Source organism: Neomonachus schauinslandi, chromosome 11 (assembly GCF_002201575.2).
Source record: "Neomonachus schauinslandi chromosome 11, ASM220157v2, whole genome shotgun sequence".
Classification (NCBI taxonomy): domain Eukaryota; kingdom Metazoa; phylum Chordata; class Mammalia; order Carnivora; family Phocidae; genus Neomonachus; species Neomonachus schauinslandi.
Window position 1 is genome coordinate 94,803,497 of NC_058413.1, and position 143,078 is coordinate 94,946,574.

Genomic DNA, 143,078 nt, shown 5'->3' on the forward strand with positions numbered 1-143,078 from the left:
TCCCCTCCTGCAACCCTCAGTTTGTTCTCTCTATAGTTAAGTGTCTCCAATTTTTTTTAAGTTTTTAACCCACAGCATCCTGAAAGCAGAAAAGCTTACTCACAGTGGTTGTATCAACCCTCATAATTATCATATTTGCATTTCCATCGCTGTAAAAACTTGATCTTCTATTTTCATTTTAATGTCTTTAATTGGGATCTGTGTGTGTCTGTGTGTGCATGTGTTCTTTATTATAAACCATTTCACATCCTTTGGGATGGGATATAGGGTATAAGTATTAAAAATAATTTTTAGGGGGCGCCTGGGTGGCTCAGTCGTTAAGCGTCTGCCTTCGGCTCAGGTCATGATCCCAGGGTCCTGGGATCGAGCCCCGCATCAGGCTCCCTGCTCCGCGGGAAGCCTGCTTCTCCCTCTTCCACTCCCCCTGCTTGTGTTCCCTCTCTCTCTCTGTGCTCTCTCTGTCAAATAAATAAAATCTTAAAAAAAAATAGTAATAATAATTTTTAGGGGTGCCTGGGTGACTCAGTTGTTAAGGGTCCAACTCTTGATCTCAGCTCTGGTCTGATCTCAGGGTTGTGAGTTCAAGCCCTAGGCTGGGCTCCACACTGGGTGTGGAGCCTACTTAAAAAAAAAATAAAAACAATTTTTAAAAGTCAAAATAAGCTTACATATTCAAGGTATTTTTCTTTAATAGTACTGGTTTTAATAAATATCTATAGTCTGATTTTGGAAAATAGACTCCTCCCCCATTAGAAATTACTCTTTTTCACATCAAGTTTTTAATTCTGAAAAATGATCTAATCTTATTTGAACCTGTAAGGTAGACAGGGTAAAGGTAAGTATGACACTCCCTATATAGATTAGGAGAGGTAGGCTCAAAAAACATGACAAAAAAGTTGACAGGTTAACATATCTTTGAGGGAAAAGCTGGGATTCATTTTCAGCAGTTCTGACTCCCGTATGCTTTTCTCTATACCACACCACCTTAAATAGGGCTTTCAGCCAGGACAACATAAAATTATTAGATGATGAAGGACAGAGGAAAGGAGATGGGAATGGGGGATGGCAGAGGGAAAAGAAAAAAAGGGAGAAAGGGAGAAAGAAAGAAAGAGAAAGAAAGAAAGAAAAAGAAGGAGGAGGGAAGGAAAAGAGGGAGACCAATTGACCTTCATTCATAACAGTAATGAAAATCATAAAGGCTCTAGGAATTAAACTTAACAAAAAATGTTTTGAGACCTCTATGAATAAAATTACAAATTATTATTGAAGAACTTAAAAGAAGACCTGAAATTTCTAAAGAAATACCATGATCAGGTACAGGAAGATGGTATCATAAAGATGTTTGTTTGTTTTCCCTAAATTTAGCTAAACAGTCAATGCAATTACAATAAAAGGGCTTTTTATGAAACCTGAGAAGCTGATCCCAAAATTTATATGGGAAAAGAAAAAGCCAAGAACAGCAATGAAAATTTTGAAAAAGAACTGGGTAAGGAGACTTACTCTACTTACAGGCTTAAGTAATTTGGGCAGTTTGGCGTTGGTATAGAAACAGTCATACCAGTAAACTGAGGGTTACTAGGTGCGGGGGGATAGGGTAACTGGGTGATGGGCATTAAGGAGGGCACTTGATGGAATGAGCACTGGGTGTTACATTCAACTGATTAATCACTAAATTCTACCTCTGAAACTAAAAAAACAAAACAAAAAACACAAAAACAGTCAAACCAGTGGAACAAAACAAAAAGCTAAGAGACAAACTCATAAAATATGGAAGCATGATATAATGACAAATTTAGCACAGCAAATCAATGGGAAAAAGACAGACTATACAAAGGGGGCAAGACAACTGGTGATCTGTAAGGAAAAATAAAACAATCTCTACCTCATACCATAATCATATTTTATTAATTAAAAACACCAGTTGCAGAATATATTCAACATGAATTCAATTTTTATGAAGTTAAAAAATATGCCCCCCAAAGCCTATAATGTGTGAAGATGCATTAACTATTTAGAAAAAGTATAAAAACATGCATGAGAGCAACACACACCAAATCTACCATAGTGTTTACTTCCGCAGAGGAAGAGAAGCGATGATTAGGGGAAAAAGTACACAGGAGAGACACAACTTTATCTGAAATTTTAGTTCTTCCCCTTCTCCCAAAAATGATGATGCTAGGTAGCAGGTGCATGAATATTCATTATATTCTTTTCTTTTTTTTTTTTTTTTGTCTTATGTTTGAAATATTTCACAGTGAAGTAAAATGAGAGGAAAAGAAAATATTAAAATTAGATGTTACAGCTAATTGAGGCTTCTATTTAATAAAACTGAGAAAGCATTGGTTTTTCCTTTTTTTAAATTTAGAATTAATTCACTGAAAGAATATTCTTATATTCCTCCAAAATCCTACTTTTGTTAAAATTGCATCACTCCAATTAATCTCTATAAAATGATAAATGTAGTATTTAAAGGGCTTATGCCACCATAAGTTCACTGACTTAAAACTCTCTAAAACTTATCAGCAAGCACCAGTTCTGAAATAGCTGTCCCTTATCTCTGAAATTTAAGTTTTCAATTAAAAACAAAAGATTTGTGTGTACACTTCTGTAGTCGTTAGTCACCATATAAGATCACACTGCTATCATGGAAATAGCTAGAAACCAAGGACAAAACCAATTCTACTTTTTCAGCAGCTGAAGAATAACACCTATGTATTATAAATGCTGGAGGCCAGACGATATTTATTATAAAACTTTTCTAAAAGGGAAACATATGTAGGAAAAAACATGGGTTTTGGTATCAGTCAGACTGAGGCCAAAATCTGGCACAGCTGTTCAATGCTCTGGGTGACCCTGAAAAGCTTACTGAACTTCACTGAACCTCTATTTCCTCACAAATGATTAAACTAAGGACTTGCTTTACAGCAATGTTGTGAGGATTAAATGAGATAAGCATACAGCCCAGTGCTTAGGACATACCAGGTAATAAACAAATGCTGATTCCCTTTCATAAAAATGCCTCTCAAATAAAAGATAGTATCTTAAATTCCACATTCCACCAAAGTTTTCTTCTCTATTCCACAATGCAACCTTTGGATCTTATTTTATCATTAAAAAGGTATTCCAACATATTTTTTAAAATTATTAAAAGCATGTAAACAACAGGAACAATCTTTTTGTGCTTTTATATAATCCTTGGAAAAGTCGCACTGACATATTTTCCCCCCAAACTACAGAAAAGTCTCAAAAGTATTCACATATCACAACAGTTCTGAGATGTTCATAGCAGAATGGCAGATGAGTCATATACTCTTTCCTTCCCATGCTGTGGGATTCCTACTTGTGTAATCCCCAAAAGAATCAGATGCAGTACATCTACTGCAAGTAAAAAGCAATGAAGCTTCCTAAAACTCTACTTTGCCATAATGTAGTAGTATCCAGATAAAATCTTTTTTCTATTTGTTTCTATCCACCTATTTGGAATATACGTTATCATGTGACCTCCAAGAAAGGAAGACAGGTAAGTTTAGAAGTAGGTAACTGGAGTCAGGATTTGGGGGTCAGACAGTGGTCATATTCATTTACCTGCTGCTCACAGTCAGAAAAGGGAAGAGATCAGCTCATACTTTTGTGGAAAAATAAGGAACCTCATATTTGATACACCAGAACAGAGCATTCACTGTATTATTTTATTGCCCACAGCATCATGAAAAGATTTTAAAAAGGAAAACTAATGTAACTCTCCCAAAGCAGATACATTTAAATATAAGGATTTTATTTATTTGAGAGAGAGAAAGAGAGAGCACTAGTGAGAGAGCACAAGCAGGGTGAGGGGCAGAGGGAGAAGGAGAAAATCTCAAGCAGACTCGGTGCTGAGTGTGGAGTCCGACACGGGGCTCGATCCCATGACCCTGAGATTATGACCCAAACCAAAACCAAGAGTCAGACACCCAACCGACTAAGCCACCCAGATGCCCCCAGATATGTTTAAATTTAAATTAAATTTGGAGTCATCAAGAAAGATATTGTTTTGTTTTTAATTGACCCTTTTTCCAGAGTCCTGCAGTGGAGGGATAGTTGGCAGGTTCTATTATTTCTGCCTCTTTTGTTGTTGTTGTTAGGAGTGCTACCAGGGGTACATGTAATTTCTCCAATTTGACCTAAAAATTATCCTTCCTTACTTGGGAGGTAACCTTCTTGACTAAGATTATAGCTTCAGAAGTGGTGCATGTAAATCGGCGAGTGAGTCAGCTAATACCTATCAGGACAACCAGGTCCACTGACTGGCAATCCACAGGGTGACAGATGTCAGAAACATATCTTCACAGTCCTATCACATATCTGATCTTAACCTTAACAAATTAGAAATAGGATCTTCAATAACAGAGAGGATTTAAAGAAGTATAAAGAAAACAGAACCTGAAGCTGTTAATGACCACATGAAATGTGTATGTTCCACAAATAAGAAAACATTTTTTAGGGGCTCCTGGGTGGCTCGGTTGGTTGGGCAGCTGCCTTCGGCTCAGGTCATGATCCTGAGGTCCTGGGATCGAGCCCCACGTTGGGCTCCCTGCTCAGCAGGGGAGTCTGTTTCTCCCTCTCCCTCTGACCCTTCCCCCGCTTGTGCTCTCTCTCTCACTCACTCTCTTCCAAATAAATAAATAAAATCTTTAAAAAAAAAAAAAAGAATACATTTTTTAAGAGCCAAACTTTCATCTCAAATTCTTTACATTTACATTAAACATCCAGAGCAGGGGCTTCCTACAGCCCTCATTTTCCTATATCCCTCTATCTTATTGGTCACTACAGTCCTCTGCAACCCTATCACCACTGCCTCACAGTAGGAACTTCTGCCTCCCACAGTAGCCTCCCAACTGCATTCCTAGTCTCTTTACTTCCCTCTCAGGGGCCTGGCTGGCTCAGTCGGTAGACCATGTGATTCTTGATCTTGGGGTCATGAGTTCAAGCCCCACGTTGGGCCACAGAATTACTTCCCTCTAATCATCTTTCAGAATACTACCTTAGTTTTTCATTAAAATAAAAATCAAATAAATAAATATATAAATAAAAACTAGATAGAGTTTTCACTTAAAAACAAAACACTTCTAATTACAAAAGCAACATATATTCATCATTGAAAGCCTGGAAAATACAGATAAATATAAAAAGTAAAACAAAAATCATCCATAATCTCACAACGCAGAAACATTTTAAAAATTACTACATGACCTAGAAGTCTATATATTAAATTTTAAGCACTATATATGTTTTTTAAAACATAATTGGCATGGTATTTGAAGTTTCATCTCCTACTTTTCACATGCCATGGACACTTTCCCATTAAAGTTTACTTGAAAATATCTTCAGTTCTTGAATATATAATACTCTATCAAATGTTATACAGTAACACTGGTGTCCTGACAGTCTTTGCCATTATGATTTCTAGGTCTGTCTCTTGAGAGCACTAGACTTAGATTGATTCCTCTTTGTCCCTACTACAAATAATGGTGAGGTTGACATCTCTGCATAAAAATTGACAACTAAAGCTTTACTTCCTTTTATGTCTTGAGATACATACCAAAATTGGCATTACTAGATCAAAAGGTTTAAATATTTCTTAGGCTTTTGAGCTATAATGTCAAATTATTTTCTATAAAGTTTAAAACCAATTTATATGCTCAATTGCAGAGTATAAAAAACACTGCTTTACCACAATCCTCCCTGGCATGACATATTTGCTTAAATTACAATAACAAAAGAAAGAAAGAAAAAAGATAAAGTTCCTGACACAGCAAGGCACGGCCTCAGAGATTCTTCTGAAATTTTTTTGCTTGGTACTCAAGATACGCCTTAAGCTGTAGAACGCTGTAACTCTTACTTTGGGTTTACTTGTTTATTCATTCATCTATTCAAATATTTACTGCCTACTGCCTTCTAGGTATAGAACACAAAAGTGAATCAGACAGACAAGCTCAGTAAAGCTGGAAAAATTAGTTCCATGATTTCTCCATCCAAAGCATTGTCCTCAGAGCTATCAAATTCCCTCCAGACTACCTACCTTCTGGATCCAGTCTGGGCTCAATTCTTTTTTTTTTTTTTTTAAAGATTTTATTTATTTATTTGAGATAGAGAGAGAGGGAGAGAGAGACCCCAAGAGGGAGTAGGGTCAGAGAGGAGAAGCAAACTCCCCGCTGAGCAGGGAGCGTGACGTGGGACTCGATCCCGGGACTCCAGGATCATGACCTGAGCCGAAGGCAGTCGCTTAACCAACTGAGCCACCCAGGCGCCCTGGGCTCAATTCTTGACACGAGGCTGTCCCTATGCTGACCAACATGATCTCTGAGATAACTGAAAGAGGTGAGACATGTCACTGGAAAAGTTAGACAAAGGCCATATCACAAGTGGTCTTAAATGCATGTTAAGGAACTTGCCTTTAACCTATAGGCTACTGTTTCCCACACTTAAATAATACCTTACTAATCTGCCAGTCACATAACCCCTAAACTATCAGTTACTTAATGTTTTCCTTTAAGTACTATTGCTTTCATTTCTGAAGGAAGCTTTATTTCACTATTATAAATAAAAAGCCAATATTATTTGCCACAAATGGAAGGCAACAGCGGACAAAAACAAAAACCATTATTAAATTTTAAAAAAGTAAAAGTGAAATGCAAATAAAGCATTCTTGGAAGTAGGAACACTAACAATTAGCACACTTGTTACCTGGTCATTACAGCAGCCTTGGAAAAGCATTTCAATGTTTCCCTCTCTTCAAATCTCCTGAAGTCATGACATGCCTTTAGCCAAAGAGTAAAAACTGTCCTATTCAATTCACTGATACTAGTGATTGGTCATTTAATGGAAAAGAGCAGTTAAAGTAAGGAAGTGTTAAAAGTAAATAAATAAACACTCATATATACCTGAAGCTTCATTTCAATTTAAAATTCCTAAGTGTACATTTATTTACCAATTTTTAAATGTAGGATCAAGGCTTTTTCCTTAAATAAGGATGTGCTGATTGGAGTGCCCTATTATCTTTCTTGTATAAACTATACTAAAATACCTCAGCTATGATTTATTTCCTGTTTCAGTTTCCTTACAGCGGAGCAAGAAACTAAAAATACTCACTAGACTCTACTTTTCCCAAATAGCTAATAGCTGTTTTTCAGTCACATCTAATAGGACAGCAATTTCTTTAGTGATACGTCTCTACTCACATTTCCAAGGGGCACACAACTCAGTTGTCACAGAAATGCCTTTCTTTTTTATGCTCATATTTCATCGGTTTTCATAATATTTAACTAAACTATCTAATTCCAATACAAGTACAACAGGTTGGGATTATGCAGTTCAAAAGGAAGCAGAAAGTATTCAGATGTACTATGGAGTGGCCTCCTGCACACAAGCATTTAACCCACTGTAGGTAAAAGTCATGCTCTACAGAGGAAATGGAGTGAGTCCATTAAAGTGAGGTTGCCCAAGAGATTTCAACTATTGCTTCTCCCCTCTCTTCTTCCTAAATATATTGATCACACATGACTTGATCATGTTTAGCTACCCTGGATGTTACAAGACTTCATGAATTCCTAAATGATCACCCATATTTACCACATTTCCTCCAACAGTTCCTTAACTGTAACCGGCCACCTTAAGACACTCCCAAAACTGTATCTTAACATCAGGAATGATACTCTTCCTGGGCACTTTTGCAGCATTTCTAACGCTGTTATTTGCATGCTTTCTGTCAGCATTACAGCTCGAAAACATTCATTAAAAATCTTATGAGAGCATTCTCTATCTTAACTTCAAAACTGGAACTATGTATAGTCTGGCAGAAATAGTGGAAAAGTCTTCACACATCCATTTGAGATGCAGGAAGAATTTCAAATATTTTGGAAGAAATCTTCAATTTGTGAGATCATATGCGTGACTGAGACAAGCTTTGCAAATAAGCACATCTTGACAAATATATCTGCTCATGTGAAGAACTTAAATTTATCCTGACAAATTTAAGTATTCCGCGTACAAAAAACAAAGTGAACAAGACAACTGCAAAACTAGAATCACAAGATATGTGAGTTGGATTTTTTTCCTTCTTTGAAAGGACTACTTGAGGACTCCTCTGAAAAACTACTGAAAATATCCTGAATGTTATAAAAGACGCTTGAAAGATTTGATATTTTTTCACAAGAATTTTCCCAAACTGGATGGCAGCAAAGAGTAGTTGAGGAACCCCTTTTTCCACTTCATGAACATCACCTAATAAATAACTTGACACATTCAGAAGAACAGATTCTAAAAATTCCTTTAGATGATTTCTTGGAACAAAAGACCTAATATTTGGGCGCCTGGGTGGCTCGGATGGTTGGGTGTCTGCCTTCAGCTCAGGTCATGATCCCAGCGTCCTGGGATCGAGTCCCGCATCGGGCTCCCTGCTCCTTGGGAGCCTGCTTTTCCCTCTGCTTCTCTCTCTTTCTCTCTGTCTCTCATGAATAAATAAATAAAATCTTTAAAAAAAAAAAAAAAAAAGAATGGGAACTAACCCTTTAAAAAAAAAAAAAAAGACCTAATATTTAGTAGTATATAACTGCTGATCAAAGTTGTCCATTAACTAGCTTCTGATCTTTCCAACTACAAATACTTTGAGAGTTGAGATTTTGGTATTTGTTAACATCAAAATTTTAACAATGCATCTGTCTTAATGATCTTAAGTCTCATCTTAGTTATACACCAAGCAGTGTCCAAACAAATACCCCTTCATTGCTGACTAAAACCAGTTTTCTCACTGAGGAACTAATTTTCAGGCAGACATTTCAGTAAACCAAAGGATGCATTATGTATTTCATTTTTAATTTTTAAAAATTTAATAATAGTGCATAATTTTCTACTGTTGCTTCTGTAAGTGGCAAAAATACTGATTTTCTACTTATAATAAGGAAATAAAGTTTCTTTTAGAAATGGATTTTCAATTTAAAAAGCAATGTTAAGAAGCATTACAACAACTCAAGTTAAAATTACAAGCAAAATAAAACATAATATTCTATCTTTAAAAAATAAGTAACGGATAGTTCAGTGATTATAAGACTATGGCAAGTTATTAAGGTAGTACCCAAATAATTTAAGTATAGAAAAAAAAGAGATTACAAGATAAAGGCAAGTTCCTTAACATGCATTCAAGACCACTCTAATTATCCTTCCAGTGTCTTTTCTCACCACTTTCCTTCATCACAAATTTTATGTTCTAGCAATATTCCACACATAAAAACATACTTTGTCTAAAATGTCCATTCTATTATCCATATCACCACCACCACCACCTACACACACTTAAACATCTAACTCAAATCCTTACCTTTTAAAGAGGTTCTTCACAAACATCTAACCTTTCTCCAAGAAAACTTCCCTTAACCATATCTCCTCAGACTGTATTACAGTCATATCTCATTTTATAGCACTTTGCATATACTGCATTTTTCACAAATTGAAGGTTTGTGGTAACCCTGCATTGAGCAAGCCTATTGGTGACATTTTCCCAACAATATCTGTTTACTTCATGTCTCTGTGTCACAGTTTGGTAATTCTCACAATATTTCAAACTTTTTCGTTATTATTGTATTTGTTATAGTGATCTGCGATCAGTGATTAGGGCTTGCTGAAAGCTCAGATGATGGCTAGCATTTTTTAGTACTAAGTATTTTTAGTTAAGGTATGTACTTTTTTTTTTAGACATAATTCAACTGCACGCTTAACCGATTACAGTATGAGGCAAACAAAACTTTTATATGCACTGGAAAACCAAAAAATTCATTTGACTTGCTTTATTACGAAATTTACTGCAGTGATCTGGAACTGAACCCACAATATCTAGGAGGTATGCCTCTATAAATTATTAGAAACTTTGTCTTATTTGCTACATATCTTTCTCTGGTTCTTAGCACAGTTATTCAATACATAATTTTTGGAAGAATAACTCTCCTATGTTTTACTTGACTACTTTGTATCATTTAGCAATGTTAATTACATTTTACTTTCAACTTTCATCCATTCCTGAAGTTTCCTTTGTATATACTGTGCTCTCTAGTACTCCTACTCCTCTGTAATCACTGCCTTGATTCTCTGTAACCATTTCTCAATAGCCTTTGAGAACACTTCTCTCCTCCCCCAAGATATTATTTTGGCCATCCTTCCCATGTAATCTCATTCTTTTGAACTCGCCTATTCAAATTACTTCAACTAGCATCACAAACACAATAGCAGTAGCCAAGCCCTCACTTCTATATAGATGACACATACGTCATTGATTAGCCATTTACACCTGGATATTCCATAAGTGGTGGGCAGCTTCTAAAATATTCCCCAATGAATCTTGCCTCCTGGAATTCATGCTCTGAATAGGTCCTTCCCCACACTGAATAGAAAGGATGTGTGTTACCAACAGACTAGTACAAAAATGACAGTGTGACCTCTGACTAAGGTCTGCCCATAAAGGTTATTATGGCTTCCACCTTGCTCTCTAAGATCATCTGCTCTGGGTAAAGCCAGCTGCCTCAAACATCCTTATGGAAAGGTCCACCTGATGAGGAACTGAGGGCTCCTACCAACAACCAGCACTCACCTGCCCAGCATGTGAGTGAGTCCCCTTGGAAGTGGATCCACCAGCTCCATTCAAGCCTTTGTTTCAGTAGCAGATGTCTTGACTACAAGCTCATTAGAGACCTTGAAGCAGAACCACCCAGCTAAGTTGCTCCCAGATTTGATCATAGCAAACTGTAGGAGATAATAAATGTTTAGTAGCGGTGTCCAACAGAGCTTTTCACAATGATTAAAATGTTCCTTTTTTAAAAAAGATTTTATTTATTTGAGAAAAAGAGCAAGAGGGGGTAAGAGCAGAGGGAGAGGGAGAGGGACAGGCAGACCCTGTGCTGAGCGTGTAGCCGGACACAGGGCGTAATCTCACAACCCTGAGATCAATGACCTGAGTGGAAACCAAGAGCTGGAGGCTTAACCGACTGAGCTACCCAAGGCCCCTGATCAAAATGTTCTATGTCTAATGTCCAACACAGTAGCCACTGACTACATGTGGCTACTGAACACTCAAATGTGGTTAGTGTGACTGAAGAATTACATTTTCAATTTTACCTAATTTCAACTAATTTAAATTTAAATGGCTACATGTGTCTTTAAATGGCTACCATGTTGGACAGTGCAAGGGTATTTATTGATTTGTGATAACCTATATGCAGCAACAAACTACTATAGTACGTTACTATCTGCAGCAACAGACAACTACTACAGTACGTTAAACAAAATCTGCCCCTTACTACATCCGTTCTCTTCTCAATATTCATCTAACCAACCAACCAAACAAAAATAACAAAACTGTGCCTCCTCCCTTTTATATTCCCCATCTTGGCAAATGGTACCAACACCCACACCCAAGCCAGAAAGGTCCTCATTTTCACCATCTTCCCTTTTCATACTACTGGTATTAACATCTTCTTAATAGCTCTATTTGTCTCTTCTCTTTTCTGGATATTGTCACAATTTCAGTTTAGGACTTCATTTTTTTCATCTGGATTATTGAAAAATGTCTCCCCGGTGGTCTGTCTGCCCCTAAAACTGCTTCTCGAGACTAACCCATTCTTCACACTGCTACCCAAATGATCATTCTCATGATATAACACTGATCTTATTTCCCATCTGATAAAAGGTCTTCAGTGGCTTCCCACAATCCAGAGGATAAAACCCAACCTCCTCAGAACATAAAAATAATCTGGTGCCTCCTATCACTGCAACTTTACCAACTGCTGTGCCCATCATCAACCTCCCTGCTCTAATCACTTACATGCATTCCTAGAAAACATGAGCTATTTCACCTCTGCGCCTTTGTTCACATTGCTACTTCTTCTACCTGAAATGCTCTTCTATCCCTCACCTGTCTGGTAACCACACCCCTTGTTTCAAGATTCAAAGGAAGTATTCACCTCCCCTATGAAGCTATTTCTGATTTATCCAGAAAGTATTGATTCTTCTCGAGTCCCCACTATACCTTGTGCACTTAGCTGCCTACGTGTCTGTCTCCATTAGACTAGAAATCCTAAAATGCAGAAACTACCTGATTCAATGCTGACTATATCTGGTAGTATAGCATAGTATTCAAGAATAAAGGTTGCAAAGATAGACAAATTCAGACTAAAATCTCAGTTTTACAACTCACTAGGCATGCCACTTAAACTTTCTGAGCTTTTGTTTCTTCCCCTGTCAAATGGACATTTTATAACAAAACCCATTACTTAACAGAGTCATTATGAAAATTAAGTAAAATAATATGCATAAAATATTACAGTACCTATTATATAACTTTTACTCAATAAATACATTTTGGATGGAGAGATTAATGGTTGGGTTACTACCTCCTAGGTAGGTAAAGAAAGAGTGAGAAACGTCAAAACAGAAAGTATCATCTTTGAAATAACTTTTGCTAGGCCACTCTAAAGAAAAATGAGAGGTAATCCAGGAAGTCTATTGGGTGTATACTATGTGGTCAGAAAAGTACAGGGAATGGCAAAAGGGCTCAACTAGAAATTAATAAAAGGTTGAGGAAGAGCAGAGGTTCTAGATGGCATCAGATAGGAGAGATGAGAAGCCTGGTGATGACAATGAAGGGAAAGAGTACATCCAAAAGGGCATGAGGGAGAAGGAAGAGAAGGTAAGAGACAGAAAAACACAAAAATTTGAAAGTAGAATCCTTCCAAGCAATGACAAGATCTAAGATGTATTCATATTGATAAAGCTCCCAGGATAAATCATATGAAATTGCAAATACTGGACCGCTTTTGACTAATAAAACAGATTGGACCTTTTTGAAATAATAAAATAAAAGTTTGGGGATGACACATTGATTCCATTTTACATTCTACCTTTTGCCTTGAGTGCCTGAGACAATGTAGGGATCATAAGACAATTTGGCAAAATAAAAAACTGTATTTCTATTAAAGTGTCCTGATGTTCTCTGGATCACAATTTAGAAATTGCTGCTGTAAATTATATGAAAAGAAACTAAATAACCTTCTTTGACTGAAACTTCTTGTATTTGAATTTTATACTTTCTATTTGTGTTTGGATTCTAACTTTATGAAAATGATAGGTACCAAAATTATGTGCAGTAGCAAATACAATGAACCAAGAGTCAAAAGACCTGGATTAGAAACCTGGCTCCAAAAATGTACTAGCTGGGAAATACTGGACTAGTAGTCAATGAATGTCTCTGAATCTAAGTTTTTCCTCATCTGTAAAATGGGAATGATATCTGCCTTGTGATGTTATTATATGTATTAAATATAATGCCTATAAAGCATTTAGAATGATGCTTGATAAACAGAAACTATTTGTTATTGTTACTAAGTGAAGAAATAGTTGTAAAAGTATAGTAAATGCAAATGTAAACTAATACTAGCATCATACAAATATATATATGAAAGTGACAATAATTTGACTTGTTAGATGTGACAAGACTGAAGTGAATCACACTGCTGTATGATAATCACCTCATTTTTAAATACAAAAAAATAAGGGTGGGCAAATATTTCTACAATAACCAGATTATGTATAGACTATGAATTGGTTGTTTACCTCCTTGTTATTTTTTCCAATCTGATTTTTTAACTTCAGCAACCCTCAGAACATAACAGAACATACTCTAGACTAGTCATATCGTGAACAGTAAACTTTTCAAGCTGGATAAGCAAAGGTTTCCTTATTGCTAACAGTGTGAGGAAGCAATGCTAGCTAAAATGAGATATGGTAAATATTTATGCAAAATTAACAGACCTTTACCCCACAGGGAGGCTGCAACCATGGGAAAAAGCAGCTTCCCAGAACTGAGCATAGCGGATGTCTGTAGATGTCCCTAAGGGCTAGAAAAGTCTCCACATCCATAAGAATGCTTCAAAGGGCATTGCTTTTTTGCATGCATCCTCTCTGTGGGTTTTAAACCTAGTAATAAAATTCTCAAATTGTAATTTCCTACTCTTTCTCTACCTAGAAGCAGTACTTATTCAATAAAAGATTTAGTTTGTAGGCTTCTTTTTTAAATCAACTATCTGCCTACCTCTGTTCTAGATTCTCTGATGTTACTAAGAAAATGCAAAAAAAAAAATAATAATAATAATAATAATAATACAATTTATACTTAAAAAGGATTAGGTTAGAAAACACACTTAAATCTCTCTTAAGCAAATTTTCCTTCCAATGTTACAGCATAAAAAGTGGCTGAACTAAAATGATTCATGCCACAGAATTTCAGTAACAACAAAAAAGTCATTTACAAAGAAAAAATGAAGAAAAAGTAACTGTTTTATGGTTCAGAAGATAAATCTAGAGCTTTAGAATAAAAGGGATATTTACATATTTCTTTAAGTGGTAGAAAATATAAACTGAATGATAAAATATAAAGGGAAGATCATTACTACAACAAGAAATCCTTAAAGTTATTATCTCCACTGCCACTTAACTTAAACCCGATTTGCTTAAATCACTTATACTTCACAAAGGCCTGATCACCTAGCATTAAAATCATTCATTTGCTGCCTTTTCTTCCTCTTAGATACTCAGGATAACAATTCTTTGAGTCCCTTCTTACTGCTTTGTGTGCCTACAATACAAAAAAACCCTCCAAAACAAAACAAAACAAACTCACAAAAGTTGTTCTAGATGGGCCTTAAATTTGCTTCTTAAAAGAACTTTAGAATAGTTATAATGGAAAATGATCTATAAGCAATGTATATTAGGCTTCAAAAGAGTCCAGTGTTTACACATTTGTGTATATTTAAAGCAATGAATAAGAAACCAAAACACAATGTAGCCATTCTTTAGAGGAAATGAGACAAAAATCCCTCATGTCAGAAATCTGGAAAAGAGAGTAAGCAAATAGGTGATTAAAAACAGAAAGAATAAAATACAGTTATGAAATTATAATGTAAGACAACACTTAATGGTGGTGTTGAAGACAAAAATCCACTTTCTGGGCTTTATCCAACTGATTCAAAAGATCAACTGACTGATCCAGATGAGCCAATCTTACTCAGTATAAGCAAGCCTGAGACCAGAAGGCCAAAAGAAAATGAGCATTGGAATCATAATCCCAACTCTTCTGCTTAGAAACTATGTGACCTTATACAAATTAGTGAATGTCTTAAAGCCTCATTTTTCTCTGTTTTAACCTGGGGACAATATTTAACTTAAACAGCTAAAAGATTAAAAATGACAATGCACAGAAAGTTCCTGGGACAGTGCCTAGCACTTAATATGTACTCAATAAATATAAAACCCTTTCCCACATCCCAAATTTCTTTATGAGACTAAACTTCCTCTACCTTAAAATGTTCCTTTTCACCCACAGTCATCTTTCCACCTTTCTGAAGTATAAAACACTAGTGCAGCAAGTAATCAGGATTTAAGACTGTCTTGCTAAACGAACTATTTTAGTTTCCAGAATCTTTGACTGATCAAATCAACATATTTACCATTGGATGTACAAAGTATAGGCTTAACAGGTTGTTAGTACCTTCAAAGACGTAGCTCATGAGTAGAGAGGTTCTCTTTCAAATAGTGACTAAAGCAATACTAATCAATGAAATGTGATTTCTTCTATTCAAAAGCAACGAACATCTAAAGCTTCTTAAATTTCAACTTAAACACTGCCCTTTTCACTTTAGGTAACTCACCAAAATAAAATTAAACTGAAAAATAAAAAGGAAACATAACAGGATAGTATGTGATGGGACACAACAATTTAATTTGGAAAACAAGATAAATTTCATCATTGATAATTTCATACCCCTATTTCTCCAAAATACACATGACTTCTCACCTTAATCTTTAGCATGAATCAATGAATATCACTCTTACAGGTAAATTTCTTAATTGTTAAATATAAATCTGCAGGTAGCAAGAGCTCAAAGTAACTTTGCCAACACAATGACCTATACAGAGCAGGCATTCATTATTTACTGAATAAATGAATAAACAAATGACCTAATGTTGTAAAGATAGAACCGGACAAATCCTGAGTGATCAAAGGCAGATTTAAACATCAACTGCCAAGCCTAAAAGTCTTACCAATTTAGCAACTAGAGGGGTTACTGTTTCAGTCTAAATTGAAATAACTCTCTCTTTTGTCTATTCCTCCCTTCCAAATGTATCTTAATTCTAAAAACCTATAATCTGGAATATAAAGGATAGGGAATATTATCACAGCAAGGAGAAAACATTGTCACAGTAGTAGCAACAGCAAATACATGTGAATTCAAAATCATTTTACATGCACAGATCAAATTTTAGGAAAACCAAACTAACTTCAGAGATTTAAACAGTAGGTACTTAAACACATTCTCACTTAACCTTCCCAACAGCTCTGAAAATTAAGTATTGTTACCCTCATTTTTACAGATAAGGAAACTAAACTGCTGTTCAGAGAGATTACCTATGGTCTCCCAGTTACAATAAGCATCCGAACAAGTCAGACACACTAAGCCCAGGAAGCTCTTTTTTCTACATCTTCAATCAGTTCTCTTCTATTGCTCTCTTTTACAAAAGTAAATATATATACATGTATATATTATATAAAAATATATATACACACATAAAATTAAGAGCTGAAATATCTTTTCCTTTAACAGCTACTTTTAATTTCTGACAAAGATAGTCTCAAAAAGAATTCTGCCAGTGGAGTCAAAATTAATATAATTGCTAATGTTTATCCATATAATATTCTACTTAATTCCTATTTTTGGAAACAGAATTGTACCTTGTATCCAATTAAGCAATAATTGCATGGGAGAAGCTTCTCTTTTTTTACTAGTCACATCCAGGCAACACACCCAACTTACTTTTAAATGCTGTCTCAAGAATTCTCATCTTGTAGAGTTTCTGGGTAAATACAGTAACTGGAAACCACAAACCTTTCCCCAAATTGTGCAACTAACAAATGCAACTGAAGTACAAATATATTATTCTGACAAAGGTACCGACAAATTATTATCTCTGAAAACGAATGTTTTTCTATTGTGATACAACAGAAAAATAACATGAACAATGGCCAAGTCCAAGAGTTATTCTCCATGGGAAAAAACTATTTACATTTTAAATAGACTATATTGTCCCAAGCAACCAAAGCCAGAAATCAGTTCAATGCCAAGAAAAACTCAAATTTAAATAAAAGTTGTATTTACAAGCCAATGATTTTACAAGCCAAGCATTTTCTACTGCAGTTACTACGCAGATCCTGAAATGAGACTAACAATATAACTTAATTAAAGAAAACAAACCATTTGGATACCTAGAAAGACCATTTTAACCTAAGTGTCTCTAAGCACAGCAAAAGAAGCCCATCAAGAAAGCAAAATTAGCTAGTAGTACTATACTAAAATAAACTACTTTCATCATGTTATATATAATAGTTTATTCACTAGTTTGTATAAATCTTCTTTGATCACCTCACTGTCACCGGCCAATCTACAAACCGAAGAAGGGATTCTATCTGTTTAATTTGCTTCCCACTGTTGATTACATAACACCCCTTCCCCCAAAGAATTTCCTGTGAAGCTGATGATCCTAGATGCATAATGAAGAAATGAAACTTACTGTATTATCCTGCATGCTAATAACATCTGTAGTCTTGAGTCAAAATGGAGGCTTTAAGTCCCTCAGACAACTAACCTGAGCAAGTGTCAATTATTTCTAAATTAAAGTTAGACTCTCTTCCTTACTTTTAGATCATCTTAGGGATCTCCTTAAAGACTGATAGAGCCTTTCTCTGCACAGCAAACAGGATAGGTGAATATAAGATTTTTATAAATGGTTCTGATGTTCCTCCTTCAGAGTAAATAACATCACTGACTGGGAACTCCCAGAAGACTTAGAGCCATTAAGGGCTGTGATTCCTTTCAGTTGGCATCATTCCAACAGAGGCTCAGTGAGAAATGAAACCTCTTGCAAATCAAATCTGTTGCAATGTTATTTTTTCCAGGGGTTAATTACCTGCTTCTGCTATATACATACACACAGACACACAGAGAAAAGGAGGTGCTGGGAAAAACATGACATTCTGCTGTAAACCTCCTCCAGAAATATTCAAAATGAAATCAAAACAGGTTTCTGGCTGTCAAATTCCAGATGCACTCCATGAACATCCTCTCCTACTTGACACCTGTCAGTCCCTAGTACCATTACCTCAAACTATTAGACAGTAAGAATTTACTAAAGGAAGTCACACTTTCGGACTTTTTCAGAGATACTTAGTGAAATATTTATAGTTGAAATCTCTGGAAACTGCTTCAAAATAATCTGATGGAGAAGCAGGGCAAGGAAACAGATGAACCAAGACTGTCTGTGCATTGATAATTATTGAAGCTAATGATGGGAACACGGAGGTTCTTCATACTATTCTCTGTACTTCTGTGTATGTTTGAAATAGTCCATTAAAAAAAAAAAACTTACACAGATTCAAAACAACCCATCTAACGAGCATTTATTGAGCACTTCCTGTGATAGACTATGTTATTGTTCCTAACTTTTTACTCTCCCCTTCCCTTCCTTAAGAGGATTATACACCCTTACCCATTATTATGTGACTTGCAATGCCACCTGTGGGAGGAGCATTCATCCCTGGCACACTGACAATGAGCTTGACCATATGACTTGCTTTGGCCAAAGATATGTGAATGATTTAGGTACACCATGACTGAGGGGAAGCTTTAAGAGACCCTACATGTTTGCATCAGTTTTCCTGCTCTTTCCCTTTGCCATGCAAATGACATATCCCAGACAGGGGCTGCTCGTTCAGCCAGGGTTCCAAAAATGCTGCAGCCAATCCACAGCTGACAAGGTGTAATGTAAGCAAGAAATAAACCAGTGTTGTAAGCCACTGAAATTTGAAGCTGTTGTTATGGTAGCACAACCTCGCAGAAACTGATAGATATACCTACTATGGGGTAGATACAAAGAATATTAAAATAATAGGCTGCTATATTTGTAAGGATGTTTTGGAAGATAGACCAAAAAAACCTACCTATGGTTACCTCTGAGGAGAGTATGAGAAGTGGTAGGTGTATGGGGATAGAGGTAAGATCAGAGGGAGACTTTATTATTACCATTATATATCATTTGAATTTTCTTGTGTATTTTTTTTTTAACCTGAACAACATTGTCTTAGTTGAATAGTTTGGGCTATTTTATCTTCATTAAGCTTTTTAATATTAAAAAAGGAACAAAAATACAATAAAGCAAATAATAATTACTTAAAAATGAATAAGAACTATCTTCCTACCCTTGAGGAACTCAAAACTTAGTTGACAATGTAGCTTTAAAGAAAGCCTCTTCCCCGAAAATATTCATCGTTAATTTTTTTAAGTGGCAAAGGCTACATGCAAAGGCAAAAAAAAAAAAAAAAAAAAATCAGAACTATGACATTTGCAATTTGATCAGTTTGTTCATCTTAAGGTTCCAGCAAAGCCAACAAAGGGTTTTGTATATGGGTGGTACAACCACGGATCTCAAAGGAAATTCTCTAAATTCTATTATTTTAGTATGCCAGTTAAACTAGTGAGGAAGCATGCTCGAACCATTAAGTTTTGTAAAAAAGCTTTAACCAGTACTATAGACAAGATATCTACTCCATTAAGTTAACCCATGTAGGGTAAAATTATAGAGTTAGAAGGGAAAAAAAAAAAAAAAAAGAAAAAATCCTAACCATGACTCTTATAGTGATTAAACAACACTTGAATGGTTACAAAAGTCAAGGTCCACACAGCAACGCTTTACTGCATGAACATGTTTTTCCTTAAATTTGAGCAATATCTGAACATAGCAATAACTTGCAAACATGATTAGGGACATGTCTGCACTATTCATCTTAGGATCTCAAAGCACTTCACAAACATTAATTTAACCCTCATATCACCTGAGAGGTAGATATTATACAACATTATAACCATCTATCCTGCCACTACAAAATATTTAAATACCCCTTCAGCAGTACTTGCTCTGAGAAGGTCTTACCCAAACAGCCAATAAAACAGGAAATAAGCTGATGTTGCATGTGCCACCAACAATCTCTGAAAAGATCAGACCTTCACCCGCAAGAACCACTTCCTCTGAGTTAAACCACAGAGACTATACAGGGCAAACCACATCATACCACCTTATGTCTGGAACACAGGCAGATAACCCATCTAAAATCTACGGAAGGGTATGTCTAAGCCCCTTCAAGAGATTTGCTATATGTACTTAAGTATGGACATCATCCTCAACTTATGATAGAGTTATGTCCCAATAAACCCACTGTAAGGTGAAAATATCGTAAGTTGAATTTAGTGCATTTAGTACACCTAACCTACTGAACATCATAGCTTAGCCTAGCCTGAGACGTGCTCAGAACGCTTACCTTAGCCTATGGTTGGGCAAAATCATCTAACACAAAACCTATTTTATAACAAAGTGTTGAATATCTCATGTAATTTATTGAATACTGTACTGAAAGTAAAAAATAGAACGATTATACGCATACAGAATGATTTTAAGTATATTGGTTGTTCACCCTCATGATCATATGGCTGAGGGCAGCAGGCCTGCTGCCACTAACTGGCGTCAAGAGAGAGTACTGTACTGCATGCCACTAGCCCAGAAAAATATCAAAATTCAAAATCCAAAGTACAGTTTCTAATGAATGCATATCTCCTCTGCATTATCTTAAAGTCAAACCATTGCTAGTTGGGAATGATCTGTATTTTGGACTTGTTATTCTTCTAGATAAGATATAGCCAACTTCTGCATTACATGATCAATTTCACATATAACTTCTTCAGATGCTGATGAAATCACCAGTTTTTCAACAATATATATAAAATCTACATTTTCTGAATCCAAAGATGACCTATAAAATCCTCTTTGATTTCTTGAGGGTGTGAACCTAAAATGAACATTTAAATGAAATACTTGACCAAAACTGTAGTCTCAGAGCAATATCTTTAAATGACTAGAATAGGTTTTATAACATTAAAGAAAAAGCAGTATAACAAGTGGCTAATTAATTGTAAGCATTAACTAAACCAGGTTTTCTTACATTTCTTTGTGAATTTCTTCGTGAATTGTTACTCATAGTCCCAAGACAGGAAATCTAATTTTTCATTGGCCATTAGATTTGCTTGTCTTTCAACACTGGGAAGAAACCCAGGCCTATCATGTGACTATGATCTCAAAAACCAGAATTCAGCATTTGAATTAGTAAAAGATCCTGTTTTGGTATGAATCTAAACTGTCAGCTGCACTGGTGCATGCTGATTCAATAAGGCAAACTTAGTGTATTTCTTCTTTTACTGAAAGTCAACAAACGTACGCTTATGCAATTTAGGTAAAGCCTCTGACCTTCAGACCATCATGTGTTACCTCCATAGAATCAAAAAGCTAAAAATTATTCTAAGGCACTAGCTTCATAGGGTTCTCTTGGAGTTAGAAGCTGCCTCACAAAATCCTTCATATATGGCTATCTTGGCATTCCACATATTCTAAGTTGAAAAATTAAAATGCCCTAACTTGGGCATGTTTCCAAAATTCTAAAGTTTGAGGAAACAAAATTGCTAGCAAAATACAAAAGAACAAAGACTTTAAACTAAGTTACTATCAATGAAAAAGATCTATCAATAAAATATTCAAGAGCTCTATAATCTTAATGTACTTTATAATTTAAATATGCCCTTTTTCCTTCTTTTATGGCCGCTTATCATTAGTAGTAGTTCGTATAAATACAGTGGCAAAAAAGTAAAATGTTATTTCAATTTTAACCATACTGTATTTCACGGGAAAAATAATGCTAAGTATTGCAGATGAAGTCCTCTTCACTCATATGTGGGGGGGAAAACAAAAAATAAGGCAAAACTCAATAAACAAAAAAATGGGAAAAGTGACATACAATTTAAGGTGAGACTGAAAAACCTCTGCAAAAAATAAAAATAAAAAAAAAAATAACAACTTCCAGATGTATCTCACCACATTCCAACAGATACTTCAGAGCTACAATCACATCTCTTCATTTACTTATAAGTTCAGAGATGTTTTATCTTCACTTCTGATTGATTTTCAACCAAGGGTGGCTCCTAATGCTTATTATTTTTGTTTGCTACCCATTTGTCACATAATTGATAACACTTCTTACATTAGGGGCACTCATATTTAAAAGAATCGCTTTGTAAAGAAGCCTTTTATAACATGAGTAATTGCTTAGTTGATTTAGTAATTATGCTGTTTGTATAAATTTATTGTTTTATTTGATCGTGACATCTCCCATATCCATTCTGAAAACTATCTAACTTAAAAGTGAATTAAAATGAACTTCAGAATCTCTTTAGCGCTAATCTTGGGCTATGCCTAGAGAAAACTAAAGCCCCCCTGATTACATTAAACTGAAGTTGGAACTTGCTGCTCTAGAATATGGGTAAAGATAAAATAGAGACATTTTGTCCTAGGAGCACATCTGAGGAAAAAAATCATTTTGCACTAGGAGAGCAACTGGGGAAAAGCTAATAAGACATTAAGAGGGACAGGCTGATTTTTAGACAAATCAATAGAACATACAACTTGGCTAAGCAAAGACTAAGGGTGGGGGTAGGGAAAGGGTGCTGGTTAACTGTCTGAACCATTTAGAGTTGTATAAACACAAAATGGGATGACAGCATTATTTAGCCTGCTACAGCAAGTATATACAAGTAACAGGACAAATTAAAAGTTTGAGCTAAAGATCAGGAAAAACTTCCTGACTACTAGATCAATCAGATTGTTGTTCAGTCTCGTGAGGAAGTGACCAGAGCTTGATCCTCTAGAATAGATAATTAGAAAACATCTTATAAGAGAAAAAGCCAACACTAACTTGGCCAGATCGGAAAATTACTAAAGGAAAGTAGGACAGAAAAAAATAATGCACATACAAAGACAATAATTTAAAGTAAAAAGGGGGGGACTTGAGAATCAGAAAATCTAGGTTAAAATCATGGGTCTCTCCTTTCCAGTTTTATAATCTTGACTTAAACTCTATGAGTTGCCTAAATGTAAATGATGATCTGCCCTACTGGGAGTCAAAACATTATAAATGTTAAAGAATTACACTGTAATAAGATATCGTTACATACAGGAGAGTATTTTACTCAAAAAGAAACAAAATATTTATAATTTTGCTCATTTTAAAATTTCAGTTCAAATGCCACTATTTTGAGGACTCTTAAATTATTAAAAGGGAAAAGAGAATGTTTTCAACTTTAAAACATCATCAAGTTTTACCAAAGGAGACTAAAAGAAGTTATGCTCCAGCTCCCTGTTCCTGGAAATGTGACGTGGTCAATTTCTAGGAGATAAGCAATTATATGATAAGAAACATTTCTAATAATTTTGTCAGACAACCATAACGTAAGAGTCTCTCCAATGACCTCCGGAAAACCATTAAAATATCCTGCTTTCTTCGACCCGTATCAGTTTGGTAGGCAATTCATACCCATTTCTAGATGGCTTTCAGAAGAGGTCACCACATACGCTCAAAGATTTTCTGACTGTTTTCTCTGGAATCATAACGCTCCCCAGAAAAATATGTAAAATCCACCCTGTATGGATTTTATCAAAGTGTGTCTCAAATTTCACTTTTTAAACTGAAAATTCAAATTTAGTTAAAAAATCCTGTACGTTACCTCGATGTCATTTACTACATTTTAACGATAAACCACCAATGCGTTAAGCATTTCCAGATTACCATATTTTTATAGTGATTCAGACAGATTCTCTTGTCACCTCACCAAATAAATATGAACATCTTATAAATGTGCCACTCAGCAGGAAGACTACAGCTCTGCACTTCTTTTAAAAGTTTACTTGGTCCTGTACATGCTGACTCCTGTAAAAGTGTACAAGTGACTGTACTACTGCATGTCTGTATGAACCAGGATTTTATACGGCACTGGAAGAACATTAAACTGAATGTAAACCTAGCACTGTGATCCTAGTCCCTAATCTCAATTCTGTATTTATCAAATGACTGACTTTACAAGTAAATGGTACACATAATTTAAACTTGCAGACAACTCAGGCAACCTTGAAAATGGTACACATACAGGAGTCGTTTTGTTTTGTTTTTTAATCAACAGCATTATATGATGGCAGAAAAAGTAACCTGGATGAAAATGTCAATTACTGCGTATATGCATATAAAGTCACAGGTTTACACACTCACCAGAAGTTTGCTTAAGTTAAACAACTTTACACCTGAACTTAGTACTAAGAAAATGCCAATAAATCAAAAACCTTTGTTTATCTATCAATCAAAACTAACTACATTAGTTCCTAGGTAACTCCTAGACCAAACAAAGATCCATTTATTTCAAGTTAAGACCCTTACAACAAAACCCCACCTGTATCGTCCCTGAAAATTCACTGTTCTAGAATCTAGCCTGAAATCATTTAGTGAATCCACTGAAAGGGCGTTCTCCCCTATCTCTCAGAAGAAATTCCAAGTGCCATAAGACTCCTAAACTTTCAGGGACAGAAGATAGGTGTCTAAGAGGACTGCAAACAATTAGGATGTATTTCAGGACTGAATAAAGCAATCGATGCAAACTGAAGAACAGCAATCAGATATTTCCACCACTTTACAAGTGCTGATTCTAAAAGTGAAAAACTATACGTCTCACGGAAGTTACAAAGCAAGACACTAGATGGTATTCATAAGCTGCTTAGATTAAAAAAAAAAAAACACTATTCAGACACACTACATAAAAACAGTCGCTACCACGAACATAGTTTGGATTTTAAATTGATGAATACACCTTTTAAAAAGGGTGGAGGGGGGGGCGCCTGGGTGGCTCAGTTGGTTAAGCATCTGCCTTCGGCTCAGGTCATGATCCCAGGGTCCTGGGATCGAGCCCCGCATCGGACTCCCTGCTCGGCGGGAGGCCTGCTTCTCCCTCTCCCACTCCCCCTGTTGTGTTCCCTCTCTCGCTGTCTCTCTCTCTGTCAAATAAATAAATAAAATCTTTAAAAAAAAAAAAAAGGGTGGAGGGGGTAAGGGATCTGGAGAGTAGAAGATGAAGAGGAAGAGAAGGGAGTAAATGAATGTGTTAATTTAACTGTAAAATAATAACAGGATATAACAGAGTTCTGAGTATCCACAGTGACCAATCAGAGCCTAAACATAGCTGAATTCCATCCCAGCCCCAGCACGTCCCTAACACAAGAATAAAACCCTTCTTATCTTGTTCAGCCATGTGTCGCCTGCCGCAAACTGCAAAACAGAACAACGCCCAAAACCAGCTAGTCTGATTTCAAATGAGGACAGACAGACTCTGTAGTCAGAAGCACCACAATGAAAGAACTCTAACTCACACAGCTGGCCTGGTGGGTCTGCACACTCTACAAAACAAAGCCATACCACATACGGTACTTCAAACTTGAAAGGATCTTTAAAAAGCTTTACTGGCACTGTTAATTTGCCAATAGCTCTAGAATCAGCAAAATATATCTAGAGGTCACTGGAATTAGAGAGAAAAGAGGATGAGGTAGATAGAGCTGAGAAGAAGCTAAGAACTACTCTATACTCATAACTTTGTTAAGGTACCCTGGAAAAAAAATAAACCAGCACTTCCAGATTTCACCCCAACATATATTCAAATCAGGGACAACTACTCTCCTAGTGAGCAAATGAATGCTTGATATTTACAGAGTAAGATGTGTTTAAAGAAAATGTAACAGTCACCTAAGAATAATCTTGTTTAAAAAAAAAAAACAAAAACTAGTACAAATTCCTAAGATACAGGTATCCATACTGTCTCCGCAATGCATATTAAATTAAGCGGCTTTTAAAGTTTTTTCTTCCCCATTTAAAAAAGTATGTGAAATCAGCCAGCACCTGAACTAATTCAAGGATATTAATACCCAAACCAATTTGCAGATTCATCTTATACTTAGAATACCCGTCTTTTAATCCTTTGTGCCTAGCACAGGGCCTGGCAAAGAACATTCACTGACTGCATGTTTCCTGTGTTATTTATCCCCCATCTAACTTATCAAAAAACCCTAAATCCTGAGATTTTATTTCCAAGATAATAAAAAAAGGCAAGAAAATCTCTGAGAAGCAGAGAGGAAGAAGGTTATTATGTGGGTGCTATCAGGTGATTTTCATGTGAAATGAGCAGGTGACCCTAGGTTCTATTTCTACAAAATTAACCACCCCTAGTATGACAATAAAAACTACCTACACTACATTAGTTCCTAATAAGACTTCTTGTCTAAAGGCTCAACACAGAGGGCCAGAATTGAATGAACCAGGAAAATAAAAACAATTACCCACAAACCCATTACAGTGATTTCTCAGTAGCAAAACACCCTGAAAGGAACAGGAATGGGGATGACCCGAAGAAATTGGGATAAGCATTGTTGCTACTCGTTGTTATGGGTACAGTCTGAAAAGTTGAAAACTAAACTGCATTTTAAAAAAAATACACAAACAAAGAATATAGTTTAAATATTTAATGGAATCTTTTAGGTGAACATCCACGTGACACTGGAAAGCATCAACAGGAAGAGGAAGTTCTGTTTCTGGAGTAGCTGTTATGGTACGATAATGGAATTTGGCCTTTTTAAAATCAACAAATGAGTCTGACGATTGGGTGAAACTCTCCTATTAGGAAATTCAACTATTTTCTGCAGAAGCACTATTGTTGCGCTTTTCATCAAAGTGCTTTCTTTGGCCCCCTAATTCAGTTATTTGATCCTTTTTTTTTTTTTTTTAAATGATGTAATGGTTTAAAAATTAATTTAAAAAAAAAAAAAAGGTTGACTGAAATTTGGAACCAGCATACAATGTCATAATGAAATTGAGAAATAAAATACAGTAAAGGAATTTACTGTTTAACCTAATATTCCAAAGAATAACCCTTAAGAGTAAAGAAGCTCCATTTAAACCACATAGTCTAGCTCAATTCACCAACCACCAGGCAACATAGATAAGTAGTAGAAAGGACTCACTCACAGAACTCAACGAATCTACCTGCCATGCTTGTACTACCTAATTCGCTTAGGGTTTGTATCCCTTAAATGCAAATGCTGCTGGAAGATGAAATACTAAAAATGCAGCAATTAAAATCAAGCCCCATGACTTTCCCTCCCCCCTTTTTAGCTCCAGCAAGAGCCTGTGATTTACTAGTAATTTCAACATTCTGGAAAATTATTAGATCATAAACACTACGCAGCTCAATATTCAAAGAAGACCAAGTTCAAAAATCATCATGCAGTAGTCTCAGAATGAAGTTCACAAACAGCAATTCCTAAAATCTAGCAGTGTCTAGAGAACTACAAGGCAGGAGGAAAACCAATGATGCACCAATACCCCAGCCGACTTCGGGCACTGACCTTCACCCAAAATGACCTTCCTCTGGTTCCAAGATAAGTACAGAATCCCAATGCACGCTACAAACAGAAAAACCACAATCATGGCTTTACCTACCCCTTCTCTGAGAATCTGGAGAAAAGTTTCTCTCCGGAAAAAAGCTACATTTCCAAATTCAATCAACTGGGTAACTTGGCAGCAACCCCAGTCTAATTGCAGAGCTCCTAAACAACCCTCTCTCCTATGCCTGTCAACTTCACTGGTCAAAGGCAATCGGCAATCACTGACTCTCTGCTAGGTCAGGCCGAATCCAGGGAAGCTAAGCGCAAAGGGAGCTTCATACCAACCTGTCGGTGATAGTAGACTGTGTGCCACTCATTGGGGCCCTTGGCGAGAGGTCCTCCTTTTATCCAACTTGCATTTTACAGTAACACCTCCACCCCACCCCCAGTGCTCTGGGATCAGGCCCGACTCCGTAAGGGACACAAAAGTCCAACTCAAAACTCCATTCAGTCATCTAGAACATCCGACTGGAAGGGTCAAGGAAAGGGGATGTAGGTCGGAGCAAAACAGGTTATCTCCCAAAACAAACCAAGGAAGTCCGCCAGAAGGCGAGTTCGAGAGCTAGAGCTCAATCCTCGGGAAGGCACAAGGAGAAAACTTCGTCACGGAGGGAAGTCGGCGAGCCGTAGGGGAAGGGGCCCGGGAATCCCTCCGGGGCTGGGGCGGGATCAGCGCGGGGCTGGGTGTCGGCTCCTCCTCCGGAGAGTCGGGGGCCTGCGAGTCCCCGCCGCCGCGGGGCCGGCCGCTCAGCTCTCCGCTCTCTATCTGGGGCTGCCGGCCGCTCGTGGCCGCAGCCTCGGCCGCGTCTCGGGCCGTCCCGCGCCAGGCTCGCGCGGCTCCATGTCCCCGGGCCGGGGGACCCCTCTCGTCTTCCTCGCCGCCCCCACCAGGCTCCGGGCGCTGGGACGACCGCGGGCGCCGGGGGAGGAGGTCCCGCAGCCAGAGGTGACAGGAACCTGGTCTCTCAGTGCCGCGGGTTGCTCCCCATCCCTGCGAGGCCCGGACTCTTCCGCAGTCCGCACGGGCGGCGGCGGCTCCTCCCCGACGCGCCGGTAGGCGGTGGTTCCCGCGAGGGGCGGGAGGTTCCCGTCCGGCCCGGCCTCGAAACACCGGTCCCGGAGGCCAGCGGTGGCGGCGGCGGCAGCGCGGCGGCGGCGACCACTCGGAGCGCGGGGGCCGGCTCGCCGGGTCCTGGGGCCCTCGCGGGAGCGCGCGCGGCGGGCGGAGGAGACCGCCGGCGGTGGGGGACGCGCGACGATTGCAGGCGCGCGCACGGGTTCCGGTTCCGGTTCTGTCTTCCCGGCCCCGTCCGCGTCCAGCGCGAGCTCGCTCTTCCCCTCCCCCGCCGACTTTTTTTGGCCTCCTCCCCTCTGACTTCGGGAAGCCGCCTCACCCGGGATCCCTCCGCGGCGCGCGGGGCCGCCCCGCCGCCCTCGCCGCCCGGCCGCGTCGTCTCCCCCGCGCCTCCCCGCGCGCCACGACCGCGCGGACGCCTCCGCCGGAGTCTTGTTTGGGGGAGCGAAAAAGTAGTTCTGCGAGGCGGAGGGAGGTGGGAACCGGCGCGCCCCAGGAGGCCCACCCACCCACCCACCAACCCAGCGTCGCCCCCGAGGGCCCCGCGAGCGCCGGAGAGCTGTACTTTGGAGCCTGGCTTGTACTAACTCGGCTTTCCCCGGAGACCGCCGAAGAACACTCCCCCGGTCCCGAGGCGTCCGGGATGAGAGGCTCTTTGGGAATTACCCGCCCCCTTGCCCTGGAAACGTTTATTCCTTAATGGAATGTACTTGTTCTTATTTTCTGATAACACGTAAAGACCGCTTGTGACTGATGGAAGCGAAGAACTCAGGTCCAGGTGCCTGGACACCGTCCCTCTCTAATGCAGCAAACCCCAGCAAAGAGAGGGTTTGGCCTTGGACGCTCACCTGGGGCACCTGCTGGCTTCATCCCGGGGCAGGGGCCGCCACGCCCAAATCCTGGCTGCCAGGGGAGAGTTAGAGGACGGAGGTGTGTAGGGCTGGGGGGAAAGAGAGTTTGGGAATTGGAGCCAGGATTTCTTGGTATAATATTGCTTTGGGGCTGCTTCTGCCTTGGCAAAATGAAATGTATGATTTGCCAAGTGGAGAAAGCATGGTGCTTTCCACAGCGACTTCACAAGCTTGCTGTGGAGAGAAGTGGGAGCAGCAAATAATTTATCCAGTAGAAAGCATTGCAGGTCTCTCTGAAGAGTTCCCGTATTTTTTTTTTTTTTTCCCTACCGGGTACATTTAGATATCCATCTAGTTTTATGGTTGCATAATTCCAGTGTAGCAATTTAAGTACCACATACAATATAGTTCAGTTCTGCCTGCCAATGTCTAAAGTGGCTGTCCCTTTACCTGTTTTCAGACTTAATGGGTTTAAACCTGTATTGGTGGGTGAGGGTCCTCAGCCTTTTTGTGGAAATCAAGTGGTAAAGCAAATTTAATAAGCAGTGGATGTGGAGAGGGGAAACAATTACCTCTTAACAATGCTGTTTCTAAAAGTCAACCTGCAACAGTTCATGAAAAGATCATTATCCCTGAATAGATGCATGAGCTAAGGCTGACGTTAGAACGGGGTAAAAAAAGGAAAAGATAAACAGAGGCCAAAGATGACTCTTTATTGCTTTTTTTTTTTTTTAAGTTCAGGGCACAGCCAGCTAATTTTGTAATGTTTATTTTGGGAAAGAATAGCAGCAGATTAACGTTCCAAGCCACTTTCCTAATGATCAGACCAGGATACATCGCCACCTGCTGGTGTACCCTAGCATAATTCTACCCTGAGAACTCTTGTTATTAAATTGCGTATTTTTTGCGTGTTAACTGGAAAGAGATCCGTCCAGCTATATAAAATGACCAAAGTGCAAACTTTATCCCCAAACATATATCTTCCTTAAACATACTAAATATCTTTTTGCCAGATTCTAATAATTTACAGGGTAGGTATGAAATTAATTGGACCCAATGACTCATCAAATCATGCCTTTTTTAAAATGAGTTCACCTCTTCCCTTCAAGAATGCCTCACTACTTGAGCTTCAGGAATAAAACAAACTGGGAAAGTTTCCTAATTCACCTTCTCTTCCTTGCATACAAAACCTCTTGGCAGGCTGCTTTCAAGATCTTTCCAAACTTAAACAGACCCAAAGTTCTAGCTGTGAGCAAAGAAGGCATTTGCTGTGGGAAAACTTCAGAAGATGGTAAGCAAAGGATTTAATTAAGCCAGTGGTTATTCATTCCAGAACTGTTTTTTTCAATGATGAAAATCCCTATGTTCACCCACAAAGCTCTAATGGTAAAAACATCCCTGAAAGCCTCTTTAGAGCTGTTGGTAGCTCTAGACTGTTCTAAAGGCTCTATCCAAAGAATGCCTTCGGAAGAGTCACACCGGTCTAGGTAGAGCACAGTGCCCACGGTCATTAGTCCCTTACCTAAAAAAATGACACTGGTGACAAAATCCATGGCACATGCTCTTTGAGGTCCCCCCCCCCTCCCAGGAGGGGGGCAGGGTGGTTATTCTAAACCACATCCTCATCCGTTCTTTCAACGTTTATTGAGCACCTACTATGTATCTAACACTGTTCTAGGCATTCTAAACAGTTCTGAAGAGACCTGAGGGCCCTTGTCCTCATGGAGCCCATTCAACATCATCATTTTCAAGGCAATGCCCAGGGGTGCCTGTCAGTTGGTTGAGAGTCCAACTGTTGGTTTTGGGCTCAGGTCATGATCTCAGGGTTGTGGGATTGAGCCCCACGTTGTTGGGCTCTGTGCTCAGCAGGGTATCCGCTTGAGATTCTCTCTCTCTCTCTGCCCCTACCCCACCCAATATAATAAATAAATAAAAATTCAAGGCAATTGCCCAAATGGGTGGCAAAATAAAGAAATTTAGTTCTTCCTCTCTCTTTGGCAATCTTTTTCCTATATGTAGATTGTTGCCCCCAAAAGTAAACAGTTATTGGGAATGGTTGATGGTAAGAGCAGATGAGGTGTTTCACAGATAAGTATAAATATGGGTCAACATTTCTACAAGCCAAAAGACTTTTTTTTTTTACTTCTTGGCAAAACCACAATAAAGATATAAAGGCAGACTCTGGGTTGATAAAAAGTTGTTTATTTTTATAAAATTTAGTACAAATCTCATTGAAGTATAAATCTTGAGCAATGTTTGGAATTATTACATAGTAATCCAAAGGCAAATGAATAAAATACTTCATTTTGTCTGACCATACCACATGTTAATTAGCCCTTCATTTACCTGTGATGTAGAAACATAGCATCTTAGGGTGCCTGGGTGGCTCAGTTGGTTAAGCGACTGCCTTCGGCTCAGGTCATGATCCTGGAGTCCCTGGATCGAGTCCCGCATCGGGCTCCCTGCTCGGTAGGGAGTCTGCTTCTCCCTCTGACCCTCCCCCCTCTCATGTGCTCTCTCTCATTCTCTCTCTCTCAAATAAATAAATAAAATCTTTAAAAAAAAAAAGAAAGAAACATAGCATCTTAACTGCTGACTCACCTTAATGTCCCATTTTTCTCTCAGGGAGGTTCCTTCATAGTTATTAGTTAAAACATCAAGAAAAGCGGAAATGAACAATTTTTCTTCTCTTATTATTTAGGTCATTCAAAATCCAAAAGAAACCTATGTACATTCCCATGAGAGTACCCCTAAAACAGCAAGGTCTGCAATCCCTTCACTTCTGAGGAGTAAAAAGGAAAAAAAAAAAAATTGGTACCAGATTAAGCCTATTCATTTGTCTGGTATGAAACAGGTTGCACTGTGCCAAAATTCAAGAGCCAGCTTTTTCTTTTTTTAAGCTCCTGTGCCAAGCCACTCTTTTTTACTAGGCTTTTGCTAAAATCAGCATTCCCCAGCATCCTACTTTGACCACAGTTTTGTTGGAAAGGGGCTCACCAGCATTCTGGGGATCCCGATCACAGAAGAAAAGAGACGGAGACGCTACTGTCAGATTATTTCCATGTGCAGCAAAACTCGTTAACCAGATGACAGTCATTTTAAAAGACCCACTGTTAACATGCCTTGAAAGCTGCTTTTGCCAGAGCAACAATGACTTCATGCGGTTCCAACGCTCCATCATGCCTGGCCAGTGACATCCATTTTCAAGACCACTCATTAGGTTAGTATTACTAGTGACCACACAATGGGTGGAAACTTCCTATCAACCTAGGCTTAGCCTTCAGTGGCCCCACACATTTGCTCACTAACTGAGATCAATCCCCAGTGGTCTCAATAACATAATACATAATCAAATAAATAAATAAACAGCAAATAAATAATACTTATTTTTTTCCATAAAAGTCCTACATTAAAGACACCCCTTAATAAAATGCCAGTGTTGCTGTGAAATACACAACGGGGTATTTCATTCATTCACCACAGGGTTTAAACCGAGACAAAGAGTACACAAGTGACCTGCCCAATTGATCTGGCAGGTGAGCAGCCAAATTAGTTAAAAGAACCCAGGAAGTCTTGATTCCTAACCTCTCGTTCTAAGCTTACATTCTCGCTTTCCCTGGGTGAGATTAGAGACTATTGCACTAAGAAATATTTTGTTCCCTTCCGAGACTGCCCTTGTCATAATACTTTATCCATAGAGAGGGGCATCTTTTTCAGAGAAAAGAAAAGGTAGTTAAGAGGGCTAAAGGGGACGTATATGAAATTAAAAAAAAAAAAAAATTAGCCTCATCACCCTGCGGCCAGTACACTTGTCTTTGGTTCTGGTTTGCAGTACATATAGCAGAGCTGAAACTTGAACTGCCATCTCAAGCACAGTGGAATCCACATGGTAAATCCCTATGGAATTCACTCACAGCCTCTCATGCCTGGGAGATTAATGCACAAAAGCCCTGAGAATTGGCATAGTTTTCCTGGTAGGGCAGAACCCGTACAACAGGACTTGGTAAATCTGCCCACACCTCATTCATCTCTCACCCAAAGCCCTAGCTCTCTGGTTTTTGTGCAGAAAAGAGTTAACAGGGCAGGCCTGAACTCCTGTCCTTGGGAAGGCCAACTTGCAAGGTTGGCCCTTAGCTGGCGTCTGGGAACTTAGATTTCGGGAACGCTCCCTCCACTAACTGCTGAGAATGGCTCACCATGCCTCAGCTGTTTGTGCAAACAATATGGTTCATGCTGAACACCTACTTTCCTGCTGGGAGTCAGGAATTTTGCTCCATGCCAGGCAATGGCTGCCTACATGACCAGCCCCCAAGAAAAAACTTGGGCACTGAGCAGCTAATGAGCTTCCTCGTTGGCCATTTTACACATCTGGCCACAAACTGTTGTTAGGGCAATGAAGCACATCCTGGGTGATCCCACTGGGAGAGGACTCTGGAAGCCTGGGCCTGGTTTCCCTTCGACTCTGCCCCTGGCACCTTTTCCCTTTGCTGCCCTCTTTGTACCCCTTCACTGTAATTGATCACAGCTAGGAGCTTGACTACATTCTGAGTCATGTGAATCCCCCAAGCAAAGCACCAAAACTGGGGGGGGGGTGTTGGGGACCCTCAACAGTTGGTATAGGGAGGCCTCAAGAAGTGACCCATTACAGAGGCCAGTTTCACCCCATCCTCCTCTCAGCTCTTTCCCTTTGTGTGAGCACATCCGGTCCCCTGATCCGATGCTCAGATGTCAGACGTTCATCTTCCTGAAAGTCCCTCCCTTTATAGTAAATGGGGTGACTTTATTTAAACTGCTACATGGAAAGCGGGAATAAGGGTTTGTTCAAGGAGTCAGTTCTCGAAGGGATTCTCAAATTCCTTCCTGAGCTGTCTAGCCGTCAGGCATCCCAGAGACAAGAGGATCCAGGGACACCAGGAACTAACAGGAATGCAGCACTGCTCACCTCACGGCGCTGACGTACTCACAACTACCACCGAGTAGTCTCGCTTTTCTACAACTGCGCCACAGTAGACGTTAGTGTTTTAATACTAGTGTGGGCTCCACTCGAAGAATGACCAAACTGACCGATAAGGTGTAGCCCTTTTGTGAAACCTCAGTTCGTCGTAAGCCTGATTCTGTAACAGCCGTATCTCCAACCTGGGTCCCGTGGCTGGCTGAACCCAGTCCCCCGTCTGGAGAAAGCCTTGGCTAGTGCGTTTTGAGATGGCCGTTGTGCTTCTGCTGCCGCTCCTCACTCAACCTGCTCCTCCAGGCATGGTACTTCTTGATGCTCTTCCTCCATGCGAAGCGCCAGATGCTAAACATGAAACACCAAGACACAGCGTACATCGCTACTCCCCCAACCTTCACAAACCACTTGGGCTTGGGGGAGACCATTTCACAGAAAAGGAGGCGAGCTCCTACACCAATCCTCACTCCAGTAAACAGGGCCACAAAGAGGAAGTCCACCACATCTCCAGTGAAACTGTGGTAGTGGCCTGTTTCACGGAGAAACCAGCGCATCTGTAGCAAGGGGTTGGTGATCTCGCTTCCAAAGAGGACCGCGTTGACCTCTGTGCCTGACTCCCCGAGCACCAGGGCCATGATGATGCCCAGGATACTCAGTGTGTGGTGAGCTAGCATCAGGGGCCCCTCAGACTGGAAGTAGATGCACCAGCCCAAGTCGAAGATGAAGTAGCCCAAGGTGAGACACAGAACGTGCACCTGGAGAGGAGTATTGGGTGAGCCTGAAATAAACCAAGACAGAAGCAAACTGAGTGGCTGGGAATTGAGCTACCCTGCAACGGGACACTAGGGTCCAATGTTTCCCAAGCTTTCTTGAACCACCGAGAGCAAAAACAAAGGCAGGCACATGCATCTGAGTGACGACCAAGAAAGACTAAAATCTAAAACCTTGATCTTTATCAAACCCAATAATGTCACAGGCCTGGGAAATTCTGTTTTGACGAATCAGATCTCAATGAATGAACTGAGCACCAGCCATAATCTCAGTGTCCTCTCTATGGAGCAGCATAAAACTGAGCTGCTTTGTCCTTTCAATTAAAATCCTACAGCTACTTTCTTTCTCTTTTTTATTTTTTAAAATTTTATTTATTTATTTATTTGACCAGTTTTAAAGGTCTGTTTCCAAGCTCTCTTAGTTATTCTGCCCTGGATGTTGGATTAATTTCTTAGCTTAATGGGTTAGATTGTCTGGACGCTGGTGGCCCTACCCTTCTTGAAAGTGGACCTTGGAAAGAACCCCAGAAGTTAGTGTATTCCCAGCCCAAGAAAATCAAGTGCGAGGACATGACATGTTCAAATCTATTTAAAACCTTCATATAAGACATACAGCTTAACAGCTGCTTTCATATCAGTTGGAATAGTTTTGGGAAAACCTCAGAAGCTAAATATAGGAATTTAAGGAAATTAAAAAAACAAAAACAAAAACTAAGGAATTAAAAAAAAATCATATCCTAGGGGACTTCTGGCCTGAATTGTTACCCCCCAAATTCTTATGTCGAAGCCCTAACCCCCAATTCCTCAGAATGTGACTGTATTTGGAGAGAAGGCCTTTAAAGAGGTAATTCAGATAAAATGAGGTTGTTAGGATGGGCCCTTATCCAATATGGCTGGTGTCCTTATAAAAGAAGGAGATCAGGACACAGACACACACAAAGGGGAGACCATGTGAGGACATGGCAAGAAGGAAGCCACCTGCAAGCAAAAGAGAAAAGCCTTAGAAGAAACCAAACCAGCCAACAACTTGATCTTGGACTTCTAGCCTGAAGAACTGTGAAGACGTTAAGTTTCTGTTGTTCATGCTTCCCAGTCTGTGGCATTGTGTTACGGCAGCTCCAGCAAACTAATTCAAGGGGATACAACCTTTTTTATTCTAAGGAGGTAATACTTGTACATCTAGTAGTTTAAAAAAATCAATATAAGTGCTGCAAATAATGTGACATCAGTTAAATAAATGAAAGTATATGCATACAACACAATATTACATCACAAATTAAGAAGGATAAAAGAAATCTATGTACATAGATGTCCTCTGAATATACAATCAAGTGAAAATTGCAGGTTATCAAAAAGCATGTATAATACAGGCCATCTGTGTCTGTTTGGAGGGGGTGGTAGAAGATGTTGATATTGGCTTTATGTTTTATATATTTCGGTGGATTACAATGTAACACGCATTTAAAATTTGTTTTAAAAGTAGAGAGTTATGAAAAGCAGAAGTAGGGACATATACAATATGAGAGGTAAAAATGAAGACGCCCAATACAAATTACAATGGTAATTATTCTTCAACATTCTCCAATATTGTACAAATTCTGTGAAAATGTCCCTTCCTTCCAAGACTACCCCCCAATTATGATCCCCTTAGGGAAAATCCTCTAATGTCTCCCACCTACCTGGATGGGTAAAAGGCCAGGGGCCATCAATGAAGCCAATATAAGCTGAGAGGCCTATAGAGAGGATTCCATGGGTGAATGTAACCAGTCGGCAGCTCCACTCATAGCTTCGGTGCTTATTCAGGTGGCAGAAAGAAATGTAGAGTGAGAGCCAGCCCCCCAGGCTGCACAGCACCTGCGGACACAGAGCTAATGCCATCCTATGATGAAAAGACCAAAACCAGAAAAACAAAGGATGCACCCTAAGAAAACAGCATTGGGTCAATTTGCATATAATCTTCATTCCTACTCTAGGATAGTACAAAAATACCGCCTTCACTGAAACACTTCTTCCTTTTGACACAGCCAAGAATCTTCCATTAAAGCGTGGCTGTAATTCTGATTCCATGTTCCTTACAGAGAACTGATAAAAGCTCTAAACCGAAAACCAGGAACTGCATTCTGAGTTGGTAGACTGCCTGATAAAACGTGTTGTTGCGATGAGTAAATGTCAACAATAACCTGCCAGTGGTGACTGACCTTGAATACAATACATGTATTAGATAATGTGTTCACACTTCAAAAATCCCAATAAGAAGCTCTCTCGAAAAAACAGTACCACCACCTGTGGTTTCTATAAGAGGTCATATGACTCATAGCAGTTTTGTGTGGTTTGAAGCTGATACTAAATTCAACTGAAGTTTGGATTTGGGTCACAGGTTTATCAATTAAAATCAAAACTTGAGGTAAACCTGAATAGGGAACTAAAAGGAGTCTAGGTATTTCGGAAGGAAAAAAAAAAATCCTAGTTCTGAAATCCAACTCAAAGACTGATCAAGGGGGAAGCAGAAGGTATAAGTGGGAAATTTTTGTTGAGATATAAAAAATATCCTTAAGGCAGTTATTCAGTTAAACCTCAAACAAAGTCAGAAAGCTACGCTTTGAAATTTTTACTGATGACAAATACATCAAGCCAAGAATGACTGTAACTGAATCAATTTGGCCATACAGGACTAAAATCTTAAAGTAACCAAGATGTTGTTATTAATACTCGTTAGCTCCTCTATTGAAAGTACAAATAAAAAAGTCGAAAACATTGCAGATATGTGTCTCATCTCAGCAGGAATTTTCTGCATGGCTACACTTATTGCTTAACCCTATTCTGACAAGTGAAATACTATCCATGGACCAGCACAAAGCACTCCCGAGAATGCTATCCAGAGAGAGCTTGATGAAGGTCAAGTTCTGTAAAGCGTTCATCCGAAATCAGGTTTCTATCCAAGAAAACAGTAGGCGTCGATCACAGTCCTGAGTTCCAATTCTGTCGGTGCCCCTAACTAGGCATAAAAGTGTGGGCGAATCACTTTCACCTCTTGAGCCTCCGTTAAAAAAATGGGGGGAAGAGAGAAGAAAAGAGGATTGAAAAACTCTAATCTGGCCCAGTTCTGACAAGGAGTTCTGAGATAAATTTTGTAAAACATCTAGGCCAATTTTCAGAGCAAGGGCCAGAAATACAAAGTACCCAGAGTGAAAAGAACCGTCCTCGCTTACTTCCTTCTAAATGCCAGGGTCACCGGCCAGTAATACGGATCAGCTCATTTGGATCTGCTGATTAGTATTTTTAGAGTCCTCTTCCCTGAATCCTAATTCCCTGGCAGAACAGAGGAAACAGTCTATTTACAAACACTTAAATAAAAGAATAGACATTTGTAAGGGGCAGATACAAGTCTGTGACCTTGGGAAAGTCACTCCATCTCTGGATTTCGGTTTTGTTTTTGTTTTCTTTTTTTAACTCTTGGGTAAAAGAACGGAAGGGTATTGGGGTGGCCGCTCCAGCTCGGAATTCCAAAGCTCCGGTCCTCGCTCCTCCCGTTCCAGGGCCAGATTCGGGAGGAGGAGCGCTGGGCGGGCCCACCTGGCTGGCGACGGCGGAGCAGGCGTGGCTGGGGCGAGCGGCAACCCGGGCGCCCCGCAGGCACTGCGAGCGCCTCTCCCTCCGACGCGCCCACGGACCGCGGGCCACGCCCGGCTCGCGAGCACCTGCGCCGCGCCGCTGTGCGGACCTCCCGCCGCCAGCCCGAGCCCGGCGAGGCAAGGCCTCCCGCGCCCGCAGGCAGGAGGAGAACACCGCCCCCCGCCCCCAGCCCCTCCTCGACGGCCAGGCGGGGCCGTCTGCCCGCCTCCTTCCCCACCAGCGCGCCGGGCGGACCGGGCCGCCCTGGTCTCCAGCCCAGCCCGGCGGCCGCAGTCCGACCGTTCGCGCCGCGCTGTTACCTGGCCGAGCGCCCCGGGAAGCCTCGGGCGCCTCGGCCCCAGAGCTCAGAGCGAGGATCCCCGGAGCAGGAAGCGGCGGAGAGAGGGAGAGAGGACGATGCTCTGACGGCGGCGGAAGAGGAGCCCGGGGTCTGGGGGCACCTTGTGGCTGGGAGGACGGAGCGCAGAACCCGAGCTGGACGATGGAACCGGAGGGTGCTCCTCCAGCGCTCCGGGCTGGGGGGGTGGGGGGGAGATAGCGGGGTGTGACCTAGTGGTCACGTGAGACCCGCAGGCTGCTGCCCTTGTTTGCGTGTTTGTTGTTTGTTTGTTTGAATAATTACCCATCCCGTCCCCCGTCCCCCCCACCCCCAGGTTGGGACAGCCCATCCGGTAACTGAGGGCTCACACCCCTACTAGGCACTGTGGGAGATACAAGATCTCATCGCTGCTCTCACGCTTGAGTCTCAATTGTGAAACAAGCACACAAATCACTAATTTGCCAGGAAAGTGCTTAGGCTTGGGAATTAGTAGTCCTTTTCGTGACAGCCCGGCCACCAACTTGGCGGTAGAATATAAGGCTTAAAAATAAACCCGGATTGGTTGCTGACTCTGTGCCTCCATTTTTCTCAAACACAGAACGGGGATAGTAATAATAGGCATCCTATAAGGCCATTGTGAGAATTTTACACGCTTTACCTATGTAAACTGCTTAGAACAATGGCGGGCCCCAGGAGTCACTATATAAATGTTAATTATTGTGATCGGTGACACTTCTGGTAAATCCTTTCTCCTCTTTGAGATCTATTTTAATACCACGGGAAGTCAGTTGGAAGAGATGACCAAACAAGTATGGAGGCTCAAATGGGGTAAAGAGGGTATGTGGATTGGTTTATTAGGATGGGTAACAATGGGATGCTGAGGGGCCCAGACAGTCTTAAAAAGAGAAGTCGTTAAGTAGAGGTGTGAGCATTTACACCATGGCTGGGGAGTAGTGAATAATCTAGTTTTGACATTTATCTTGCCAATCTCTCGTGAGTAAGGATCAAACTGTTTTCATCTTTGTTTGTCTAATACCTGGTAGGAGGCAGATGTGCTAGATGTTCACTGGTTGGATGGATGGGAAATGAGCCTGGAAAAGTGTCTTGGAAGCATATTGGGGCTCCTAAACCTTGTTAATCTTCTATACCATTTAGGAAGTGTCTTCCAAATACCCTTGTAGGCTGTATCTTGAAAAGTACGATTTAGTAGGCTTAGTGTGGGGCCTAGGAATATGTATCTTTTAAAACTTAACCCACAGGTCATTCAGATATTAGTCATGTTTAAGAACCATTGCTGTCAGAGGACGTTAAATGACCCTGTTGCCAGCCTGAGATGCTAGACTGAGGCATCTTATTATGTGGGTAACAGGAAGCCTATGATGTTATTGGGCAAGGGGATAATGTTACCATGTTCTCCAAGCCCTTGTTACTCAAAGTGTGGTCCATAGCCCAGCAAAATCCACAGCTCCCGGAGTTTGGTAGAAACACAGAATCTCAGAATTCCAATGTGTAACCGAAGTTGAGAATCACTGCTATGCACCCAACTTGAAGTCATTATAAGATGAATTGGAGAAGACAGCCTGCTTCAAGTGGGTTGGAACAGACCAGATAAGAGGTAATGAGAGCCTGAAGAAAGAGAATGGGGAAGGATCCGTTTCACTAAATGGATACTATGCAAATCTCAACTTTCCCCATTTGCTTATAATTGTTGTAGTATTTTTTTCTTCTTCTAGTATCTGAATTTGGAACTACTTTCTTGCTGCCACCATTTTCCAGGGAAGAACAGAGTACTAAAAGGCTTCAGGGGTCTAAAGGCTGGGCGGATAAGGGAAAGTTCTTTCTATTGAAGCCTTTAATGGGCCTTTATCCTAGGGTGATTAATAGTCCAGGTTCAAGCTTCATTACCTTGGATTAAATTTACTAATTTACATATGTTTGGCCATAACCCTTGTTCTACCAAATCAGATACTAGTCAACAATGGCATCCCCCCAAGAAGTAAAGGAGAGCAGGGGACAGGAAGCTCTCCACCAATTTATTAGAATAATAATGACAATAATTGTGATCATCATCACAATAATAGTAGACAACACTTATTGTACCAGGCTTTGTTCCAAGCACTTCATGTATATTATTAACATTTAATTCTCACAGGTCTATGAAATGGGTACTATTGTTATCCCCATTTTATAGGTGAGAAACTAAGGCACAGAGCAGTCAAGGAACTTGCTCAAGGTGACATGATTAGTAGGAGGCAGATTTGAGTATGAACCCAAGCAGTATAGCTCTGGAAGTCATGCTCTCAACCACCAAGATATGCTGCCTGAACTTGACTAGAATCCCCTACAGATGTGTACTGTATTATTAGGTATTCACAGCTCCTAGCCTCAGTGAAGGGCACTAGAAGTTATTCAGAGGTAAAAAAGGAATTTAATTTTCAAAAATCTTAATTGCCTATTATGTACTAGGGACAGTGTTGGGTTTTTTTTTTTAAGATTTTATTTATTAATTAGCACAAGCAGGTGAAAGGACAAAGGAAGAGGGAGAAGCAAATTCCCAGCCGAGCAGGGAGCCTGACATGGGGCTCGATCCACGACCCTGAGATCATGACCTGAGCCTAAGGCAGACGCTTAACTGACTGAGCCACCCAGGCACCCCAGTATTAGGCACAGTGTTAATCATGGGGATATAGAGAAAAAGAGCTTCCACTATAAGGAGCTTCCCACAGTCTAGAAGGAGAAGCAGAAGAATCAGCAAATGCAGTACGTAAGATACAGCAGAGTGCACAGGGAGGAGGGGCACTGAGCCTAAAACCTGGGGGCTCAGGGCAGAATTCCTGACTTCAGTCCTGGAACTAAGTTTATTCTCTGAGTTTCACCAAAAGTCCTTAGTATTAGGAGCCCACAGCTGGGCCCACCAGTCTTGAGTCAACTAAAAACTGAAGTATGAAAATTTGAAAAGTAGCAGGAGCAATTCTTCTCTTTCTTTCTGCCTGGGCAATGACTGGTTTTTGTCCATAGATTCTCTTGTGCCTAGTTAGCTGCTGAGGAAGCTAACCAAGCTTTGGTTAAACTTCACTGGAATTTTATAGAATCATGCATACATGAAAAGTGAATCAGTGCCCGCTTCCAGGTTTGACTCTGTTAAACAGTTGTCCAAGACAATGGAAATGGAAGCTACTGGAGGCTGAGCAGTGAAGCTACAATTCTGCATTTCTTTCATAAAAACCATGGTCAGATAGCCCAGAAATTGACCCTCATACAGAGTCAACTGATCTTTGACAAAGGAGTTAAAGCAATAAAATGAAGAAAAAATGGTGTCTTTAACACATGCTGCTGGAACAACCACACATCCACATGCAAAAAAAAAAAAAAATTGCATCTAGACCCAGACCTTATACCCTTCACAAAAATGAACTCAAAATGGATCATAGACCTAAATGTAAAATGCAAAACTGTAACATTTCAGGAAGAGAACACCTAGATGGAGAAAACCTAGATGACACTGGGTATGGTGATGCCTTTTTAGATACAACAACAAAGACACAACCCATGACAGAAATAATGGGTAAGCTAGACTTCATTAAAATTAAAAATATCTGCAAAAGACAAATATCAAGAGAATTAGAGGACAAGCCATGGACTGGAAGAAAATGTTTGCAAAAGACACATCTGATAAAGGACTGTTACCCAGAATAGACAAAGTACTCTTAACATGCAACAATAAGAAAATAAATAACCTGATTAAAAAGTGGGCCAATGACCTGAACAGATACCACACCAAAGAAGACATATGGATGGCAAATAAGCACATGAAAAGATGCTCCACATCATATGTCATCAGGAAAATGCAAATGAAAACAGCTGAGCTACTACTACGCACTTATTAGAATGACCAAGATCCAGAATGCTTGGCAACACCAGATGCTGGCAAGGATGTGGAGCAAGAGAAACTCTCATACACTGGTGGGAATGCAAAATGGTGCAGCCACATTCTGTTGGGAGACAGTTTGGAGGTTTCTTACAAAACAAAATATACTCTTACTGTATGATCAAGCAATTATGCTCCTCGGTATTTACCCAAAGGAACTGAAAACTTCTGTCCACATCAAAACCCCACACACAGATGTTTATGGCAGCTTTCGTCATAACTGCCAAAACTTGGAAGCAACCAAGATGTCCTTTGGTAGGTGAATGGATAAACTATGGTGTATTCAGACAATAGAATATTATTTATTCAGTGCTAAAAGGAAATGAGCTATCAAGCCATGAAGACATGGAGGAATTTTAAATGCACATTACTAAGTGAAAGAAGCCAATCTGGAAAGGCTATGTACTATGATTTCAACTATAGGACATTCTGGAAAATGCAAAGCTATTAGAGATGGTAAAAAATCAGTGTTTGCAGGGTGTAGGGGGGAGATAGATGAACAGGTGGAGCACAAAGGATTAGGGCAGTGAAAATACCCTGCATATTACAGTGATGAGTATATGTCATTATATTTTTATCCAAACCTGCATCATGTGCAACACCAGGAGTGAGCTCTAAGATGAACTGTGAACTTTGTGTAATTATTGTGTGTCAATGTAGGTTCTTCCTTGGTTTAAAAAAAAAAAAGTACTTTCTGGTGAGTGATGTTGATGATGGGGGAGGCTATGCACGTGAGGGGGCAGGGGTGTATGGGAAATCTCTGTACCTTCCTCTCAATTTTGGTGTAAATCTAAAACTGCTCTAAAAAAATAAAGTTTTTTTAAAAAGATGAAATGAATGAAAACCAGCATGTGGTTCGTGCCCATACAGGGATGCCAAAAAAAAAAAAAAGAGCGAGAGAAAAGAAAAGAAAACCAGCATTGTAAACAGTGTAACTACCCATGGGCTCCTGGGTCACAGAGTTGTCCCTTTATATATTTAAATGAGTCCCAAAGCCTCCTCTTGATGTCTCTTTGCTGCATACCTAGCCCCTTCCAACTGGATCTTTTCTTGAGACAGTAACCACTACCAGTAGGCTTTCTTCTCCAGCTTCGTGACATGAAATATTTGTCTGAATATAAGGCCCATTCAAACATTAGAAATAGGTAAGTCTTAATTACTTACATATAGATTTCCCACTTGGATATTGTTTACAACAAATGTTTCGTCCCAATTTCAGTTTTTCCCCATGAGCCATTACATTTTTGAAGGGCCTCCCTTTCCCACAGGTCAGTGTTTCCTTCAGGAATGGTAGCTATTTAAATTTTTATTAACCTAAGAAAAACCACAGGGAGAGCTTCCTTGTCCCTCAAGCTCCTCAGCAAAAGTCACAGTGCATTCAAAAGCCAAATATATTTGATTATTGGATTATGCTTTGCCTTACATATCTCTTGCTTCCCATTGTGAATGTTTAATAATTGACCTTCAGGATATCTGCAATATGAGCTTTTCAGCCTCTGCTTCCATCTCTAAAGTCTGAATGACTTGGCCTTAAACATTTACTATCCTCCTGCTTAAAAATCTTCCCACCAGTTTCCTGCTACTCTGCCCTCAAGGTAGTTCTGTCAAAAAGAATAAGAACTCTGAACTCTTCAAAGCCCTGTATTAATGTTTGTCATCTTTAGCTTCAGTCTGGAGAGTAACAGACTTACTGCACCAATTTGAAACATTTTTCCCCATCCCATTTCTTTTAAGTAATCTCTGCGCCCAATGTGGGGCTCAAACTCGCATCCCTGAGATCAAGAGTTGAATGCTCCACTGACTGAGCCACCCAGGTACCCCCCCCCATCCCATTTCACTATATGCACTCATATCCCCTCCCCTCAACAAAAGACACAGAACAATAACCTAACCCTCTTCTTATCAATAGTGAAATCATTTTTATCATAACTATACAAATTTATTTAGGAACAGAGAGATTCCTTTGAATCTCAACATTTTCTTGGATATACAGTCTTTTTTTTTTTTTTTAAAGTTTACCATTTCTGGAATGGCTTCATGTTACATCTCTACACACTGGCCCACAAAGAAGGAGACTAGAGATAATGTTCCCGAGAAGTCAACAAATATTCCCAGCCCATGTGGGAACTCTCTTGTGGAAGGTAGCACAGTATTTCACACTTCGGCATTTTTTTTCCTTTCTTTTTCTTTTTTTAAAAAGGAGATAAAATATTACAGAGATATCTTCAAAATTCACACCTGAGTTAAACATTTTGCTGGAAAATTCCACATTCAGGAGAGAACGTAGCTGCAAAAACAAGAAGGGGCTATATACAGGTATTTTGCCAACATAATTGTTATGTGTTTGCTTTTCTGTTCTTCCTCCTGCAGCCAGGGGAAGGGAGAGAGGACCAGATAAGGACAAGGAAGGAGAGAAGGAATAAACACTCCTGAACTCTGGGGCAGGTGTAGAACACAGAAGAGCACCTGTGGGCAGAGAATTGTGCCCAGGGGACTGAGGGTGGCTCAGCCTTCTGTAAAGAGGAGGGATCCTGGAGAAGGCCATCATGAGTGGATTTGGTTCTAGAAAAGGGGGCGGGGCTACAGAGAACATGGGGTGAAATGAAGAGTCAGTCAGAAAAGTTTGCTCAACAGAGAGAGCATCCAGGCTTTGGTGGAGACATCAGATTCCAATCTTTTCACAGATTTTAGAGATCGGTTCAGAGATTGTGGCCAAGTTTGGAGTCAAAACCATGATCTCTCCTTCTGGTTGTTTGGCACACCAGGCAAACTGCTGTCCCCAGAAGCCCACAGATGAGTTGGAAAATAACGGCAAGGTGTCCTTTCTCAGAAAGACTACTGCCATAGGGAAGCCATGGGAAGTATTTGGAACAAGGATTGGAGCACAGAGAAAGAAGGTGAAAACGGTGAACACCTGGTTGGGGGCGGGGGGATGTGATTCAAGAGCACTAGGAGCCAGTGCATGGTTTAGTCACAGTTTGGATCTCTGGAGGCCCTCACTCTTGAAGAAGCAAGAGTTTGGGTTGACAGTGGGGATTCTCTTCCACTCTTCTGACAGTAATCTGTCCATACAGAGAGGGCGTGATTCCCTTCCTCCCAGGGGGACATGCAGGGCCAGGTGGATTCGGAGAAACTTTTTGGCCTCAGTGGAGGTAGGTGGGATGATTCCATCTGTACCAAGATCTGGAAGGAAGAAAAAGCAAGTCAATCCTAAAGCTGCTAACGGGATGAGGGAAGGGGCGAATGGGCAGCAAACTCCTGACAGGTATGGGGTTTCTTTCTGGAATTAGATCATGGTGATGGTTATGCAAAATTGTGAATACACTAAAATCCAGGCATCGTACACTTTAAATGGTAATTTTTACAGTAGGTGAATTCTATCTCAAAACATTTTTTAAAAATGTACATTATATGGGTTTTTTTTCCTCCTTTTTTTGGTGGGAGAGATTGAGGAGCCCCAATATTTTGGGCTGTGCAACCGTGGGCTGGTAAGAGCTGGCTGCCTTGCTGAATGGCCTGGGTTTGGACAAGAGGATTCATCTCTTCCCACAGGGTGACTGCCTAACTTTCAAATCTCTGCTTTGTTCTGACTCAGGGAAGAATCTCTCAAGGCACCTGCTGCGAGAATAGCTTTCAAAAGGAGCAGACTCGTGGGCCCCAGAGGCCACTGCCTTCACTGCATCACAGGTGGGAGCTCGAGCGAGGGAGCGGTAGTCCTTCTCTCTCGTCTGTCAGCCACACTTGGCCGCTCCGGCTCACGTCGGAACACCTCAAGAACAGGGTTCCCGGCATGAAGAAGAACACTCCTAAGCCCACTGAAGGACCTGGCCCTTTCTAACAGGAGTGTTTGGAAATTTCCACCCTCCCAGTGAGGATGGAAATTTTGGCTTTGTTGACATCAGCTCCTTGCCAGGACTGCTCCCTGGCCAAAGCTTCTCTTTAAAGCCCACTCCCTAGGGATATGGTCCAGCCCAGCTGTCCTCTCTGTCTCTCCACCCCTGCCACCCCACTCCCCTTTCCAGCCCTGTGACGAGCTTTCTGTCCAGAGCTATGGACCCAACTTCTTGCGTGTCCCTTGACCCTGCTAGGATGTCGCGGTACTCTCTCCTCCACCTTACCCCGAAGAGTTAAAACTGGAGGAGCTCACTGCCACTTTGGAGTTATTTTGAGATGCAGTGGGGCTGTTGGCCTGGAGTCCTGAGCCGGGAGATGAAGACCTGCTGTTGTTCCCAGGGGAACAGGATGACGTTACTGAGGATGAAGAGAGGCAAAAACAAGGGGAAAATGATGCTGCTGGGTCCTGGGACCTCCTGACACGGCCCTCAGCCATGTCTCCCCAGAGAACTCCCACTTCTCCCTGACTCCCACCCACCTGCCCACCTCCTGCCACGTTAGCATCAACACCCGGCCCCAGAGGGGCTCTCATCATAAATACTCCTCTCAGCGCGGGCCCTGGAGAGCAGCATGGCTGGTTCTGCAGGTCTGAGACTTGCCAAATGCAAAAGGACAGATGCCAAAATCATCCTACTCCAGGACACACCCTGGGCTGGGCATATGTAGCCCCAGACCAAGAGAGGGGAGGGGCCAAAGAACAGGAACTCTTGGAAAGGAGGAGAGGAGCAGGAGAGAGAGAGGGAACAGTGAACAGGAGAGGGAAAGAGAATCTGAGAGCACAGCCTCTCTGGTGTGCCCATTTCCACAAAAAAGATACACAGGCTTCTAGAAAGAGCACAGCCAGGAGAGAGGAGCCCCAAGTCTCGGTCCCTGGCCATTCACTAAGCAACTCTGGCCCATGGTGCCTTGTTTCACTTCCCCGAAGCACATTTTTGTCCTCTGTAAAATGGCAGATTTGGATGCTCATTTTTGGATTTCCCGAACAGTGTTCCGGGAGTAAGGTGACAGATACCTTACCATCCAAGCAAGCCAAGATACTCTGAGGAATGGGAGGCAGTGCGGTCGAACATTATGTCAGGACAAGAGGCAGACACTGGGACTGTCCTGGGCATCTCCAGACAGATGGTCACCCTCCTAGTTCTTTGAAAGTCTCTAAGTATTTTTTGAAAAATAGAGTTCGGTAGGAAACTGGTTTGGGAAGGCCTGCCTTCCACACAGCTCCTTTAGGGATGTTAAATGCACTCCGGTGCTGAGAAGTGTGGCAACTAAGACAGAAAGCAAACACTTGCTTTCATCTTGGCTTCTCCAGCATTTCCCAAACTTACTCGATGGTGGAACCCTTCTTCTCCTAGCACAGATCTTCCTAGCCTTCGAAAGACATTTAAGGAATGCTGACCTAAGCAGTTACCGTTCACCTCTACCATCCCCCTGTTGAAAGGACTTCTGGAGTTATTCAGAAACCCCATGGCAAAGCTCACCTGTTCCAGGCATGGTGCTGTGGACAGGAGGGACAGAGAGGGGGCCCAGAGACCCAGAGGGAGAGACCTGAAAGGCAACAGAAGTTTGTAAATGTCTGTGTCTGCTTCTTTCTCCGATCTTGAGTGCTTCTCCCAGGGTGCTGGGCCCCCAGAGGGCAGACAGCAGGACTCAGCTTCCTTGATGACTGCCTAGTTCCAAACCTACACTTCATCCCCCGCTTCCACAAGAAGGCCTCTGGACCACGGCAGCATTGGCTCAGCTCTGGCCTAATCCGGCAGGGGCTGCCCGCTGCCGACACTGGGCCCTGCCTTCCCTGCCGTGGCCCCTGGCAAGGCTCTTCCTCACGGCCAGGTGGGGTGATGAGCGGTGCCTCTCGGCTCCTGCTGGGGCAGACACTGTCTGTTGGCTATCTATTCGCCAGACCCCAGTTCTTTTTTTTTTTTTTTTTTTATAAAAGATTCCTTTGCTCAGGGCAGCAGAGCCCAGCAGCTTCCCAGCCTGATGTAGGAGAGGACCCCCAACTCCCCAGAAAAAAACTGGAGGGGCTGAACTTTGGACGCTGAAGCTTTTCATTTGGCCCTGGAGACCTCACAGCATCATCAACTCTGAGATCGGGAAGGAACTTAAGAGGATTCAGTTTAAGCCCTTCAGGACTCTCCCCCTTCAGATTACTCCCTTAGCACAACCTAGAACAAGATGTAATAGGAAGAATGGACTTGGGGGCCCAACAGATCTGGGGGTGAGAACCTGGTTCCACCATAACGCTCCATGTGACTTTGGGCAAGTGACCTAACCCCACTGAGATCTGGTTTTCTCATCCATGGAACAGAGCTAATACTTCCCCTATATTTCCTTTTAATTAATATTTAGTGAGATAACTTCCATAAAGCTTCCCCCTCAATGCTTGACAAAGAGCACCAGGCTTGTTAAATGTTAGTTGCCTTCCTCCCTGAAGTTAGTCGCCGACTGTCTCTGGACACTGTTCACCTCTTCTTCTGAGCTGAAGTCTGCATACCTTGCCTCTGCTTCATTCTTCTCACGCCGACAGGGCAAGGACAGGGGAAGGACGTTGGAAGGAAGTTCTGCTCGGGGAGCTGGGATTCGATGTTCCTCCCCTCCCTGGTTTGGATCATCCCATCCCAACAGGATGCAGCATGTACTCATTTCCCAATTAATCAGCTGCGGCTCTTCTGTCTTCACTTACTTGCCCATTTACAAGGAGCCTCCTCAGTAGGCAGGGGGCCCACGAAGGGTGGGGACAGGTGTGGGGCCGTGTGGTAAGAGATGTTATCAACCAGCTCTCTCCCTCTCCTCCTCCCTTCCCTACTGGCACACCTGAGAAATTTGTTGTTGTTTTAAAATAAATAATGTATTTAGTCACTGTGACCAGCTTCTTCTGTTTCCTTCTGGAGGCAGGCTATGCATATGCAAGCAGATATATATATATCTTGGTATATATGACTCCCCCTTTTTAATTGTTTACATAAATGGTAGCATTCTGCCCACAGTGGTTGGTGCCTTTTTTTTTTTTTTTTTTGGCTTAACTGTATATCCTGGAGATCATTTCATATCAGAGCAGAAGAAACTATGTCCTAGTCCCAAGGAGACTGTCCCAGTGAGACCTGAGGAGAAGATAGAGTCAGAACATTTTCTCCCTCTGCTTCCTTCATAACATCACGAGCATGAACGGTCATTACTTATTTAACATCTTTCTCCCCAACTAGGCTGTCGGCTTCCTAAGGGCAGGACGATGCCTGAGGAGTTCTACCACAGTGTCTACTACCATGTCTGGAACTTTGCAGGAAAATGTGTGTTGCATGAATGATGAGAAGGAATCAGGCTCCTTCCCAGGTCCTCTATGCTTCCCACTGCTTTTCTCCATGTGGGTGTCCTGGGTTGGGGTTGAACCAAATTGAGAACCTATTTCCCAAAGCCCTGTGTTTAAAGATTTCAATGCTCTTCTGACATGGCTCCATTTCCTTAACACGCCCGACATAACCTCATCCCCGCCCAGCACTCCTGCCTCCTCATTCACCCTCCCCGGGTTCCAGCCCATTCCAGCCTGCTATGCTTCCTCTTTCCACCCTGCCCAGCCTCAGGGCCTTCGTATACACTCTTTCCTCTGCCTAGAATATTCTTCCCTACACTCTCTCCTCCCTGTGCACCCCCACCCCCATTACTGTCTACTTACGCTTTGGCCGTCAGTTTGAGCATCATTCCTCTGCGAAGCCCCTGACACCTTGCCCTAGGTTAGGTCCTCTAAATCCTCCTGCATCCCCTCTGGAGATTTTATCCCAGAGGGCATTTGTTCAATGTCTACTTTCCCCTCTGGACTGCAAGCAGGGATCCTAAGCATCCTGTGCACCCCCGTGTCCCAATGCCAAACATTTGGTGGGTACTCAATAAATATTTAAGAAAGGAACCGTGAATGAATATCATGTTGCCTCCAACTTCAATTTTCAATGGTTCCCTAGAGCTTGCGGGGTAATTTAGTATCTGTGGCCCATTGTGATCCAGCCCTCATCAACTTCTCTTAGTCCCCAAGCCTTTGCTTCAGCCAGATGGAAATGCTTGCGATTCCCCAAATGCAGCATGTTGTTTTATAATTCCGTGCCTTCTCACAGATGGTTCTTTCTGCCTGGTATGTTGTTCTCACTAACTTCTAATTTGTTCTGCAAACAAATTAGGGGGTCAGCCCTCCCAAACTCCATTCTGATTGGAGTGTCTTTGATCTGTGCTCTTCTGGGCTCCCAGAGCACCCCTACAGGGCTCCTCACATCTTCACTGCAATGTCTTGCCTCTTCTGACTCCTCCTTCTTCGTGTCCTCCCTTGATCCTCTTCCTTTACCCCGTCCCTCAAATGCTGGTGTTCCCTAGGGTTAAGATCTAGACTTTTCTCTTGGTTCCTTTGTGCAAACTCCATAACTGAGCTCCTCCTCCCCCAGGATTTCAGCCACCACCTTAGGCTTCTGATTCCCCGATCCATGTCTCTATCTTGGCCTTCTCTCCTGACCTCCAGACCCATAATTCCAGGTGCCCAAGGACATTCCCACTTGGGTGTCCCACAGGCTTCACTGTACATTATAAGGATGTAAAGAATGGGAATCGTCCCTTTTTCCCACTCCCAAATCAGCTCCCCCCCTGTGTTTTTCTGTTCCATCAATGGCATACCACCTGCCCCATCAACCCAACCTGAAGGCTGAGAGTCAGAGTATTCCCTTTCCTTCATCGTTCTCCTTGCCCCCACCTGATTTCCCATTCATTACCCAAGACCTAATAATTCTACCTTCTAATTATCTCTTGAGTCTCTCCCATCCCCTCATTCTTACCCGCTAGGTTTACTTCGGCCCTCATTACTTCTCTCCTGGATAACTGCAAACACATTGTAGCTGGTTTCCCTACAACCAGTCTTGCGTCTCTCAAAACCACCCTTTATACAGCAGAGTGATCATTCCAAAAGCCAAATCTGATGGTGCCAATGGCCTGCTCAAAATCCTTCAGTGACTCCTCTAAGGCTTCAAATTCCTTAGCATTGCACATTGTCACCTCAGTCTGGCCCTTGCTGGTCTGTCCAGCCTCATCTTTCAACATCCCTCCACAGGGAACCACCTTTAGTTCCGGGAATGTGTCATACATTCATTCTCCCTGCTCCATCCTACTGTTCTCATACTTTCCCCCATGAGAACTCCACCCTACACTTATTTGCCTCTTCACTCCTTGTCCTTTTAGACTCAGCTCAGGTATTAATTATCTCCTTGGGGAAGCCTACTCTAACCACCACCTTGTAAGGCTTTGTTAGCTGCAACTGCTAAGTTCTCCTCAAGAAATTATCACGTTGTTTATCATTTGTTTATTTGTCTGTCTCCTCTGCTAGGCGGTGAGATCCTCCAGGACAGGGGAGAGATGTTATTTATTTGTGTAACCCTAGCACTCTGCACAAAGATCAATATATAGTAGATGGTCAAGGAATGTTTGGTGAAAGAATGAACAATGGTGTCATTTTTATGAGACAGCTATGTTCCACCCCAGACAAGGCTGATTTTTACCCATCTTTGAGTGCTGGAAGATTTGAGGACAATGCCATTGTCCTCAGTTCCCTTAACCTTTTAACCATATATATCATCCCCAAAGATGAAGAAGAACTTTCCCACCTCTACCCTCCAGGCACTATCTCTCCCTGGATGGAGAAGATACTTCTTATTCCCCAAACTTCCAAGTCTGCCTAAACCGCAAATTATTCCCAGCCCTGACCTCCAGAATCATAGATACAACTGTCTACTTGACACTTCCTCTTGGATGCTTAGATGCACGTCTAGCTTAATCTGACCAGCTCCAAATTTGTAGTCTTTTCCCTCATACCTGTACCTCCGGCATTCTTCATCATCTTAAAAAAAAATGGCAACACCTCCGACCAGTTGCTCAGGCCAAAACCCTTGAAGTCACCTTGGCTTCATTTCTCATACTCCGTATCTGAGCTGTCAGCACATCTTGTTGGCTCCATGGTTGAAATGTATTCAGAATCCAACCACTTCTTGTCACCACCATGGCTACTTTCTTAGCCTAAGCTACCTCTCTTCTCAGCCTGGGTATTGTAGTTCTCCTCACCCGTGTCCTGCTTCTAGATTATTCTCCACACAGCAGCCCACCTCAGCCAGCTCAGACTTCTCTGCCCACAGTTCTCCAGTGGCTTACTTCATACAAACTCAAAGCCAGCGTCCTTTCAGTGACCTCCATGAGCTTGGGTAGTCTGCTCTGTGTTACTCCTCTGACTTTCCCTCCTATTCTCTCCTCCTTCCCCAGCCTGCCCCAACTACATTGGCTTCCTTCTCTCCCTCAAACATGCCAGGTCTTTTTACTTACTGGTCCCTCTGCCTGGAACACTCTTTGTTCTAGATAGTTCTTTCCTTCTCAACACTTTGGGCTCCACTCAAATGTCACCTGACCAGGGAGGTCCTCTTTGACCTCTCTATTAAAAAAGCATCTCCCCACAGTTACTTTCAATCCCCTTACTCTTCTTTATTCTCGTTTATATTATGTAGATTCTATATACGGCATATTTTTGCTTATTTATTTATTTATTTATTTATTTATTTATTTATTTATGGCATGCCCCTCGCAACTCCCAACTGCCATCTTCCCCAGGATGGAGAAGACTCTTTGCCCTCCAGGCACCATTCCTGTCCCTCTCCCCAGTGCTTGGTGGCAGCTTGGTTCCTAGTCACTCACCAGGCGGGAGTTGTAGACGGGTGATTTCATGGGTGTGGTCACAGGGCAGTTGATTCGCTTCTCCTTCTGACGTCGGTTGCAGAACCAGACTCTTACCACCTCCTTCTCCATGGACAGCTGCTCTGCAATCATGGAGATCTCCTCGGAGCTGGGTTTGGGGTTCTACAGAGACCAAAGGGATAGAATGGTCAACAAGAAAAGGGAATAGGGTCAAGAACCAGGGAATGGGGCCCAGATGTTCCAAGGAAACAAGATAGAACAAGGGATGGATCAAAAGCTTTAGAATCAGACCTAGGGTGGAATACTGGCTTGCTTTATCGGTTACTGTGTATCCTTAGGAAACTGCTTTAACCTCTCTGAGCCTCAGTCTTACATCTATGAAGTGAGAATAATAATGTCTACTAATAGGATTTTTGTGAGGATAAAATGAGAAAATGTGTGTAAACTGCCCAGCATGGGGCCTGCCACAGAACAGAGGATCCATAGATGTGGTTCGCTTGTCTCACTTCTTCCTTCAGAAGTTCTGAAAAGAGGAGTCTCCTGCTGAGTTGGGTGGGGCACCCGAAACCCATGTTCCCCTCATGACCTGATCTCCTTTTCTTGTGTTATTACTTCCTGTCCTACCTCAAAATAGGAAAAGATAGAGCCAAAGCATGTGGATCCATCGAGACTGAGGAGATATATGTATTATATATTGTATATATTATATATATACAATATCTATATTATATATAGATATTATAATATATATCTATATTATATATAGATATATATTATAAATGTGTGTATCTATCTATCTCTCCACTCTCTTGTTCTAACCTCTACCTCCACCCAATCTTTGATCTCAGCCCCTCTCCCTCCTTCCTACACCCCCTTCCCTTACTCATGCTGCTCCAAGAAACTAATCAGCAGGAAAAGCCAGCTCTTGTCATCCTGCCAGAAGTGGCCATCAAATCCTTGAGCCAGATGCCCTGGCAGATTTGCCGGAGTGGGCAGCAGTCTTGGAGGCCCCGGGCCCACAATGTTAAATGAGGCCAAGGGCACCTCCTCTAGGGACATGTGTGGTGTGGTGTGGATTGAGGCTCTGGAAGCTGGTACCTAAGGGATCCTGATCAGAAGCTCTTTTGACACACCTGCTTTCCCCTCTTCCCTTCCCCAGCTCGATGGGGCACGTAGCTGGTATTATTAGCTGCCACATACTGGCTCAGGAATATGCTTTTGCTACAAGTTCAAACAAATGTATGTATAATATGATCACAAGCATTTAAATACATGTGGAAGAAAGAAGGAAAGACAGGTAGATGCCATTTGATGGTAGATTTTTTTCCTTCTACTTCCGTATGTTTTCCTAATTGTTCACAATGAGCATTTACTACATTTATAATTTTAAAAAATACAAATTCATGCATAGAAAGTAAAGAATTTCAGATGGTAACTATACTTATCATGATGGGCACTTTGTAATGTATAAACTGTCAAATCCCTGTTGTACCCCTGAAACTAACATAATATATGTCAACTATAGGCCAACTATACTTAAAGAAAAAAGAAAGAATTTTATACAGTGCTCCGGTTTACCTCAGTTGGAGACAGAGATCCACCCTCTTCTGGGACCCTATACCCCATTCCTTAAATCTCCCAGTGAGAGAGACACTGGGCCCTCAAAAGATGTCAGGGCAAGAAGGGTCAGTGGGGGGAAGAAGTTCCTGGCAGTCCCTTTCATTGGCATACGTGGGGGCCTGCAGAGGGTGTGTGTGCTTGCTTTCTGACCCTTTCCCAGGGGAGGTGTGGTGCGCAGGGACCTGAGTGTGTCCGCTCATCCAACTGTGTACATCAGCCCACCCGCTCCCACCCGGGGGAGCCGCTCACATCTTGAAATCTCTTCTCCAGAGTCAGGCGGATATTGGTCTCGATGCTGGTCCGTTTCTTCCTCTTCCTACCGAACACTTCATTGAGGGTGGGGAAAGAGCTGGGGGTGTTCATCAAGGGGTCTGATGGAGAGGTTTCTGTAGGGAGGTGGAAAGGCAAAGGAAGCTCAGAGAAGAGAATGCACTGGCTGGGTCAGGCTCTGTGTTCATGGCCTTGAGGTCCAACACCACTTCCTGGTGAGCTCTGCAGTGGTTCTTTTAGGACCAGCCCCCGCCGCCAGCAGGAGAACTGGAACAGGCCAAACATCCTGCTTCTCCTCCTGGCTCTGGGCAAAGGTCCTCCGCGCCTCCAGTGTTTGCGGTCATGGTTCAGGGACACTCAGCCATCGGCGGCATGGGTAGGTGTGAGTGGGTGCAGGCAGAGCTCCTACAAGGAACGCTCGGGAGTCTGTCTTTTCCCTGAGGGTGCCTGGATGCCTGGACGTGAATACTGAGTAAAGTGGGAAATGGTGTTCTGAGCTAAAAGCAATGATACTCAGTGCCAGAATGTTGGTGTGGATGTCACTTTCTTTTCAGTGTTTAAGTGTTGGAGCTGAGGCTGTAGGGCCGATGGGCAGGGATACCCCTCAGGAAGGATTCAGGCGTCAGGGAGGGGGTCACACTAGAAATGACTTATAAGCCCTCTTCCCAAAGGTCCTCAGCCCCTCTGGTCATCTCTCTCACTTCGGTGACCCGAAAAGAGTTGCGTAAGGGACAGCCTGTCGGGGGCAGCTTCCTTGCCCCTCCTATGTTCACATGGAGGGACTTCTGAGAGAGTAACCCCCTTGGCTGCCTATCCTTCCTCTCCACAGTAACCACTCGTCCACGTGTATCTACTGACTAGAGTCCGGCCCGGCACAGACCCTGCTCCTTCTCTCTCTGCCCACACCGCTGGTTCTCAGCCAGGGGTGATTTTGCACCCCTCCTCAGGGGACACCTGGCAGTATCGGGAGACGTATTTGCCTGTCTCAGTGGGAGACAGGTGCTGCTGGAGTCTAGTGGGTAGAGACCAAAGATGCTGCTAAATACCCTGCAGTTCACAAGACAGCCTCCTACAACAGAGAATGCTCTGGCCCAAGAAATCGATAATGCCGTGGGGAAACCCTGTCCCTCACTGCTCCCCGACACCAAACTCTTCCATCCAGTATTCCAAACACTTGGCCCTCGGCTTACACCCTTGACCTCCTGGAATGCCTCCCAGGTCACCCTGTGGACTGAATCCTGCTAACCCCACTCCAGCTGGAAGCTTTCCCCACTAGTCTAGCTCACCGTAACTCCCTGCCTTCTGAAGACTTACTCAAGATTAGCCGGATAAAGGGCTTGTGTTGTGTCTATGGCCTCCCCCTCTCCCCCATGAGACCCTAGAGGACCCACTTCCCTATCTTCCTAACCTAGACATGGTCCAGAGAGCAAGGTGGATACGTGTGTTCGCTCTGGGGTGCTGCCCTAAGGTCTAGACTGGGTGGGTCTCTGGTGGAGAAAAGAATGGGGCCAAGTCTTCACGGGCCACAGACCTAAAGCCATGTCCTCCAAAGGGCCTTCTCAGGAATGAAGCCGACATTTCCATCTCCACTTGCCTGTCTCCCGTGTCTTATTTCTCAAATGGTTCCAGACTCAGGAGAAGAAGGGGTCTTACATAATGACTGCCTCAAACCCCAACACAGACAAGCCACTAGCCCCTTCCCTGCAGAATCGTCTAGGGCACTGTCCACCCCTGTGTCTCTGCCACCTACCTGCATCATGCAACCACTTCTCCAGCAGCGGCTTGAGCTTGCACATGTTCTTGAAACTCAGATTGAGGGCCTCGAATCGCGAGATGGTGGTCTGGCTGAAGTCATTGCCATAAAGCTTTCCCATCGCCAGCCCTACATCTCCCTGCACGTAGGGATCAAGAGGGAGAAGCTGGAGAGACAGGCCCCTTCTTTTCTTTGTCCCACCATCCTAGCACCAACCACGCACACGGAGAACCTCCAAGCACCCACCCATCACCTTGGCTCCTTTCCAGGTGTTTTCCCTCTCGGGGGGAATTTGGTTCATTTCCCTCCTCAGACTCCGAGTGGGCTGTGCCCATGGGCCTAACCCCTTGACTGGCTCTCATTCCTCCCCTGTCCCCCCACAGTGTCCTCAGTTTCCTTACCCACGACAACTGTGCCCTATTCTCTGGGGACACAGGGACACGATGGGCTTGCCCCAAGTACATCGAACCTCAGGTTGCTCCTGAAACATACACTCGGGAAGCCCTGTCTCCACTCACTCAACCTAATTCCTTCTTGCTCCTTGCAAACCAGACCTGTGTGAAGCCCAGCTTAATGCGCCTCTGCTTGAAGGTCTTGGCAAACTTCTCCAGCTCTTCCAGGTCACTGGGCTCGTCAGCCCCTCCAGAGCTGGGTAGATGCTTGGGCACTGGGAGATGCGGGGACGCTTCCAGATGAGGTTCTAAAGAAGATCCTGGCAGCCCGGGGCGCCCAATTGCCTAAGAGGAACACATGCCGAACAGATCCACAAATAATCAACTGATCAAATGGCATTTTCTGTTATTGTGTACTAACAGGTCCACTTAGAGGATGACAGACCCCTGGGTACACTTGATTCCTGTTTTTTCAGTGGTGTGGAAGTGAGAACTGAGGGTTTCTATGAAGGGACAGCAAATAGCTAGAATAGTTGGGTAGAAACAGTAGGAGTGCAAGACAGGGAGGTGTCCTTTCTGGGTTTTAGGCTATGACTCATTGTTTGACTCTGAGCAGGTAACTTCCTTCTTTCAGTTTTCCACCGTAAAAGGAGTTGTTTACAAAGATTCTCAAAACAAATCTCAGAATGGGATGGGGAAAAGGTTGTTTGCCCTGCCTGTTCTTTTCCACAAAGCCAAGAAACTGAGGTGTTCAACAGGCATTAACTGAAGGTAACAGAGGACATCTGAGACTTGTTATATTAATGGAATTTCCATAGAATTTTAAACTCTTGGGACTGCCATTATACTTTCTACCCCATCCTTTTCTTTCATGAGAGTGTTTTGTTGTTGTTGTTTGTTTTTCAATCAGAGGTATTCCAGTGCCATCTACATATAGCTTGATCTCATTACGGTTGTCAGGAGATAGTCTTCCTTCAGTGTATTTTCATAGAAAAATGGACCTTAAAACCTGGAGTCCATGTTGTGCCCTTTTGGGGTCAGGAGTGAATCCAGCTCCTGAAGACATCCATCGCTCCACAAGGAGCAAATCCCAGGCCAACGGGGCCAGGCACCGTGTCCAGTCCCGGGGCCACTGCCCATGTGGACAACTTGGTCCAGGTCTGCCTTCTTTTCTCCCTTTCCCACCTCACTCTTTTTCTGGACTGGGGTTAACTTTCCTCCTTCTCTCCTCCAAGACATGCAGATTTACCACTCAGATGGGCATCCTTAAGAGGAGGAAGGTAAAAGGACCAGAGAGAAGTGAAGGACTCGTTTCCCTGGTGAAGGATCTTTTAGAACAGAATGATTCAGAAGCCTTATGGATTTGATCCTGCTTTGCAGGGTGGGGTGGCCCTCAGGGGAAAGCTTCAGCCCTCCTGAGACTTCCTTTTCCTTGATTCATTTGTTTTGTAATCTGACAAATACTGAGTTCTTTACTAGACCTTCTTCTCCTTCCCTTTCACATCCAATCAGATGCCAAATTGCATTCCTTTAACTTCCGCAAACATCTCCATGTTCGCCCCCTCCTCTCTATTCTTATTGCCACAACCCTAAGCAAGTCCCTTATTACCGCTGCCCAGGACGATCTTAACTTTCTGAACAGTTTTTTTTGCTTCTTATAGTGTAAGATGTAAGAATTGATCTTAGGCCTCTCTAAGATCTCTTCCAGACCTAAGTCTATGATGATGAGATTCTGAGTCCTCAGGAGGAAGTGGAAGGGTTCAGGACTCCCGTGTTCCCATTCCTATTAGCCACTAGATGGCACCCTCTCCCCTTCCAGAGGCCTTCAGTGCCCTCTCTAGCCCTGGAGAGCCGGGGTCCTTAGTGATGCGTGGGGGATCTTAGCCCAGAGAAGGGACACTGGGGCTCTACAGTTGTTCCTGGCTCTTCTGCACGTCTATCCCTGCAGCTGTGCAGGTTATTAACTGCACGGGGGCACCCTGGTGAGGGGAGGCGAGGCAACCCCCATACAGCTCCTGCAGCTCTTAGCAAGCCACACACCCGGCATGAGGCTGCATCTGGCCAGAGGAAGGGGTTCCTTCTAATTGGCAACCAGGTGCTGCGTGGAAACATGGCAGCTCTGCAAACTGCCCCCTCGCAGATCGCAGACCTGCTCACCCGCACATGCGCACACACTGCAGGAGGCAGTCTAGAACAGTGGGTCTTGAGACGGACCCAGAGGTGAGAGACTGTGGCCTTGCGGTCTTGGGACATCAGGCCTATGGGACTCTGGTCTCCTCCTTGGGGCTTGAGAGCACCCGTGGCAGGGCTGGCGGTCACCGTGGCATCCCTGGAGAGTTAACTGGCCCCTGGTCCTAAGGGGAGTGAGTGAAGCCAGGGCCCATTCAAGGCTGGAGGGGAGCGCCTGCACTACAGAGCAGGATAGCCTAGGAGCTGAAATCTCTGGGCTCTTCTTCTGGCTCCGTGGGTAATATTGGGTCAATCATTTCTCATGGCTGTGGCTTGTGTTCCCCAAGTGTGAACAGGGATAATCCCTTGCTAGTCCCTCTTCCCAGAGGGGTACGTGCCCCATCCAGGGGGTGGGAGGAAACCAGTGAGCTGCTCTGTCAAGAGCTGAGGCATTCCTGGAGGAAACAGGAAGAATGTGTTTGTTTACCTGGGATGCCAGGCCGGGCCCAGTCTGTGGGAGGAGGAGAGAGCTTTGTTGCTGTGGAAAGGGGAGAAGATTTGGCTGCAGACCTGGGTGAAAGGGGAGGGACAAAGGAACAAACAAATAAAATCCAGGCCATCTGAAAGACGTGCTCCACAGCTCTGGAATGGAGATAACTGTCCCCACCCCCTGAGACCTGGTCAGGTCCCCTCAACCCACCCCATGCCCCATGAACAGGGCCCCCACAGGCACGGCCCTGGCATTGCCACACACAGGTGGGGGTGAATGAGACATGGGGATAAATATGTAAACAGCCATCCCCAAAACCAGTCCTTCAGCTTGCCCGCCAGCCTGGATTGGTGCATGGGCCAAGGAGGCTCAAGGCAGCCCACTCTGGGATCTGATAACCACGCCTGAAGAAATCCAACAGGGAAGGAAAGGCTGCTGGAGCTGAGGCGCTGATGAGTTCCATTGTGCCTACAGAAGTGGGCTGCAAGGGCCTGGGCAAGTCTGCAAGGATGCCAGACCAAGTGGATGGGGCCAGACAGCTCCATTGGCCAGGGGCTCTTGGCAGAATGAGGACATTTTCTACTTGGGAGGAAGGTCAGAGAGAGAAGGGAAGACCAGGGGCCAAGCCTCTGGAAACTATCTGGTGGTATGGCCTCTACCCATTCCTTGTATTGCCTGAGGACCACTTTCTCCTTCCCTCTCCAGGGAAATGGTCCATGAAGGGCTCTGCCTGGTTGCTGGTCATGACTGTGGCCTCCCTCTAGGAAGGGCCACAGCAGGGAGCTCTTGCTCTCGAGGCAGGAATGGAGCCATCAAGCTACCAAAGCAGACAATGGGGCAGGTCGCCCAGATCACTCAGCACAAACCCGAACCTTGGGGTGTCTGTTGTCCCTAAGCTGCTCCGGGCCACTGATGTACTGATCTGCTGATGCTGACCTTTATGCTCCCCAGTCTGTAAAAGGCAGGGCTTAATTTTTCCTTATTAAAATAAACAAAAAGCTCTTAGAAGGAGCTCTGAACCGGGAGTCAGAGGCTTGAATACTAATAGTCATCTAACATGTATATTGCATTTTGAAATGTACAAATGCATTTCATATGCATTATTTCAAATAACCCTCAATAACCTTGTGAGGTAGAATTTTACTCTTATTCTATTTTTTATTAGTATTCTGTTTTGTTTCATTTTACTTTGTTTTTATTCAGAGAGGTTAGGTTAACTTTCCCAAAGACATACAGCTAGTAAGTTATTTTTTTAAATTAAAAAAAAAAATTTAACCAATGAGTTTTCTGACTCCAAATTTTGAGGGGTTTTTGTTTGTTTCTTTGTTTCCCCCCCTGTATCATACACTGTCCTCATTGGTTATATGTCTATGTCTGGGCCATTTTGATATCACTATCTTCTAAAGAGGAAGGGAATTAACTGTTACCTTCTCTTTCCTATTCTAGGAGTATGATAGACATTGCTTGGCTAAAATAGATACTTAGAGGTTCAAGTATGTTCTTATTCGTCATTATAAAAATGCTCTGAGATGCCATGGAACCTAGGGATAGGGACTGTAATTCGGGCAGGTGCTAGGGACAGAAGACAGAGTTGGATTCTGGATTTCCAAAGCCTCTACCTGGGATTCATACACTGGTGGAAAACTCCTACTCCCTCCCTCCCTTGGGCCAGTTGGTAGAGATGAGAGAGAGAGAAGCAGTACAGGGCAATGGCCAAGAACACAGGTTTCAGACAAATTTGCAGAACTTTATTATGTCACAGGAGACATAGTATGACTATCTACCGCACAAGGTTATTTCGAAAAATGTCAGGAAAGTCACTTGTCAGAGCTCCTGGCATATCATGCTCAAGAAATACCAGCTATTATTATGAATATTCTAATTTGTTTGCTCCTGGCCAAGGGGACCTTCTCCGGTAGCCATTTCCCTGCCAAAGAACACCTGAAAACCCCCTCTACAGCCTGTGGGTGGCGCTACAGCTCTACCCAGACAGAATCGCAGCCCACTTTCCGGAGATGAAGGATTTCCAAGGAATTGGGACTTGCCCGCCCTGCAGATCCCCAGGAGCTCCTCCTCCCTGTACCACCGCCCCTCCCCCTGCCCCCAGCTCCTGGCTACCTTGCACCTCAATCCGTACTGACCAGGACATTGAGGAAGACAGAGAGGGAGAAGCAGAGAAGAATCCTCTGCCTGGAGGGGCAATGCCGGGGTGTCCCTCCCCCAGGTGCCGAGGTAGACAAGCTGGTCTTAAAGCCGGAGGGGTGAGCCACTCACCCCATGCCCCACACTTGGGCTCCCTCATCCAGCAAGCAGTGGCGGCACGTTGCTGGACTTGGCCGATGTGGGAAACGCCAGCCAGGGTTCTTACCTTGCTGCCCAGTTTGGGTCTGAGATAGCAGGAACTGGGATACAGACTGTAGGTGGCCAGGAACCAGCACGAGCTGCTGGAGCGGATGGAGGGAGGTCATGTCCTGCACATGGGAGGGGGGAAGCACAAACATCACAGAATTTACACGAGGGGGGTGCTGGCTCCATCTGTCCCACGGGGTCTCCAGACTCGGAGACTTTGTTGGCAGTGACCTTGCCTTATGCCTCTGCGTAGCTCAAGTCCCTGGCACGTAGTAGCTTTTCCATTAATGCTGGCATTGTTACAGCTTCTGTACTCAGCCAAGCAGTGCCTTGCAGCCCATCGTATTTAAACTTTGCTTTGTTATTCAACTTTTGTGTCTGTCAGTCTCGTCTCCCAACTAGACCGTAAAGGTCGGAGGCACAGGCTGAGGATCACCCATCTCTCAGAGGTTCGCCCTAGAAATGACATGTAATCCCAATCGTCTAATTTTGTTTTTTTAATCTCACGCCACTTGACTATGCTAAAAGTCATGTCTTGGCCATTTCCTGGGCCTGAACCTTTCCTGGACGAAGGAGCAAGTTATTAGGTCTTAATACAAGCAGTTTGATTAGACAGAAAGCCCATGTCCCCTGGGTTCCTCTCCACCAGCTCCCAAAGGGTAAATACCAATCTCAGTGCTTGGGGGATCCAGACCCCCAGGCTCAGTGCACAGAGACGGGGTAAACCCCTGCTGGATGAAGAAGAGAAGGAATGGATGCACATTCTAATCTTAAATCTTTCTAGAAAAGGGGTAGTATTTCTTCCCCAGGTCATCCAGACCCAGAGAGGGGCTGGCCACATGGACATCCGCCCTCTCAGACACTTGTCGTTACTGTTTCGGGGTGCCTCCTTCTCCCCCCCACAGCACTCTGTTCTAGTTTGGCTTTGATGCAAAAGCTTGAGGGAGGAGAGTGGGCTCACTGAAGACAGATCTGCTCTATATCTGTAGCAGTGTATGTCAGCATAGGGCTCCCCCGAAATGGCTGGCAGACACCAGCCCCCTAGCTGCGAGGTCCGTTGTTTTGGCAAGATCGGCTCCCTTTTGTCCCAGAGAGGTAGAGGTAGCCAGGCTTTCCCTTTAAGAGGGCTCCCCTGTCATCCCACCTCCACCCCAGGCCTTCATCCCTTCGTCACATTCCCCCGCAGGGCGGTTTTTCAGACCAATCTGGATTCACTGAGAGCCAGCTCTAGAGGTGAAGCATGTTGCAGAAGGCTTGAATTAAACTCACTGGCCCGCTGAGACTATCAGGGCTCCCTGGCATGGGCTGACATTTACCCCGGACATTTGGTTTCCAGGCATCATGGCGGGTCCTTGACTCAGGTGGCATGGCCGCTGCGAGAGGGTCTGCTGCAGGGAGTCACTGAGGTCCTCAGTTTTAATCTGTACGTGGAAGCAGGAGGAGAGCATCAGTTCTGGGCCTCCCCCAGGCAGGCAGAAACAGAGACTTGGAAAAGGTCAAAGTAGATGAGTGACAAGCCCAGAGAGTAAAGAGCCAGCTCAGTGCCTGTGGTGCCCATGGGGCTGCAGCTTGATATTCCTGCCTGCTTGTGCCCTTCAGCTGGTAAGAGAGAGGCAAGTGGTGCTCTGGAGTAACAACCCGTAAGCGGGTGGGGAGGGATTCCCTGAGCTCTATCATCCCCTGGCACCGTTCGGCGGGCTGTGCCGGGACAGAGTGCAGTTTACCCTCTTGCTCAATGAGATAAGAAAAACTAAGTATATTGTAATGACTTCAAATATTTCTTTTAAATTCTGAGATGATGTTCTTGTTTTTTCCCTCAGGGGAGATGTTAGAATTTCTTTTGTGACATGATGCTGATTTTAAATTGTATTTTATTTTATTTTTATTTTTTATTATTTTTTCTTTAGTGCTCTCTATACATAATGTGGGGCTCAAACTCACAACCCTGAGATCAAGAGTCCTATGCTCCTCTGACTGAGCCAGCCAGGCACCCCCTAAATGGCATTTTAAAAACTCCCCACCTCGCGGAGCCTGGGTGGCTCAGTCAGTTGAGCATCTGACTCTTGGTTTCGGCTCAGGTCATGATCTCATGGGTGGTGGGATCGAGCGTCTGTGTCGGGCTCCACACTCAGTGTGGAAATTGCTTGAGATTCTCTCTCTCCCTCTTCTCAGCTCCTCCCCCTGCTTGCACTCTTTCTCTCTCTCAAATAAATAAATCCTAAAAGATAAATAAATAAAAACTCCCCACCTTATTATGTAAAAAAAAAAAAGAAAAAGAAAACCCTTGATCAATCTTCCCCATACTCTGTTTTTTATATTCCTAGTCCACAAAATCCCAAAGTCTGGGAGCCAGTTTCCCTTCCATCCCCAACTTGTTTTCCACAGTTATCCATCTTCTGCGTGCTCAGCTGCCTCTTCGCCCATGTGGCTTTGGTGACAGTCTTTGCCTGTCTCCCTACAAGTGGGGACATGTCTCCCTCATAGTCACTACTGCAGTTGCAGCCCGAGGGGCCTGCGATGGCTTCTAAACCCTCTCTAGCCTCTATCCACCACGTTTTGATGACAGCACACCAACCACCCACCTGTGGGTTTCCCAGGTGTCCAAGGGTAGGGCAGGATGCCACCCCTCCTCCCACCCAGAGAAAACTTCCCTCTGGCAGGTTTTTGGGAAGTCCACTGGAGAGGGGGGAGCCAAGTGACTGAATTCATATAATATGACAAAAAGCATAGGATCTAGACCATACCTTTTAAAAGACACTGGGGAGACCCTCTGATGGAAATTCTTGGCCATAGAACCATTTTCTTGGTCTACACTGGGAGTGTCACTGACATCCTAGAATCTCTCCTGTCTTAGTTTAACCCAAGTTAAAGGTTCAGATTAACAGCAAAATTTGTGCTTCATCACTGCAGAGAAATGGTCTTTGGATCACAAAAGAAAGATTTCCCTTTGGCCGGAGAGCTAGGAAGATCCTACTGAGTGACGTCAGAGACCAAGAAAAGAGCTAGTGTCCTAAATGTGGTGCCTTGCACATAGTGGGAATTCATGTGAGTTAACTGAATAAAAGACATAAAGAGAACCCATCTCTCTAGAGTCTCTGGCGGAATACAGTCAGGAGAACGTTGAACAGGGAGCTAGACCCTGCTTCTAAGTCCTAACCCCGGGTCTAACTTACTATGCAACCTCCAGCCATCATTTAGCCTGTAGGAGACTCGGTTTCTCCATCTGTTATGATTCTATATGATTTTTCTCTCTTCCAGTCCTAAAATGGAATTAAAAGTTCCAGTTCCCTAGTGCATTTGGCAGACTTGTCTAGTCCAGGTTGCTGTGATGTTCTTAGGTAAAGCGGACCTACACAGCACCAAAAAGCTGGGGTTACACCAAAATTGGTAAGAGGGTGCTTCTTCCAGGGACCATCTTTCCAAATCACTCCTCTCTTCTCTCACCTAAAGAGACCTATCCTGGAGCCTTGGAAGCGGAGAAGAGGAAGGGAGAGAGACCGGAAGTCGCACAGTGGGGACAGAGAGTTGAGACTTTCTGAAAACTCTAAAGGCATGGCCATGTGGGAGGGATTTCCAAGACAGCCCCCATCCCTACCCCCCAGTGCCCCTCAGCTCTTCCCACCCACGCTTGGCATCTCTGTTTAAGAAGCTCTGGTGTCCTAGTTCTTCCCCTAGAAATTAGAGTTTTCACATCCTAGATTCCAGGGAAACATTTGTTAGCAGGTTTAAAAAAGCTAGGAATAGATAAGACTACTTATTTAAAACCACCAACCACCACCACCACCCTTAAGGTTTGCTCTAAGAGATTTTACTGAAACAAAGCCTTTGGGGACCAGCCTCCCCTCCCCGCATCTCCCTTATAGATCCCCCTCCTGCCCCAGGGCATCCCTCATCCTGGGGCATGGGGGGGGGGTTGGGTGAGGCAGGATGGAGGAAGGGGGACAGAGGGAGAGTGCGGAAAGTTGGAGCCAAAGGCACGCGGGTCCACTTTGGGCGGCTTGGCAGAGTGCCAGCTCAGAGGCAAGTGGCAGGGTTCCTTTATAGACTCATTATGCGGAAAGGAGATAAGAAGGTGCAGCTATGACAGAGCTCAAAAACATGTGCTTTGCCTCCAACCTGAGTGCTATCTGTTAGAATCAGTGCCAGGTCTTCCTGCAACACTTAATTTCAGAAACCAGCGCCATCATAAAAGAAAACGCACCCTTTCATCTGCTTCCTGGATCAATTGCCCTCCAAACCCTTTTAGGGGCACTGCCGACCTCCCAGTTCTACAAATGAAGCAACTGATAGCAGAAAATCCCTTTGGGCATTCATCTGGGGCATTCTGACAACCCCCTCCCCACCCCAAACCTCATGTGTCATTCTCCTGACATTGTGCTTCACCAACATTTTTCTTCCTTCATTTTTCCTACTTCATTAGCCTTTGGGTGTGAGTGGCTGGCAGTAACCCCGAAAGAAGAGAGTCCTATGCAAGCCAAATTGAGAGACACTAAAGGAGATTCCTTTTTCGAGGACGAGTTCTTAAAATCTCTGCTTTGGTGGGTGGGTCTCAGAAAGAGAGGAAGGGAGGAAAGGCACATCCAGGGCTCTTCCAGCCTCCAGCACACTCTGGCAATTCTCTAAGAGTCCATGGGCTAAGACACTACAAAATTAAGAAACAGAGCCCTTCCCAAATCAAAAAATCCCTTTCACTGCTGTCGAATGGAAAAGATTGGAGCCTTTCCAGGCAACTGGATGTTGGCTGTGGATCTGGATGGTGAGATAGAGAGGCTTCTGTTGGAATCCCATTGACTTCTAATGTGAGAACCCGAGGCAAATTGGGTGAAAATCCAATTTCCCCCGTACTTGTGAAAACCCAACCAAACCCACAGCCTGCCTGGAATCTCGAAGACTGTCTCCAGGGTCCCTTTGGTGGTTCTTCTCACGCAAATGGAATCTCTCTCCAGGCCCTGCTCAGGACGGACTAATCCTTGGGGATATGGGCTGTCACAGAGGGCTCTGTCCTGTCACAGTCACTGACTATCCTGTCCATGTATTAGATAAGGTTTATTAGTTCAGAATTTTCTCCACCCACTGCACTGTGCACAGGTATTACACTGAGTCTTGGGCAGTGACCAGGGAGGTAAAAAGTCATCATGCATGATTATCTTTTCTAATCCCAATGAACTCCCTGACATCACCTGCTTGAGAAAGCAGTAGCCTCCTTCTGGGAGGAGAGAGCCCCCTCTGAGGAGCTGGAAGCCTTCACACATTCCTACTCGGCTTCGCCTCCCAGCCGGGGGGGTGTGGGGACGAGTATTTACCTTCCCATCTCATGGAGGCCCAGAGAGCTTCAGAGATCCGTATAGTGTTACATAACAAGACACTGGCAAAAGTCCCTTAAGGGAATGATCCTCTGACTCTTTCCTGGTGCTCTTTTTACAAAACAGTACTGTAGACTTCCCAGGGATAGGAGACAGCGTAGACTATGGGTGATGACAAAGGTGGTGTTCTGGCCCAGACACACCCGTGGACCTCCTTATGAACCATCTGTTTTGGGGTCATGTGATGGGGCAGGGGGTGCTGGGGTACTCCTCCTTAGCCCCTCCCATGACAGTTTCACATGGTTCTCTCTGGGGGAAACAGCCCAACGCTAATGAACAGATCACTGGCAATGAAGACGATCAAAGCTGTTGTCTTGGTTGCATAACTCGTTTGTGGAAAGTGTTTCATAAACATTTCACAAGAAGGAGAATTTCAAAGCGTGAACATCTCCCAACCTGCCTTCAATTACAGGCAAGACTTTTTTTTTCTTTCTTTCTCCCCCCCCTTCTACACTTCTCCCGAGGAAGTAAGGAAGAGTTTCTGTTTTGTAACTGATCTCTAAAGGGTTGGCAGCAAACACGTTGCTCATGAAAACATCCTAAAAATATATTTCAAGCGGTGGAAGGGGGCAGGCAGGTAGCTCATCTCAGTGAACAAGGCTGAGAGTCCCCCAGGAGATGTTGGCTGTATCTTCGCTTGGGAGACTCTCCTCTTTCCGTCGTTCTTGGTTGGTTCCTGGGAGTCCAAGACTCCCCCCTCTTCAGATGCCTCTGGGAAGTGCCTGGGGAGATGGCCTCACCCATTCCCTGGTCTCTAGTCGGACCTACGACAGACCGGCCTAGATGCACCTTTGCCTATGGACACTGGGATCTTCTTCCTGACCGCATCAAACTTCTAGGCAAAGGAGGAGAAGAGACAGGGGCCCTTGAATAAACTAAGAGCTTCTTAGGAAGCCTGGGCCACTTGGAGTTGCCACCTCCTGGAAAGAAACTTTTCAAAGAGGCATCCTTGTTTTTCTGGCTTGCACCTACTCTGGAAATGCAACAAGCTTATCAGTCGTGTTATTTAATGCTTTGGCTTCAGTTCTTAAGACCCAGCATTGCTAGTGCTGACGCATGTGTGAAAAACCCCATCATTTTAAACCCATAAAAGTTTTCTTCTCCCTCTGGCACATAAGTCCATGCCTTCAAGTTTAATAACTCTGGGAAGGGGCTGTGCCCTCACCGAGGACGCATCCTCACTAATATTTCTTGGTGCCCAGGACTTGAGCAACTTTACATTGCATTCCTTCAGAGCCCTCCTGAGATGCCTGTGGCTTTCCCTTCCCGTGGCTTGATGGGAGCTCTCTTTTTTGACCCTGATCCCCTTTGAATCAGACTCTTCTGGTTCTCCTGGGAGCCCACCTGGTGGAAAAGAGCCCAGAGCTATGACTGTCTAGGGAGGAGTTCACAGAACAGTTGATTTGCCCACACAGAGAGCTGTTCTGCCCCCAAATGAATGAAAGTACAGGAGGTAGGAGGTGCAGTGGGGAAAGAAATGCTGAGCATGGTCTCTAAATCAAACCCTGAAAACGGTTCCTGAGCCCGGTGGCTATTCTTGGGAGGGGACTGGTGAGTGAATGCAGTTTGCCATCACACTGGGATCTTCTGCATATGCCTGGGCTGCCTATCATGGACGGACTTTGCTGTCTTTCCCAGAGCGGGGGATGATTATTTTAAAAGGAAAAAAAAAAAAAAGACATCCAGAAAGCAAGCACAAGACTCAGGATCAACCAGGCATCTTGCCTTTAGGTTCCATCCCTGATTCTAACTAGTTGCATGATCTAATATTCAGTGACTTCCTTCAGTTCTCTAGGCCCTCGACTGTTTCTCCACAGAAGGAGGGAAGGAGACTAGATGGAATCTGTGTAAGAAATTCATAATGTATAAAAGAGAGTGGGAGGAGGACACTTGGGAGCATAAAGTATGCTTGTCACCAGACCCATTTTACAGATGAAAAGATTGAGGCTTGGAGACATTGAGAGACTTGCTTAAAGTCACACTGCTGGTAAATAATAGAGCTGAGATTTCGACCCAAGTCGATCTGACTCCATAGTTCTCCATAAACCTAACTCTCACCTGTATGTGATGGATTCACAGGCTCATACAGATTCTTCAAGGCAGCAAAGTGCAGGCCTGCCAGGTGCCAGGCAGACATGCAACAAGTGTTGATGCCCTTCCTTCCCCATTAGAACTGGAAGGAGGGGCGCCTGGGTGGCTCAGTTGGTTAAGTGTCTGCCTTCAGCTCAGGTCATGATCCTGGAGTCCTGGGATCAAGCCCCACATTGGGCTCCCTGCTCAGCGGGGAATCTGCTTCTCCCTCAGCCTCTCTCCCTCCCCGTGCTCTCTCTCAAATAAATAAAACCTTAAAAAAAAAAAAAAAGAACCGGAAGGAAATGCAGCTTGCACCTGGTCCAGACAGTTCATTTCACAGCTCTGAGTCCTGAAGCCCAGAGAGGGAAACAAGTTGCTTGGGGCAACGTAGCTAGAGTTGTCGGCAAGCCAGGGCCCATTCGGATGGGTCTCCTAACTCCCCACTCAGTACTCCATCCATTCCATTGCACTGTGGTGTGGCTCGTTCTTCTATTCCTACCACATCCATGGTCCTTACCTACCCTGGCTCCTGTCATAACTCAGCAGTAACCTTAATCCCACTATTCTGATGAAATTTCATTAAAAGAAAGGCCCCACTCCAAGTTCTCGATTACTGCACCCTGCACGGGGTGACGTTTATGTCCAGATAAAGCACACGTCTACTAGATATGATAACATAATGTACTTGGCTTAAGAACCAGCCTTCTGTATTTCCTTGACGTGTAGGAATGCACTCCAGGAGCTTGATATTTGCTCTTTCCCTCCCTCCCTCATTATAAGGAAGATAAATAAGGAGGGAAAAGCGAAGGTTCAGCCATGCCATGAAATCCCCATCCCACTGTATATTTTACAGTGGGTTCCAAAGGAAAGTAATGTAAGGAAGATGTCCTGCTTGTCCTGGACACACACACACACACACACACGCACACACAGCACCAGCTTGTGGCTGCAAAGCACTCCACAGATTAGTTCCAAGAGCTTCAGCTCCAGAAAGAGAGAACATAATATTTTTTTAGCACTTTAGAGATTAAAAAGCACTTTCAAATATATCATCATTTATTCTTCATGACAATTCAATGAGGCAAATAATCTTATCAAACGTTCATCCAGATATAGACACAATTAGGAGAATGTGTGTAACGTGCCCACCATCACACAGCCAGGAAGAGCACAGCCTGACCTTCTACTTGGGGCGTTCACCTCCAGACCCTCCCCCTCTTCTGTCTGTACCACTCTGTGAGGCAACCCCACTGGGCATCCCCCTCCCGGATTTCCCACCCAGAAATGTGCCTGCGGAAGCCCTGTCTGCTCTGTGTGCCACGTTGTTGTCACATGTGGTGCATGGTTGGTGTAAACATTTCCACGAGGGGAGCCTGTGGGGCCTCCATAGTTATTGAAAGTAAAGGCTGCCACAAGTCTGAATGGGATTCTCTTTGGCATTTCCTGGGTAGCTGCCCGGCACCGGGAAGCCTGCCCCTGAGAGTGGGAGCATTGGTTATCAATGAGAAGTAAACGGTTTTCCCTGGTAGTTCTCATCTTTGAGAACAGTCTTCTAGTAAGGCTGAGGTCCTTGTGTCTTGCACTCCTGTGGCACCCCCAGATAAAGTGAGGCACCCCTCGTGACCCTCCAACACTGGGTCTACTCCAATAGCAGGGGCATCAGCTGGTCTCCTATGTGGCATGCTTGAAACACAGGTTTCCTGTCCCATAAAGGTCCCCTTCCCAGTTCAGTTTAGCGCAATGAGCATTTAGTATGCGCCTACTGTATACTCCGGGGAATTAGCATCACAAAGACGAACAGGGGCCTCCCAGGTGAATCAGGAGACAGCTCACAGGGAGGAACCAGCTGCCATGCAATGCTTGCAGCGATCAGAAGTGTGCACAGTGATCGCGTGGAGAGACTGTCACTCACCGTGGCAGGGCAGAGCACTGCTAGAGATAGGGCAGTGAGGTAAGGAAGGCCTCACAGAAGAAAAGTCCTTCTGAGCAGTGCTGAACGGTGAAGGGGGCTCACCACGAGAAGGCAAAGAAGAGCATGCCAGGCGGTGGGAAGAGCTCGTCCAGAGTTGCAGAGGACGAGAGCAACAAGCAATTGAGCAGCTGCTATGTGGGGTAGGGAGAGGGAGGCCAGGATGGGCAGCCAGGGCCCCTGGAAGTAGAGGGGAACAGCATGGAGAGACTGCCGTTCTGCTCCGTTATGCCAACAGCGGTGTGGAGTATGGGTTGGAAAAGGATACAACACAAGCAGGGCAGCTGGTAAAAGGGGGTTGAGTGCAACCGTCCAGCTAAGAACTGGTGAGGAGGCGCCCAAGGCCAAAACAGCACAGAGAGATCTGGAGACAGAAAACATGGTTCTACCCCTGAAGCTTTCTCCTTCGTAACAAAGGACTGTCGATTTCGGGAATTCCCTGTTGGGTGCCCACAGGACTGAAAGAACCAACCCAGACACCAGTCTGAAAGGCCATGGCCAACCCCACTGCTGGATGGATGATGGGCTGGAGGGCCGCTGGGGTTCCAGAACTGTGAGTTCACCCAGTTTTGCACTGTTTAATTTTCAAAAGCTAATTATTAATTTTAAATGAGAAGAAAAAGAAGATTAGAAGCCAGAAGCACTCCAAATGTCATGTATCCATGTAGAACTTTTTAGTTTACGAGGTGTTAAAGTTAGTTGCAGAGTTTCTTCTTTTGCCTGGGGAAAGGAAACGCTTGAGAGGTTTAGGGGCACGTGATGGCAATGCACACACACACACGTACCCGGATATTCCCGTGTGTACGTGTGTGTTTAGCAGTAAGTAATAACCCAAATCCTTCTCTTTTTGCATCTTAAGTCACCGTCTACCAGCAGGCACCGCCTGGGATGTGGCCTATAGACCTCCCTTAGACCTTTCCGTGATGTTCTACGGTTCACAAAGCACTTTCAAACATGCAATTTTGGTTGATTTTCAGCATATTCCCACGAGATTGAAAAGGCAGGTAATGTTATTCCCACCCTACAGTTGAGGAAAACAAAGTTGACGAAAGGTAAGAGATTTATCCAAAGTACATGGCTGGCTGGCAGGAGAACTAAGATCTGAACCCAAGTCTTCTGATTTAAAATCCAGCACGTCTTTCGAATCCTTAGGATTCTTCCCACCGCTCCCATATAAGCAGATTTTCAGTCCCAAAATCTCTCCCCTTGCAGCTCCAAAGATTTTTATTTCAGTTAGGGATAGATATTGATTGGTTTCATTTTGAACAGAGATCTTGCTAAAAGGTGATAGATACATCTCTACTTTCCCTTGAAGAGTCCCTGAAAGATAATTTAGTGAATGACTCAAGTCATAATTGTGAACTCCTTTTAAAAGCAATCATGCCCTCAGGGGGACAAAGTGTTTGGCTTCTGATGGCCCAGGCACTAAACGGCCCCCAGTAGTTTCTTTTTGTTTGTTTGTTTTGGGTTTTTTTTTTTTTAATTTGTGGGTTTTTTGCAGCTCTGCTTTTTAAACTACTTTCTCACACCAGATTTTTATCTGCTACTGTTGGTATGTTTGCTTCTAGCAACCCCTATATTAGCTCAAATTTGCAGCTTTTATTTGCTAAGGGCTGGAAAAACCAGATCATTAAGCTTATTACAACTGTTTCTAAAATAAAAATTCAAGGCTCTGAGAAAGGGTTTGGTTTGCTCCCTTCTTATTTTTAGTGGGGTTCTAAACAGGTGAGGCTTCGGGCTCTCTGCACTGCGGTAGCTCTATGGAGTTCTCTTTAACACTGGGCTCACCCTTTGGTTCTATTTTTATTGAATACATATCTATCCTGTTACCCTTATTAGCCAGGGATAGGGCTCCAGGGACAATGGTTGGCTGAACCCTTGCAATTGACAGGGTAAGCTAAATTCTCTAAGGTTCGGGAGTCGTTACCAAATTTGTTATGAAAATGTTGGGTGAACTTGAGTCAAAGGATTCTCTAACCATCTATCTATTTCCCTACCTAGAAAAGGGAAATAATCTCGGATTCTTACCCAGGTCTCAAGGACTTGGGCTAAATGTCTGTAAAATATATTCCAAGGAAGGCGTTCCTTGCTTTTGCCCCCAAAACAACATGAAGATAATGATGGTGCTCATTTATTACCTGGGAGACCTGTCTTGCTTGCTACGGCTTGCCCAGCAGAGCATGATGCTGTTACTTAGTAGGCGCTTATTAGATCCATGGGGAGGATTAATGCATAAATGCTTCCGACAATCCTAGAATACAGGAAGCTGGGTTTCAGAGAAGTCAAATGCCTTCCCAAAGGTCCTGCAGCCAGGAAGTAGCAGAGATAGAATGCGAACCTAGGTCTGACTGGATCCAGAAGCAACCCTCTTTCCACCGTATCATGCTTACTTAAAAAGCCATGCCAACTAGGCTGATTTCCTTTCCTATCGGGTTCCTTGAAATGAGGATCCGGCGAATGCTGCAGTTATTGTATGTACACACGTATGCATGTATGTATTACCCCTGGAGGTCAAGATGGGGTCATATGGTCGAGATAGGACTAATTAACAGGTCACTGCCATCCAGGAGGGACGTCTCCCATGGCATGCCACTGGACTCTGCGCATGGTCCAGTCTTGCTACGAATGTGATCAGTAAATGGGATGAAGATATAGCTTGCATACCTCATAAATCTCCATATGAGGAGCAGGGCTATCTAGTACTTTGCCCCAAGATATCAAGATTAAAAAAAAAAAATCTTGAAAATACAAAGGGAAGGATGGGAAGAAAGTAATAAGATAAAAACGTAGGAGCAAATATAAGAATCCTTTACTTAGAATATGAAAATGAGCTCTACAAGTTGAGGCAACAGTGAATATTTAAAAATACTTGAGAAACATTAATGAATTCTAAGAGCACGTAAGTTGACAGTGTGATATAATTATCTTTTAAAACAACCTGTAGGCTAGGCTGTAGTAACGGAAGTAGAGGATCGAGGGAGGTTCCCCTGTTTGACCGTGTAAGTTCCATGAAGACTGGCCAGCTACAGGCTTGTCTGCGCTTGGAACGACATTATCAGGGCATAACACAGATAGAGTACCTGCTCAATAAAAGCTTGTTGAATGAGGAAATGGATGAGCGAATGAACAAGGGACCCCACTGTGCTCTGGCCTAACCAGATGTCATCTGACAATTGAATGTTGCACACCTGTGGATATTACGCCTAAAGAGGGTGATTGGTAGACCGAAATATACGCATATAAAGGCATGAAGGCACATAGGAGTTCAAAGGGGTCATCAGAGCACTGAAAAAAAAAAATACTTAACCTACTGCCCGTTGATTGGGTAATAAAAAAGTAAAATTATACTGGAACCATAGAATTTTATGTGGTCATTAACAAAAATCATATAACGATATGTCTTGCCATGAAACAATCTATAAATCCCATCTTTAAGTTTAAAAAGAAAGTTGCAGAAGAATACACACAGTATAATTTATACACATATATGTACGTATATATGCATTTTCAAAAACCCACAAGCATTTAGACATTTATATTTGTACCCATGTCCGTGCAAGCTCAGAAAGAAAAGTCTTCTAGACATATCCACGCCACACTGGGAAAAGGAGTTACTCTGGGAAGAGGGCTGAGATGGGGCAGGATTCAAAAGTCTTCCTTTTTATCTCTATTATTAAATTTTTTTTACAACCAGAAGGTATTCCAGTATTATGTGTGTAATTGCTTTCAGGAAAGCGGTCAGAAACCTGATGTGTGGATCCACTGGGGGACTTATGGATATCTGCATGTTAAGGGCAAGATTTCGGGGTAATAGCTCTTCTCGAATATGGAACGGCTCTCAGGTGGAGGGGAAGGACTCGGGGCCTGGAGTGAAGGCCAGCAGAGTGACAACTCCAGAGATGGTGACCACAGGGAGGTTGATTGGGGTCTAACAGGAGAAAAAAATGGCCGAATGGTGCCATCCTCTCAACCCTGGAGTGGGCTGCATTTTGGGCGGTGAAGCCGAACTCCCTGGGTGAGCTTTGGCAGAGTCATGGGGTGAAGGGCCATCTGACAGGGGTGTGAGATAATTTCATTACATACAACTAATATTTTAACACCAAAAAAAAAAAAAGCAAAATCTCAAATGGTAAAAACTGAATATATTTAACTTCATAAAAATTTGCTCTATTTTCTTCTTTTAAAATGTCACCGCAGACAGTGAAAACTTAGTCGTAAGATGTTATGTTATGAATAAGTAAGTATATTGACATACAAGGTAGAAGGGAGGAAGAAAAAGCCTTTGTGGGAGACAGCAGTGGTCTGGGGAGCCCTTCTGGGAACAGGGGACCTTTGACCTATGGGATCCTTCGGCCCTGAGGCTCTGTGTGGCTTCGACTCACTCTAGAGTTAGAGATTCATCCCAAATTTGCTGATGAAAAATAGTCACAGTGATAGCAGGTGTCATTGGATAACCCTGCCCCCACCGTTTCCATGAAGTGGCCAGGAGAGGGCAGACCCAGGAGAGCCGCATTACCCTACAGAGCCTTTGTTAAGGGGCCCCTTCAGGCTTGGGTTCCGTGGCTTGGTGCTGAAGCCCATCCTCAAAACACTTAAAACCCTGGGTTGGTCAGAGTCCTCTATGCAGACCCTGGATCCCTAGACGGGGAGCCCTAGCACGGAGCAACCACTGAGCCTCAGCCAACAGCTCCTGGCTCCCGGGGCCCAGCCAGCAAGTGGAGTTGGGAAATATTTACCCAAAGCCAACTGGATGGAGCCCATGACATACTCTATTTGCATAATCCCAACAAGCTCACCTTCCTGGGGAAAGGGGTGAGTTTTTGTGGCTCACTTGCTGAGAAAAGGATGACAGGAAGCAGAGCAGCATGAAGAACAGAGGGTCCTGAAAAGCAGAGAGACGGAGTTCATGGTCCTCAGGACCAAGGGATGGCTGGGGAGGTGGGCAGGTTCATGCCAACTATCCCTCAATCCATTTATTTGGGAAACACTTGCCGGACGTCCACCCTGTGCCGGACACTGCTCTACTGTAATAAATAAAATACAGACCCTTTCCTCAAGTAGTTCACAGTCTGGTCCGAGAGACAGACCCACTCATGGTAGAAGCCTGTCGAGACACAGAAGGTCAAGGGGATGGCCCTGGGAGGCTGCCTGGAGAAGGAGACCTTTGAGCTGTGTCTGCAAAGATGAGTGAGAGCCTGACGGGGCAGGGGGTGAGAGTGGGTGTAGACGCCGGCACCAGGGCTCACTCCAAACAGTCAAGCTGCCTGTGTAATTCCCGTTTCTCTCTACCTTCAGGACACCTCCATCACCTCCAAGAGGATTCTCCTTGGTTCTTCAGAGCACCCAAGCAAAACTTACGATGTCCTTGGGATCTGGGCAAGACGGCACCTGATGGCCTCTTGGGGAGTTGGACTCTCCAGATCCTGTTCCCTCCGAGGCCTGCCTGAGCATTCCCTGAGAATGCTGGGTCCTTGCTGAGTTGCCAGATCCCAGGCAAGGACCGACGCCTAGGTCCTGCTGCTAGTCCCACTTTGCTCTATGCCAGCAAAGTGTCCATCCCTCCCGGGCCCCTGGGCAAGGCCACGCTCTGGGAAGCACCCTGCTAGCCAGGAAGCTTCCCTCGGTGCTGCCAGACTGAGTGCAGAGGGGAAGCACCAAGTCCTCAGAAAGGAAGCTGGTTCCGGTTCATGTCAGAGAGGAAGAGACCTTGCCTTTGGGTGGCTGCCTTGTTTCTTCCTGTAGATAGAATGCTATTAACCTGTTCTGGCCTGCTCTCGCCCCAGCAACTCGATAGCTCCTCTCTTTGAGGGTCCCAGCCCAGAGCTAGGGGGCGCAGAAGCACCCCACCCCTGCCCACTGCAGGAATCCACGTTTACCCCCAGGGACCGGGTGTCCAAATCTTTCCAGGCCTCATTTACCAGCCATACGAGCGGTCTACAAAACCTACTTCCCAGTCTTCAGATGAGCCCATCCAGAGAGATGGGATAAAGTGTAAAGTTGAAACATTGTTCTTGTAAGGATCCCACACGTTCTCCGAGAGATGTCACGGGGCAGATTAACATATAACTCACTTTAAGCAAATAAATGCTATAGATGATGTTTGGTTCTAACTGACTGTAAAAGGGCATTTTTCATTATTTGAAAAGATTCAGTCTAGGGGTGCCTGGGTGGCTCCATCAGTGAAGCGTCTGACTTCAGCTCAGGTCATGATCTCAGGGTCCTGGGATCGAGCCCCGCATGGGGTCTGCGCTCAGCGGGGAGCCTGCTTCTTCCTCTCCCACTGCCCCTCCCCCTGCTCGTGCTCTCTTTCTCTCTCAAATAAATAAATATAATCTTTAAGTTAAAAAAAAAAGATTCAGTCTAATATTCCTTTAAATAGCAGGCTCTCTTGGTGAAGAAAATAAGATTTAGTTTACAAAACTTCAACTTACGGGCATATCAGGAACCACCCTCTTAGGTATAGTGAGGTAGTGAGACAGGCCTGTGTTTACCTGGCACAGACCAAGTCTGGCCTATTTTTCTTATTGTTGCTCCAGTAATGGGCAGAGTCAGGTCCCAGGGCACAAGGAAAAAGCCTCAGAGGAAGGCCAGCAGTTGGGGGAATCTGAGCAGAACTGCCATCTGGAATAAGGTGAAGAAGCCCAGGCCTCCAGACCCCTGTTACTGCAAGAGCACCAATAACTCAAGTCTGTCGAGCATTTACCGTGTCCCAGATACTCTCCATTCAAAATCTCATTGAATCCTCCCCTTGACAATGCTCTAAGGTTCGTGCTATTATTTCCCCCCATTTTACAGAGGCAGAAACTGAGGCTGAGAGTGAAGTGACCAGAGGACACAGAGCCTCTTGGTAGAGCCAAGATGAGAATCCAGGTCTGTGTGATGCCGGAGCTGGACCTCTGACCAGCACGCTGTCATCTGTGAGCCTCGAACCAGGGACACCCTGCAGCAGTCCACACCAGAAGAATCTGGGTGCCAGCCCAGGAGAGGAGCCGCCAAGAAACAAAAACAAAACAGGATGAACCAAGGATCCTTGGGGGTTGCGAGCCAAGGGGATTTTAGTGGCCACACAGGGCAGAGGAGCTTGACGTGCACCCAAGCAGCAGAGGTCCAGGGAACTATGGGCACAGTGTGGGCAGCTGCGATTAGCAGAACCAGCTGGATCTGGAGACAGCAGACCAGCACTGAAGACAGTGCCTATTGGCAAGGAGACACTGCATCAAGGTAAACTGAATATGCCCTGGCTCGACCACTTCCCTGCAAGTCACTTCACCATTTTAGGGAACTGAACCCTGAGCCCTGGGAGCGGCCTTCAAAGCCACTCTCGGGGCTGGACCCGGAGAAGGAAGTTTGAGATGGAAAAGTGTATTTTCAGCTGCAGCTGTGAGTCTGGGAGAAGTAAACTCCTGGTTACTAGAGCTGCCTTGACAGCCCTCTGACTCGGGGGCAGAGAGAAAGCCAGGTCCCACCCCCTGCCCTGCAGGCACATACCCAGGCAAACACTCCTCTCCCTGCACCCTTCTCACGCACAGGCTCAGGGAGGGGGTGCTTCTCGTGGGGCCAGGGGAACCCTCTGGGTGGGAACCCTTCTTTACCCCACCCTTTACCTGGCACCCTTCCCTGAGCCTGCAGATGCTATCTCTGCCATCCTAGCTGGCAAGCCGTGGCTGTGAGAGGTCTGTAGGAGCCGGTATGAGCGAGAAGGTTCTGGAAATGTGGAAAAGTACTGTACGCGTGTCAAACGAGGGGCTCTGGGTAACGTGAGGTCATGTCTTACCCACAGGAGCGTGCTCTCTCTCTCTCTCTCTCTCTCGCAGTCTGGTAGTCAGAGAGACCTATTGTGTATCTGAGCTCCACCTTGGGTAACTTACTTCACCTCTGAGTTATAGTTTCCCCAGCTATCTAATGGGATTAATAATGCTCACCTCACCAGGCTGTCGTAAGAATTAAGTAATAGCGAATAGGATATAACTCTATGTAAAGTGCCCGGAGCATTCCATCATCCTCGGTTTGAATCCTGGCTCTAAGCAAGGCCCTTGACCTTTCTGAGACCCAGTTTGCCCATCTGTAAAATAAAGAGCATAAAGGCTACTGCTCTGGGTTGCTGGCAGGTTTAAATGAGATACTACTTATGAAGGACTCAACCCCGTGTGCTCATTAAGCCGAGGGCTCGGGAAATGGTATTAGCTTCTTCTGTGATTGGGGCCAAATCCGGCTTCCCTTTCAACACGGCTGCTCCAAAAAGACTCCTGCGTGAGAGGGGGAAGGGCTGGCCCTTCACCGGAGTCTGCATCCACCAAAGACAACTCACTGAAATCTCCAAGGGAAGTCCACCTCTGTATCCCTGCAGAATCAGGGAGAGGGTCCGGATGCTGGCCTCGGTGCCTGGCATCCTTGCTGCTCTCCATCCCACACCTGCGCAGAGAGGAATAGTCCATCTCCATGCCCCGTCTAGATGCATCCAGCCAGTGCTGGAGCCAGGGCCCCAGAGGGGCTTTGCGGTGGTGGTGGCGCAATCTGGTAACCCGGACTGTACTAGGGACAGGCCTCCTGAGAATCCACAGCTGCTCCTGCACTCCTATCTCCTCCTCCCTGCCCTGCTCTCAACAAGGCTCGGTCCATCCGATACTGGGGCTGATGCCCGGGGCCACAAACGCCAAGCAGCTGACATCTGAGCCTCGAGCCAAAGAGCCAAGCATGGCTGGCAAAGGAAGACAAAGTCCCACCTCTCCAAAAGCAAAGACACTTATCAGGGGCTTCCCACCCAAGCCTGGGGTGGGTGGGAGGCTTAGCTTGCGAGCTCAGGGATCGCAGAAAAAAAATTACCATTCTAGTAGCATCTGCAGCTCATCTAAACTGGGGCGAGCCCAGCTCAGCAGCCACACAGGGAGAGAAGAGGACGAGAAAATTATGGGTTCGTCAGAAAGTAATAGGAGCTAATGTTTATTGGTCGATTACCGTATGTCAGAGACTATGCTGAGTTATATATCTCAGCTGTAATTAATCCTTACGACATGCCTAGGAAGGAGAAACTCTCACTGGTGTCAGCTTCGGATGAGGAATAGAAGCACAATACAACTGGGTCAGCCCTGCTGTCTGATGCCTCCCCCAAGACAAGTAGGGCTGTGGAGGGGGCGAGGCCGGGCCTTCTGGAGTCCGGCGGGCTGGCTTTCAACTCGCCTCTGGACGGCGTGACTGTAGGAAATTCTTTAACCACTCAGCGCCTCAGTTTCCTTATCTATAGACCTGGAATGACCCCATCTGCCTCACAGGGTTGCCAGAAGTATTTAATGGAATACTGGATATTTGGCATTATAATAATAGCTAATAATGCATTTTGCACTCAGGGCCTGCACACAGGCAGGATCCAGTAAATACGATTATTGTTATATTATCTTGACCACAGTGGGGAAATCCCTCTGGAGAAAGGAGTCATTTAATCTTACCCATCACCTCCTGCCTAAAAATTAATTCTGCAGCACATCTAGTTAAGCCATTCGATGAGCCCAGCTTAACCCCTGTTCCGGCAGCCCTGGCTGACATAGCCCTTGTCCTGCTATTTTTAGGAATTTCTCAGACCTGTCTCCCTCACTGGATAGCAAGTATGTTCTCCGAGGGCAGAGGCCGCGTGTGTTCTTTCTGGGGCGCCTCCTTCCACTGCTGGGGAGCCTCTGTTTTCCACTACCTTGTATTTCTACCCAGCCACGGGTAAATCTTGCTCTCCTGGTGGAAGGGACCTGTCCCCCTGGTGGGTCAGCTGTCCTTACTGGGGATGATGGCCAACCTGGAAATCGTTTTCGTTTCTTTCTTTCTTTCTTTTTTTAAGATTTTATTTATTTGTCAGAGAGCGAGAGAACACAAGCAGGGGGAGCAGCAGAGGGAGAGGGAGAAGCAGGCTCTCCACTGAACAGGGAGCCTGATGTGGGGCTCCATCCCAGGACCCTGGGATCATGACCTGAGCCAAAGGCAGACCTTAACCAACTGAGCCACCCAGGTGCCCCTGAAAATCATTTTCTGAAACCTGTGGGGTGGTTTTTCTGGCTAATGGGGAGGCTTGATTTGCATTTACTGGGCAGAGAGCAGGCATTCCAGACCTGCTGCAATGCAGAAGGGCATATTGAACAAGAAACACTTATGTTCCGGGCAACTTTCATTCAACTTCCAAATGCCCCACTGGACATTTGTGTCAGTGAGTAGCCTGCCTATAATCATGGGAGCCTAGAACCCAATGCATTTTTTTTATAGGAGCACCAAGTATCTTTTGCCTACTTTTAATAGGCACTGGCTTTTTTCCAGGGGTGCCATTTTCTGTGTAAATTGAGGAAAGATTTCTATCTTATTTTGTTTGGACCTTTATGCAGAGTTAACATTTTGGAAAACCATGGTTTTTGAGCTGCCAATAGAACATGCCATTATCAGTCTGTGTTTGTGTCTGTCATCTGAGCACTAGCATGCTACTGGCCCAGTGAACCTTCCTGGGGAGTGTGCCCAAAGATTTCCTTGTTGAAATATCTATTATTTTATTCTAAATTCTTTTTCATTCTTTTATTCAAATCAGAGCAACCTGTGGATGTTTGTGTTTTCTATAAATTCCATTCTAGGAGATTCAGGGGGCTTTCTAGAATCCTCGTTCCAAGGGACATTGGGTCTGATAAGGCTGAGAACCACAGTTTTAGAAGTAAGTGGGTGTTTGGGGGTTGGTCCCTTCTGGTCCCTCTGTTCAGAACTGCCTGTTGGCTAGCAGGGGACTTTAAGGTCTGTCCTCCCCCAGATCTACACCTGTGCCTGGCCGCTGTATTTAATTCTGAAGTAAGGTCTTTGGAAGCCCACTGTAGCCCTTGCATCAAAATCATGTCCCCAGCACAGTTCCGCCAGGCTCCCGGATCTGATTTTCAATTGCTTTGGCACCTCAGAGGGGAAAAAAACGAAGGATGTTCTGTATCAACACTTGAGGTTGGGCAAAATGCAGTTTGCAGACTCCTCATCTTCTTCTGTCTCTTAGCCTGCCCCCGCACCCCCGTAATCCTGTCTCTACTCGGAAGCGTGGAAGCAGAAGCTGGGGGCCCCGCAGAGGGAAACAGCCTCAGAGGACCGACAGCCTTGCCATCCTTAATTCCCACCCCCGCCCCTAGGGTCCTACGGGGAGATGTCAGAGCTTCCCTCTGGCTCATTACCCTGACCCATGCCTGGCAATGTGTGCCTGCCCAGCTTTCTGAGACCTGCAGAACCAGCCCCATTGGTATTAATATTACAGTGCAGGGGACCTCCCTCTCTTTTGCTGCCTCCTCCGCTGTGTTTTCTTCCCCACTGGCAGGGAGCTCCTGTGGGCAGGACCCATGTTCTAGTCCCCTCTGACTCCTCACTACCCAGCGAAGCACAGGTCCATGGTACGAAATGGCTGAACTTGGTCATTCAGTTCCTTACCTTGCCGCCTGGTGCTCAGCCGTCCCGTGCCGGCTCTCCCGAGGCTGCTCCCTGAGCTCCCAGGGGCGAGCGCTGAGTAGGCTGTCCCAGCAGACCCTCCCTTGCCAGCTCGAGAGCCTGGTCTGGCCTGGCCTGTGGTTCTCCTCCTGGGCCTCCCTGGAGAAGCCTCTCCATCATTCTGGACCCTCAGAGACCTTTCCTTGGGCTGAATTTTGTTGCTTTTAGAGAAGATGCCTCACTGAGCCAATTAAACAGTACAAATCAACACATACTGGGAGCAGCCAGAGAACCAGGGTGGTTCACGCTCAAGAAAACAGTGAAGGAAAATCCCATCCAATTTAAAGCTAAATGTTATATGGGGGCACGCTGGGGTAACTGCTCTTGGCTGGCTGGCATGGGAGAATCATCTATTGGTGCAGGTGAGCTGAGAAAGCTATCAAGCCTAGGACGGAGAGAAAACCCCAGGTCACTGATTCTCAGCTTTGGTGGCAAGAAGCTTAGGGACAAGGACAACCGCCAACTTGTGTCAGATATCCTTCTGGCCTCAGAGAACTTTTGGAGTCTTCTAGCAAAATGGCACTCAACAACATATGTGGAAACATTGCTCTGCTCTGTCTGGTGGAAACTTGTGGCCCCGGGGGAAGCGAGGGATTCAGAAGTCACCAGGACAGAAGAGCGTGAGGCTCCCCAAGGGCGCACCTGTCACTGTGGACTGTCCAAGCCCCCTGAAGCCAATTCTACCTTCCAAGGTCCTTCTGAAGCTAGCTGTTGGTCCAAAGAGCAGGGAAGGGAGGCGAAGAGCTGTCCCCTGGGCTCCTGAACTCACTGACAGGGCACCCAGCCCTGCTACCCTCTCGGACGAGTCCTTCTCCTCTCCTAGGCTACCCTTTTCAGTGGGTCCTCTGTCTGCATTCTGCCTTTTCTGTCTCCTCTGCTGATGGCATTTCCTATCCCTCCCCAAGCCCACACCCACCGAGGTCTCCCCCGTCTTCCAAAGCCTTCCTTTTACAGTGTCTCCACTTTAGGCCAACGCCCCACCCCTTTGTCACCTCATGAGCACATCTCCCTCATTTCCTTAACTCCGACTTGCCCCCCCGCCTGCAGCAATCTGGCATCTGCTTTCAGCACAGACACCAGACGAGGACATCGCTGCTCGTCTCACTGCCAAGCCAGAAACCGTGTTCAGGCTTGGGGCTCTACAATACCTCTGCAGTCCTTGACACTGTGGCTCTCCACAGCGCCATGAAAATCTCTCCTTTGTGGGGGTGGTTTTCCTCCCCCAACCCCCACCCCCATCCCTTTAACCACGTCTTCTTCATCCCGTCTATAGGCACCCACTCCTCAGCCTGTCCCACATGTGATTCTTCTGCAGGTCTTCCCAGCGTCCCCATCCCATTCTGCACACCATCTCTAGGGGGCCTCCCTCCCTCCCACCATTTCAGTTAACACGATGCAATGGTGACTCCCTGATAGGCGTCCTGACCTGTCCCCCGGACTCCAGATCCCGATTTGTCACTGTACTGGTACTTATAGCCTTCCAGCTCCTTCCATCGTCTGGACGTACTTGTTCTACCTTCTGGCTTCTTGGGCTCTGCTTGCAGTCCCTCCAATGCTTAGCATCCCAAATCAGAAATCTAAGAATCGTGCTGGACCCTTCCCATTCCTTTGCCATCTCGTCCAACCTGTTGCCAAAATCCTCTTGATCTTATCTCAGAGCTCCCTCTCAAATCTGAGCCTCTCCATGCATACTGACACGGTCATAAACATAGCGAATACGTACACAGTTCCTAGGTTCTAGACACTTGTCTAAAAGGCACACGCCCTCTCATTTGACCTTTGCAACAACCCTGTGAGATAGGTACCATTAGTTTCCCCATTTCCCAGATGAGGAGAGTGAGGAACATAGAAGGTGAGGAATTTTCCAAGGCCACACGATCATGATTCCAGCCCAGGCAGTCTGCCTCTGTGCTCGTGTGCTTGACCTCTTTGCTATAATGCCTCTCCTGAGCTTTGCCCGTTTCTTCATACCACAACAGCATTCCATCAGGCCTCTCCTTCATCCTTCCTTCCCTCCTCACCCACACCCCCTCTAATGCCCTTCCATTAAATGAAACTAGTCACGCTAGAAAACGCCTAATGGCTCCCTACTGCCCACAGGAGAAAATCCTTTGGTGTGCATTCAAAGTTCTTCACAACGTGGCCCGACCCCCAACTCCTGCTTCCCCTGCCTCATCTCCCCCCATGTTCATCTTCTCACACTTCCCCTGAAGCCACGCCCTTTCTCAAGGGAGCCCTCACACTCACTGGCTCCTATGCCTGGAATACTCTTGCCGCCCTTCTCAGCCAGCCAAATCCCTTACACTTCCCCTGTCCCCCACTTCAGACACCATCTCTTTGGTGACGTCCTCAGGCAGGTACCCAGGAGCTCAGCGCTACCCGTCTCTCATGGAATTCACTGAGCAGTTTTGCAATTTATCTTCTTACTCCTGACACACCCTCTCCAGCTCTTCGGAATGACTAAACATTCAAAGAATGAATGATGGGCCCCGAATCCAGCCAGCTGGGTCCTTCTGCCTCTGCCCCTACCTTCCAAACGATTCTTTTCACGGGATCACACAAAATCACAAAGACTGGAAAGACATCATGGGACTTATTTTCCCCCACTCTCTCCAGCTCAGGGTGAAGAAATGGACACTCTCCTCCCTATTTCTCTTCGAAGAAAAGAGTGAAAGGAGAGTGGAAGTCAAACCAACCAGTCTGAATAGGTCATGAAAGAAATAAGGGAACCTACCAGACAGATTGCGGGAGCCTGAGAGATCACCCCATGCAAACTTCTTCATTTTATCCGAGAGGAAACTGAGGGCCAGGAAGATGGAGAGGTTTGTCTAAGGACAGCGGCTAGTGAGAGGTAGAGAAATAGCACTGGCGCCAGGACGCCTGCCTCCCCATCCGGGGATCTGGGCTTATCCTGTTGCTGCTCCACTTTCTTATCCTTCCGAGGGACGGCAGGGTAGCCCTGCCTCTGGGTCCCGGGGTCGTCCCACAGTTCTCCTCCAAACAGGCTCAGGCTGCTTTCCTGGGACCAGGAAGCTAACAGGCTCAGCGTGAAACTTCCTGATGAGCCAGTGTCCCTTGCTCATGCAACTGCAGGACTGTTTAGCCAGTATCTGGCTACAACTCCCGATTGCACCAACTGGCTTGAGGCTTTCCAACTGGGGCTTCACCGAGGGCAGAGGCTCATCCTTTGCTCTCCGGTGTCTGTCAACCCCTTCCCTGTGCCATACCAGGCTGCTCCTCACAACCACCCTTTCTTCCCTTCCCCACACCCTCTGCCTCCCATTTCCTCCCAGTTAGTCACAGTGAGGTCACGCTCAGCCCCTGGCTCCCAGCCGCTCCCTGAGCACGGTGTGTGTGCCGGGAGCGGAGAGTGGAGAGACTGTAGAGGAGGATGCAGCAGGCCATCAAGGGAAAGATGGGCTCTGGAGTCCGAGAGATGTGGGTTCGAATCCTGATTCTGCCAGGTGGCCAATTATGTGACCTTCGGCACATTAGTTCATCTCCCAAATCCTTTGCCAAAAAAAGGTGGGGCTGCCTGGGAGGCGCCTTCCTCGCCTGTCGAATGGGGATAGTAACCCTTGGTCTATAGTGAGAATTCAATGAGATAAAGTGCCCAAAGCCCCTTCCACAGAGCTTGGCAGGCAGTGAATGTTGGTTTACTTCCCTCCCTGTGAAGTGTGGAGGGATGACGGTCAACGCAACGGCTCGAGAGAGCCTGGGTGCCCGCCTGTAGGTCTGCAGGCGAGCTGGTATGAACGTGAACCTGTGGGTGTCCGTGTTGGATGGCACTGAGGGATAGAGTGACTGGTCGCAGGGAGGAGCCATGGCGGCGGGGGTGGGGGGGTGGGGGGGGATGGATGTGTATGCGCGTGAGCAGAGGAGTGCTCTGGCCTAAGAGTGTAAAGGAGTGTGACCTGGCTAAGCCTCTTTCTCCAAAATTCTCCCCTTCTTGAAAGGAAAGATCTGTCATGTCTGTTCTTTTTTTTTAAAGATTTTATTTATTTATTTGAGAGAGAGAGAGAGAAACAGCATGAGAGGGGATAGGGTCAGAGGGAGAAGCAGGCTCCTCGCTGAGCAGGGAGCCCGATGCGGGACTCGATCCCGGGACCCCGGGATCATGACCTGAGCCGAAGGCAGTCGCTTAACCAACTGAGCCACCCAGGCGCCCTGTCATGTCTGTTCTTGTCAGTAATGAGAAATCCAAAAACCCTTTCCAGGGGAGGGAGGAGGGAACAGCCCACCCCATGGGGCTCAGCTAAGTGAAGCAAATTCAAGCGAGGCCCACTCCTGGAAGAAGCCAGCATGCTTTCTCCCGACTGTTGGAGACACCACACCCCAAAAGATGTTCAAAGGGCCAGGGACCTCTCTGGATGCTGCCTAGGGCCAGAGGGGCTGCCCCCAGTCTTGTCCCAAGCACAGGGGTTTCTCAAGCTTCCAAAAGATCACATAGGCAGTTCAACCCACCAGGCCTGTGGAGCAGGCCACCTCCGGACTGGGCTGGTGTGGTCACATCTTGGTGTGGAATGGGCTCCTCCCTGTGCATCTTCTCCAAGGGCCTGGGACAGTGAAAGGTGGGTCCCAGGCTGCCATCCTGCCTCCTCAGGGTGGAAAGCACAGGGCACAGGCCCCATCCCAACCTGCTTAGGATTCTCCTTCAGGATCACAGAATCCTGGGGAATTTCCTCCATCCTCCCTTTCTCCATCCCTGAGAGAAGACTCTGTCTCATATGCAAAGACCATGGGTGAGAAGCTGACTCTACTGTCTCTTTCCCTTGGTGGCTGTTCCGGTGTTTAACGACCATGTTGGTGGCAAGTCCTAAGTCTGAAGCCTCTCTCTACTTTAGGCCTCGCGTACAGAGAGAGTAGTTTGCCTCCACTCGTTAGACGACGTCCACAGTGAACAAAATGCAGAACGCCTGAGAGGTTTTGGCTTGGGACTCCAGATTATTGCTCTCTCTGACCATGAAGGATATACCCAGAAAGTACCCAGCCCTTTAGGAAACGTTAGTAGTGACTTCAAATCACTGTATAGATAAAGGAGTCTGATCTCCAGTCCCACCTCAGACTGTCACCTAAACTAGGACGCAGAATATCAGAGCAAGAAGGAACCTGTGATTCTCCAAGGCACCCCCACATCAGGATTTTCTGCCCTTCCACCGCACTCTTCTCTGCCTGACAGAGTCCTACTCACCTTTTAGAGCTAGTTCAAATATTACCTCCTCCATGAAGCCCGCCCTGAGCTCCCAGGAAGAATGAACTCTTTCCATTCCTGTTTGACACCATGCTTTCTACACACCTCTAGTAAAGCAGGGTTGCGAGTGTATTAGAATTATTCCCTGAGGAGTCTCTCTCTCCTCCCTCTCCTTTTATCTCTCTCTTGCACTCTCCATGCTAGACTATAAGCTGCAGCAGGGCAGAGAGCATGTCTTAATTTTCTTTGTATTCCCACACCTGGCATAGTGTATATGCCCCACCCCACCCCCGGCCAAATTTAGGAAATCAATTAATTTTTCAGCTGAGAAAACTCAGACCACCTTGGCTTTCCTCCCACCAACATACCCTCCCACATCTGCTCTGGCATCATGCCCTGTGCGAGCCCTCTCCCCCCGGCTTCCCGCCAGCCTGATCTCAAGGGGGAAAGTCCTCTCCCTCTGCTCTATCCTTCCCTTCACATCTGTCCATCCCGCACTCTGTCCAACACCATCTGCCCCCACCTGAAGCCCTCCCAGACTAACTCGAACCCCACACAACTCGGTTTTCTTCAAAGGCGCCAAGCTTGTGTCTACACTGTCCCACGGAGCCAGGTTATACACTTTGTCCTGGGCTCTCTTGTTCTGTTCCTCCTGTTTTGTCCCCCATCTTCCCCTTTCAATCGGGAGTTCCCTGAGGGTCTCAGGTCCTCCATCCTTGGTACCTCCATACATTCCTCTCTGAACAATTGGTCCACGCAGACCGACTCACCCAAGAGGCAACTCGGACTAAACGCCGTGACGGGAAGAGAGCTGTGGTTTTAGATTCTGCATCACATCAGGCAAGTACTTAGTCCTAAATAAGTGCTCCAGGTGTCAGCACTCTTTTGAGGGGATAGTGGGGACCCCAACGTTGGCTTGTTGACTGGGGAGGGGCCGGACACAAAGGCCCTTGATAGGTCCCTGAAAGCTACTGAGCCTATGAATAAACACCCTCAAACTTGACATAATCCTCTTTATATCTCCCGCACCTGGCGTAGTCTAAGTGGCCGCCCCCTGCCCCTGCCCCTCAATATTTATAGAATAAAGGTTGCTTTCTGAAAGACCTTACCTGCCTGTTGAAATCTAGGCCATTTCGATCATTTCCTGAAAGAGATAAAAACGAAAGTATGAGTTGTTAGTGGGATTGGGACGGACTGAAGGTTAGAGGGAGGAGGGGGAGGGGGTGTGGGGGAGGAGCTTGTCTAGATTTTGAAAAAGAACACCCGCTTCCCCTGTGGCCAGGCTCTTCCTACTTATCCTGTTTCCTGGAGAGGTCTTTGGAAAATCTCCTCCAGGGTGGTGGATAACCAGGAAGAGTGACTTGTCCGAGGTCACACAGAGTCACCCGGGATGGAACTTGACATCCCGGAGCGTGCGTTCTGTGGCACTCCCTCAGACAGATAACAAGCTGTCGTGGCTAAGCAAGGGATGACCGGCCACCTAACACGGCTGCCCCATCCTGGTCCTCCTGGGGACATGACACCTAAGTCATGTCAGATAGACAGGTGTCTGTCCTTGCTTTCTCCCCTCTGGCTTTCATTTCTTGTCTGTTCATCTCTTTCCTTTTATAATGGAACAAGTTATGGTGGGATAAGTAAATGTGTGCTTAATAGAGAAAAATATTTGTTATAGAGAAGTATAAAGTAGCAGAAAAATCACTCTGCCGAGGGGCAGCTATAATTCATATTTTTGTATATGTTATCATCTTTTTTTATGTTTGTTTTTCCTCATTGATATTCACCACCCTGTATAAATTTTACCCCGCTTTTCCCAGTGAACATCATTAATATTTCCCCTCTACTATTAAGAGGCACCATAAATCTTTTATTTCTCCAATGCTTGCAAGCATCGTTTTTAATGGTTCCCTAATATTCCATTCTGGGGACCGTAGTTTGCTTAAATATACACCTATTGTTAGGGGGACTTGCTTCTATTGTTAGCTATAATAAGGTTTCCTTTTCCTATAATTATCTATGGCAGTGGAGCGCCTGGGTGGCTCAGTCGTTAAGCGTCTGCCTTCGGCTCAGGTCATGATCCCAAGGTCCTGGGATTGAGCCTGCATCGGGCTCCCTGCTCAGTGGGGAGCCTGCATCCATTCTCCCTCTGCCGCTCCCACTGCTTGTGCTCTCTCCCTCTCTCTCTGTCAAATAAATAAATAAAATCTTTAAAAAAAAAAAAAACCAAACCCCCAAAACCCCCACCAAACTATGGCAGGAGCCACCAAACACGCTTCCTTTATGCGCCATGGTTGGCTGGCTCTGTAACAGCAAGGACAATGACTACTTACTAAATACCATACATTCAGGGCATAGCACTGGGCTTAGTACATAATAGGGGTTCAAAATATACTGGTTGAATGAAAGAATAAATGGACAAGTGAATGAATTCAGAACTTTCAATCAGAAAATTCTTCTGCTTTTCATTGGCTCTTCAATAACTTTGGAATAAAGTCTCCATCCCTTAGCACAACACACAAATCCCCATATGACTGTCCCTCAGGATCCCACCTCGCTCCCTCCCAGGCACCCTGAGCTCAGGTGCAAACATACCAAGCCTGTCCTGTCTCCACACTTGCCCGGAGTTGGTTAGCCTTGCTCCACTCTGGACCCCAGGAGCCCTCGCTGCCCCTGCATGGCACATCATGGGACTCCTTTTCTGTGTGCTTTTCTCCTGCTAGTCTATGAGTTCCATGAAAATGGGGACATGACTTCCATTCTCAATGGCCACCACGGTTCCTAACATAGTGCAGTGTCTCAAGAAATGCCTGGTAGAAGAATGAATGGGACCGAAGAGAATCCTCTGGAGTTTTAACTTAAACCCCTTGCCTTGCTCTGTTCTAAATGAGGATGGGGAAGCGTGCCCTTTCCTCTATGGTTGTGAGGGCATCTCCTCTAGCAACCAGGGCAGCAAGACGAGAGCAGAGGATGAAGAGGGATGGGGTCCTGAGAAGGGCATACGGGGAGATAGGGAGTGACCTCTGGATAGCAGCCTGATTTTGAGATCAGTGAAGATAATACATAAAATCTGCAAGGGGAGCTAAAGGTAGGAAGGGCCCACAATCTGAAAGCAGTTGCACATAGACAGATAGACTTAAAGGCAAAATTGCTTTTACCTTTTTTTTCAATTGAGGTGTAACTGACATATAACATTACATTAGTTTCAGGTGTACCGCATGATTCAACATTTGTATACATTGTGAACATGCTGATCATCACAATAAGTCTAGCGAACATTCATCACTACACATAGTTACACATTTTTTTTCTTCTGATGAGAATTTTTAAGATCCACTCTCTCAGCAACTTTCAAATATGCAATCCAGTTTTATTAACTACAGTCACCATGCTGTTCATTATATCCCCAGGACTTATTGTATTTTATAACTGGAAGTTTTGGCGCCCTTTACCCATTTCACCTATCCCCACCGCTCAGCTCTCGCAACCACCAATCTGTTCTCTGTATCTATGAGCTTGGCTTTTGTTTTTGTTTGTTTGTTTGTTTGCTTGCTTGCTTTTGAGATTTCACATATAAATGAGATCATATGGTATTTGTCTTTCTCTGCCTGATTTATTTCCCTTAGCATAATGCCCTCAAGTTCTGTCCATGTTGTCACAAATGGCAAGATTTCATTCTTTTTCATGGCTGAATAATGTTCTATGTCCCATGTTATGTGTGCATATAGACATATACACAGCATATTTTCTTTACTTATTCATCCACCGGTGGACACTTTGGCTGTTTCCATGTCTTGGCTATTGTAAATAATACTGCACTGAACTGGGGGGGGAGATATCTTTTTGAGTTAGTGTCTTCATTTATTTGGATAAATGCCCAGAAGTGGAATTGCTAGATAATCCGGTAGTTCTAGATTTTATTTTTTGAGGAGCTTTTATCTTTAAAAAAAAAAAATCCTTCCATGACATTGTAAAGTTGGCCTAATAAGGAGTAATTTTAAAACTTGCCACAAGAGCAAATTCATTCATCCAATACGCATTTACTCAGCCCACACTAGGTACCAGGCACTGTTCTAGACACTGGGAATACAATCCTGGAGAAGACAGCAGAAGTCCCTGACTTCTTTTCGACTTGAGGAGACATAAAAGGAATAAGAAAACAAATACAGAATTACATTTAGAGATAATTACTGTGGAGAACAATAATACTTTGTCAGGGGAAGGGCGTGTCAGAGGCTGTTCATAAGCAGGTGGTCTGGGAAGGCCACTGAGGGGAGGTGAGGTTTTCACTCCATGAAGTGAGGACCCAACCTTTCGAAGGTCTGAGGAAGATCATTCCAGACAGAAGTATCAGGACCTAAGGCAAGAGCAGGCTTGCATGCTGAGGAATAGTAATGAGGCTAGTAGGGCTGAAGAATGGGGTAATCAGAGGCAAGCTGACGTGGATCTGGCAGACAGGTGATGGTGAAAGCTGAAGGACAACAGGAAGCGATAGAGGGTTTGAGCAGAGGAGTCACATGATCTTGACGTCAGTGTTTAAACCTACAGTGATGAGCTGGTAGGGGGTTAGAGAGCAGGAAGCAAGACCAGTTGAGAGCCATTGCCGTGGACCAGATGAGAAAGGGCAGCAGAGTGGAAGGGACAGTGACAGTGGAGGTGGTGAGAAAAGCTTGGATTTAGAATGTTGAATTGATAGCTGACAGGACTGGCTGATGGATGGGAGGTGGGGTACAGGGAAAGAGGAATCAAGGATGATTTCTAGGGTTTGGCCTTTCTCGATGGAATAATCGGTGGTGCCATTACCAGAGATGGGGGTGACTCAGGGAAGGGCAGGCTGGGGTAGAACGTCGAAAGCTATGTTTTTGAAGGAGGTAAGTTTGAGATGCCAGTGAGATATCCCAGGAGAGGCAGGGAAGTGAGTTTGGACTCAGGAGAAGTGTGAGGTCAGAAGTATAACCTGGGTAGTTATCTGCTTATAGGTGGCATTTAAAGCCACAGGATTCAGTGAGGTTACAAAGGAACTGAGTCCAGATGAAGAAGAAAGAAAAGTCAAGGCTGGGATGATGAGGAGGAGCCAGCGAAGGAGACGGAGAAAGAGTGGGCACTCGAGGAGGAGGAAGACCAGGCAAGGATGGTGACTGGGAGGTAAAAGGGGAAGATGTTTCCAGAAGGAGGTATTAATACAGTGAGAGAAACAGTGGAGGGCCAAAACAGTTTGACTTGGAGGAGGTCATCAGCTTTGTGGGCAATTAAAGAAGGTCTTTGCTTTTGATTTCTGTGAATGCAATTATCATGTTGTTTATGAGATCCACAAAATGGGAAAGATGAACAAGCAGAATTCAGAGTTTAATTTTAAAACTCACCAGCCAACAAAATTAATAATTTCTCTTGCCTAGAAGTTTTTCCATGGCCCTTCTCAAGAGGCCTCTTATCATGAGGATGCACCTGCTGCACTTGGAGCCTAGTGAGGACATTTCTCCTTCTCATCAAATTCATTCTTACCTGCGTTGGTATCTATACCTAATCTTTCTTGAAACCCAGCCTAAGTGAATGAGGTACCTGGTTGGCCAGGACCTCCCAAGGAGACTGGCCCCATGACACTCCAACAGAGTCAAGAGTGCCCTATAGCTCAATGCTGGGCACTTAGGAAGGGCTCAGCTCCCCAAAGGCATTCCGGTTCTGATTCTGATTCTACTGCTAATGCTCTAGATTGAGAGATGACTGGTGAGCCGTTCCTGGGACTCAGTTTATTCATCTTTGACACAGTGAGGTAGGTGCTCCTCTTTCAGGGAGAAATAAGAGGATGCAATTATCATATTAGGCGAAATCCTGGTCCACGATCATCAGAGACCTACTTTATACCCCTTTGCAATGCTCTGTGGAGAAGCAGCAAGGGCGTACTTGGAAACAGTCCTGGACTTGAAGTGGAGAACTGAGGTTCAAGGCTTGGCTCCATCACTCCCGGGCTGTGTGAGTTTAATCAAGGCAGGCAGCTCCAGAGGCTTCAGGCTTCTCAATGGCAAAATAAGGTCATAATTCCCATTCCACCCACTTTCCAGGATTATAGTAAAGCTCAAAGGAGAGAAAGCTAGTGACCATGCTTCATGCACTGGGAGGTACTCCCCAGTTGTAGAGCTGGGCTCCAGACATCCTGGGCCATTCCCCTATCCAGGCTAAGCCTGGTCTTATGTTAGGGACTTTGCATGTGCTGTGCCCTTCTCTCCCTAGAAAATACACACTCGTCCTCTAAGACTAAACTCAAATGTCACATCCTCCATGAAATTTTCCCAAAGCAAAATACGGGATTTTCTCTGTGTTTCCACACCTCTTATTTATGACTTTTATTGCACATACCACATTTTTTAGACCCAGTGGTTCATGTGTTTGTTTCTCTCATGAAATCATGAGCTCCTAGAGGTTAGCATTATTATAAATCTTATTCATCTTTGAACCTCAAGTGCCTAAAGTACCTAATACACAGTAGGTGCCAAATGACCATGTGTTTGATCCAAATTACTAAGGAACTGCTCCAAAAACCAATCTTTGATTCTGACCTGAGAAAGTCACAGGTACCACCATCTGCCGAAACTTTGAACATATCATATTTCCAAGCCCTGGCTCCCTCTTTGGAAGGTAGCAATCACTTGCAGGAAAAACAAAGCAGGACAGACACACAGAAGGAAGAGTTGGAAGGACACTGAAGTCCAAACTCAGAGGGGAAGCACCTTGCAGAGGACACACAGCCTCAGAGAACTTGAATCAAGACCAAAGCTTGATTTCTCAACTCTTATACTCATACAGTTTTCCCAGTAAAGGCACTGCATGGGACACCTGGCTGGCTCGGTCAGTAGAGCATGTGACTCTTGATCTTGGGGTTTTGAGGTCCAGCCCCATGTTGGGCCTAGAGCTTACATAAAAAAAAAAAAAAAAAAGGCACTGAATCCAGTGGCCGACACAGAGAAACCAAGGGTTTGACTTTGATCAACAGCTTAGGTAAATAAATGTTGATCAAATTTGGAAATGATTCAAAGCAGAGAGGGAGATGAATGCAGAAAACTGGATGATAGAATCAGGATTAGAAAATATTTTGGCATGTTCTAATAGGAAGCCCAAACCAACAAGGCAAAATGTAACAGGAATAAATGTAAAGCCCTGTACTTGGGTTAAACAAAATCAACTGTATATATATATAAAAGACAGGGGAAGTTGAACTGTACACTTAGAAATGGTTAAGATGGTAAATTTTATGTTTAAATTTAATGGTTTATATTTAGTTCTTATGTGGTTTTTTTTTTTACCTCAACAAAAATGAAACAGACAAAAAGTAAACTAGAGACTTTTATTTTTTAATTAGGGAATTCTGTTTTAACAAATACGCTAGCCCAGAAATCTGCTTTTCTACTTTATGTTGGGTAGTCCACTAAAGTAGTCAAATTGCACAAAGTTATACCCAACTAGAAGACTATCTGCTACGTATGACCCAGCAATCCTACTTCTGGGTATATCTCCAAAGTAAATGAAAACAATGCTATTAAGGAGATATCTGCACCCCCATGTTCACTGTGGCGATATTCACAACAGCCAAGATATGGACACAATCTGTGTCCATCGATGGATGGATAGATAAAGAAGATGTTGTTTATTTACACACACACACACACACACACACACACACAGGGGCACCTGGGGGGCTCAGTAGGTTAAGCGTCTGCCTTCGGCTCAGGTCATGATCCCAGGGTCTTGGGATCGAGCCCTACGTCAGCTCTCTGTTTGGCGGGAAGTCTGCTTCTCCCTCTCTCTCTGCCCCTCCCCCCCTTGCTCATGCTCTCTCTCAAATAAATAAATAAATACATAAAATCTTAAAACACACACACACACACTGGAATATTATTCAGCCACGAGAAAAATGGAAATCCTGCCATTTGTGACAACATGGATGGATCTTGTGGGTATTATGCTAAGTGAAATAAGACAGAAAAATACAAATACTGCGCGGTATCACTTACATGTGGAATCTCAAAAAAATTTTTTTTTAAAAGTCAAACTCATAGAAACAGAATGTGAGAGAGTAGAAAAGTGGTTGCCAGAGGCTGAGGGAGTGGGGGGATAGGAAGAGGTTGGTAAAATGGTACAAACGTTCAGCTGTAAGATGAATAAAGTCTGAGGATATCAATAGAGCACGGTGACTATAGTTGATAGGACTCTACTGTATAATGGAAATTTGCTGAGGAGAACTGAAAGGTTCTCTCACATACAAAAAAATGTAAATAGGTGAGGTGATGGACGTGATAATTAACCAGATGGAGGGGATCATTTCCCAGTGTATACACATATCAAATCACCATGATGTACGCTGTGAATCTCTTACAATTTTATCACTTGCACATCAACAAAGCTGAAAAAAACCCCATACTACGTGCTATAATTGGAAGCCTCATAAAAAGCTTTTTCAACATACCAATAACCAATTTCAAACTACAGTAGCAATAATCGTAGCGGATACATATGGTGACTAGGAATTCAAGCATGCAGAGTGTCAGGCATTTTGCCGCCAAAATGTCTGTCCTCTGTATGTTACATTTTGAGAGAGGCTGAATCTCCTAAAGAAATCAGATATGTCTCCCCTGCCAAAAAATAAAAACAAAAAGGAAGAAAGAATTCTCATTTCTGTTTGTTGGCAGACATTATTTGGAAATAAACCTTTCGAGGAGGGGGCACAAGGGGAGGCTGGCTTTAGAGTATCCCACGTGGAAAAGAAACCACAGAAAAGGACATTTTTGAGCTGGCCAAAGCTCAGTATTAGCCCAAGTGTGTTGCATGTTTGTGGTGTAGCTGCTTAAAAAGCTAAGGCGGTCCCGTTCATTAATGGAGAGGCAGATCAAGGCAGATCCCTGACTGAGAGCATTGTGCCCAGTACAGGGCGTCAGTTTGAAAAAGGGATGAACTGGGCTGCCGAGCATGAGGACCAAGATGGTAAGGGACCCAGATGTCACATCAGATGAGGAAAGGAGATTTAGCCTAGAGATGACAACACTTGTCTTTACATAAAAACTTCTTCATGGCATTGCCATGAGAATTAAATGAGAAATTCATTTTAAGTATAATAATGGTATTGTAGTTAAGAAGGAAACGTTCCTTCTGTTTTACAGATGCATCCTTGCCATATTTAGGATGGAAATGTTGCAATGTCTAGAATTTATAAGAAAATATTCCAGGAGCAGGAAGAGCAGAAATGTGATGGTCGTTGAGAGTAGACAATGAGTATATGGGGGCTCATTGTATTTGTCTCTGTTGTCATGTGTGTTTGACAATGTCCACAAGGGAAAGTTGAAAAGAAAAAAAAAAAGGGATTTCAGAAACAAATGGATGAAGCAAATATGGATGGCGAGATGTTGACAGTTACCAAATCCAGGTGGTGGGTATATGGCTGTTCATTAACTGTTTTCTATGTTTTCCGTACGTCTGAGTTTTCGCAAAATAAAAAATTCTAAATACAATTCAATGAGGGAACATTGGAAAGCACTTGGCATAGTGCCTGGTGCATAGTAAGTGCTTAAATAAATATCAGTGGACTTTTCCTTCCTCTCCAAATATTGGCATGGAAGTGAACCAAGCTTAGCCTGAAGCAGCAAAGAGCAGAGCAGGGCCACGGGCGAAGCTGCTGGAAGGCAGGCTTCATTGCAGTGGGAGGAAGAATTTTGTGAAAAGTGGATGTGTTCAGCAGTGAAACTAATTTCACATCGTCAGAGCTCCCCATTGCTAGGAACATTCAGCCAGGGGCTGCTTGTATTCAGCGATGTTACAGAAGTGGTTTTGGAATCGAGGGACAATTTGATGGCATCAAGAGGGGGATTTCAGGGAATCTCTAAAATTCCTTCCATCTCTGAAGTCTTTCCATTCAACGCAGCTGGTTGAAATGCACCAAGGTTTTTTCTCCCCTCCCAGAAACTGGTCCCTGTCAGCAGCATAGGCAGAGCGAGGCAGAAGAAGGACCAAAGAGCTCTTCTTACCATTTCCCTCTGTCCTGTTTGTTCTGCATACAAACAAAAGATAAGGACATAGAAGGCAGGGGGGAGGGCAGACAGGGCTTGAGAAGGAAGCTTTAGAATCCCCCATTTGGAGGTCTTGGGGGCAAATGGGTGAGATCTATGCCAAGCTGAAAGGGCACCCACTGGGGTCTCTCCAGGCTTCTTTGGGTTCTCATGGCCCCCTGGCAATCTCTGAGCCATGAGGCTTCCAGAAAGAAAGCAGGAGGAGAGCCAACACCTTGAAACCCTGGCTCATGAGCCTGGGGGAGACCTCAGGGCAAGTTCCCTGCCTTTGGGAAGATGAAGCATTATTATTCACCCCATTTCAAAGATGAGGAGACTGAGTCTCAGCCAGGTTAGGTGATGGGTACAACCTATCAGAACCCCGGGGGGCCCACAACAGACAGTAGGAGACACACCAGCCCTCTGCGTTCCCACCTCTGAGCAGCAGACCTGCTGATTTTCATAGCTTTGGCAGCACCGGGATGTGAGTTTGCCTGGGGAGCAATTCTCTGGGTGAGGGGGGTGGAAGCACAGAAATGGAGAACTGTCCAAGCAGGATTTTTCACTTCTGCCTGGTAAACAGTGCGGAGTGCTCGGCAATGGGGCTGAACCTCTCCCAATTCTGGACTGCTTCTCTTCTCACCAGCTCCGCACCCGGTATAACCCAGTAAGACTTTCAGTGCCACTTTCTGACCACTTGGCAGCTGGTGGGCACTTCCTGGGAGAGCCATGCTTAAAGCTCCCAGGACCCTGGAAACACTCCTGGGTGCTGGCTACCAGAGCAAACCAAGAGAGACTTGCCGGCACGGTCACTTAAACCAGTCAAAGCAGTTGTTTTCCAGGACCCCACAGACACCATGCCTACCTTTTCTGTTACTTGAGATTCCTCCAAGGAACTGGCAGTGTTGCCTAATGGTCAGAGTTCTGTACAGAGAACACACGGGAAACTGAGCTCGAGGGTTACTTCAAAGGCTGTTTTACGCTGGACTTGGGGCAAGTGGCTTAATCTCCATAGCCTTCAATTTCCCTTAAATATTAAAACAAAAAAGTTTCTGTCTGCATTCCTGCCACCTCCTTTACAGGGGCAAGGAAATGCCCAGGAGGACCCTGAGGAGGACCCCCTGAAGACCGGGATGCAGGACCTGGGATGGAGAGGAGAAAGAGCCCTAGTTTAGGGGTTGGGGGAGATCTGACTCCCAGTTCTCCCCTAGCTCAGTGTCCTCAGTCAAATCACCTTACCTCGGGGGGTGTAGATAGCAAATGCAGACATGCACGTGGGTGCAAGCCATGCCCAGGGAGGTGTCACGAATGCATCACTGCACCCTCTTCCTTGTTCTAACATCCCTGCTTCCGCGACCACCACCGATGGTCAGAATGAGCTCTCCTGAAGAAACCCATTTACCACCCCAGGACAGGGGGATCTCTCAGGTGCCCTTGACCTCTGACCATGTGTGGAGTTGGGAATTTCCATGATTTAAAGCTTCTTCCTCTCTACCCTAAGGTAGAGCAAATCTCTTCAGGGATTCCTCATGACATGGCCCAGGTGAGCGACCTGACTGACGCCTTTTCTCCATACACACACACACACACACACACACACACACACCCTTGTGAGACTGAACCCTGAAGCCTTGCTCTCCGGTCCCTTCCCACAGATCAGGAGCCTGGGGCTGAGCCACAGTGGACACAAGGGGCTCCATGGCACCAGCTCCCTCTGCCATCTGTCATGATGTTCTTTGACAAATGAAAGGCTCCTCACATGGTCTTCTCATGGTTTAAGCCTGACAGTCCCCACTGCTTCTCAGCCTGAGCTGTAGATGGGACTCCCCGGGGCTCCCCTACAAGTGCCCCCTCACCTCCTGCTGGCCCAAAGTGGGCAGCACCATCAGAGGCCACACGGAAGCAGTATCCAGGCAGATGCACCAAGTTCCAGAAAAACAGGCCAGGGACTCAGGTCCCTGCGGCAAGGAATGCGGCCAGAAGAGCCAGGTCCCCACCAAAGTCTCAACTCATAGTCCCCTGAGCCTGGAAAACAAGAAAAATCCAACTCCAAAGGAAGAACTCTGTTAGTAAGCCCAGGGTTCTGGTTGCACTAATGAGCACATCTCAGAGAAGCGCCTCGCCTGCAATTTTTCTATTAGGAGCATTAAATGCTCAAGAGGACTAGAGACTCCCAGTGCTACCCCTGCCATTTACAGGGAAGGAAACAGTCCCAGAGAGGACAAGTGATGAGCTAAAGGTCATACAGGTAACAAGCGGCACAGCAGGAACTACTCCCCAGAGCTCAATGCCCAGACTTGACCCTGCACGACACCCGTGGGGGTTCTTTAAAGGTCGACTCCAGACCAGCACCACTCTGCCCTTGGCCCAGCCTGGGGAAGGAAGAGGTTCAAAGAGGCTTAAGGTCAGTCGGAGACTGAGCAGCTCTACCCTAGCCCTCTTCCCGGCACAGAGTGAAGCGGGCTGAGAAGGGCAGGAGGAGATGCCTGGGAGGGCCACGTGGCTGGGCTCGGGCTTTCCTGTGGGTGCGCACATGACCTTGTGCGGCTCAGAGGGGTGCGCGCGTAGAAAGCAAGCTCGGACAGGAGATGCTCTCTCACACTTGCGGAACAACTCACACGTCCAAAAGCTGCCACGGGTAGGCTCTCATTTCATTCCTTCCTCGTGGCTTGTTCTACGGACAAGGAAACCGAGGCTGGGTCCCCGCACCAGCACTGTGGGGGGTGCGGAGGGGGAAGGGGCAGGAACTTGGATCTCAAGTTCTGGCTCCAGGGCCAGTGTCCTTGCCAACACACATTGATCACAGTGACACGCACTGGGTTTGCTTCTCTACTGTGCTGTGCATTTCCATCTCCAGTTCGTATGTGGTCCCCACCCCACCTGCCTGTGAAGTCTACAGGGCTGGAATGACAGGACTCCTGTTTCACCAGTGACTAGAGGCTCAGAGAGGCTGGGGCTTGTTATAGGTCCCACAGCCCACTGCGGAGCCCAGACCCCACCACCCTTCTCTCTGCTTTCCTTCTTGTAGAGTAAGGTGGTCCTCCCCTCTGGGGGCTGCAGGGGCCGCCTCTGACGGAAGGGTGCTGGGGAGAGAGAGGAGAGGCTTAACCCAAGGAAAGGACAAAACAGAAACAAAGGACAGAGGATACTGCCTCTGGGGTGGGGGGAAAGTGTTCCTAAAGATAGCTTCCTCTCACATCCCCACTGTGACTTTGAGAAAGTCATTCCCCTTCTCTGACCCCAGTCTCTCCCCCATAAAATGGGAGAATAGGACTAGATCAGAGCATTTTCAAACATTTTGGCAGCAGAACACTGTTTTCAAATAATAAGGAATAATTAGTAGCTGACATTTATTGAGCATTTACTACGCACCAAGCTCTGCAGTAAACATTTTATACACATGCAGCATTTAATCCTTATAACCACCCTATGAGTAGGTGCTCTTATTATCCCCATTTCACAGATGAGGAAAGGAGGCTCAGAGGGGTTCATCAACCTGCCCAAGTTTCCTGATTAGTAAATCACTGAGCAGAAACTCAAGCCCACGTCCGTCCACCAGGCAAGGCTGTCCGCACTACATCATACCATCTCCAAATGGAGCGTCATATGTGGTTGCTGTAGAAACTCGAAGGAAGTAAAGGACTTTTAGATTTTCCAGAACTAGCAATGTCCCCTAATCTCATTAAACCTGGCCGGTGCCTTAGCACTGGGTCCTGGGGGGAGGGGGTCTCTCCACCTGTTCCCTCCCCTTCCTCCTGTCATTTCCCTATTTTCTGAGAAGTAGAGACAGGCTTGAGTCAGGATCCACATGAGGAGCCCGCAGGGGTGGAGGTGACTGGCCCCTCTAGCCCTCTAGCCGGGCAGGCGCTCAGTGGGGTGACTACTTAGCTAGGGCTGCTCCTGGGCCCTTCCCCTGAAGCAGGCTTCCCACTCCCAAATGCAAGTGGCTACAACGGCCTGCTGGCCAAAGTGAATGAGTTCATAGGCAGGGCTACTCAGGAGACAGCCTATATTACTAATCGAGGTTCCCTGGATCGGCTGTTGAGTCCCTGCCCCACTCTGTGGACACTTGATGCTTCTGATACTAATACCAGCAAACAGCATTACTCCACGGCAGGCACTGAGGTAAGTGGGTTTAAGTTAAATATTGACCCATTCGATCCTTACAGCAACCTCAGGAGATAGATACAATTATTATCCCCATTTTACAGACTAGGGAACTGAGCAGGGAACCATTAAGTAACTAGCCCAAGGTCATAACTAGTAAGCAGAGAAGCTGGGATTCACATACAGACTCTGGCTCCAAAGTCTAAGCTCCTCATGACTGCACCTTGGTGAGCTGGGGGCAGGGGTGCAGCAATTCACATCATTCCAAGCATCTTACAAATAATTTTAGAGACCCTCAAGGTCACACCTGTTATCCAACGCACAAGCTCAGACCCAAGGATGGGAAGCGATTGTCTAAGAGCACAAGTGGGTGGTAGAGGCTAGAATCCGTCTGTCCTCACATCTCCTCAGCCGAATGAGAAAGTACAGATTGTTTTTCCAATTTCATGGGTAGAAAAACGGAGATGACCAGTCTGTGGTCACCAGAGGGAGGTAGGCTCGAGTCCAGAAGTAGAACACACTCAATGGTTGCTCTGAGCTCAAGCGTCCTCAGGACATGGAGGGGTAAACTGAGTCCAGGGGCAGGAGGGGGACCTACCCAGTTCTCCCAGGAGGCAAAGGCCACTAGCACCCAGCCCAGCCTGACCTCTGTCACCTCTCCCCTGGCCTGTGGAGGCAGGGGTGGGAGGGAGTCAGCCCAGTGCTGCCTCCCTTTGATAACTTTGAGCCTGGGGCACACAAGTGCCAGCCGGCTTCACCCCCTTTGTCCGAGCTTCCCTCCTCAAGAAAACCTTAATCATCCTCATTTGAATTTCAAATGACCTCTCCCCTCTCCCCCTCTCCGCCCCAACAGGCTTTGAGGCAGGGATATGGAAATTCACCCTGCAGTATGGAAATCATAGCCCTATGCAAATCGGGTGCCAAGACCCCATCGTCATAGCAACCACTGGGTTTCCTCTCCTTTAGGCACCTCTCTGGGCTCTCTGGCTTGCCCCTCTTCCCAGCTGGAGCAGGTGGGGGAGTGGGGTGGGCAAGCCCCCTGCCAGCGGCCTCGCTGTGGCCCACAGCAGACAGGTGGGGCACCCCTAACTAAGGTGGCCAGCAGGGCCCAGACCTGCCAGCCCACCTGCATGCTTTCCTGGCGCAAATCTGGACCGGACCGAGCCTACCGAAGCGAGGCCAGCCGCTGTGTTTTTTTCCTGGCCGGGGCTAATCCAAGGATGGGGTAGGGGGGGGGGGGGGGGAAGTTCTGGAGTCCGGAGGACACAGAAAGGCCCCCAAAGGAGGTGGCGGGAGAGGGGAGACCTAGGGGGCTTCCATGGCACCATGGTAGGTGATGAAAAGCCCAGCATGGAACCTGTATGTAAAATGCCATGCAAATTAACAACTATTATTTTTTGAGTCAACTGCACTGGTGCTTTTTGGGAGATGCCTGCAGCTCAGTTTCCCATGCTCCTGGCTTGGCACAAAGGCCTGCCTTCCCCGAGTCTCCCAGGGCCCTCCTGTTACCCCAGAAGTGCCCCCTCCCCAGTGAGCACCAGCCCACGGAGGAGGCAGGAGGGGACAGAAATGTCAGTGGCTGAAGTCCCTGGAAATGAAATTTACCGCCTCATTCTCTGAGGCCCCCCGGCCCAGCCAAACCCCCGGGGTTCCAGCGAGGGCGGACCAGCCCTAGCTGGGGTGACCTCAGGCAGCTTCGCTTGTAAGGACACTCAGCTCTGATCCCCTCCCTCTCCTCCCAAAGCTGCTTCTCCCTCTCAGCAACTTTTCCTAAGAATGGGTGATTCCAGGCAAAGCCCTTCCCAGGGGAGGTGTTTCAACACAGGGACCCCACTAGCAAATGCTGGCCTGAGACTCTGACATCGGGTCTCCCCGGTGCCTGCAGCAGAAGTTCACAAACCCTTGCCCAGGATCCCCAGGCTGCCTTTGAAAGAGCAGCCTCTGCCAGGAGGGAAGACTGCCAGTGGATGCACCCCCAGGGGCCAGAGGGCTTGGAGGTGGGGATTTTGTGAGTGTGTGTAAGTGGGTCTGTCTGTGGGCTGGGAGCGGTGATGGGGATCCGAGGGGCAAGGTGGGACTGCATTTCAGTTGCCTGGACTTGGGCTGCTCTTCAAGCCCCTAAAACACATCCTACTTTGGTAGCTCCTTTCTCTTTAAATTCTTTTTCCACTTGGTCAGCACTTTTCCACACCAGGTGTTCTTTGCCCTAATTGTTTCTTGAGGAAGAGGGTGGACCCAAGAGACCAAAAGCATTTACTCACACCTGGGGGGGTGGGCTATAAATGTGGGGTGCCTTAATGAAGGGTTGAGGCCCAGCAAGCGGCAGTGGTCTGAGTCTCCCACTCTGTGTGTGGGGGTGGGGGGGGTCAGGCACCCCTGCCCGCAGAGCACAGCCTGGGACCCACCTCTCCTGCTGGATCTCTCTAGCATCACACCCATGATACCCACAGCGGGCGGGGAGGAATGTGAAGGTCATAAGATATACCCAAGGTCGGAAGTACCCGTCGCTCACGGCATGCCAAAGGACAGGGACATTCTGACACCAAGGCCAACTCTAAGACAGGGCCCCTCGATGTGTGCTCAAACGGCCAGGGCTGCTCCGCCAGCTGTTTGTGAAAGTCTGAGACCCGATAATACAAACACAGAGAGTGAACTTAGAAGTGTTAATAGAGCCCCCAGCATGTGATGAGTGGGCTCTCCCTGTCACCGGCAGGTATGGACTAGCTCAATCGCGTGTGGCGGGTATGACCTGCTGTCCTGCGCGGTGGGACCACGTGCTGGTCTGGACAGACCAGAAGCGGAACAGCTGGTCCTGTACCCCAGCTTGTTGGAGAGGCAGTGCCCCCTAAGGAATGCCCACCGATGAAACCACACGGATGGTAAAAGACAGCACATGGATGCCCCCCACTGGGCTCCCTCTCTTTGTCCCCTCTTAGGCTGAAGAGAAAGGAGGTCCAGGTTCTTCTGGGGGCCGCAAAGATGGAGGCAAGGGTGGTGGGGAGCCACTTGCCTCCAAAAGGAAGGGCCGGCGCCAGGCAGGACTGGCCCAGTCACCCATGGCTCATCTGGGCAGCTCGATGCTGCCTTGTTTGCCCTGGGGGCTTGGGTTTGGGAATCATGGATGAGCAAGAGTCTGAGTGGTAAGGCTGGTAGAGGTGAGAGTAGCTGTTGAAGCTGTTTTGTTTGCGAGGGTTCTCTGATTGCTAGGGGCAGACAGGCAATTCCAGACACCACAGGCTGCTCTCCCGAGATTTCTGGCACAAGGAGCCATGGTATGAAGCCTGGGGAGTGAGTTAGTACCTTCTAATCTCCCTAGCACGGAAACTGGAAACACTCTGGTTTAGAAGGCTCTAACAAGAGGCAACAGGCTTATGCTGGGGGTCTCAGGCAAGAGATGAGAACAACTTCTAGGCACTGAGGATTGTATCCTACAAGAATAGGGGGCCAAGAGAAATCGTGGGGTTAGCTTTTCTTAAGGAAAATATCTCTAAGACCAGGAGATTCCTTCATTTTCCAGGGATGGTTTTGAAATGTCTCCAAGGGAAGAGAGAGGCATAGACAAGAATCCCTACATCCTCAGAGTCCTTACACCATCAGGAATTCATATCAATCCCTGCCCCCCTCCCTGGACACTTGGAAGGGCTGTGGCTTCATTTTCCTCTTCAAGAGAGGTGAGGGGCAGAGCAGGTAGAGAGGGAGGTGCGGGACCAGGGTCAGCAAGTGCAAATCCCAGAGACTACTAGTCCATCCCCTTCTAGCACCCTCCTCCCCCTATTACAACAAGGAAACTCAAGTCTAGGGCACAGGTAGACATGTCCCACGTGGCTCAGTGACAGAGCGTTGTCCTGTCTCCTGAATGTTTCTGATAATTTTCAACCTAATGATGGATTGTATTTGTACAGTGGTGCACCCTTTGCGAAGCACGTTCATACCCACTCTGTCATTTAATCATGAAAGGGGCGGGTGTGTGTGCACGTGTACCCCATTTAGAAAGGGCTAGGAATAGGAGACTCTTCTTCACCTCCCCCACCCCCCCCAAGTACTTCCTAGATTTCTGCTGTCCTCTCTGTCATGGAAAGAATGGTTTTATTCCATAAATATTTGGACTGAAAGCCATACACATCTCTAAAAGACTTCTGCCTGTTTCTGCCTAGAACCTCACTTCCTGGCCATGATGAAACATAGTTTCTTTACCCTTGGCTTCTCTTCCTGAGGACTCAGTAGGGTGGAGATGGTGAGGAATGAATTGGTTGAGAAGGACTTTCTAGTCTTGGGTCAGTTACTCATTCTTCCTGTGGGACCTTACGAGAGGCACCAGCCTATCTGTACTCCCTACATGGTCATGCCCATTCCTTCGTAAAACCATGTTGGAAGTTCTCAGGTGAAGGGCAAAAGGGTCCCCAGAGAGCTAAGATGCCTTGGCGGTCCTTCTGGAGGGTAGGGCAAGTGTTAGCCATTCCGCCTCACTGACAGGACAACTGAGGGTGGAGAGGAGCTGCAGGAATGGACAACTGACAAAGCTCAGTCCCTCCCTCATCTCTAGCTTCCTGTCCTCCCGTGGTTCTCCTCACAGAAATCTTCCTTCCCATATCTCTGAGCAGGACAAGGGTGCCAAGGAATTTGCTCTACTATCATCTCGGTTTGCAACCCCACCCCAGTGTCCCATCAGAGGGTTGGGGGCGGGGGGAGACTGGTGCCTTAGTGAGGCTGGCTCAGGATGAAAGGGAAGGAGAAAATTCTTTCTGAGGTTAGATTCTCACCCTCCCCATTTCACCAGAGTTCCTGCTCTTCCCCAGGAAGCATGTTTTGGCCCCAGATAAGGCTTCTGCCTCTTGGACTAAATCAACCCACCTTCCAGGGGTTTGGTTTCCCTCCAGCCCTGTTGGCTGGTGCCCCCTCCATAATCTTGGGACCTCTCCTGATGCTACCAGTCTCCTGTGTCCTCTATCACTGGCTCCTGTGTTGGTCCCCAGTCTTCCCACCCCCATCTCTGGGTAGAAAGTCAGTAGGAAGACGCAGGTTTAACCCTATCATTTGCTAGGTATGGGATCTTGGGAAAATCAGCCTCAAATCCCTCATCTTCAAAGTGGGATGATACCATCTACCCACACAGAACTGTTGGAAGGGCCAAATGCATTGGATGTTTGTGCTCTTTTAGACACAATTGGCACTGTCATCCCTTCCGCCATGAATTCCTGTGATAGAAGGGAAAGCCCCTTGAGGACACGGACTGTTTCTTCATCTTTTTGAGCCCAGGGTCTACACTAGCGTGCTCCTTGGATGTTGGTTACAGGACTACCAGCTAGGTCGGAGCGGAGGATCAGAGATAAATGGAGCAAGGAGGCTGGCGGTGTCCAAGGGGACATGGAGAAGGCAACTGGAATAAAGGGACTAGGGAGGGGCTGAGGGCGATGCGGTAGCGAGGGAGGGCTTAGCTCTGGGGAAGCCTTTACACAAAGGCACGACGTGGAAAGTGATGGCAAAGAATTTGGAAAAGCAGAACATGTACACTGTTTTCAAGATTCAGCTCCTAGAGATTATCCAGCCCAAATCCAAAGGTCTCGGTGCGGAAACACTTGCCCAGTAATCTGGGCAGAGAGGTAACGGCAGAGCCAAGATAAGAATCCAAAGGAGTCAGGCCTGAGTTTGAGTCCTGGTTCAAAGCTGTATAATCCTGGGCAAGTCAGTTTCTCATTCTTTAGCCACAATTTCCTCCTTGATAAAAACAGGGATCATAAGAATGAAATGAGATGGTGCACGTGAAATCCTAGGCACATGTCCACGTGCCCAGGTATGGGGAAGAGGCTGCGTGAATGTGGCTGGACTTTCTCTCCTCTTTCCTGTGCCCAGCATGTCTGTCCTCCGCTGTGTTTGAGGCTACTCTGTGACCCGTGTGGTCAAAAGTCCCAGGGTTAGCTGTATGGGTGCTTGGGGTTTGTTAGTTACAGATGCGGGGGCTTTCGAAATGTCGGTAAGCCTGTATATTCTTATCAACCACTCAGTTGAGAACAGGGAAAGAAAATGTTGTCAGTCTCAAGAATGAAGGAAAAATAACAGGGACATAAAAGAAAGGATAGAAAAGCTGATGATTCAGAAATCTAGAAACTTGGCTCCAGTCCTCTGGGAGGGGGGTGCCAAGGGTGTCGGGAAGGAGGACTGAACAGGGGATCAGGAGATTTCTGGACTCTAGTGCTGCCACAAAGACACTCGGAGGCCTTGGGCAGTTCATCCTCTGTCCGTGCCTCAGCTCCTTATAAGCAGGAGGAAAGGGAAGAATGAATGAGCTGCCTGTCAGGTCTCTGCCAGCCAGGAGGTCTGTGTCTGGACCTGAGAACGTCCTCCTTCGCAGTCCTAGCCTGTGTGGATGGGGAAATGACTTCCCTTTCCAAGCTCCCAGCCCTTGTGCCCCTTGGGGATTTCACACAACACAGGAGGTGCTCTCAGGGAGCTGGGGGTTTCTAGGTCACCTTTTGTTTGTAGTTCCTTTAAAACTCAGAGACAAACCACCCCCTAATTCACGCACTGCTGGGAAGGGGGATCTGCCTTTTAAAAATCCAAAGGAAGCCATTTAACCAAGTTGGTAACCATTGTGACTCATAATAAGCTTTTCTCTGTATAAAAAAAAAAAAATGAGTCAGAATGACTTTCCAGGAAGTTTGGTTACTTTAATTAGCTACCTCTTTTTTCTCGCCCTTAAAAACATACAGTAATTTGATGATCACCTAAGTATGGATAGTACCAGCCATGGCGCTGAGTCCCTAGAAGTGAAGAATCTAGGGGTGGAGAAGTTCCAGACAGCACAGAGCATGGACTTCTTGGTCTCCTTGGAGTTGAGGAAGACCCACACAGAATCCTTTCTTGAATGGGAAATGAGAAAAACCAGGCTCCGGAGCTGACCCACTTGGCCGGAGTGAACGGGAGAAGGGCATCCCAGCTACCTAGGGCCCCCAAGTGCTTAGCAGCGATGCTCCTTCTGTAAACTACAGAATCACAGGATCTTGAAGATGTCATTAGACGGGATGATGATCACAGCTGCATTGTGTCAGGCAGTGTGCTAAGGGCTTTAAACGTCATCTCAGCTACATTAATTAACCCCCCTCTACAGAAGAGACGAGGCTAAACTAATTTAGCAGATCATACAACTGGTGAGCAGCTAGGCTGTGATTTTAAATCCATACCCTTCGAAGATCATCTGTTCTTGCCTCCTAAGGAGGCAAAGTAGCTGGGATAAGGTCACATACGGAACTGGGAGTAGCCCTGGGATGGCAAACAGATCCCCAAAGTGCTAGTTTATGTCTGGATTCTTTCTCCTTCAACTTAGTCTATACATAGCTCCCAGAGTTCCAGATAGGAGGCCAGAATGTGCACAGATCATCTCTTAACACCTTCGTCTTCCTAACCCCCACTCAGAATCTGAACTCACTCTCTCCCCTGGCTCACCTTTTAGGGTTCCATGTAGCTCCTTCCCACTCCCAACACGGTTACACTGACTCGGTCGCTTAGCTAGTCAGAGAACGCCCATGCCAGCCAGCCAGCTAAGTGTGGTCTTCTTTCCACATAGGCACTCTCTTAGTTGTGTCCCCACACACCTGGGGTAGTAGACCTGGCCCAGGTGAACAGGACTGGCTCCAGCCAGCCTGCTACCAGGAAAGGGCAATCCAGCTTCTCCTGATAGTGGATTCTGGAGTCTGAGTCTTCTCCAGGGAAGAGTGTCAGAGCCGAGACTGCCTATCCCTCTCCAGCTGAACTGACTTTATTTTCTCTTTTAACAATTTTATTGATTTATTTTGAGATGAGAGACAGAGAGCGAGTGAGCAGGGGGAGGGGCAGAGGCAGAGGGAGAGAGAGCATCCCAAGCAGACTTCACGCTGAGTGTGGGGCCCAACGCAGGGCTCGATTCCACAACCCTGAGATCATGACCTGAGCTGAAATCAAGGGTCAGATGCCTCACCGACTGAGCCCCCCCGGCACCCCCAGCTGAACTGATTTTAAAACCTTGCTCCAATTCTTTGGGTTGGAGGAAATTTTCTGCTCAACTGGGGAGAACAAGTGCCCCCCTCCACAGACCCTCAGTAAAACATACTCAGCAATTAAGTCAATCGAAAAATGAGTGCAACTGGCCCAGAGAGTCTCCTAGCCCAGCTCTCCCTACTCGCAAAGAAAACCGTAGAACCTACAGCTCTAACATGTATTGTTACCTGTACAATAGGATTGTTTTAATATTAAATTGTGGGGCAGAAAAGTTTATGGTAAGTGTATCCTGCAGATGCCCTCCACAGGACCCCCAATTATCTTGCCCCTGACCCAAGCTTCAAGAATGGGATTAGACTGCACCTGAAGACTTGGGAAAAGAGTTTAGCTCTGGGGGACATTGATTCTCTTCCACTTCTAATTTCTATGTCTCTAATGATCCAGATGAAAGACTAATTGAGGTCTTGTTGGAAGGCTATTAAAGTTATTTGGTGGTGTTACAATTTATACTCATATTTCTTTAAGTTCTTTTTAATTATATGGAGCTCTCAAAGCAAAGCTTGGGCTATGGAGTTAAAAGCAGAGAGCTATGAAACTTTCTTCTCAATTCTTTCCTGCCCTCTTTCTCTTCTTTACAAAGCAAAGTCATCTTCCAGGCACCCAGCCTTTCTTTCTGGGTCTATTTACCACCCACATGCATGTAATTTGGAAGAGGAAGACTTGCGCACGGGCCTCTTTGGCTGGTTCCTTGAGTAGGCCTGTTGAGAAATCTGGGGTTAAAAGGCCTTGGTCCCCATCTACTGAAGACACACAGTGCTTTCCATCAGTCAGAGCAGCTAGGACCACAGCCTGCTGCTTCCACGGGTGTTGGAATGGCACATCAAGAAGTTGATCTCCCTAACTTTCCTGTTTCCATTTTGTTTTTCAGGATCTGGCCCTTTCCTAGCCTAGTTCCAGGGATTTTTGTCCCCCTCTAGACCAATATCTACTGTTCAAAGCCTCCAGGGTCACATCCTATGTCTCTAAGGGAATTCCTTCATTGCCTAAGCCCCAGCTTTGGGGTTTGATTGGCTGAAAGACTGAGCAAGAAAAGATACCGCATTGTTCCATGATGATTTGCAACAACTCGCTCCCACCCGTGCTTTCGTGTTTCATTCCCCAGAAGAGAAGACCCTTACCTGTCTCCACCTGGCTGAGGGCACTGTGAGTATCCGTGGAATCTGCTACATCCCCACTCATCTTGATATCTGCAGGGAAAACACAACTGATTTTAATAACAGGTCACAATTTTTCTTGCTATGACATATGTGGCTTTAACTAAACAGCAAAGATGAATGTGTAATTACAACAACCATCAGACTTTCAAATTCCTGATTCCCGAACATACAACCATTAGAATATTCATAAGCTCGGGGCATAAATCCCCTCCTCCCAGGCTTGCCTCCTTTCCCTGGCCTTTCTTTTCCCCTTCTCTGCTGTTACTGTGGGATCTCTCACCTTTTGCATCATTCATTGTCACTTCCTTCAATCACCAGGCTCAGTTGGTAAAAATTTAACAAGGGGAGGGGTACGGCGAGGTGGGGGGTGGGGGAGAATGCTTCCCATTTTCAATCCTCATTGCCTTTGGGATTTGGAGGATTTGTTTATTTATTTTTTTTTAAGTAGCATAAGAAATATCCGTCTCCCCTCCCCGCCCCCACCCCCCCCCCCCGTAATAACCCTACCCTGGGAGGTAAGAGTACCCTTGAACCCAGGCTTGCCCTTCTCACCTTTCTTGCCCAATTCCTGCCCTTGTTCTCTGTCTGGTTCTCAGTGGTCAGCCCACTGTCTGGGGATCAAATCCTAGCTCCTGTGTGGCCCTCCGGAGATCTTTCTCCTCTGGGATCCTTACCTTCTTTCCTACTCCTTCAACGTGCTCAGGGAGAAAGGGATGGTGGGCGGGTCAGTGCCCTGCAGAGAGAGACTACCTACACCAGGCCCGGTCTCAGCCCCCTAGTGCTGCTGGTCTGGCCTCGCTGCCCTGCTTCATTTCAATAAATTAAACATTTACCCCTAACAGACAGCTGCCACCACCTAAGAGGTCCCTAAGTCTCCTCCAGGATCAGCAGAGAAGCAAAGAGGCAACTTTGAACTAACTCATTCTCTCAGCTCCTCTCCTTATTAAACCACCCAAATACTGAAGCCGTTAAAGACAGAAGAATATTTTATTCAAATCGTGTTGACCCCCCCACCACCACCCCCATCCTCTTCTCTGGGGCAGCACTTTAACTCTTTCAAACCAGATAAAGTCTTGGTGAGGCAATTTGCATACCCGGCTCCCCAGCCAATCCCAGTTAAGCATGCAGTCTTAATTTGCATCAGGTAATCAGGCAGTTGGCAGTCAGGACGCCTGAGGTCTGGAGATGATCAGGATGAGGGAAAAGGGTGGACCTCCGCCCCAGGAAAAGCGGGAAAAGCGGGAAGAAACCTACTTTTTTTTTTTTAGGGCAATGATGTGTGTGGCTCTGGCAGAGATTTAAATTATGGCCCCTGGGGGTGTAGTGACTGCAGTGCGGGAGGGGTGACTGCCATGCCAAGCAAGGCAGAGACGGAGGTTCAGAGGCTCTCCAGCTCTTAGAACACCCCAGAAGCAGAGGATGGAATAAGCGACTATGGGAGCCACTGTGGTTTGAGGAATATTTCTGAGACCCACCTAAGTGACGACTCCCAGGTAAATACTTGGAGCTCCATGTCCCGCACAGTCACAGACCACTAGGGGAGACCTTGCAACCACACCTCACCACTTGTCCCACTGTGCTACATTTAGGAAGTCATTTCTTGAGCCTAACCTAAGTCCTTCCTGCTGTAGTTTGAAACTTTCTGTATAGTCAGTCATGTGTGAATATGCAGAACTAGTGTGGGTCACCTGGACACATCTGCAAAGGGCTTCAGCTGTTGCTCACCTTCTGCTCCTATGGAGAAATGGGCTTTGCTTCATACGACCCCTGGAGCTGGGCACGGCCTAACACAGATTTGCTCAGCTCCCGCTTCTCCCATAGGGATTCTTCAACGGTGCTGAGGAAAAAGGCAGAGACTGGCCCCTCAGTTTTCTAAGCGGCCTCAGAGCATTGGTTTTGGTGGCCAGCAGACCTCGATTTAATCCCAGCGCTATGGCTAATTACTGGGGGACCCTGGCCACATATTTGAACCTCAGTTTTCTCATCTAAAAATCGGGAATAATGAGGGGCTCCTGGGTGGCTCAGTCGGTTAAGCATCTGCCTTCGGCTCAGGTCATGATCCCGGGGTCCTGGGATCGAGCCCTGCATCGGGCTCCCTGCTCGGTGGGGAGCCCGCTTCTCCCTCTCCCTCTGTCTGCTGCTTGCCCTGCTTGTGTTCGCTTTTTCTGTCAAATAAATAAAATATTTTTAAAAAATAAATTAAAAAATTAAAAATTGGGAATAATGATACTTCCTGAATTCTTTTAAGGAGCAAACAGAATACTGAATGAAAACCGCCTGGCTCATTTCCTGGCGCAAAGTAAGCTCTCGATAGAAGAATGAACTAAACAGATACTTAGGCTTCTCTGTTAGTGCCCTTCTCCCATAACAAGAAATAGCTTTGGTTTTCTGTCTCAGTGCTATCATAATTTGTCTTTTACCTGGGAAGCCATACGCATTCTCCAAATTCTGACTTCATGGGGAAAGAGCTCATGAGGACAGTATGGGTTTAAGAGCAGTAAAGGCTGGGATGATGACCAGATTCTCAAATCAACTTATTTCAAATTCCTGATATTTAAGAAGGGTAACTGTTTAGCTAAACCACAATTTCATGCCTGTAACCCAGACTCCCTTCTGACACCCTTTCCCTGCATTGCCTTTAAATATAGCCAAAAGCCATCTCGCACTCAGCCTTTGAATTAGCTTAAAAGGTACTCCTAATCATGTCTAAAAATGACTTTTGAAGGAGGCAAAGGCCCATACTCTGCCAGGACAGCTTCTCCTTTGATGTACCCATTATGGGATCGACATGGTGACACCTTGGGATTGGACAGGGATTGGAGCCTGAGTGGCGGGGCAGGCTGGGATGATCTATAGAAGCTCTTCATGAGTCCCACAGGATGCTAAGACACTGAGAACCAGTTCTTGTGGGTAGGAGGCTGAGGCTGATGGGTGGGACGAACTCTTGGGTCTCAGCCTAAAAATGGGCCAACACCGAAACTCCCCAAGACGCCATAGCCTTTTGCCTGTCCAACAGCACTTGCCGGGGTTGAGTGAGGGAGGTGTGGGGTGGGGCTAGTCTTCTAGGCTCTTATCTGGGCAGGCAGGCGACTGACTAGGCTCCTTGCCATCACTCCTTTGCCTGGGGAGGCCTAGCTGCTCTGTGTAAGATCCCAGATACCAGACACAGACCCTCATCAGCCTCACCGGCACCATCACACTCTGAAGCTGGGGCAAGACCTGCTGACCTTGCCCTCCCTGTGCCTTGGCCTGACCCATGAGCAGCCCCTCTTCATACATCTGTGTACAGGATGTGTGTGTGAGCCGGAAGGAGAAAAGTCCGAGAGGAAGCGTCTCCCCCGGGCTGCAGGCTGAGTGTCCACAGTGTGCTGAACCCCCAGGTCCAGGCTATGCCGGGGCTGGGGGTTGGGGGAAGCAGAGAGCCTACCCTTCTCTCTCCTACTGTCCATCTCCATCTCTCTGAAGGGACTGGAGCTCCCTCCTGACTTCTTCCTCACAGGCTCATCAATGGGGGCACTTTTACCAGAAGGAAGCCAAGAGGCCCACCACTTCTGAGCTAGTCATGAGTCCAACTGTCTCCTGGAATAGACTTCTGTCACTTCTTTAAGATGAAGCCACTTCCTCTCACAATGAGACCTTCCAACCCAAATGGTGTTCCTGAGCTGTAACTGGTATCAGTCTGTGAGACTTGATCCCAACCTTGATAGGCAACAGTGAGGAGAAAGACAGAAAAAGAGATGCCCTGGGGCAACCAGGTGTTCCCCTCCGGCCAGATTCCCACTGTTTTCCTCTGTTTCTTTCCCTCCCTAGCTGTCTGTCTGACTCTTGTCTACCCCTTTGCCTGTTTCTGACCCGGGAAGTAGGGAGGCCGCCCCACATCTTGGCTGGGGTGCCCCCGTGTCTGGTGACCTCATGCCTGCTCAGGTGTTCATGCTCCTGGAGAGAAATGCTCTATAAAGTACAAAGTGCCCAGACCCCAGGCCGACCTGAATCATGGTTTGCACCCAGGTCATCTGAGTGGAAAGATGGGCCGACTCGGGGGTCACAGAGCTCGTGGATCTGAGTGCGGAACTCGGTGTGAGCCTGTGCCCTATTTTGTGTGCTCTTTTCCTCACCCAAACTGTTCCAGTAAAATCAGTTGAGGAGGAGTCCCCAAGGGCCCAGGACTGGAAATTCACAGAGAAAGTGCTGTTTGTGAAGAAACAGCAGGACACAGAATTCTGGGAGCCGGGGGGGGTGGGGGGAGAGGTAAGACTCAGAAGAGACCAAATTTCCACCAAGAGGATCCTGGACTAGAGACCCTAAAGCGGGACCTGTAATGAGACACTCCACAGAGGGACCCTCCACTTCAGACCCCACACTGAAAGACCCCATAGGATGACCTCAGACTGAAAAGCCCGAGAAGACCCAGCAAGGAAAACCCTCGAATGGAGACCCAGTCAGAGAGATCCACAGAAAGTCCCAAGCTGAGAGATCCCTCTGAGGTGCCACTAAAGGGGAACCAGACACCACTGAGGGGCCGAGACTGAGAGAGCTCTCAGGGTGGTGCAGGTCGACTAAAGAAGTGGGCTGGGGAGGGGCAGCAAGTAAATGTAGACCAGTGAGTCAGGCAACCCACCCAAGGTAGATGGGAACCGTATCTTCGGTTTAGCTCAATCTCCCCTTTTGCATTCGGAACCAGGAGATGGTGAGGGAGGCGTCAGCCTGGAGCTTCCTCCAAGGCTAGGGTGTGGGGGGCTTGGCCCTCTCAAAGCTCTCCTCTCTGCCAGATCCTCTTAGCCCCTAGGCATTTCCCTGCTGGGTCCCAGCTGTCCCACCTCCTCCCACTTCCTCTAGAGCGGGAGCCTCCAGTAGACAATGAAGTGGAAAACCCCTAGGAAGTCTCTGATCTTGTCCCTAAAGAACTTCCCACTGAGGGCCCACCTTTCTGAGGTCTTGCTCCCATTCCAGCCTAGGCCTTCTTGGTGGGAAGTGAAGTGGGGAGAGCAGGGGAACAGCCCCCAGGAATGCCCAGCTCCATGTTGGTGCCACAGGGTCTGGAAACAGACTTTCTCCAGATATTGGATGACACCCAGTTGGATGCTTCCTTTGGCCTCATCTGGCCCTTTCTGGCATGTCCTGGCACCTGGGGATCCACGCAGAGTCAACATCTCTCTGTGAGGCTGACTTTCATTCAGCCCTGCCAGGACCATGTTTGGGGAACTGTGGACCCTGGGTCTCCTCATGCACCTGCTGCTGCCTGTTTTCAGGATTGGTGGGACCCAGGAAGGGCCAAAGCCTCCAGACTGCTCTGTTCTTTGGGGTGGGTCAGGAAAATTGCCTCTCCTCACTCTTCCTCCCTACTCCTCCAGAAAGGAGAGCAGGTACAAAATTCCCATCAACAGCCCTGAAATCTTAAATAAAAGTTATGTGGTGCCGCCCTCCCTCTCTGAGAGGCAAAGTGCTGGTTTGAAATGGCCAAATCAGGTTTAGCCTTCTACACCTTGAGTCTGTTCTCCACTCAAAGCCTCAGACCTCTAGAAGGCCCACCCTAACACCAAACGTGACCATTCAGGATTAGCAGCACCTGCCCCAGCCCATCTGTGGAAGGATGGATCAGCAGGGTGAGTGGAGGGGCTTCGGTGCACGCCATGCCCACACACCATTCACACAGGGGAAACTGACTCCTGGAAAAGCATTTGCATCCCCTAGCTTCCTTCCCCTGAAGAAAGGGGGGCTTTGTATCTGAATCCATGTGACATGGAACACAGAGGGTGGACCTCTCACCAGCCCCTCTGAGACACGGAAATGGAAACACCCGTAGTACCACCAGTATATCCAGAGAGTCTGTGGGTAGGCACCGCTTCACCCGTGGGGTCTGCTCCACCTCCCCCCGCAACACACGAGGACAGTAGACTCACCTCTGATCCACAGGGACACATGTTTCCACAAGCCCTAATCAATACATCGCACCTGCCCCAGGTGTGTCTCTGTAATTGCCAGGCCCCACTCGCTTCTCCTAGCGCACCCCCACCAGACCTTACAAATGCCCACTCTGCCTCCACTTCACATAAAGGACCGAGACACAAAACACGGAACATGTGGATACAAGTATTTCCCTCACTTGTGCACTCCCAGGTCCACACCCCTGGCTGAGTGAGTGAGCCACCCTATTGCGATCAGTGAACAGAACTTCAGCCAGACAACAGCTCAGCATGCCCAAGTCCCACACATCTGCCACTCTCCAGATTGGAGGCTTCAGAAGCCCTCCCACCCTTTACACCCGTAGTCCCCACCTCCATTCTTTTCCAGGGTCCCCCAACATCCACCTTCCCACGCCGCCGGCCCCTGGGTGACCCGCTACCCACACTGCCATCTCCTGGTCGCTGGGGAAGCAGACAACCCCCCCAAGAACGGTGCCCCTCTCCTTCGCCCCCTTCGCCCCTTCTCTGACACCTGTCAGCGCTCACTCCCTCCGCCCCTCACCTGTGTGCATGGGTTCCAGATTCACCATCCTGCCCCAGGCGGGGCCAAAGCCAGCGCCCCCCCAGGCCCCTCGCGACTGCCCCAGCCGGGCCCCCTGGGAAGCCAGGGTCTCCTTCCTCCCGCCCCCGGCCGCCGCCGCCGTGGAAGCCGCTGCCGGGGCCGTCGCCGCCGCTGTCGCGCGCTCCGCTGCTCCCGCCCGGGCAGCGCTCCGCACCGCCAGGATTGCCACACTCCCCAGGTGAGCACGCGGCGCGGCGCGGGGCGGGGGCCGCCGGCCACGCCCCCCTGGCAGGGCCCCCGCGCCTGGCCCCGGGCCCATGCAAACCAGCGATTTGCATACGGGGAGCTGGGGATCTGGGGAGGGGGACAGGGGCTGCTGCCGGGGCGGGTCCCCACCCTGCGGAACACCTGTCCGCTCTAACCTGGCCGGGCAGCCTCTCCCTAGGGCGCCCACAGCCACCCAGACTCCTGGTCCAGCTCGCCCTTTTTAGGAACCCCTGATGGATTCTCCAGCCGGGGCCTGAGCTGCTGCCTGGACAGACTCCCAAAGGGTAAGCGCTGCAAGGAGTCTAGAGCGTTTAGAAAAGCCGTGGGGGTGTTCTGGAAAAAATCTGGCTTTGGAGTCCTCTCTCTCCATCGCTTACCAGCTGGGTGACAAGAGCCAAGGCTTTTCACCTTCCTGCGCTCAGTTTGCTCATCTGTAAAACGGGCGGGTGCTCATCACAACTGGCATCTATCTATATGCAGTTTAGCAGGTGGCCAAACTCACCTAGCGCGCCCCCCACCCGGAATGTGCTCACAACATCCTGGGAGCTGGATGGGGCCCAGCTTATTATCCCGTTTTCAGGGTGAAGACATTGTCCCATGCCTGTCCTCCAGGTCCCAGGTAGCTCTGAGTTTCTATGAGAAGATGATGTGAAAATTATTTGCCAAGGTCAGGGATTGTGGGGACAGCCACCTGCCTCATCTACAGAGGTGGGAAGAGACTCACCAAAGGCATACCATTTCCTAGCGAGGAGCCTGACTCAATCAGGTCTCTGGACTCCCACTCCAGTGCTCTTTGTAGAACCCATTATAGACTCATCATCTAAGCTCCCCCCACTCTTCTCCTCCATTCTTTAGGTCCCAGGAAGTGGTGCCAAGGCCAAGGGCTTACCTGTCTGTAAGCCCAGAGAGCCATGGGCTGACACGAGCACAGGACCTTGCCCTCCTTCCAGACAGGTGTCCCTACTAACCTACCTTCATCTTAGTCTCAAGGACTCTTTCCTGCTCACAGAACAGGTCCTGAGCTTTTCTGCCTCTCTGCATCTTTACAGTGTCTTTCATCTGACACGTTACCCACCCCCCACCCCAATGATCCCTATTATAATATCCAGCATTTATTTTTTAATTTTTTTAAAAATATTTTATTTATTTATTTGACAGAGAGATAGAAGAGCACAAGCAGAGGGAATGGCAGAGGGAGAGGGAGAAGCAGGGTCTGCACTGAGCAGGGAGCCCAATGCGGGACTCGATCCCAGGACCCTGGGATTATGACCTGAGCCGAAGGCAGACGCTTAACCATCTGAGCCACCCAGGCGCCCAATATCCAGCATTTATTGAGCTCTTGCTCTCTGCCGGGCACTGTGCTAACCAACACTTTAAAGGCTTCCGATCTTGTGTAGTCCTCATAACAACTCATAAATGGGACTCTTATTATTCCCATTTAACAGATGGGTAAAATGAGGCTTAGAGAGTGGAACTTGCCTGATGTTGCACAGCCAGGAAGTACCAGGGCTCCTGTTCTGAAACACTGCACGTTACTCCCTCTGCACAGTTCAAATGCCACCTCCTTTCTGAAGTTGGAAATGATCTGATCTTTTACTAAATTAGCGTAACACTTCAGTGTGCTTCGTAGCCCTTGTAGTGGGTTCCGTGGGACTTTGCTTACCCTGCCTCCCGGTCGTTAACTAATTGGCTGCCTGTACTCAGTGCCAGGACACACAGGCTTTGGGGGAGGGCTCAGTGGGTGCCACAGAGGCCGTGGAGAAGTAGGAAGTGCCCAGTAAGTCCCTGTTCGGGTTCATACGAACCATGCTCCGCCAGTCACATCAACTTTTCTTCCCACTCTCGGCAAGAGGGAAGAGGACTTTCTTCCTGATTCTTTGGCTGGGGGAAGAGATCAGTAAAGGCTCCTTGGAGGCCCCCTGAACCCAGGGATACCTCTCAGGACACCTCTACCCTGTCCCTTCCTTCCCTCCTCTTCTCCCTCCTTTCCCTTCCCTCCTCCTCTCCAGGTCTGGCTCCTTCCCTGAGGTCCCTTTCTCATCTACAGCTGTATTTCGCCTACCATCATGCTAGAAAAATGCCTGCGCATAGTTCATATACCCCCACGTGCTTGTGATTTCCATATGTCAATTTGCATAGCATCTGTGTGACTGTGTACACCGAGGGTCTGCTTCTCTGACCACCATATCTGGGACCTGCTGCTTCTCTTTCCATGTGCAGAGTTACCTTTCTTCTCTGGGCTTTGGTTTTCCAGAAGCCCGGGGTTGCGGGTGGGCGGGGGGATGGTGGTGGTGGCATGTGACTAATGGTTTCCAAGGGCCTTCTAGTTCCAGCAGGCTAGGATTCTGGGGCCCTGGGGATGAGGTGGGGGCAGAGCTCTTGGGGATGGCGAACCACTGAGCAGAGGTGGGACCTTGAAGGTTCACAGTGGGAAGCACAGGATTCCAGACAGGGGGTGGGAGGATGGGAGGGTGAGGGGGTGGGGGTGGGGAGAGGGTGACAGACATTACCTCACCTTCATCCCTGGACTCATTCATTCAATAAATATTGAGTGCTTCCTATCTGCCAAGAGAGGCGCTACATGCTAGGCAGGCACCTTCTTATTTACTCAGCACACCTTTAGGAGGAAGATACAGTTTTGAGACTCCTTTTATAGACGAGGTTCACGGAGGTTACTGCAACTAGTAGATGGCAGAGTTAGGAGTTAGAACAGGTCTGCCAGACCCCAAAGCTGGAGTTTTTATTTATTTATTTTTTATTTTCAAAGATTTTATTTATTTATTTGAAAGAGAGAGCCAGAGACAGCGACAGAGTTATAGCAAGAGAGAGCACAAGCGGGGAGTGGGAGAGGTAGAAGTAGGCTCCCCGCTGAGCAGGGAGCCCAATGTGGGACTCCATCCCAGGCCCCACGATCATGACCTGAGCCGAAGGCAGACGCTTAACCCACTGAGCCACCCAGGAGTCCCTAAAGCTGGTGCTTTTTTTTTTTTTAAAGATTTTATTTATTTATTTGAGAGAGAGAGAATGAGAGAGAACACATGAGAGGGGATAGGGTCGGAGGGCAAAGCAGACTCCCTGCCGAGCAGGGAGCCCGATGCGGGACTCGATCCAGGGACTCCAGGATCATGACCTGAGCCGAAGGCAGTCGCTTAACCAGCTGAGCCACCCAGGCGCCCAAAGCTGGTGCTTTTAATCCTACCCTCCAGTGTCTGTGCTGAAGTCTCCCTTTCTCTTCTGTGATCATGTCACTCGAGGTAGAAGGAATGTAGACTATCATTCATATGAGGAACCCAGGTCCACAGGGGGAGGAACTTGCCCAGGGTCACGGGGCAAGTGGATAAGTCACAGCAGAGCAGAGACCTTTCTGTTCTCCCTGCTCCTCCTTCATATGCTCTTCCAGAGTCTTAGCAGGTCAGGTGTGTTAGTGGCATGCAAATATGGGGCAACGGGCAAAGCTGGACAATCTCTATTCCTTCCCTCTCCGACTTGCTTGATGATCATTTCAATTAAATGAACTGAATGGGAGTGCAAAAGACCTCTTTATCCCTTCCTCATTCCCAGAACTCAGAATCTCCATGAAACCAGCTTTTTGAGTTCTGGGCAGATGGGAGATCCCGGGGAAGGTGCCAACCCCTGGGCCTAATACTCCGTGTTCGCTTGTTTGGCCTGGGAGAAGAAAAGCTGTGGGCAAGAGAAGAGAGATAGGAGGTTGCCTGGAGGTTAGAAAAGGAACAGAGGAAAGAAAGGGAAAAAGAAACAAGGAGGGGAAATTTCATTGCCTTTGGACATCAAAAGAGGCCTATGCAAATACAATGCAAATGACATGCAAATGAGAACTCCCTGCTTCCCTTACCCCCACCCTTTCTCAACAGCTGGAGGACTTTCTCAGAGAGTAGCCAAAACCTTACTCCAGGATACTGTAGTCCCCAAACTGTGATCAACTCTGACTCTGCTCCAGGTCCTCCTGGTCTTCCTGGGGTGACATCTGATCCCCTTGGAAGTCCCTAGCTCCCGAGGCCCCATTTCTACTTGAGCAGGCCCTCAGCTTCTTTTGCTTCAAGGACAGAAGCCTCCAGGAACCAGCCTCCCCTTTCAGACACACTGCTGGATGCACTATCTCCCATTGAGAGAAGGTGCTTAGGGGAGGGAGGTGGGCCCCTGGCCCTGTTCTCTGCTTCGGCAAAGAGAAGTGGCCTTCTTGGCTGTGGGCCCTGTTGCTCACTCTCATTTCCTGTCATGTCAGCTGGATTGAGTTGTCAGGGTTGGGAGAAGGGTGGGGAGGGAGGCATCCTGGAAGGCCACCAAACAACAAGTCCCTTCTAGCTCCTTCTGTCTGCCAGATGGGCTGTAGTGCCCAGAGCGTGGGGGTACGGGGTTGGGGTCAGCTCCCTGCCCTGGGGCAACCACAGGGAATGGAATAGATCCCAGCTCAGGCTTCCCAAAAGAGCAGATGGAAGGAAAGTAGAGGCCAAGAAGAACTTGCAAGCCGCTTTTAAAATCACACCTCAGAGACAATCTGATGGCTCCATTGCCAGGAGGAGTATTGCAGAATGGGGGTGGGGGGGGCTATTGTCAGGCGACAAAGTGAGAGGTGCCCTGGGAACCAGGATAAAGCCACTGTTTCTGGGGAGTGGACCAGAGAGGACAAGGGAGTCAGGGCACTGAGCTATTCCCTGCCCCTGATATCCCTAATGTTGAGTCCCCAACCCCGGACACGGCCCCCCAATACCAAGCCTTCGCTCACCTCTACAGGTGAACGTTCTGAAAAAAAGTAATGATACGGATTTGATTTTAAAACAGCATAACAACTATCTTCCAATGAGCTTTTTTGGTCTCGGGGACTGCATTGGGCCTGGGTCTGGCCACTCTGATGACACCTTCAGCAGAACCCTGCCTCAGTCCTTTCCGGACTCTCTGGGTCTACTTCAGCCCAGGTAAGCCTCCAGGTCCACCCGCTCGCTCGGGGCAAGTCTAAGGCCAGCGCGCCCTCTTGCGGTGATCGGGGGGCGTGTGCCCTGGGCTCGAGCATCCTGACTTGCAAGACTGGAGACATCTCACGGCTGTGGTGCCCTGAGTGTCCCCTCCGTGGCTGGGGGGCTTTTGGGTGAGGGCCCCAGTGCCAGGCATGGCGGAGATATTGAATCTTGGTTTCAGAGTGCTGTTGGATCTTTGGTCCGCGCTCCCCATCAAATGGGGAGTTTGCCATGGAACCCCAGTTTGAGTCAGCCAGCCTTAGCCCAATCAATGCAGTGACAGGAGTCCTGGCCTTGTCTGGTGGCCATCCTGTTGCTGGACAGCTCTGCTGGTTAAAATATCCTACCTCCCACAGTGCCCTCCAGGGCTTCTGAGCTACACCCCGACACATAGAAGGTCAGCGGCCATTCCCCCATTCATCCATTCAGAGAGTGTAGTGAGTACCCACTGGTGCTGTGCGTTAAGCTAGGGGCTGGAAACGTATTGGAGACTGACCCTGTCCTCAGGAAGCTCACAGCCTGGTGATGCTCGCGGAGCGGGGAACAGGGAAGGCAAGTCCCTGATACTGGAGCATGTCCTCTAACTGAAAAATGGAGGGGTGCTATGGGGGCCTGCTGTGGAGCATGACCTACCGAAATCTGGGGGTGGGCACCAGGAAGAGCTTCTTCGAGGACCAGACTTCCGAGCTGGGACCCCCAGCAGAGGGGAAGGAAGTGGGAGCAGGCGTCAGCAGTACCAGCGAAGGCCGGCAGATGCGTGGGACGCCGGAGTCCCTGAAGCAGTGGAGACGACATCCCAGAGCGCCAGAAGCAGGAAAGCCCGGGTGAGGGAGGGCCTGATTGAGTGGGAGTAGTTCACTGGTGTCAGGAACAGACGTCTTGCTACTATGGATTGCAGCACAGCCTTGAGTCGAGGCAGCAAGGTTGGGAATTGCTGAGGAAGAGGACGTTGGCAAGAAGCGTGACTGAAGACACAGGGAGAAATAGGGCAGAGGTGGAGAGGGACCTGGGGATGAGGTGTTTGTTATTCTGTTTTTGAGGTGGGAAAGATTTAAACCCTCTCAGGGCTGATGGGAAGAAGGCAGGAAAGAGGAGTGGGAGAGAGTGAGGCGACAGTTTCCCCAGGGAGGAGGGGGGGAGGGCTGGAATTCAGAGCCCTGGGGTCTGGAGAGAGGGGGGCACCTCCCGCACCATCACGGCAGGAGGGGATCAGGAAAGGCCTGTGGGCATGCGGGCCCAGCAGAGATGGGGCGGTCTGTGCCCGCTTCCCATGACACAGGAGAGGGGGAGCCACGAGTGGAGTGGGCCCTCATCCCGCCTCTCCCTGCTCAGGAGTCAGGACATTCCCTCAGCCCGACCCACAGCCGGAGCCACGGCCGAGGCGGGCAGCGGGTCACCGCAGGGGAGGTGGACACCACACCCGCCGGGCCTGGGGCCTGAGGTAGCTTGTGATGCGCCTTCATTCCCTCGCTCCATCTGAACCCCACTCCCCGCCGAGGCCGGGCTCTTCTCCAAGGAGAAGGGATGCACTGAGTCCCTGCCACGTGAGCCTGTGTTTTCCTTCACCTCCCTTTTGCTTTCTTCCTTCCCACTGTCCATTCTTTTGGGTCCCCAGCCCGGACTGCCATCTGAGCAGTCAGGGTCTCTGCGGGGAAACAGAATCAATGCAACACGAGGAACGCCTTTAATGAAGGTGCTGCTGATTCACGGAGGTGCGAGCAGGATTAAGGGAACCAGGGACTCAGGACGCTGAGAGGCTGGGGCTGAAGAGGCAGGAGGAGGAAATTGTGTCCTAGGAGCCCAAGGAGGTCTGGAGCTTGGAGGAAGGAAGCCAGGGCAGAGGTGTGGTCCAGAAGCAGCAAGGAGCAGGGATATATGCCTGGAAATTCCTCTCGTCCTGCCCTCTGATCTCTGGTGCTTCTCACTGGCTGAGCCCGAGGTAAACGGGCCCAGGTGAGACCGATCCACAGGTTGGTGTCCTGGGGCACAGAGCAGAGCAGAGGAGTGTAGGGAATGAATTGGGGGGGGGCGGGCAAACTGGAACAACCAGCAGGGCTACCTACCTGTTACCTGGCTTCAGTCAATAGTTGAGATCTGAGAGGAAACCCCAGAATGCTTTATTTAATGTTTCTCAAGGTCAAAATGGCCAACACCGTACACTAAGATCAAGTGATAACAGGTGTGATGTTTCATTTCCCATGTCAGTTTGACTAGGCCATGGTGCCCAGTTGTTTGGTCTAACACGAGTCCAGATGCTGCTGTGAAGGTATTTTTGTGGATGTGATTAACATCTACAATCAGTTGGCTTTAGAGAGATTGATTGCCCTTGATAATGTGGGTGGGCCTCATCCAATCAGTTGAAGACACTGATAGCAAAAAGTGAGGTTTCCCCAAGAAGGAATTCTGCTTCAAGACTGTAACAGAAATCCTGTCTGAATTTCCAGACAATTGACCTGCCCTGCAGATTTCAGACTCAGGACGGCAACATCCACTTTTGCCTAAGCTGCCAGCATTTTGGAGTTTCTAGACCCCACAATCACGTGAACTAATTCCTTACTATAAATCTCTCTCTCTGTGTATCCTATTGGTTCTCTTTCTAGAGAACCCCGACTGATGCAGCAGGAATGTGGGGAAACGGACCTCTCATGCACTTGCTGGTGAGGGTGTAAATTGGGACTGCCCCACGTGGAGGGCAGCTCGTCAGTCTCTACCAAGTACTGGGCTTTGCAGCGCTCCGTGTTTAGCATTTCTCTACAGCATGGCTTGGAAGAGCCAGTCACGGACAATTCGATTGTCCCCCAGTGCCACATGCCTAACAATACGAGGTAGAATGCCAGGCCCGCAAGGACACACTGATCGCCGGGTCTGGAAGCCCTTCGAGGCGGCCGCCTCCTTGCAGATGAGGAACTGGGGGCTGGTGACGGGCGTGACGTACCCTAGATTGCACACAGCTCAGACGAGGCCGGTACCCCCATTCCTCACAGGCATCGTTACCCTCAAGCTTTGCTTCTTGGGAGAGGTCCTTGCCCTATTTTTTCCAGGCTCCTTGGTGGCTCAAATCACCACATCTAGGTTCCAGGACAAGACTTTCATTGACTAAGGTTGCAGAGAGAGGAGCCTGAAGAAAACCCATGGAACATACGGCAAGGCCCAGCCCAGGCTGGGGTGATCCTGCCAGGGAGCGCCTGGTACCGCTTGTGGTTCTCTGGCTTGAAGAGGCTCCCATGAGACCCAGGGTCCTGGCCTCCCACCCGGAGCCCTGCTTACCTTGGCCAAAGGGACCAAGCAGGAGCCTGCTCCTGCCGACTCCAGTCACAGGGGACCGGTGTGCGTACCCCCATATATTCAGTGCTTGCTACTGCAGGACTGCCCCCCCAGTGGGGGCTGCACACCTCATACTGCGCCCCCTCTCCCCACCCCGCGGGTGGGGTGAGCTGTGCTCTCTAGGGTTCTAGGGGGCCAGACTGATAAACCCATTAGGGTTAGTAGGTATGTGTGGAGTAAGAAGGCTGAGGGTTGGATCCCAAGGGTACTCTAACTAGCTGTCTGACCTTGGGCAAGTCACATAATTTTACTGGTGAGCCACATCCATAAAGTGTCACAGAACTGATGCTACAAACGAGCCGATGAGCTACTTGATAGGAAGGCGCTTCGTCAACTCGGAAGCACCAGAGAAAAGCGCGGTGGACCCGGAGCAGCTACGTCGGGGACCATCTTCCTTGTAGATACGTTACCTCCCCCGAGGGTTTTCACAGTGCACAAAGGCCTCCTTAGGAAAGTAAAGCCTTATCCGGGTGTTTCTCAAATAGCTGACCCTGGACATGTTTTTAATGAGCTGCGCTCCTGAGTGATTCTGAGGTACACAGAACCCTGAGACCCTTGCCAGACAAGTGACTGTGGTGGTGGCATTGGAGGGACCTGAGAGCGAAGGGGTGGGCAGGGAGGGGGGAGGGTCGCTTGGAATGAGCGGGAGTGTGGGCTTTGCCTGAGTGTGACATCAGCCTGAAGTTTCAGGGAATCTTAATTCTCATCCCCATGCCCTAAGACCAGGCAGGGTAGTCTGTGGTGGCAGGGTCCAGAAGCCCCCTCATGGCAGGGACAGGCAGGCTGGGAGGTGCTAGTTATTCCCAAGGAAGATTAGAAAAGCACTCTTCAAAAAACAGCCTTATTTTTGACCATTTGAAAGTGAGTAAGAAAAGTATATGACCTGGGGAGCCCACCCCCAGCAAATAAGGCACATATAAGGTGGGAGGTGGGAGGTGCCTTCTCCAAGCAATCTCCTCTCTTTATACTGGGAGGTACTTATGATGTGAAGAGGCCTTCAAGAGGTCTGGTTTAGCTGTCTCAGGTTTACAGGTGAGGAAATGTCTGCTCTTTTCACTAACGATATTAATAACAGCGAATACAGTGAGCACTATGTGCTGGGCACTCCACGTGTATGAACCCACGTCAGTCTCACAGTTAAGCTCATTTTATAGCTGAGAGAGCTGAGGCACAGAGAGGTAAAGTAACTTGACCCAAGACTGCACAGGAAATAAGAAGCAAGGCCAGGATTTGAACCCTGGAAGTCTGGTTCTGGAGTTTATGCCTTATTTCTTACCTTAATCTAGCTTATGCTGATTACTGTCTGACTTGCTCATCTATGTATGCCTCTTCTTCTTAAGTGCAGTTTTGTCTTATCCTTCCTTAATATGCACACCCCCCCCTCCCCCATCCTCTCCCCTCCCAGCTGCCCAATGGCTGAGCACACAGCAGGTGCTTTAGAAGGTGTCCCAAGCCCGGTCACCGGTAGAGTAATGGAACCCTTCTGACACCAGGTGGCAGCATTGGCCAAGAGTTCTCACAGAACTCTGCATTGGGCGCTGTCAGTCAAATAAAAATTTAAACTTTTATTTCTGGTACAAATGATAAATACTTTGCATTAAAAATCTGGAATTCAAGTTTTCCTCATACTTCATGCTCCCTCCCTGCCCCAGAGCCTTACAAAAATATTTCCGTCTGGGGGGGCACGCTGGTGCCCGCTGTCTCGACAGAGTCTGGGTCTGGGGGACAGAGTCTGGGTCTGGGGAAAGGCACGCGTGGTTTCGTCTCAGGGCTGGGAGGTCCTCACCTGCCCCAGCGCTGGAGCCAGCGATGACAAGAATGCGCTGTGATCTGGTGTAGGGGCTATGGCAACGTCCCCGACAGCCCCCTCTCTGGGGCAGGGATCCCCTTGGTGTTGGGCATGTGATGGTGCAGAGGGGCCGGCTCCTTCCAGACGGGCGAGTCGGGGGGTGGGGTGGTGTGGGGGCGGGGGGAGGTCGGCATCCCAGGCATAGACACCTTCTAGGGTCTAAGCCTTCAAAGAGTTAAGTAGAATCACGGGCCATCACATTTTGGTTGCTTGAAAGAGAACACTTCAGGGGAGACTAAGGGGAGGAGGGCAAATCTGGAGAGCCCCCTTCCCTCTGTCCCCAAGGGAGGCACGGGCTGGGAGCGGGGGCTGCCTTCACGAGTTAACCCCTGCCGTGCCACACCCCTGTTCACAGTCTAGCATGATGGGGCCAGAGGCTCCGGGGAAGAAGGGAGAAGGGCAATAAGGCCTCAGTGGGGGAGGGGGTGCTGCCACCCCCTCTGGAGGCTGGGGGAAGCGCGGTGGACCCGGAGCAGCTACTCAGGGACCACCCCCGGCGCCCCTGCCCCGGCGCCCCTGCCCCGGCTAGGACTCCTCGTCCCAGAGACACAGCTGCTTCTGGGGCACATAGAAGTCGAAAGTGTAGCTCTTCTGGCAGCTGCGGATGCCGCACTTGTAGGGGGCCGGCCGGTCGCGGCTGTGGCAGTATTTGAGCAGGCAGGGGTACCAGGCCAGGCTCAGGCCGTAGCGACAGACGCACGGCTTCCCGCTGTCCGCCACCTGCCCGCAGCGCGGCGGCTCCGAGGCCTCGGGCAGAGCCTCAAACACGGAGCTGTCCACACCTGGCAGAGAGGGGCAGGGTCAGCGGCGGGGAGAGAGCGGGAGCACCCCCCCTGCACCCCTCATGGCCTCTCGGGGCCTCCCGTCAACCCCAGCAGCTAAGTCTGGGCCCGGAGGGGTGGAGCGATCTCCCTGAGGTCACGGAATAAGGACGGAGAGAGAAGGGAACCTGGGCTGTCTGACTTCAAGGCCTCCACGTGGCGCACGCTGCCGCCCGCGCTTAGACACCTCGCTGAACTAGAATGCGACGGGATGAGTGGGAAGTCAAGGGCAGCTGCTTCAAGGAGGTGGTTGCGAGGAGGGCCAGCACGAACGTCCCGGGATGTCAGCGTGGCCAGGGCACAGGCGGGGGTGCTGGAGGGAGATGGCAGTGACCTGGTCTCTGGCCACGGGAGGGACCGGCCTCGGGGGTGGGGTGGGGACGGTATCAGACTTGCACCGCAGTGTGGGGTGCAGCTCACCGGGGAGCGCTGTGTGCGGAGGGCAGGACCACAGCTCTGTTGGCCATTTCAAAATCCAGGGGTGCCCTGGGAGGGGCAGGCACTTGCCTAGTGCTCAGCCGGCTGGGCAGAAGGACCAGAGACCTGGACTGGTAACCGTGCCATCTCCCTGTGCCCTCTCCACGGAGGACCTGAGGACAGTCCTGGGAACGCCAGCAGTAAAGGCACACGGGCCGAAAGGCAGGGAGCACACAGGGATGGGGGGGCGCTCAGGGATCGTGGGGGAGACATGCTGGCACCAGGGGAGGCACGGAAGAACGGAGAGGCGCTGACTTCCGAGGGGGGCGGCAGACATGGGTGGGTAGGAACGGGTGTCTTTGGGCCCCACCCAGACCCTGCTACCTGGGCCTCCCTCCATGAGGTCCCACCTGTGTTCTCACTAAGGGAAGGAACGAGGTAGGTGCTGCCCGGGTATCTCCCTCCAGGGGGCCTAGCAAGTCACAGTTCTGTGTGTCTACCCGGAAAGGGTCACTCCTCTCACTGAAGAGGCACACAGGCACCCCTTCCTCCAGGAAGCCTGCCCTGACCAATCCCAGCCCGGTTGAGGGGTCCCTCCTCTGATCTCCCGTATGTCATGACTCTCTATCACGGGCCCGGCGATGCCGCCATGCGTGGCACCCCGCTGACCTTGCTCCAGCCAGAACCGGACGTCCTCCTGGCGGGTGTAGATGCTATCAGCGGCCTCGGCACACACATTGCGGAGATGGGGACTCAGCAGGCCCCCCTGGCTGAAGTTGACGGCGATGTCCATGTGCAAGTGCTCCGGGCCCCGTACCTCCTCCGCCTGCCTCACCGCCCGTGGGTTCTTCTGTGTGGAGAGGAAGAGCCACTCCCACCTGGCCCCAGAATGTTCTCTGCCCATCCCTCGCCTGATGCCTGAGTGTCAGTCCAGCCGAGGCAGGTCGCCTGGAGCAGGCTGGCAGTCAAGGGCCACTAAGCATCGCCTCTAACTGGTGGAGAAACCAATGCTCAGGGCACAGCCAAACCTTTCCAGCTGGTCACTGGCTGATGTCTGGGGGCTGATGGGGAATTCTGACAGTGGCTGGTGGGCAGCCAGGCAAGCTGTCCCAGGGCAGAGGACTTCTGGGGTCCTAGACTTTCCAACATGCAGGGAGCGGGGTCTCTGGAAAGGGCCTAGAGCAGGCCGAGCTGGAGAGTTTAGGGAACTTAGGTGAGGCTGGGGAGAGGCTCAGGGTCCAGGAAGGGATGGGGCACAGGCCAACAGGCTGAAGCATTCTGAATACTGCATGCATTAGCTCATTTAATTCCCAGAAATTCTCATTTTTCAATAAGAAAATAGAGGCTTTGCAGGCGAGGTCGCTCCTGCAACGTCCCCTGGATGAAGAGTGGTGTCGCTGGGGCTGAAGGCAGATTTGACCTCAGAGTCCAAGCCCCCAGCCTCCACCATAAAGGGGGAGGAGCTGAGATTAGGGGACTGGAGGGATCTGGCAGTTGGGGGGTCCGTGCAGATTATCGATCTGGGGTGTTGGGGTTAGGTTTGGCCTGGGGCAAAATCAGGGGATGGGGAGTACAGGGTGAGGGTAGGGTGCCAGGGATGAGGGCCAGGGTGGGTCAGGTGCTGGGTGGGAGACTGAGGCTGGGGTAGGGTCCGGGCTTGGAGCCAGGCTGGCTGCAGGGCTGGGGGCTCTGGGGCAAGAGCTGGGCCAGGGCAGGCCTGAGGCAAGCACTCACCTGTCGAAGCTTGGCCATGGCCTCACTGGGGATGATCTCATTGTGGTGCAGCCGGGTGACAAAGCAGAGCGCCTGGAACTGACTCTGCCCCTTCTCCAGCTCCCCCAGGATCAAGGCTCGGAAGATCTTCACATCCTGATGGGAAAGGGCAGGAGGATGGGGACAAGCTGGAGTGGGTGGGGCCCCCCTCCCAGCCCACCCAGGGCTCTGCTCAGGCCTCGGACAGGACGCAGGCCTGGACCCTGCCCTGCAATGGACATTTCCCTCCCGCTGGTCTAAGAATTTTTATCTTTTCCATTTAAACCCATGACTTAAAAGAAAGCACACACCCCAGATGTTCCAAAACCTCCTGGAAAATTCACATAGTGAACCACTAAAAAGCTTTTCAAAACAGAGCTGTTTATAAGTATAGAACTTCGCCTTAAAAGAAACAGCACTTTTTTGGGGTGCCTGGTTCATTCACAGCTGATGCGGCCCCTTGGTGGCACACCCCTGTGGCACCCACATCAGGGTGGGTCACAGGCGCTATAAACTACCTGACCAGGGCCTAATAGGGGAAGGGCTGAACTTCTTACAAGGATAGATTCCAGAGTTTCTCTCACAGACATTCTTATTCGGGAGGCCCAGAAATTGGTGCTCCTCAAAAATGCCTCAGTACTTCCGATCTGCCAGACTCCAGAGGGCACAGGACAGGGCTCAGGGCAGACGCAGCTCAGGCTGGCTACAGCTGTTGCCAGCTTCTGGCCTGAGGGAGCTGGGATGGCTCACCTTTCTCCTCCCCTCCCCACTTCCCCTTTCCCCACCGGCTTACTAATGGCATTACCAGCAGGCCAATGGCTCCTTTCTGTTACTCACTCATTGCATGAATGGGGAAGACTAGAGGGGAGCAGAGGAAGAAGGGAGAGGGGGCCGCAGGGCAGGATGGGATCCCCCTCCCAATCTGGCTGCTGGAAGCCTGTGCTCTGACCCACCTGCACTCAAGGTAACCCCTGCTCTCACCCAACTCTGTGCCTTGGCTAACTGCTCCCAGTGAGAAATCAGCAGGTCCCGGTCAAAAGGGGTCTAAATCTGCCAAGACCCCCCGGCCAGGGAGGCACCCTGGCCATAATGACCATGCCCCTCTAGAAACCCAACGGCCCTGCCTTGGCACTGAGCATAGACAGCCCTGCGTAGCTATTCATCTTCCAATGTACATGCCCTGGCTTCGCCCACTAAAAGAGCCCGCATTCACGAAGGGCTTACTGAGCGCCTGCTAGAGTACAAGTGCTCCGAAACAGGGGCTGAGGGCCTGCAAGGCAGTGAGGGGCAGCTGCACCCCAACTCTGCAACGTATAACCAAGCCCCAGACATATCTTCCAGCTTCTGTAAGCCTCACTTGTAAGACAGGGACACTGGGCGATTTATCCAGACCCCGACTCAATGCTCAGCAGGTGCTCGCTGTGGTGTATCTCCTCCCTGCAGGTGCTCGGGGCCAGTGAGTGCCACACACCCCCCCCCCGCCCCCCGCCCCCTGCACTGGTGAAGTCCCTTGCCTCCACAAGGACTTTTCTCTTGCTTCCTTCTACTATAAATGATCTCTAGGACAAGGAGGTGTGGACATGTATGGGAAGATTTCCCATCTAATAGTGCAGAAATGGAAACCGAGGCCCAGCTAGTGAGAATGGTCCCATGAGGGTTTTGTTGATGCCAGACTCATGGGGAAGGTGAATCAGAGCTCGGGTGAACCCCAGCTTCCTCTCAACAGGAAATCCGTTCTTGGGCCATGAGGCTGGCATCTCCTCGCCCTGCCAGCCTGGGCCACCCAATCTTCCATTCGCTCAGGTCGGCTGAGAAGACACTGGAGGCTAGTCCACTAGTGTATTTTCCACTCGGGGCTCACTTCCTGCCACGTGAGACCTGATACCAGACTTCCCCTCCGAGGGCTTGAGTCAGCCGGGTATCCCTGGCAGGACCCCGGGGCAGGAGCCAACGTCTACTTCCCGGGGATTTTCAGCAATGACTCTTCAAAAAAGAACCTTATCTAGAATAGTCACAGCGTCTTCTCCAAAACCACAGCTATGTGCCATACCCTGCGGTCTCTTTGCTCAGAGATATCACCTGCCCACCGTTAAGAGAAAGCTTTTGAACTCTTGGACCAGGCCGGAGGATAAAAAAAAAAACCCACCTGTTCTGAGTCTTTCCCTGACTCTATTATATTAAACAACAATGTTGGCGACAACAGCAAAATGATACCAAAATGGGAATCTGATGGGGGCGAAGAGAGGGACTGAGGATTTCTCATTGAGAGAGAAGACTGACTTGTGGAGGGCAAAGATTTATTGAAGTTTATAACTGGAAGGGACAAGTCATTGTTATTATGAGTCAAAAAGGATGTATTGTCCTGTTTAAAATCTTTACAACTATAGGAGGTAGGGAGGATGATTATTACTTAGTTGGGAATGGGTTACTTGCTCAAGGTCATGGGACTAGGAGGAAATGTGGCTGGAATTTTAACCCTGGGCAGTCTGACTCCAAAGCCTGCGCTCTCTCAACCACAAGGTCCCCACTGCCTCCCAGATGTCCTTGATGCCTAGCTCAAGCAACTGAGAGGCAGGGTGGGCCGCCTTTGGCCACACAGCTGGCAAGTGGCAGGGCCAGGAACAGAATTCAGTTCCCTCTTCCAGCCATGCCTAGAAGTCCTGTGCAGACCTGCCCTGCGAGTGTGGCAGCTGACATTCACAGTTCGGCGTGACTAACAAGAACCAGCGTCTGACACAGACAGGAGGGTGACATGGGGCCGGGCCACCCTCCTACTCCACCTGCCTGCCTACCTGCCCACAACCTCTGCGGACCCCACATTCTCCAGTCTTCCTGGTCCTATTTCTCTAGAAAAACCACCTTCCACTTGCTGACCCCTGGAAGGGAGTGGGCACCCCTAGCTTCTGGATGAACTTGGCTCCATCATCCTGACCAGGGTCCTTCCTACCTTCTACTCTCTACACCTCCAACTAACTGCCAAGGTGCCAGAGGCCCCTTTCCCTCCAGCACAAAGGGCAGGGGGAGAGGTCTGCCTGCTTCAGCAAACATCTGGCCCGATGCTAGGCCCAGGCCAAAAGGAAGCCTGGCTCCCAAGCTTCCTCCTCGCCCAAGAGTGCCCTGGGATGAGTCACCTGGATGTGGCCTAATGCCCAAGGCAGATGGCACAGCTGGAGATGTCAGGGTGCTGGAGGCAGGTTTCTCAGGTCCAGGACTCAGGCTAGGATGCCCGAGATGGAAGTTTCTATAAGGCTCCTGCTCGCATGAGCTCCCAGGAACCTCCAGCCCACCGGGAGTGGGCCACCAGGAAGACGCGGAGCATGGGACACCAGGGCGGCCACCTGAGTGTCAGGGTGTGGCGCATGCGCCATGGAGATCGTGAGCAGTGGCTGAAGTCCTCTGTGGTTTTAAGTCAGGAGTAGGTAGGTTGCCGGACAGCACAGTGATTATAAGCTCGGGCTCTGGCGTCCGCACCACCCATGTTCAATGCTGGCTTTGCTGGTATTAGCCATGTAACCTCGGGGGAGCTCACCTCCCTGTACCTTAGTTTCCACATCTGTTAAACGAGTTAAACTCACAATACCTACACCTCCGGGGATTATTGTAAGGAAAAAAGTCAGTGAAAGGTCTCAGAACAGAGTGGGCTGAGCCCTTTGTCTATTACTGTTGCAATCTCTGGCCTTGCTCCAACTGTGATCTACTGCAGACCTGTAGAAGCAGGAGCAAAGACCGTTCTCCTCAAGATGCACCTGAGGCCCAGAGAGGTCAGGGGACTCCTCTGGGGCTTGTAGGGAATCAGCAAATCCATGGGAGAGCACTGATTAGCATTACCCGGGGCAGAGCCTTCACAGGCACCAGGCTGGGTGGGAAAATGGCCAAGACCAAGGCCGAGGCCCCTGTCTTCAAGGGGCTTCATGGAGATGCTGCCCCTCCTACAACAGTCAGTGAACCACATAAGGCCTGGGGTGGAGGTTTATGGGGGACAAGTGCTATGGGGCAAAGGATGGATGAAGGGGCATTTGTTGTTCCCTTAAGGATGGGACTGGGAGGCGGCGAAGGAGGGAAGACTTCTCCAGAGTGAGGGACACTTCAGGGGTCCCTGATAGTCAAAGGATAGGGGGTACTTTCTAGCAAAGAGAGAGAACTGAATTTACAGAAGACAGGGAAATGTGAGGCTCTCATAACATCCCCACCCAATCTGTCCCTCCACGTTGTCACTGATCTGCCTAATGCCATTCAGAAGCTCCTTTTGCCCTCGCCCTAAAGTGTACCCTCCCAAGGCTGGCATCCGCTTCCAGTAACAGCCCCTCTTGCACTCCCTGAGCACTGAACTAAAGAGCTGGCAATTCCCAGAATGAGCAGTTCCCAGCCTTGTGCCTGACCCTGAGCTGATTCCTCTGCTGGACATGCCCTCTCTCCCTATGCCTACCATCTCTCAGGGCTCGGTTCACATGCATCCCCTCCTCTGGCCTGTCCTCCCAATGTTGCCCTCACCAACCCACCAGCAGACTCAGTCGGCCCCGGCTCCTAACCTCTACAGCACGAATCCCACTGTGTAACCACCTCTTGCCTTATCTTCCAGACTCAGCTCCGTGAGGCTGGGAAAGTAAGGATCTTATTTTTTTTTTTTTAAGATTTTATTTATTTATTTGTCAGAGAGAGAGAGAGAGAGAGCGAGCACAAGCAGGGGGAGAGGCAGAGGGAGAAGCAGGCTCCCTGCTGAGGAAGAAGCCCGATACGGGACTTGATCCCAGGACCCTGGGATCATGACCTGAGCCGAAGGCAGATGCTTAACAGACTGAGCCACCCAGGTGTCCTCTGGGAAAGTATCTTATTTGCAGTGACTCCCCGCCCCCTAGAACACAGCAGGTGCTCAACAAGTGCCTGGTAAGGAGCACACAAACAAGAGCATGGAAGCATCCTGAGCAAACCACCTGAGACAGGATGGGGCAAGGGAGGGCAGAGTGATCAAAGGAAGAGGCTGGTACGAGAGGCAGAGCAGCGGGCCTGAGTCCAGCCAAGGAGTCTGAGCTTCAGCTAGCAGATCCCCCGAAGTCGCTGGACTTCGTGGGTGGGTTCTGAGCTGGATCCGAAACATGAGTTGTGCTGGTCCAGTGTGCACCTGATTTAAATGCCTTCATAGAGGACCCCATCCTCGTGTGGCATCTTCTGCCCCGGCAACAAGTCATCCAGGCCCCGCCTGAGATCTGCTCCTGGTTCAAGGGCAGAGACTAGACCCGACTTAGGCAGTAACCTCAGGGTCTGGCCCAGAGCCGGAACTCAACACTCAGTAGCTGAGTGAATGCCCGCCTGCATGTGCGCTCTGGGGCCTCTATCGGCTGGCTCGCCTCCAGCAAGAAGACTGGTAGTTCTACCACTGCTATTTTGGCTTTCAGCAGGTTCAGGGGATCATTTAGTTCATGACCCAGTGAGGTTCCGGCTGGGGAAGTGACCTTCACAAGTCAGGCGGCTGCAGAGCCAGGATCAGCAGCCCGGACCTCCTGACTCACAGTCCAGGGATCCTTATGCTCCTCCGGGCCCCCCCTCCCACCCCCGTCAGCCCCTGTCCACATATCTTCCTTCTCTGTGTTCACCCCCTGCCAGGCTGCACTTCTGAGATCCACTGCATCTCAGGGAGAGAAGTCTGTGCTGGCCCAGGCAGGCTGGGGCTCGGGGTGAACACCTAGGAGGACAGCGGACAGGTGCCTTGGGACAGGCAGGGGCCCAGCCCTCTGCCCTGGACCGACAGACATCTTGTGCCAGGCCCAGGTGCAGCCTGGCTGGCCAGAGGCCCCAGGGGAAGCTTACTGCTCGGAGGGGGAGCACTGCACAGAGCCCCTGGAGTTCAGCGGGGATGACCGTGGAGCCGGCACCCTGCCCTCCGCTGCCCACTTCCAGCCTCGCAGAAGATGCGGGCCGCTGCTGGGGTTTTATGTTACAGCCCAGCGCAATCCTAACTGCTTTCCAAACCTGCTTTCCCCCATTCACAGGCCACACATCTATCATCTTCCTGGCGCGCTTGCTGCTTCCCGAACAATCTCTTTCACACACAGCTGCTCCCGTCTCTCCCCGGCCCCCACGGTTGCTCACGGAGCACGCTGCCTCCCTCGGTGTCCCCCGTGGAGCCTCCACGTCACCCCTTTCTCCAAGCTTCACCCACTCCCTCATACACCCTCTCAGCCACGTCGAACAAGGTCCTCACAATGCTGTCCCACTCAGCCCCCTCCTCCCGAGAGCCCGCCTGCTCTCTCAGCCCAGCCCTCCAGCATGGGGTGCCCAAAACTAAGGGGGCCGGGGTGGGGAGCCGCCCCGTCCCTCACTGCCCTCTGGGACACCCAGGCAGGGGGCCTTCTCTAGGGTTCTCGCCGAGCACCACATCCCCCACTGCTCCCTGCTCCCGGACAGCCGGCACTGTCCCTGGGAATGTGCCCTGCCATCTTTGTCCCCTTCCTCTCCCAGCAAAAAGCGCATGATTCTGAGGCCCGGGCCGAGCCAATCTAAATATTTATCCCTCTGCTCCTGGCTGGAGCTGCTTCATGGCTAGAGAAGGGGCCAGTTTTGTGGGGCTGTGGCCATGAAGAGAGGCAGCCAGGAACCAGCACTCTCCTAACCCCATGCTGGCGGCCCCGTGGCAGACATGGGAGCACCTTGGTGACTCTGCCCAATCCCCCTGAGCAGGAACAGGGGTGAACGGAGTCAACCCAAAGCCAGGCCAAGCCCATTCCCAGACCGGTGCCCTGGGACTTAGGCTGGCCCCATTAGGGGCGCCTGTATACCCTCAGGGCTAGTCCTGGGACAAAAGCTTCTTGTTAAGGGGGTATTAGCGCAGCCACCAGCCATGAGCAGCGGCCCCCTGAGCCCCCAGTTCTCTGTCAGCCAAATTGCAAAGGTCACTACTGTTCCAACTGCCCCAGGGAACAATGTGAGGCTTTATGTGGATCAACTGCGCCCCACTGTCCCGCTGACTCAGGGCTCCTAGGATGGGCTCCCGACTTCTCCCTCACCCAGATCCCCAGCCCCAACGCCTCCCTTGCTCCCTGCCCTTTATTGGAATGCGCAAGTGGCCACTGCTTAAACACTTGCCAACCTAAGGGATGGAAGCTCCTAATGATGCTCTGGCCCCTAGAGCGGAAATAAAGGTGCCGGAAGGATGTGCTTCCCGGCGAGGAAGGAGAGCTGGGGCGGGGTGGGGGGGGGCTGCCTGGGCCCTGGCTGGCACCGCTACTTGACTCCTCACGTGCCTCCGCTGGCCTCCGCTTGGCGACAGCCTCTTAGAATTCACCGCTCACCAGCCTGTGAGCATCATGCTATTGTCTCCGTCCTGCCTGTGCCGCGTCTGAGCCTGGGGCACAGAGAGGGTGAGCGGCCCGTCCAGGCGCACGGCTGGTAAAGGGCAGACAAACGTACACAGTGAGTACTCAGGGGTCTCTGTGAGATCTCTTACAAACCGCCCCCGCACCCCCACCTCTCCAGAGGAAGAATCTCTGGCACAAAGCTCCCAAGGGGTCAATACTCACATCCACTGGGGGTTATGGGCTCGGGGGGAAGGGGTCCAGCCCAAGTCTGTACAGAGGATTCTGCATTAAGGTTTTCTGTCAAACTCCTTGCCTTTCCTCTCCTCTATTCCGGTTTCTTCAGTCTTCTGGAAGGAGCCTTCTTATGGTACGGCCCGCACAATCATGATACAGTGGAAGGATACCTGGATCCGAATCCTGAATCATTAGCTACTTGATCTTGTCAGAGTTACTTTGTAGCTCTGAGCCTCATTTTGCATATCTGCAAAACGGGGGCAACACCTGCCTCACAATGCAGCGGGGAGAATCGGATGAGGCTGTGCATCAAAGCAACCAACAGCATGTGACTTGAGTGACCTCTCAGTGCATGAGATCCGGGGATGTGCATTTCCCATCACAAGGCTGCACCCTGTCTTCCTGGGAACAGGAGTCTGTCCTGAGTTTTTCTACAACCATTACCGCCCCTGCTTCTCTGTAGCTTGGGCAGCCTGGTAGGGAAGAACCCCAGTCTGCCTCTCCCCATCTTACTTCTAGTAGCCACTCCTCTCTTGGTCCAAGGGGCAGTCTTCATTGCCTGATCCAGGATCTTTGGCTAGGACTCCCCCTGGACATTGGCATTGAAGGGTGGGAGATGCTTGCCAAACTCCAGGGAGCACATCTGCATCTTCAGGCAGGCCCAATGATCCCTGATCCATGGAGGAATTCCTCAGACATGGCAGAAGGACCACTGTTAGATCCAAGGGCCCCACGGACATGAGCCAGGTCTTTCCATCTGGTGACTTCTCATAAACTCCTATGAGGAAATGCTCTGGACTCCAGAAATGTCTGGGCCTCTCCTGAAAGCATCTCTGTTGCCCTCTGTTCCCCAAGAAGACAACCCATCCATCACACGCCTGTGTTCCAAACTGCTACATTTCAGGGACCTCACAGAGACAGGGGAGGGGGAGACTGGTGTCTAAAAGCTTCTCCTGTCTGACCTCTGTGTGATGTGACAATCCTGTTATAATAAACAGCCTCCGGCACCCGGCGCAGTCATTTGCACATTCCACATCTTCCAGACGGCTTCCCACGCTGCTCCCCCACCCCAACCAGGAGCCCCCAAGGCAGGGACTCTGGCGCTCTCTGGACTGTTCCTTCCTCTGACTCCCACTCACCCACTGGTGCTTAGGCCAGGGCATGGAGGGCTCACGTTTCCACTCCTTCTGGGTCCTTCAGAGTGACCTTGGGCTGACCCACACCACCATATGGCTCCCCTTATCTTGGCTCCAGCTCACAGCCCCTCAGGATCCCTCCCGCCGCACTTCTGGAGTCTGTGGTTCCTTCCTCCCACCACCCCCCATTGTACCCACCACCCCAAAACAGTTGCACATGACTTTCCCCTATCTTTCAGCCCCACCCTAGCCATCCGGTCAGCACCAAACCACGCCGCCTGGAACACGACTCATCCCCTCCTCCAGCTTTTGGACATTCAGACTCGGGGTAAAGGGGAAAGAGAACTTGGACAGGGACACGAGCTTGCGGGGGGGACCAAGAGGGTTGATGGACAAAAAGCCAGCTTAGAGCCTGGGGGGTGGTGATGTGCCTGGTGTTAGATATGCCCAGTGAGTATGCACATACGGGTATAATTACACACACAGGGTCCGGCTTATAAAGGAGAGTATTGCCTGTTGGGTGCGTATTATGAATTACAGTGTGTGTACTGAGGGCATGTGGAATTAGGCCTAACGCCGATCCGCTGCTTCAAACACATTAGGGTTATTGTGCGTAGAATGACAGGTTGCAAAGAGGTGAGTGAGTGTGGGCTCTACCTTCATTTAACAGCCTAACCCGGGCCCTCCTCCAAGTCCCCTCCCTGGAGCAGCCACGCCAGTGGTTCCCAAACTCACTGCCCACTGGAATCCCCGGGGCCTCTTGAAAAATACTGTTGCCCTCAGAGATCAGATTTCATTGCTGTGGAGGGAAGCCCAGGCATTGGGAGTTTCCAGAGCAATCCAGGTGATTCTAATGGGCATCAAAGTTTGGGAGCCCCTGAGCCATGGCACTTCTTTTTGAAACCTCAGCTCCGTCTGCCTGATGGTCAGCAGCCTTGGGACAGGGCGCGCAGTGACACATGACAGTGACTGATAGCTCCAAGCTACTTGCGGAGTTTATAATCCTTGCCTGGGCTCCGGGCTATGTGTCCTACAGCGAGCCGATTACTCTCAATGCTCTTACTGCCTCACCGCCTACAGGTCCAGCGTGGCCATGTGGAGAGAGCCAGACGGTGCTAGAACCCTGCCTCTTGGAGGAGGTGAACAGAGAGAGGGGGCTGAGGGGGGGAGCTGGGATGGGCCAGACCCGGGGCTGGGATGGGTCCAGCCCAGGGGCACTCCCCACAGTCCTGTGTATTTGGCAGGACAGGAACGATGGTTCTGGGCTCGGAGGGGCTGGCCAGCAATTGAGGAGTGTGACAGTTAATTTTATGTGTCAACTTGACTGCATGAATGGATGTCCAGATAGCTGGTAAAACATTACTGCTGGGTGTACCTGTGAGGGTGTTTCCAGAAGAGACGAACATTTCAATTGGCAGAACGAGTAAAAAAGATGGCCCTCCTCAGTGTGAGGGGCATAATCCCGTCTGGTGAGGGTGTGGACAAAACAGAAAGCAGAGGAAGGGCAAGCGTGCTGTCGGCCTGAGCTGGGACGTCCACGTTCTGCCCTCAGACACTGGTGCACCTGGTTCTCAGGCCTTCAGACTCAGACTGGAACCAAGCCGCCAGCTTCCCTGGGCCTCCAGCCGGCAAACGGCAGATCGCAGGACTTCTGAGCCTCCAAAATCATGTGAGCCAATCTCTTGCCATAAATTTCTCTCTATATCTCTTGCTCTATGTTCTATTGTTTCTGTTTCTCTGGAGAGCTCCAATACATGGTGCTTCAAGGAAAAGGTTATGATGAGGGGCTCAAGGCACCCTGAGCACCTTGAGTCAGTGCTGACTTTGTGTGTGACTCTGGGTCCATCCTTCAACCGCTCTGAGTCCAAGCTCAGCAGGGAGAAGCCACGATGTGGGCAACGATTAGGAAAGTTAGCGGCCTTCTATTTCTCAAGCACTTAGCACAGCAACAAACGCCTAGTGGGTATTTCAGACGTATTACCTGATTAGTTCTCTTGAAAGCCATGGCTTGGTACCATCATCGCCCCCATTTTACAGATGAAGAAATGAAGGCCTGCAGAGATCAAGTACCTTGCCCAGGTTAAACCAGGTCTGTTCACTTCAGCCTGGACTGTCTCCCAAAGGTGGGAAAAGGGCAATGGTCACTATTCCTAAGTAGACTTGGGACTTTTGCCAAAGCACCCCAAATGTGTTTGGTACATAAAAGAAACACAACGCCCAAGATTTCTTGGAAACAGGAAAAATCGTTCCTTCCGGATAGAACCTTGTGCAAATCTGCCAAAGACCGTGGGGCACGAGGAAGCCTTGGGAACTAAGTGAGCCACAGGAGAGGTGAGCCACCTCAGAAGGATCTGCATATAAAAGCTGCTCTGGCCAGTGTAGACAGTGGCCTGGGGCAGGGGTGAAGGCTATTCTGCTCCGCAACAGGCCAGGTGAGCAACCCGGAGCTGGGGAGACTGCAAAGAGCTGCTTCCCTTTCTGCACCTTCCACCCCCGATTCCTGCCCTT

General features: G+C 47.5%; 4 protein-coding genes across 13 annotated transcripts in view; all 4 read right to left on the minus strand.

Annotated features, from left to right (window-relative positions):
• ARHGEF12 (Rho guanine nucleotide exchange factor 12) overlaps positions 1 to 29,148 on the minus strand; it is a 155,024-nt gene extending 125,876 nt beyond the window's left edge. For 3 of the 7 annotated variants that reach the window (XM_021696453.2, XM_021696455.2, XM_021696449.2), the window contains exon 1: positions 27,766 to 28,477. In XM_021696453.2, coding sequence (XP_021552128.1) covers positions 27,766 to 27,797 — 32 coding nt within the window. In that variant the 5' untranslated portion in view covers positions 27,798 to 28,477. Of the gene's footprint in view, positions 1 to 10,615; positions 10,633 to 27,765; positions 28,478 to 29,120 lie in introns of those variants that run through there. The other 4 variants (XM_021696454.2, XM_021696450.2, XM_021696456.2 and 1 more) reach the window with 3 other exon arrangements.
• A 5,445-nt stretch (positions 29,149 to 34,593) lies between these two features.
• TLCD5 (TLC domain containing 5) lies at positions 34,594 to 37,103 on the minus strand. Of its 2 annotated transcripts, XM_021696510.1 has the most exons (3): positions 36,804 to 37,103; positions 35,060 to 35,132; positions 34,594 to 34,702 (listed from the first exon to the last, which is right to left on the minus strand). In XM_021696510.1, exons 1-3 carry the CDS (start codon positions 37,084 to 37,086, stop codon positions 34,594 to 34,596), a joined length of 465 nt encoding a protein of 154 aa, XP_021552185.1. In that variant the 5' UTR covers positions 37,087 to 37,103. The 2 variants fall into 2 exon arrangements, with proteins under 2 accessions (XP_021552185.1, XP_021552184.1); XM_021696509.1 differs by having other exon boundaries at positions 34,594 to 35,132.
• A 7,912-nt stretch (positions 37,104 to 45,015) lies between these two features.
• On the minus strand, positions 45,016 to 118,699 carry POU2F3 (POU class 2 homeobox 3). Of its 3 annotated transcripts, none has more exons than XM_021696305.2 (13): positions 118,506 to 118,699; positions 112,002 to 112,070; positions 89,830 to 89,864; positions 63,963 to 64,067; positions 62,666 to 62,768; positions 60,295 to 60,377; positions 57,801 to 57,983; positions 57,244 to 57,385; positions 55,473 to 55,609; positions 53,604 to 53,765; positions 48,377 to 48,443; positions 47,123 to 47,255; positions 45,016 to 46,187 (listed from the first exon to the last, which is right to left on the minus strand). In XM_021696305.2, exons 1-13 carry the CDS (start codon positions 118,531 to 118,533, stop codon positions 46,148 to 46,150), a joined length of 1,287 nt encoding a protein of 428 aa, XP_021551980.1. In that variant the 5' UTR covers positions 118,534 to 118,699; the 3' UTR covers positions 45,016 to 46,147. The 3 variants fall into 3 exon arrangements, with proteins under 3 accessions (XP_021551980.1, XP_044775240.1, XP_021551981.1); XM_044919305.1 differs by having other exon boundaries at positions 63,930 to 64,067; XM_021696306.2 differs by having other exon boundaries at positions 62,666 to 62,738; positions 118,506 to 118,574.
• A 10,674-nt stretch (positions 118,700 to 129,373) lies between these two features.
• The window catches only part of OAF (out at first homolog), a gene marked incomplete at its 5' end in the record, with an annotated part of 16,070 nt that continues 2,365 nt past the window's right edge, over positions 129,374 to 143,078 (minus strand). Inside the window, 3 exons of the mRNA XM_021696626.2 lie at positions 129,374 to 129,700; positions 130,826 to 131,006; positions 131,891 to 132,025. Of these exons, the coding sequence (XP_021552301.2) occupies positions 129,444 to 129,700; positions 130,826 to 131,006; positions 131,891 to 132,025 (573 nt within the window). The remainder of the gene's footprint in view (positions 129,701 to 130,825; positions 131,007 to 131,890; positions 132,026 to 143,078) is intronic.

What these genes read in the sequence shown, in the direction of transcription:
- TLCD5 (XM_021696509.1), bottom strand. Translation starts at nt 37,086, where the DNA reads ATGAAGATTATATGCAAATTGACCCAATGCTGTTTTCTTAGGGTGCAT. An exon ending in CTGGCCTTTTACCCATCCAG is followed by an intron (nt 35,133 to 36,803) that starts GTAGGTGGGAGA and finishes GGTTTATTTCAG; the next exon opens with GCTCACCCAATACTCCTCTC.
- POU2F3 (XM_044919305.1), bottom strand. Translation starts at nt 118,533, where the DNA reads ATGGTGAATCTGGAACCCATGCACACAG. An exon ending in GCCTAGATTTCAACAGGCAG is followed by an intron (nt 64,068 to 89,829) that starts GTAAGGTCTTTC and finishes TTCCACGTACAG; the next exon opens with ATTAAAACTGAGGACCTCAG. An exon ending in TTAAGCTGGGCTTCACACAG is followed by an intron (nt 57,386 to 57,800) that starts GTCTGGTTTGCA and finishes CCCTACGTGCAG; the next exon opens with GGAGATGTAGGGCTGGCGAT.